At 32.2% G+C, this 140287-nt stretch overlaps 3 protein-coding genes, 3 long non-coding RNA genes and 1 pseudogene across 11 annotated transcripts; 3 read left to right on the forward strand and 4 right to left on the reverse strand.

Moving 5' to 3' along the window:
- Window positions 1–29026: 29026 nt before the first annotated feature.
- LOC143047335 (uncharacterized) lies at window positions 29027–47008 on the reverse strand. 2 transcript variants are annotated; one of them, XM_076220369.1, is made up of 8 exons: window positions 46944–47008; window positions 43997–44079; window positions 42717–42863; window positions 40560–40670; window positions 37658–37771; window positions 37111–37221; window positions 35751–35773; window positions 29027–30445 (listed from the first exon to the last, which is right to left on the reverse strand). In XM_076220369.1, exons 2-8 carry the CDS (start codon window positions 44049–44051, stop codon window positions 29330–29332), a joined length of 1677 nt encoding a protein of 558 aa, XP_076076484.1. In that variant the 5' UTR covers window positions 44052–44079; window positions 46944–47008; the 3' UTR covers window positions 29027–29329. The 2 variants fall into 2 exon arrangements, with proteins under 2 accessions (XP_076076484.1, XP_076076485.1); XM_076220370.1 differs by lacking the exon at window positions 46944–47008 and adding an exon at window positions 46047–46166.
- Window positions 47009–47252: 244 nt separating this feature from the next.
- LOC143047337 (uncharacterized) lies at window positions 47253–76210 on the forward strand. 4 transcript variants are annotated; one of them, XR_012969505.1, is made up of 10 exons: window positions 47253–47379; window positions 49951–50816; window positions 51499–51665; window positions 55005–55131; window positions 56291–56475; window positions 59314–59344; window positions 60266–60458; window positions 73200–73961; window positions 74963–75123; window positions 75984–76210. It is a non-coding gene; the product is annotated as an uncharacterized LOC143047337 (long non-coding RNA). The 4 variants fall into 4 exon arrangements; XR_012969504.1 differs by lacking the exon at window positions 60266–60458; XR_012969506.1 differs by lacking the exons at window positions 59314–59344; window positions 60266–60458.
- Window positions 61872–69181, reverse strand: LOC143048786 (uncharacterized; annotated as a pseudogene).
- A 442-nt stretch (window positions 76211–76652) lies between the features above and the next one.
- On the reverse strand, window positions 76653–88054 carry LOC143047336 (uncharacterized). The gene is made up of 7 exons (XM_076220371.1): window positions 87972–88054; window positions 83789–83856; window positions 82040–82171; window positions 80755–80868; window positions 80291–80410; window positions 79981–80003; window positions 76653–79275 (listed from the first exon to the last, which is right to left on the reverse strand). Exons 2-7 carry the CDS (start codon window positions 83826–83828, stop codon window positions 78121–78123), a joined length of 1584 nt encoding a protein of 527 aa, XP_076076486.1. The 5' UTR covers window positions 83829–83856; window positions 87972–88054; the 3' UTR covers window positions 76653–78120.
- A 4659-nt stretch (window positions 88055–92713) lies between these two features.
- LOC143049078 (uncharacterized) lies at window positions 92714–100939 on the forward strand. The gene is made up of 5 exons (XR_012970044.1): window positions 92714–92797; window positions 96184–96255; window positions 96868–96996; window positions 99747–99860; window positions 100844–100939. It is a non-coding gene; the product is annotated as an uncharacterized LOC143049078 (long non-coding RNA).
- A 904-nt stretch (window positions 100940–101843) lies between these two features.
- LOC143049079 (uncharacterized) lies at window positions 101844–108321 on the forward strand. Its single transcript, XR_012970045.1, has 3 exons — window positions 101844–101929; window positions 104372–104391; window positions 107312–108321. It is a non-coding gene; the product is annotated as an uncharacterized LOC143049079 (long non-coding RNA).
- A 16710-nt stretch (window positions 108322–125031) lies between these two features.
- Window positions 125032–134682, reverse strand: LOC143047339 (uncharacterized). 2 transcript variants are annotated; one of them, XM_076220373.1, is made up of 8 exons: window positions 134594–134682; window positions 132364–132435; window positions 131656–131784; window positions 129592–129705; window positions 129007–129099; window positions 128612–128695; window positions 127367–127386; window positions 125032–126241 (listed from the first exon to the last, which is right to left on the reverse strand). In XM_076220373.1, the coding sequence occupies exons 2-8, from the start codon at window positions 132419–132421 to the stop codon at window positions 125309–125311; spliced, it is 1431 nt and encodes a 476-aa protein (XP_076076488.1). In that variant the 5' UTR covers window positions 132422–132435; window positions 134594–134682; the 3' UTR covers window positions 125032–125308. The 2 variants fall into 2 exon arrangements, with proteins under 2 accessions (XP_076076488.1, XP_076076487.1); XM_076220372.1 differs by lacking the exon at window positions 134594–134682 and adding an exon at window positions 132739–132808.
- Between the last annotated feature and the right edge of the window lie 5605 nt (window positions 134683–140287).

Raw genomic sequence — 140287 nt, forward strand, 5'->3', positions numbered from 1 at the left:
ACATAACTAATCTTTAAAGCTCCTGAAATAAAAGAAATGTTGAACATCAGCCAAGCTCATATGACCTTATATGCCAGGTGAGCTGAAAGGTGATAACACAACATTTTCGAACAAATTCAATATGGGACACACATATGATTGACCAAGTACCACCAAGTGGGGACACACATGATAGAGTCCTACTAAATGAGGACATGTTTAGTGGAAATTTGGAGAAATCTTGAATCTTTTTTTTTATTTTCTTATAATAGTTTTTTAGTAATTCTGATCGGAGAAGTAATGGATTACCACAGACACCATGTTGAGTCACAATCTTTCATGACATTAATGCCAGATGAGCTGTTTAGTGGAAATTTTCAGAAATCATGATTCTTCATTTATATTTGTTGACAATTTGTTTTTTTTCTGGTTATTTGAGGAAAGAAAAGTTAAGGTAGCATAATGATATCTTTTCCACCAATGACTAGATAATTTGACACTTTTGTGGATAATCAGACCATCACTACCAACTAGATTAGTGATTGACAGCATAATGTGATATATTGAAAATGAATTTGGACGGACAGATGAACAGTCATAACTAATCTTGAAAGCTCCTGAAATAAAAGAAATGTTGAACATCAGTCAAGCTCATATGACCTTTTATGCCAGGTGAGCTGAAAGGTGATAATACAACATTTTCTAACAAATTCAATATTGGACACACATATGATTGTCCAAGTACCATCAAGTGGGGACACACATATGATAGAGTCTTACTAAATGAGGACATGTTTAGTGGAAATTTGGAGAAATCTTGAATCTTTATTTTTATTTTCTTATAATAGTTTTTTGGTAAATCTGAATCGGAGAAGTAATGGATTACCACAGACGCCAAGTTGAGTCACAATCTTTCATGAAATTAATGCCAGATGAGCTGTTTAGTGGAAATTTTGAGAAATCATGATTCTTCATTTATATTTGTTGACAATTTGTTTTTTCTGGTTATTTGAGGAAAGAAAAGTTAAGGTAGCATAATCACATCTTTTCCACCAATGACTGGATAATTTGACACTTTTGTAAATAATCAGACCATCACTACCAACAAGATTAGTGATTGACAGCATAATGTGATATATTGAAAATGTATTTGGACGGACAGATGAACAGTCATAACTAATCTTTAAAGCTCCTGAAATAAAAGAAATGTTGAACATCAGTCAAGCTCATATGACCTTTTATGCCAGGTGAGCTGAAAGGTGATAATACAACATTTTCTAACAAATTCAATATGGGACACACATATGATTGTCCAAGTACCATCAAGTGGGGACACACATATGATAGAGTCCTATTAAATGAGGACATGTTTAGTGGAAATTTGGAGAAATCTTGAATCTTTATTTTTATTTTCTTATACTAGTTTTTTTAGTAATTCTGATCGGAGAAGTAGTGGATTACCACAGACACCAAGTTGAGTCACAAGCTTGCATGACATTAATGCCAGATGAGCTGTTTAGTGGAAATTTTCAGAAATCATGATTCTTCATTAATATTTGTTGCCAATTTGGTTTTTTTTCTGGTTATTTGAGGAAAGAAAAGTTAAGGTAGCATAATGATATCTTTTCAACCAATGACTAGATAATTTGACACTTTTGTGAATAATCAGACCATCACTACCAACAAGATTAGTGATTGACAGCATAATGTGATATATTGAAAATGTATTTGGACGGACAGATGAACAGTCATAACTAATCTTGAACGCTCCTGAAATAAAAGAAATGTTGAACATCAGCCAAGCTCATATGACCTTTAATGCCAGGTGAGCTGAAAGGTGATAATACAACATTTTCTAACAAATTCAATATGGGACACACATATGATTGTCCAAGTACCATCAAGTGGGGACACACATATGATAGAGTCCTACTAAATAAGGACATGTTTAGTGGAAATTTGGAGAAATCTTGAACCTTTATTTTTATTTTCTTATAATAGTTTTTTTTTTAGTAATTCTGATCGGAGAAGTAGTGGATTACCACAGACACCAAGTTGAGTCTCAAGCTTGCATGACATTAATGCCAGATGAGCTGTTTAGTGGAAATTTGAGAAATCATGATTCTTCATTTATATTTGTTGACAATTTGTTTTTTCTGGTTATTTGAGGAAAGAAAAGTTAAGGTAGCATAATGATATCTTTTCCACCAATGACTGGATAATTTGACACTTTTGTAGAAAATCACACCATCACTGCCAACAAGATTAGTGATTATCAGCATAATGTGATATATTGAAAATGTATTTGGACGGACAAATGAACAGACATAACTAATCTTTAAAGCTCCTGAAATAAAAGAAATGTTGAACATCAGCCAAGCTCATATGACCTTATATGCCAGGTGAGCTGAAAGGTGATAACACAACATTTTCGAACAAATTCAATATGGGACACACATATGATTGACCAAGTACCACCAAGTGGTGACACACATGATAGAGTCCTACTAAATGAGGACATGTTTAGTGGAAATTTGGAGAAATCTTGAATCTTTTTTTTTATTTTCTTATAATAGTTTTTTAGTAATTCTGATCGGAGAAGTAATGGATTACCACAGACACCATGTTGAGTCACAATCTTTCATGACATTAATGCCAGATGAGCTGTTTAGTGGAAATTTTCAGAAATCATGATTCTTCATTTATATTTGTTGACAATTTGTTTTTTTTCTGGTTATTTGAGGAAAGAAAAGTTAAGGTAGCATAATGATATCTTTTCCACCAATGACTAGATAATTTGACACTTTTGTGGATAATCAGACCATCACTACCAACTAGATTAGTGATTGACAGCATAATGTGATATATTGAAAATGAATTTGGACGGACAGATGAACAGTCATAACTAATCTTGAAAGCTCCTGAAATAAAAGAAATGTTGAACATCAGTCAAGCTCATATGACCTTTTATGCCAGGTGAGCTGAAAGGTGATAATACAACATTTTCTAACAAATTCAATATTGGACACACATATGATTGTCCAAGTACCATCAAGTGGGGACACACATATGATAGAGTCTTACTAAATGAGGACATGTTTAGTGGAAATTTGGAGAAATCTTGAATCTTTATTTTTATTTTCTTATAATAGTTTTTTGGTAAATCTGAATCGGAGAAGTAATGGATTACCACAGACGCCAAGTTGAGTCACAATCTTTCATGAAATTAATGCCAGATGAGCTGTTTAGTGGAAATTTTGAGAAATCATGATTCTTCATTTATATTTGTTGACAATTTGTTTTTTCTGGTTATTTGAGGAAAGAAAAGTTAAGGTAGCATAATCACATCTTTTCCACCAATGACTGGATAATTTGACACTTTTGTAAATAATCAGACCATCACTACCAACAAGATTAGTGATTGACAGCATAATGTGATATATTGAAAATGTATTTGGACGGACAGATGAACAGTCATAACTAATCTTTAAAGCTCCTGAAATAAAAGAAATGTTGAACATCAGTCAAGCTCATATGACCTTTTATGCCAGGTGAGCTGAAAGGTGATAATACAACATTTTCTAACAAATTCAATATGGGACACACATATGATTGTCCAAGTACCATCAAGTGGGGACACACATATGATAGAGTCCTATTAAATGAGGACATGTTTAGTGGAAATTTGGAGAAATCTTGAATCTTTATTTTTATTTTCTTATACTAGTTTTTTTAGTAATTCTGATCGGAGAAGTAGTGGATTACCACAGACACCAAGTTGAGTCACAAGCTTGCATGACATTAATGCCAGATGAGCTGTTTAGTGGAAATTTTCAGAAATCATGATTCTTCATTAATATTTGTTGCCAATTTGGTTTTTTTTCTGGTTATTTGAGGAAAGAAAAGTTAAGGTAGCATAATGATATCTTTTCAACCAATGACTAGATAATTTGACACTTTTGTGAATAATCAGACCATCACTACCAACAAGATTAGTGATTGACAGCATAATGTGATATATTGAAAATGTATTTGGACGGACAGATGAACAGTCATAACTAATCTTGAACGCTCCTGAAATAAAAGAAATGTTGAACATCAGCCAAGCTCATATGACCTTTAATGCCAGGTGAGCTGAAAGGTGATAATACAACATTTTCTAACAAATTCAATATGGGACACACATATGATTGTCCAAGTACCATCAAGTGGGGACACACATATGATAGAGTCCTACTAAATAAGGACATGTTTAGTGGAAATTTGGAGAAATCTTGAACCTTTATTTTTATTTTCTTATAATAGTTTTTTTTTTAGTAATTCTGATCGGAGAAGTAGTGGATTACCACAGACACCAAGTTGAGTCTCAAGCTTGCATGACATTAATGCCAGATGAGCTGTTTAGTGGAAATTTGAGAAATCATGATTCTTCATTTATATTTGTTGACAATTTGTTTTTTCTGGTTATTTGAGGAAAGAAAAGTTAAGGTAGCATAATGATATCTTTTCCACCAATGACTGGATAATTTGACACTTTTGTAGAAAATCACACCATCACTGCCAACAAGATTAGTGATTATCAGCATAATGTGATATATTGAAAATGTATTTGGACGGACAAATGAACAGACATAACTAATCTTTAAAGCTCCTGAAATAAAAGAAATGTTGAACATCAGCCAAGCTCATATGACCTTATATGCCAGGTGAGCTGAAAGGTGATAACACAACATTTTCGAACAAATTCAATATGGGACACACATATGATTGACCAAGTACCACCAAGTGGTGACACACATGATAGAGTCCTACTAAATGAGGACATGTTTAGTGGAAATTTGGAGAAATCTTGAATCTTTTTTTTTATTTTCTTATAATAGTTTTTTAGTAATTCTGATCGGAGAAGTAATGGATTACCACAGACACCATGTTGAGTCACAATCTTTCATGACATTAATGCCAGATGAGCTGTTTAGTGGAAATTTTCAGAAATCATGATTCTTCATTTATATTTGTTGACAATTTGTTTTTTTTCTGGTTATTTGAGGAAAGAAAAGTTAAGGTAGCATAATGATATCTTTTCCACCAATAACTAGATAATTTGACACTTTTGTGGATAATCAGACCATCACTACCAACTAGATTAGTGATTGACAGCATAATGTGATATATTGAAAATGAATTTGGACGGACAGATGAACAGTCAAAACTAATCTTGAAAGCTCCTGAAATAAAAGAAATATTGAACATCAGTCAAGCTCATATGACCTTTTATGCCAGGTGAGCTGAAAGGTGATAATACAACATTTTCTAACAAATTCAATATTGGACACACATATGATTGTCCAAGTACCATCAAGTGGGGACACACATATGATAGAGTCTTACTAAATGAGGACATGTTTAGTGGAAATTTGGAGAAATCTTGAATCTTTATTTTTATTTTCTTATAATAGTTTTTTGGTAAATCTGAATCGGAGAAGTAATGGATTACCACAGACGCCAAGTTGAGTCACAATCTTTCATGAAATTAATGCCAGATGAGCTGTTTAGTGGAAATTTTGAGAAATCATGATTCTTCATTTATATTTGTTGACAATTTGTTTTTTCTGGTTATTTGAGGAAAGAAAAGTTAAGGTAGCATAATCACATCTTTTCCACCAATGACTGGATAATTTGACACTTTTGTAAATAATCAGACCATCACTACCAACAAGATTAGTGATTGACAGCATAATGTGATATATTGAAAATGTATTTGGACGGACAGATGAACAGTCATAACTAATCTTTAAAGCTCCTGAAATAAAAGAAATGTTGAACATCAGTCAAGCTCATATGACCTTTTATGCCAGGTGAGCTGAAAGGTGATAATACAACATTTTCTAACAAATTCAATATGGGACACACATATGATTGTCCAAGTACCATCAAGTGGGGACACACATATGATAGAGTCCTATTAAATGAGGACATGTTTAGTGGAAATTTGGAGAAATCTTGAATCTTTATTTTTATTTTCTTATACTAGTTTTTTTAGTAATTCTGATCGGAGAAGTAGTGGATTACCACAGACACCAAGTTGAGTCACAAGCTTGCATGACATTAATGCCAGATGAGCTGTTTAGTGGAAATTTTCAGAAATCATGATTCTTCATTAATATTTGTTGCCAATTTGGTTTTTTTCTGGTTATTTGAGGAAAGAAAAGTTAAGGTAGCATAATGATATCTTTTCAACCAATGACTAGATAATTTGACACTTTTGTGAATAATCAGACCATCACTACCAACAAGATTAGTGATTGACAGCATAATGTGATATATTGAAAATGTATTTGGACGGACAGATGAACAGTCATAACTAATCTTGAACGCTCCTGATATAAAAGAAATGTTGAACATCAGCCAAGCTCATATGACCTTTTATGCCAGGTGAGCTGAAAGGTGATAATACAACATTTTCTAACAAATTCAATATGGGACACACATATGATTGTCCAAGTACCATCAAGTGGGGACACACATATGATAGAGTCCTACTAAATGAGGACATGTTTAGTGGAAATTTGGAGAAATCTTGAATCTTTATTTTTATTTTCTTATATAGTTTTTTTTAGTAATTCTGATCGGAGAAGTAGTGGATTACCACAGACACCAAGTTGAGTCACAAGCTTGCATGACATTAATGCCAGATGAGCTGTTTAGTGGAAATTTTCAGAAATCATGATTCTTCATTTATATTTGTTGCCAATTTGTTTTTTTCTGGTTATTTGAGGAAAGAAAAGTTAAGGTAGCATAATGATATCTTTTCCACCAATGACTGGATAATTTGACACTTTTGTGAATAATCAGACCATCACTACCAACAAGATTAGTGATTATCAGCATAATGTGATATATTGAAAATGTATTTGGACGGACAGATGAACAGACATAAGTAATCTTTAAATCTCCTGAAATAAAAGAAATGCTGAACACCAGCCAAGCTCATATGACCTTTTATGCCAGGTGGGCTGAAAGGTGATAATATAACATTTTCTAACAAATTCAATATTGGACACACATATGATTGTCCAAGTACCATCAAGTGGGGACACACATATGATAGAGTCCTACTAAATGAGGACATGTTTAGTGGAAATTTGGAGTAATCTTAAATCTTTATTTTTATTTTCTTATAATAGTTTTTTTTAGTAATTCTGATCGGAGAAGTAGTGGATTACCACAGACACCAAGTTGAGTCTCAAGCTTGCATGACATTAATGCCATATGAGCTGTTTAGTGGGAATTTGAGAAATCATGATTCTTCATTTATATTTGTTGACAATTTGTTTTTTCTGGTTATTTGAGGAAAGAAAAGTGATGGTAGCATAATGATATCTTTTCCACCAATGACTGGATAATTTGACACTTTTGTCAATCATCACACCATCACTGCCAACAAGATTAGTGATTATCAGCATAATGTGATTTATTGAAAATGTATTTGGACGTACAAATGAACAGACATAACTAATCTTTAAAGCTCCTGAAATAAAAGAAATGTTGAACATCAGCCAAGCTCATATGACCTTTTATGCCAGGTGAGCTGAAAGGTGATAATACAATATTTTCTAACAAATTCAATATTGGACACACATATGATTGTCCAAGTACCATCAAGTGGGGACACACATATGATAGAGTCCTACTAAATGAGGACATGTTTAGTGGAAATTTGGAGAAATCTTGAACCTTTATTTTTATTTTCTTATAATAGTTTTTTTTTTTAGTAATTCTGATCGGAGAAGTAGTGGATTACTACAGACACCAAGTTGAGTCTCAAGCTTGCATGACATTAATGCCAGATGAGCTGTTTAGTGGAAATTTGAGAAATCATGATTCTTCATTTATATTTGTTGACAATTTGTTTTTTCTGGTTATTTGAGGAAAGAAAAGTTATGGTAGCATAATGATATCTTTTCCACCAATGACTGGATAATTTGACACTTTTGTGAATCATCACACCATCACTGCCAACAAGATTAGTGATTATCAGCATAATGTGATATATTGAAAATGTATTTGGACGGACAAATGAACAGACATAACTAATCTTTAAAGCTCCTGAAATAAAAGAAATGTTGAACATCAGCCAAGCTCATATGACCTTATATGCCAGGTGAGCTGACAGGTGATAACACAACTTTTTGGAACAAATTCAATATGGGACACACATATGATTGACCAAGTACCATCAAGTGGGGACACACATGATAGAGTCCTACTAAATGAGGACATGTTTAGTGGAAATTTGGAGAAATCTTGAATCTTTATTTTTATTTTCTTATATAGTTTTTTTAGTAATTCTGATCGGAGAAGTAGTGGATTACCACAGACACCAAGTTGAGTCACAAGCTTGCATGACATTAATGCCAGATGAGCTGTTTAGTGGAAATTTTCAGAAATCATGATTCTTCATTTATATTTGTTGACAATTTGTTTTTTTTCTGGTTATTTGAGGAAAGAAAAGTGAAGGTAGCTTAATGATATCTTTTCCACCAATGACTGGATAATTTGACACTTTTGTGAATCATCAGACCATCACTACCAAGAAAATTAGTGATTATCAGCATAATGTCAATGTGATATATTGAAAATGTATTTGGACGGACAAATGAACAGACATGACTAATCTTTAAAGCTCCTGAAATAAAAGAAACGTTGAACATCAGCCAAGTTCATATGACCTTTTATGCCAGGTGAGCTGAAAGGTGATAACACAACATTTTCTAAAAAAATTCAATATGGGACACACATATGATTGTCCAAGTACCATCAAGTGGGGACACACATGATAGAGTCCTACTAAATGAGGACATGTTTTGTGGAAATTTGGAGAAATTTTGTTTCTTATACTAGTTTTTTGGTAATTCTGAATCGGAGAAGTAATGGATTACCACAGACACCAAGTTGAGTCACAAGCATACATGACATTAATGCCAGATGAGCTGTTTAGTGGAAATTTTGAGAAATCATGATTCTTCATTTATATTTGTTGACAATTTGTTTTTTTCTGGTTATTTGAGGAAAGAAAAGTTAAGGTAGCATAATGATATCTTTTCCACCAATGACTGGATAATTTGACATTTTTGTGAATCATCAGACCATCACTACCAACAAGATTAGTGATTAACAGCATAATGTGATATATTGAAAATGTATTTGGACGGACAGATGAACAGACATAACTAATCTTTAAAGCTCCTGAAGTAAAAGAAATGTTGAACATAAGCCAAGCTCATATGACCTTTTATGCCAGGTGAGCTGAAAGGTGATAGCACAACATTTTCTAACAAATTCAATATGGGACACACATATGATTGTCCAAGTACCATCAAATGGGGACACACATATGATAGAGTCCTACTAAATGAGGACATGTTTAGTGGAAACTTTAAGAAATCATGATTCTTCATTTATATTTGTTGCCAATTTGTTTTTTCTGGTTATTTGAGGAAAGAAAAGTTAAGGTAGCATAATGATATCTTTTCCACCAATGACTGGATAATTTGACATTTTTGTGAATCATCAGACCATCACTACCAACAAGATTAGTGATTATCAGCATAATGTGATATATTGAAAATGTATTTGGACGGACAGATGAACAGACATAACTAATCTTTAAAGCTCCTGAAGTAAAAGAAATGTTGAACATCAGCCAAGCTCATATGACCTTTTTAGCCAGGTGAGCTGAAAGGTGATAACACAACATTATCTAACAAATTCAATATGTGACACACATATGATTGTCCAAGTACTATCAAGTGGGGACACACATATGATAGAGTCATACTAAATGATGACATGTTTAGTGGAAATTGGGAGAAATCTTGAATCTTTATTTTTATTTTCTTATAATAGTTTTTTGGTATTTCTGATCGGAGAAGTAATGGATTACCACAGACACCAAGTTGAGTCACAAGCTTACATGACCTTTAATGCCAGGTGATCTGTTTAGGGGAAGTTTTCAGAAATCATAATTCTTCATTTATATTTGTTGCCAATATGGGTTTTTTTCCTGGTTATTTGACAAGAAAAGTTAAGGTATAATGCTGATATCTTTTTGTCCAATGACTGGAGAATTTGAGTTTTGTGAATCATCAGACCATCACTACCAACAAGATCTGTGATTGACAGCATAAAGTGATACATTGAAAATGTATTGGGACATACCAATAAATCTTTAAAGCCCCTGAAATGAAACTATTTAAATGTTGAACATCAGCACAAGCTCATTTGACCTGTTATGCCAGGTGAGCTGTAAAAGTGATAACTTAACATTTTGTAACAAAATCAATAAGGGACACGTGCACACATATGATTGACCAAGTACCATCAAGTGGGGACACACATGATAGAGTCCTACTAAATGAGAACATTTTTAGTGGGAATGTGGAGAAATTGTCTATATTTGTTGATATTATTTTTTGGAAATTCTGAATAAGAGAAGTAATGGCATGCTCATGTGCATGGTATGATGATGAAATCTTTGTCACCCATGACTGGAGAATTTGAGACCTTTATCAATCATCAGTTTACCATTAATTACCAACAGAAATTGTGATTGATGTCATAAAGTTATATTGAAAATATATTGTAAAAATATTGTAAAGTACAGATGTACAGACATTATTAGCAAAATGATTAATAAAACTTGAAGCCCCTTATCCTAAAAGTTGGGATCATGAAATTAATGTTGAACATCAGATATTTTTATCAATGAAGAACTCCCAGTTGTCTAGAATTCTTACCTGGCAACTTCATAAACATGATGAAAAGGCATTTCAATTTAAGGAAAAAAAATAACTCTATACATGAACATGTATCTGAGAAAAATCACCAGAGTGGAACTGAACAATACTACATATGTAACTCATTATAGCTATCTCTCATACCTAAACCAGCCCATTATTTGAATATATATCATGTATATATAGAAAGAAATTCTGGAAATGTCTTATTTTCATAACATTAGGTTAAAAATCCATAGTTTTAACAAAAACAGCAGAATAGAATGAAACATAATTACTTGATCTGTTAAACATCTCATAGTAGACTGATATATAACAAATATCAGCTGAATATCTGAAGGCATTTTAAAAGAAGTCCGTATAACTGTTAATTTCAGGAAATTTTCAAATTCCAAAGCCAATATAATTTCATCATAATTAGCAGAGCAGAGCAGAGCAAAGCAAAAAGTAAAATCGGTCTGTTACTAATCATTAACCTTTTGCTGTTCAATGGACCCTTATGGTAATGCAACCAGAGTATAAATCTAAATAACCAAAACACAAATTTCACAATATACAATGTCACGAATGTAAAAAATTTCAAAATTAATATACAATGTACCAGGGTTTGGTTGTTTAAGACTTTGAAATAAAGGATAAAGAAAGCAAGCAAGCCCTCCCCATGACAAGTTGACATTTTGATATAGGAACAACAGAGTCAGCGCAGGGCCACTAAGCTCAACTGCCCACTTTGCACCAGCCAATATAAATGAATGCCTAGGGTGGGAATCGAACCCACGTACACCAACTCTGTTGTCCTATACATTTACATGACCACAAAATGGCTTCAAGAGCAAAACAATAAACCAACAAATATTTTTTTTAAAACATAAAATTTATGTTTTAAGCTTAATGGCATGTATATCAGTCAGGGTACCTTCTTGTACGGGTATTTTTTATTTACTTGAAGAAGTAAATTATATACTTATATAAGTTACATAAACAAGTGTATTCTATTGACCTGTATAGGTAAACAAAAATAGGCTTAGTTATGTTCCTTAGATTTCAATGTTTTTTAACTTACAAATGTATACAAGTAAAAATGTCATCCTATCTTTTCTTGAACTCTGAGGACTTTTTTGTGCCTTTACAGACTTTTTTAATTTTCTGTCCTTTGCAGATGTCTAAAAATATATAAAAAAGAAGATGTGGTATGATTACCAATGAAACAACTATCCACAAAAGACCAAAATGACACAGACATTAACAACTAGTATAGGTCACCATACGGCCTTCAACAATGAGCAAAGCCCATACCGCATAGTCAGTTATAAAAGGCCCCGATAAGACAATGTAAAACAATTCAAACGAGAAAACTAACGGCCTTATCTATGTAAAAAAATGAATGAAAAACAAATATGCAACACATAAACAAACAACAACCACTGAATTACAGGCTCCTGATCATGACTTGGAACAGGCACATACATAAATTAAAGAACCTTAGTGAGCACGCTCACATACCCCACGTCCCCACATTGTCATTGGAGAAATTAAATAAGTGTAAGAAAAAAAAATTGTATAAGAAAAAATATTGAATAATAATTTCCTGTCAATATGCACATCAACATAGTATGTCCTTATTATCTACAAAATTTCATGAAATTCTGTTGTGTGGTTTCAGAGGAGTTGAGATGACAAACTGTTGCAGAAGTACATTGAAGCAAGTAAGTTCAAAGAGATGTTACTCCTAGAAAAAAAATTGAATCGTAATTTCCTGTCGATATGCACATCTACATAGTATGTCCTTATTATCTTAAAAGGTTTCATGAAATTCTGTTGTGTAGTTTCAGAGGAGTTGCAATGACAAACTGTTGCAGTAGTACCTTAAAGCAAATAAGTTCAAAGAGATGTAACTCCTAGAAAAAAAATTGAATCGTAATTTCCTGTCGATATGCACATCTACATAGTATGTCCTTATTATCTACAAATGTTCATGAAATTCTGTTGGGTGGTTTCAGAGGAGTTGAGATGACAAAATGTTGCAGTAGTACAATAAAGTAAATAAGTTCAAAGGCGGGTAACTCCTAGAAAAAAAATTGAATCGTAATTTTCTGTCGATATGCACATCTACATAGTATGTCCTTATTATCTTAAAAGGTTTCATGAAATTCTGTTGTGTAGTTTCAGAGGAGTTGCGATGACAAACTGTTGCAGTAGTACAATAAAGTAAATAAGTTCAAAGGGGGGTAACTCCTAGAAAAAAAATTGAATCGTAATTTCCTGTCGATATGCACATCTACATTGTATGTCCGTATTATCTAAAAAGGTTTCGTGAAATTCTGTTGTGTAGTTTCAGAGGAGTTGCGATGACAAACTGTTGCAGTAGTACATTAAGCAAATACGTTCAAAGGGGCGTAACTCTTATAAAAAAAATTGAATCGCAATTTCCTGTCGATATGCACAACTACATAGTATGTCCTTTTCATCTGAAAAGGTTTTGTGAAATTCTGTTGTGTGGTTTGAGAGGAGTTGCGATGACAAGAAACAGGACTGACGGACTGACGGACGGACGGACGGACGGACTGACGGACGGACGGGTCAAAAACATTATACCCTCCGCAACTTCGTTGCGTGGGGTATAATAATGTGGCAGGGTTAAACATGTTAGTGGGATCCCAACCCTCCCCCTAACCTAATGATGTCCATTTTCACTGAACTAGTACACACTTTTATTTAGGGGCCAGCTGAGGACCTATTTCTCCTTACTAGTGAAAAATCTTTTCTCGGCAAATCATTGGTCGAAATTTAATTGTGACGTTAACTTTTCTTGGTTTGTTTTGAATTTTCTTATTGTGACTTCATGAAACTAGAGGCTCTCAAGAGCCCGTGTCGCTCACCTTGGTTTATGTGCATATTAAACAAAGGAAACAGATGAATTCATCAAAAAATTGTGTATTGGTGATGTGTTTGAAGATCAAACTTTACTGATCATTCTTGTTACTTACAATTTTCTTTATCTGTAATGAACTTGGCCCTTTAGTTACAGAGGAAAACACTTCGTAAAAACTTACCAAAATTTACCAAATTAATGAAAATTGTTAAAAAATGACTATAAAGGGCAATAACTCCTTAAGGGGTCAACTGACCATTTTGGTAATGTTGACTTATTCGTAGATCTTAATTTGCTGAACATTATTGCTGTTTACAATTTGTCTCTATCTATAATAGTATTCAAGATAATAACCAAAAACGGCTAAATTTCTTTAAAAATTACAAATTTGGGGGGGGGGGGCAGCAACCCAACAACCCATTGTCTGATTCATCTGAAATTTTCAGGGCAGATAGATCTTGACCTAATAAACAATTTAACCCCGTCAGATTTGCTCTAAATGCTTTGGTTTCAGAGTTATAAGCCAAAATATACATTTTACCCCTATGTTCTATTTTTAGCCATGCCGGCCATCTTGATTATTTTGACAGGTGACCGGACACAATTTTTAAAGTAGATACTCCAATGATGATTGTGGCCAAGTTTGGTTAAATTTGGCCCAGTAGTTTCAGAGGAGAAGATTTTTGTAAAAGTTAACGACGACGACACCGGACGACGCCGGACGCCAAGTGATGGGAAAAGCTCACTTGGCCCTTTGGGCCAGGTGAGCTAAAAAGGCGACCGTGCATGATGACATCAAATAAAAAGTACACAACTTTCTTCAAATCTTTGAAAAGAAAGGATAAAAATCATTAGAGAAACAGATTCCACCACTATAACTAGTGTATTACGATACTTCTCCACTCTTAACTGTTAAACTTGAATTATTTAAAAAGCTTGGCAAGCCTCGTGCTTTAAATATTAAAATTTAACTGTCTCGAGTGGAGAAATATCATAACACTTGTTGCAGTTGTAGAATCTATATTTCTACCATTCACATTTAAATCTTTTGACAATTAAATTCTCATTCGCAATATCATGAATATTCACTTAAATACTCATGATCATAAATATTTAATGGGTACCTACATGTATAGCTACTAATTCTCATTAATCTCTAATGGGTACTTACTAGTTCTCATTAAACCCTAATCATTAAATGGATACGTACTATATATAGTTAGTTCTCATTAATCATGTTAATCCATAATGGTTACCAGCTAATTCTCATTAATCCCTAATCATGCTAATCGTGCTAATGGATACCTACTATCCTAAATATAAACTCTTATTCCATATCGATAAAATTTTAGTAAGTTTTTCTATATGAATGGGATTTTGAATAAATACATGAAATAAGCATATTCACCTTACAAAACGTCAGGTGCTTTTACGTGCATAATTTTGTTAAAAAAACATTCTATGTACAATTGGTTTTGGTAAATACTTGCCAATACATGTATACATTTCTCCCAGAAAATGAAATAAAACAATTACTGTTTTTTGTTTCGGTAAATATGTGGTTTAATTGACTTTTGAAAAACTGATAACCATAAAAAAGCAATTTTACATGACATACATTGTACCTGTCAAGCCAGTTTCACATCATTTCCCTTTAGGGAAAACGGTACTATTTATTCTGCCATAGGCCACAATATTAACATTTTCTAAATTTACCACTGTTTAAGATAAAAACCTGGATAAAACAGTTATATGTTGTGTTAGTACTTTATTATTCTGTTTTAAAAATTAAAGCCAAATAGTATCATGACCAACTTCCAACGGAGCTTGTTTATGTTATCCATGCCCACCGTCATTTTGCACCAAATTTATGAAATTTTGCAAGTCTTTTCGAATAATTCTTTAGAAAATATTTCAATAGGTTTCTAAATTTATATTGTAAATATACACACTGCAGTTATTCATAGATAAATAAAAAATATATTGTACCCTTACATCCAATCACAGCGCTCATAATTTGACTTCCTTCACCTGCCTTGGGTACACAAAAGGCCAACCTAATGCTGGGAAAATGTAATACTACCGTTTTCCCTATACTGTGACATAAAGATATAAAGAATTCTTATGACATTATTAATGCAATACTGGGCTATTGTGAAAACCTTGGCTATAATAAATACTTGTATGTCCCCATTACTTAAAGAAACATAGATCATTTTATGTCCCCACCCCTACATGCTGGTTTACCTCATTCTCTACTTCTTTCAGAAAAGCCTTAATAAACAACCTGTATCCAATCATATCTTATCTTATTTAAAAAGAATGATAAATAGTTCCATTTAAACAGATAAAATGGACAGTTCCATTCAATTTGTATTCATTTTATCCAAAATTTACAACAAATGCACAAATTCAAGATTTTTCATACTAATCTCCATTCCATGCTTTAGTATATGCCATATTGTGGTTAAAAATTTCAGAGCTTGTTATAAAATCTATTATTCTGTCTTGAGATGATGAAAACAAAGATATTAGACACTTTAAACATTAAATATGCAAAATACTCAGCTGTAAAGTTGCCTTTGTTGCCTGTATTAATCAATGAAAAAGCTGAATTATGTCCCTTGGGAGTATTAATTTCCAACAAAAGTCCTTTCAAACAGTAGGAAATGAAAAATTATTTATGTCTGATATAATAAAAGAAAGAAACTACAAAATGAAGCACTTTTGAAAAATTTGCTGCATGAATTATCAAGAATGTGAACAATTCTTTACACAGGAGAGTATAAATTCTATGTAAATTTAGCCTCAAGTGGGCCTCTTTTTTTCTTAGATGAACAATTCTAACACTAAAAATGCTTCCAATTTGACCAAATATTGCCCAATTCCATAAACAGTACAAACTAAAGCAGACAATTTCCCATTTTAATAGATTATGTTTACAGAATTACCCAAGTGATACATTTAGGGAATTACGCAGCAAAAAAGGCAAACATTTCAGTAAAAAATATTTGTCGCGACTTGAATTCTGGTGTTTCCAATTGAAAAAATCATTGCGAAAGGTGAAATCAAATACAAAAGAACTATAATATGGTGCATTTTACACAATATAGTTAATATTGACATCCTAGAATAAAGTTTTATATAATTACCAATCAATTTGACCTATCATGATGACTCAGCACTTTTCTCAACACAGTATTGTTCTCAGTGAAAAATTTCTATTCTTTGTGATAAAAATCAAATGTACTAATCAAAAGCTTCAAAATAGTATAAAAGAATTGAAGTTTGAGTGACTTTGATTTCCCTTGCTATCTTCAGTATAGGGAAAACGGTACTATTTATTCTGCCATAGGCCACAATATTAACATTTTCTAAATTTACCACTGTTTAAGATAAAAACCTGGATAAAACAGTTATATGTTGTGTTAGTACTTTATTATTCTGTTTTAAAAATTAAAGCCAAATAGTATCATGACCAACTTCCAACGGAGCTTGTTTATGTTATCCATGCCCACCGTCATTTTGCACCAAATTTATGAAATTTTGCAAGTCTTTTCGAATAATTCTTTAGAAAATATTTCAATAGGTTTCTAAATTTATATTGTAAATATACACACTGCAGTTATTCATAGATAAATAAAAAATATATTGTACCCTTACATCCAATCACAGCGCTCATAATTTGACTTCCTTCACCTGCCTTGGGTACACAAAAGGCCAACCTAATGCTGGGAAAATGTAATACTACCGTTTTCCCTTTAAGCAGTTACCAACTTAACTTTTTTCATTTTTTTGTTGATTTTTATCAAACATGTCAACAGAAACCATATTTCTTAGCATGCTTAGTTTAAGATTATCAGTTCCTCCGCAGATGGGTCGGTCAATTTAATTTAATTATCATCGTTATAAGTAAATTTTTATTCTGTACGGAGATTGTAAGTACCGGTAAATATCATCTACATCATATAGACCACCACACCCAGTGCATTGCCTTTGATTTTATAAAGGGAACTACAGGGTGCTTAGTCATGTTAGTGGGCAAGCAAGCCAATATTCTGAGTACTTTTAACTATTTTTTTTAAATTTATATCCAGGGACTCCTATACATTTTTAGATGAAAATTTAATGTTGGAGCAACTTTCACCATGGAAAAACTTGTATTTACGCTGTTGCATGATCGAAAATATTTCATTCCCTCATTTCTATGTAAGGAATGCTGAACAGGCTGATACACATTGCTTATTATACATGTCATATATATATTTCATTATATAATAACAACTAATTTCCTTAATTGTCATTTTTATCAATTTATCAAGTTGAAGTTAATATTCATGTTTTGTGAGTGATGATGTACTTATTTTTAAACTTGAAGAGTGATCAAATATTACATGTATCAATAATTGCTGTACTAATATGCTTTTTGGTATATATAAAATTATGTTCAGTTTAACGTCTTATTTTGTACTCTTCTAAAAAAGGGAGATGCTGATTGCGCAAGTCAATCATATGTTCCACTTGTAATACTTTTTTCTCTGTCATTCTGTTAAAATACTGGATTTAACCATGTTAACCTTTATCTTTTTTATTTAAAATTTTCATTAGCATTTGCAGACATTACCTAATAATCATGATAATGCAATCAATTGTTAAAGTGATTAGTAATTTTTAGCCGGATATATCCCTTAGGGCTTTAAATTTGTAATCAGGAAGACCCTTTGGATTGTAATACAAAAAGCTTAAGGGTTAATTGATTATAGGTTGCTAACCAAGAAAATGGGGGTCGCTAGAGAAACAAAAACATTTTTTCTATAAATGAACAACAGCAGTTTTTTTTTACATTGTTTGAGGATGGCGGAAGATAATTTAATGATGGCGGTGATCTTTGGACGGTGGCAGATGATAATTTAACAATGGTGGTGCCCCATCTTAAAACAGGTCATGGAGATCCCCTATATTTATACAGATATAAGATGTGGTTTGAGTGCAAATGAGACAACTCTCCAAGTCACAATTTGTTAAAGAAAAACCATGGTAGGTCAAAGTCTTCAACGTGGGTCTCATTGGGGTCGAAGCGTGACACGGGATTGCTGATTTTTTGTAAGCTTGACACGTGAAAGTCGAATTATTGTGCCGTTTAAACGGGAAATGGAGTCTAGCGGGACCCGGGGAAATGACAAACAAGAGTGCACACGCTGAAATGTCTCGCCTTCTATACTAATCATTGATATTATGTTGATAGTCCTAAGGCCACACCAATTTGATTCCTTGTTCGACAGACCCGCCCGCACCTATTTTTTTCAAAACAGAATTTTTTTATTTTTTTTATATTCCCGCTTCCCGCATCCGGAAATGTAATCATGTCCATTTCCCGCACCGTTTTTTTGTAAATATTATAAAAAGAACAAAAAGTTGGTTACTTTCCCCCTTACTTATATTCCCTATTAAAAAATGTTCGTTTTTAGAATAAAGTACAAAGAACTTCTGAAGGATTTGCCTTCAACTGCAATTATATTGTATGCTGGCGAAACAAAACTATCCATAGCCGCTGCATGTTTATGCACCTGTCCTGATTGATTCAGGGGCCTGTCGTTCAGCAGTTATTGTTTGTTGATGTTGTTCATTGGTATTTTCCTGTTTGGATATACATGATATATAAATTAGATCGTTGGTTTTCCTCTTCGAATTGTGTGCGCTAATAATTTTGGGGTCCTTTATAGCCTGCTGTTTGGTCTGTATCAAAGCCCTGTGTAAAAGGCCGTACTTTGACCTGTGTTTGTTATTATCAGCTGGTTGAGAACAACCCTCCCTCAGACAAGGGGTCATTTTACTGATTTAGAAAAGAAAATAGAAATACCAAGGATTTGTATAGTTCTTCTATACAAAATTTTTTAAACTTAGAATTTTGTACTCAAAAAGAGGAGAGTTACATCATATTTTAAACAACTTTTCTAAAAGAGGTCCACTTATTTTGAATAATATTAAACTGTTAAAGTAAATGTGTTAACATTTATTAAAGTCCAGGAATATTACAAAATTCTTGGACATGTTTTGACCATTTAATACCAGATAGATATATAGTTCTTTGAGAAAATATGAGCCGTTTGTACAAACAAATATATTATAACTTATATTGATCCCTCATAAAACATGTAAAAGGGATATTAATAACATTAAGGGGTTGTCCCCAAACTGATTATGACTTGGAAGGAGAATTGTCTCATTGTCAGTCACACATACATAACCAAGATTTAATTATTTCTTGGTGAACAGGGAAAAAATACTTCAGAAATTAAAGAAATGTCAAAGTACAACATGTACAAGTGATAAATCAAGCTTTAATATTGTCAAAACCTACTATTTTATGTTTACAAAAAAAATTATAATCGCTCGCCTTTACTTTTCAAGCTTCGCCTCAAAAATTTGCAAATTAAATATTTTTTTATTAAAATTTTCAAATCGCTCGCTCGCCCCAAATTTTGGAGTCCAAAAATCCGTAGAACAAGAAATTAAATTGGTGTGGCCTAAGTATAAAGTTAAGCTTTATAACAACTGTCACATAAACTTAACATTAACCAAGATAACTATTTAAACAAAGACCAATGAACCTTGAAAATGAGGTCAAGGTCAGATGAACCATGCCAGACAGACATGTACAGCTCGCAATGCTTCTATACAACATATATATAGTTGACTTGTTACTTATAGTTTAAGAAAAATAGACCAAAACACAAAAACTTAACACAGTGCAATGAACCGTGAAAATGAGGTCACGGTCAAATAAAATCTGCACGACTGACATAAAGATCATAAAATATTTCAATACACCAAATATAGTTGACCTATAGCATATAGTATTAGATAAAAAGACCAAAACTCAAAAACTTAACATTGACTACTGAACCATGAAAATGAGGTCAAGGTCACATGACATCTGCCCGCTAGACATGTAACACCTTACAATCATTCCATACAACAAATATAGTAGACCTATTGCATATAGTATGAGAAAAACAGACCAAAACACAAAAATTTAACTATAACCACTGAACCATGAAAATGAGGTCAAGGTCAGATGACACCTGCCAGTTGGACATGTACACCTTACAGTCCTTCCATACACTGAATATACTAGCCCTATTGCTTATAGTATCTGAGATATGGACTTGATCACCAAAACTTAACCTTGTTCACTGATCCATGAAATGAGGTCGAGGTCAAGTGAAAACTGTCTGACAGACATGAGGACCTTGCAAGGTACGCACATATAAAATATAATTATCCTATTACTTATAATAAGAGAGAATTCAACTTTACAAAAAATTTGAACTTTTTTTTCAAGTGGTCACTGAACCATGAAAATGAGGTCAACATGGTCAAGGACATTGAAAATGTGACTGACGGAAACTTCGTAACATGAGGCATCTACAAAATGTATATACAAAGTATGAAGCATCCATGTCTTCCACCTTCTAAAATATAAAGCTTTTAAGAAGTTAGCTAAAACCGCTGCCGCCGGATCACTATCCCTATGTCGAGCTTTCTGCAACAAAAGTTGCAGGCTCGACAAAAATGAGAATTGCTTAAGTACATAGTGTATGCAGGATACGGGAATCTGTCAAAACAGTAAGCGGGATCCAGGATCAGAACCCCCCAATGAGACCCAAAAGGACTACTGATAAACTAAGTTTTCCTCACCACTATTTTCATGCAGACAGGTCGCCATTACATGTATGGTTCAGTCAAGTGATATGTATAAGATGGTGCAAATGCGAACTGGGTGTGACTTGTCTACGGTTTGCTTGTTTCAAACATGGAAGCCGTTACACAAACTATGTCCGGTTGAAATAGTTAAACTGAGGACAATTATTTAAATTATTGTTTTTATAAGAAATTTGTCTCTGATAGAAGAGGATCCCCAAAAAAAATCTATTAACCGTACAGCACTTTGAAAAGCAAAGGGTACCATAATTTCCCAGAGTATTTTAAAATTGAATAATATCCCAAGGACACTTATTTGTCCTGAAAACATGATTTTAACATGAGGGCTTACAAATTATTTGCAAATGGCTAATGAGCTGCAACGCAAATTTTTACCCCGGCATCAACTTGTATATATACATAATATATTTTCCGCAAAGCCAACATTTACGATCTTTTGTTCCTAATTGTCAAGGTCCTTGGTCCCTTCCCCTCCACACCAGGGTTTCCCCTTGGTCAATTACTTTTTTCGCCACCTCTTTCGCCAAAACAATATAATTTTCGCCGCTTTATTATTTTTTTCGCCAAGTAACACAGATATATTTTTCTTTTAAAAATTTCCTTTTTTTCCTAGCTCCCCCCCCCCCCCCCCCCTAAATAAGAAGTGGTTTTTACAACAAAACAAAACATTTTATCACTTGAAATTGATCCAATTTATATTCTTGAAACACGTTGGTCACTGAAACGACTTTAAAGTACCCACTCAAATCAATTATCTATATGAAATTTAAATGATAAAGTTTTAAATCAGAGACCTTTCTTGCTTTTGAACATTTTTTCGTCATAACAACTGTGAACAGTTTTCTTTTCTGGACTATCACTTAAAGAAGGAGAGGAAGCGTAAACATTTTGTTTCAAACACGTGCGTCGCGAAGTGGTTAATAAATCTCTTTTGTGACATTTGACAGAAGCCATTTAACCATATCATTTTGTCATATCATACAATCAACACTTGGTTATTATTTAGTCCTTTGATGTCTATAGCTATAAATGCAATCAGCTGATTATTGATTTTCTGTCAAAATCTTAACGAGTTCAAGGTGAATTCCGAGTATTATCTGATCGGTAAAATCAGAGAAACCCGAAAAAAGTAAATAAACAAGATGGTTGAAAATAAATCGTTATATATATTTCTTTCGCCAATGACGAATTTTAATCGCCACAATCATTATTTTTTCGCAAATTGCGAAAATGGCGACCACCAGCGGAAACCCTGCTTCACACTATATAAATCACTGTTGATAAATCTACTGATAGTTCTGATTTACCATGTTATATAAAAGTATTAAAGATTAGAATTATTACGTTAAATGGAAACTGACGGTATGAATCTGTTCCTGGACCTGTTCTCCATATGAGGCATTTTACTTAACGTGTAAATCGTCGAAAAGAAAAGACATCATAGATGGATAATCAGGGGCAGATTAAGGCGAGGGCTTTGCGGGCAGGGGCTTGGCAGGCGTGCGCCCCCTAAAAAATTTGCAAAGCATTGGTTGTCCTCAGCTCAATAGAGTATCTGAACAGATGACGAAAAATTAATGTCGTTGCATTACATCTGTTAACATTCAAAGAATTATATAAAACAGTAAGTTTAACAGAATCAACATGATTACTAACAAACTGACCTATGATTTATTTATAAGTTCTATAAATATATTATACTTCAAAGAAAGGTGTCGAACGCGGTACTGAGTTTGATGACAAAAATGATAGGCTTCTGTCAGTTAAAGTAAAACAATTGTGACAGTGTACATGGTGTAGTTGCTGATTTTATAAACACTTTCTTTGATAATCGAAGTTCCAAAACATCCCAACATATGTACCTCACTTTCCCACAAAGTAAAATGAATTAGGCGAAAGGCCCTACCCGCGGTTGGATTGGTTATTTCATCATTGTACGGCCAAGAAAACAGTTCAGGTAAGATTCTTTCTTAATCATGTTAATGAAAGATAGAAATACTGGTTCAAACAAAAGGTTAGTTTAGTTTGTATCATAATATATATACAACTATACGTTGACAGGTCAAGGCCCCAACTCGTATTTCCATATTACAAAGGATCCCATTAAAATAAAAATATCTTTGTAAGCATCTTATTCTGATATAAGTGGTTAGGTTTGCAGTAAAAAATGTATATAAAAAGTTTGGCACGACCTCAGACATTGTCAGAAAACAACAAAAAACAATAATTTTTTTTTTTTTTGAAAAGACAATTAAAAATCGCTTGCAAAAGAAGAAATATTTGTTTTCAAAATCTAAAATTGGTCAGGTGAGCCACTCCTGTGAGTCATTGAATAGAAGCTCACAGATTTCTTGTTATAAATTATGGTGATTGTAGATTGACAGGGGTGGATCTACATGATCTATGCGGTTTTAGCTTGAAACTTTTATTTCTCGTTAATTTACAAAGGCACTTGTCTCAAAATTTCCGCCCCCCCTATATATACCTTAATATAGGATTTTTTCTGAGACATTGTGCCTGTGTTAATTTACCACAAAATATTTCTCGCCACGTTTTGCTTGGCAGGCAAGATATCTACAAAGCACCCTCTCTAAAAGAATATTCCAATGTTTCGATAATTATAACTAAAAAAAATAACTTTGCGTCCCCCTCCCCTAATCTAAAATCCTTGATCCGCCCATCATAATACATGAAATAGTGCAACACAAATAAACTTTACCTCGCTGCTAGTTAATCCATCGCCATTTTGTGCTTGGTCACATGATATGAATAAGATGGTGCAAACGGGGACCGAGTGTATCACGTCCGCGCTTTGCGAGTTTCCAACATGTAAGCCGTCACACAAACTATGTCCGGTTGAAATAGTTGAATTGAGGACAAATGTTTATAAAATTGTTTTTGTAAGAAAATTTGTTTCTGATAGAAAAGGACGCAAAAAAATTCGATTTACAGCACTTTGACAATTGGGGACGTCCCCGTTTGATATGTGTCCCCAGTTGAAGGGTTTCCTACACGTGTGTGTCCCCAGTTGACACGACTGACACACGCACACACACACACACACACACACACACACACACACACATTTATGTAGAGATATACACATGTCTCACAGAGTACTGCTAAACTGTAACAAACACATTAATGGTCCGTCTGGTGAAAGAATATTCCACTTATATAGACAAATGTTTAGTGCTGATGTTCATGTAATATTTGCCACTGAAAGTTTTGCAAAAGTCAAAAAAACAATGGTAAAAAAATTAATAAATAGTAATAAAAGTTCAGATGTAGGTTCGAGTTTAGATCACTCAATGTGATCACTGTCGACAGTGATAAAGGGATATTGTCGGAGACCGTGACTGCGAAAAGGACATCCAGTTTTTTGACTCTTTATTCTTTGGTTCTTTAAACAAAAATAGCCAACATGATATATCAGGTAGTGCTTAAATATTGGCACACAAATTCAATTAATTATTTTCAAATTAACTATCATTAATGAGGGGTGGGGGGTCAGACGGGTCCTGATCCCGAAATCCCGGGCTTAAAAACATGAAATCCCGAGGTCCAGAATTTAAAAAAAAAAATCCTGACATCCCGAACATCGAAAAAAGAAATCCCGGATCCCGAAAGGGTCAATCCCAAAATACCGAGCTTAAAAACACTTGATCCGACGTCCCGAAAAAGGTCCTGTCCCCCTCATTAATCAGTATTGGCAAAAATAGGTGCATTTACCACAATGAAAGATAAATGTGATAAAAGAATATACATTCAAACAAAAAGAGTTGCACCAACAGAAAATAGAAACCACATTCTTACTCTTAATTTCATCGGATCTCAAAATTTAAACTCTTACCAGAATTTTTACTCTATCTAACAGTATAACTCAAGAAGTTTCTAAGTGTAACTCGAGCTTAAACTAGAAATCTTACTGGAAAAAATATTCGAAATCAAAATAAAACTGGAACTCGAACTTAATTTGTGTCGATTATGGAGCGTTGTGTAATAACAGAAATGTTAGCCAATTTTAAATTTCTTCCGAAAACGGTTTCATTGAGGGCTTTTTTTTTAAGTGCCGAGTTTGTGGCTTTTTAAACACGGCATTTCGGGTTTTATATTCCCGGTGCAATGGACAAGTTAGTGAATTTATTCTGTTTGTAGTCTAAATGGAACGTGTTACTTTTCAGCCCAGATACCCTCAATCTTCCGAAGTGGAAGATTCTAAATCTGCAAGCCGTAAATTAATTCTTTAATACGGCATGAGGCACACATTAGTTTTTCCTATACAACAAATGCAATTAAAAAATTTAGATGACTCCAACTTTGACAATTACTTTTTAATAAACTGTTACTGTATGTTTAATAATGAATAATCAAAATACCTTAAAAAAAATATTATTATATAAAAAAAAAAAATATAATTTTAACCCAATAGTTCCAAGCATTGCAAGAAATGCTGCTATGCTAGCAACGTCGTTCTATAACGTTAAGAGAAAAAGTTATAATTCCCGCCAAAAATTGATAATCAGATTATTTCCACTGTAGCGGATTTAAAACATCGGTGACCACCCTTTTTTATTAATGCTGTTAAAATCTCCCCTGAAGCTGCAACTAATGCAGAAGTTTGAAGGAAAAAACATTAGTAGATTTTTTTTATTTCAAGACAAATCTATAATAAACGGCAATTAAAAATGGCAGGAAATGTAAAAAGGCCTTAAAAAATAAGGAAACTGAGAAAAATAATGTGTATAAGATAAAAGTTACAATTGACTGTTTTAGTTAAACCAGTTAAACATCGTTTTTCAATAATTTTGCCTTCTTTTGGCATTTCTGAACGCTATTTCTATATTACGGTATAACGCAATTCTTTACTTTTTGATGACGTCATATCTCGAAAACAACATCGGTGACCCCAATTTTTTTTTTCGCCTAAAATATTAAAATAAGTATGATCTGTCTAAATGCAAAATTTCAATGAATTATTATTAGTAGTTTAAATAGTGTGATTTCCCTTTAAGAGTCAATTACCAATTTTTTTAAAAGCATAATCAGTAACTTATCAACCTGTCAAATAGGAGTAACACGGTGAATTAAACAGAATCTGCTTACCCCTCCGGAGCATCTGAAATCGTTTTAATTGGGGTTTGTCATTGTCAGTTTGTTTTCGACTCTCAACAATTTTCAAATATAAAATAATCATTCGCCGCTTCTTCTACACATAAATTATAAAATAAAATTCATGTGTTTTATATGCACAATTAATCGAATGTCGAAACTCTTTTCTACATTAAAATGTTCAATTTTCTAATATTCTATTGATAACCAAATCAAATAGATAGGATAAAGTGACAGTTCCTTTATAATCTCTCAAACACACCAAACCGCGTACGTCTACTAATAGTTATCAAAGGTACCAGGATTATAATTTAGTACGCCAGACGCGCGTTTCGTCTACATAAGACTCATTAGTGACGCTCATATCAAAATATTTATAAAGCCAAACAAGTATTGCGGATCCTGAATTCCAAAAAGTTGTGCCAAATACGGCTAACGTAATATATGCCTTGGATACGAAAATCCTTAGTTTTTCGCTAATTTTATATTGTTGTTAACAGGAAATTTATAAAAAAAGAGCATATGATTGATATCCATGTCAACACCGAAGTGCTGACTACTGGTAGGCTGGTGATACCCTCAGGGACGAAACGTCCAACAGCAGCCGCATCGACCCGGTGGTGAAAATAGTTCTCTACACATTTCTCATCAGTGATGCTCAGATAAAAAAAAAAAACATGCAAATTTGCAGAGCATTGGTGATCCTGAATTCCAAAAAGTTCTGCCGAAAACGGCTAAGGTATTCTATGGAATATGAAAATCCTTAGTTTTTCTCAAAATGTAGTTTTGTAGAAGTGCTGACTACTGGGCTGGTGATATCCTCAGGAACGAATTGTCCACCAGCAGTGGCATCGAACCGATGGTGCAAATAGTTATCAAAGGTACCAGGATTATAATTTTATACGCCAGACGTGCGTTTTGTCTACATAAGAATCCTCAGTTACTAGTATGCTCAGATCAAAATAGTCATAAAACCAAACACGTACAAAGTTGAAAATCATTGAGGATCCTATATTCCAAAACGTTGTGCCAAATACGGCTAAGATTATCTATGACTGAGATATTAAAATGCTTAGTTTTTCGCAAATTTTATAGTGTTGAAAACAGGAAATTTAAAAACATGACCATACAATTGATATTCATGTCAACAACGAGGTACTAACTACTGGGCAGGTGATCCCCTCGGAGACGAAACGTCCACCAGCAGTGGCATCGACCCAGATCGACAATAATAAAGAGGTTCCCTTCATTCGATCGACCGATTGACAGAGATCAATATTAAATTTCCGGGACATTTTGAAATGTTAATAGCTTGAATAATGTAAACAAAATAATTCAGCGATTTTTTGCGAGTAGAAAGATAACGCGAATATAAATCGCCGCGAATAAGTAAAATGTGATCTTTATCATTCAACTACATCAAGTAAATTTGAAAATCGCTTAATTAAAATTTAAAATAAAAAGACATCTTGATAGTATAAATTGAAAAAGTAGCATCAAATATTTACAAAATAAGCTGTCAGTTTTTTGTCGAATGACAATAGTTTGAAATATTTAGTCACATTTGCAAGCGACCGACAGTTTAACCTCAGTTAAATATAGATTGAGCATATGTGCTCTGCATGTTCAGCTATGTAAAAACATGTATTATGACAAAATGTAACTTAGAAAGCTATTTGAATTTGTTGATTGATGCTGTTAGCAAATAGTAAATACAATATTTTATAAACATTTCATACAAATTCATTTTCAACTCTGATGCTTATTAAATGAAACTGAAAAAGACAATTCGGCAATTACATGTCGTTATTGTAAATCTATATTCATATTGATAGTATGGGGGTCAAATAACCATCGGAGATCATGTCGATGGATAATTAGATGACTTTAATTCCGAAAAAAAAAAGCCCAGGACATGTCGCTTCTTTATAACAGTGCAATGAATAGCCGCTTTAATCTATATTGAGCAGTACAGACCTGTAGATTGTATCACTACGTGTAATGTTATTGTGTATAAGGGATAAGACAGCTGTATATAAAAAGAAATTGTAAACTAGACTATAAATATCAGAAAATAATTCTTAGGTTTGCATCCTTGTACGGATATATTTCTCCACCTTAAATCATATGTTTACATTTTCTCAAAATGACTTTGGGCAAAACAAATCTAAAAAAAAGTCATGATACACAGAACACGGAATATTCGCGTACATGTATCAGTAATTTCTCATTATTTTCAGACCAATAGCATACACATACAATGTACCACTAGGAATACAATGCCCCCTTCATATCTCTTTAAAGTAAGTAAAACGAGCAGACCATGTAGTGAATTGGTTAATGCAAGTGCCTTGTATGACAAAAAAAATGTTACTGAATATTCTTAGATGTACTTTTTATATGATGCGTAATGTATGTTAAGTGTGCTTAAAGAACAAATGGAAATAGTAGAATATGCTTTAAACGTTTTGTTTCATATGGTTTTTAAATAAATATGGAGAGATTATCTGGTTTCTTACTCAATCAATCAATTAAACAAACAAAGCACAAAGTATATTTATTAAAAACGACACTCAAATATTGCGAACTAATGTAAAGAGACATAGGAAAGAGAATAATATCAGTACGTTTCCGTGTTTGCAAATGAAGTTGAATACAATTTTAAATATGAACAGGTATTTCAAGCAATCCAATTACAAAACAGCTTCTCTAACGGATTAATCATTCAAATAACAAAATGTGTTAAATTAGTTGAATTGTTTGTGCTTTCCTGTATCGTGTTAAACCGTAATTATAAGATTACGTCAATATAATTTGATATTACAGTTATAAACGTCTGTAGTTATCAATCATTATCTTGATCATTATTACTGTCTATTCCGTCTGCACATTCACTAATACAACTATCATATTGATCAGTATCGTCATCACTAGAAAAATTGTCTAGATTTTCTGTATTTGGATCATTCTGAACTTCATTATGCTGTTCCGGGTAACGATGAAAGTCTGATGTTTCCTCGTTTTCGTCCAGGTATCGTAGTTTGTAGGGTAAGAGTGGGTGCATACTTGGCCATGGGACGTTCGGTCTACCAAATGAAGTCTTATTTCGCCGAGTTACATCTGGACTACAGAATCCATAAACTGCTTGTCGTATTATATTATCTTCAAAATATTCATTTACTAAACCCGCAAAGTCAACTTCTACTGATTGCAAGTATATTTTTAATTCTCGGACTGGTTTTGATTGTGTTCTTACTTTGGAATTTTTCTTTTTCGATCGGTCAGTCCATTGTGTACGTAAGCCCGTGTTATTGCGCAATCCCTTTACTGCATTATTGCTATCAACATTTACAGTTTTCGGTTCAATAAACTTATTCCTATGGCTATCATTGAGTAAAGCATCATTATCTGAGTTGTTATTCACATGATGTTGAATAGGCCGGTCCGTACTTCCCTGATAAGCATCCATACCATTATACTGAATACAATTATCATTAATGTCATTGAGATGATTATCGTTATTTTTCCTCGTGCCCATAATGGAATCTTCCGGATTCCTTTGTTCGAAAATATCATTTGTTTCGAATAAACGAAGGATATCTGCTAGTCTTAATAGTTCCATTTCCAAACTATTATTTTGGATTACCTTTGCAATTGAGATTGCCAGCTCTTTACTTATACCTTTCATAAATTCAATATTGAGGTAACCGTCTGTTTCAGAAAACGCCATTACATATATAGCTTGGTTAAATTCCTCTGTTCCTTGTTCTTGTACTTTCTGCAAAAACGCAGATGGTGAATACATTTTGTCTCCGCAAATGAAGAGTCTGCACGTTTTTCTACGTTGCATATTCCCTTTTGAATATTTCAGTAATATCAGCAAACACGTTTCTTGATATATGTATATTTCCTCTGTGCTAAAAGATTTGAGTCTTATTTCTTCTCCCCTGTAGGCGATGGCCTACAATTAAACAACAGAAATGTTTGGACTGAATAAATTGAATAATCAATTATTTGTTATACCTTATTTATTTTCTACACATTTTATATGCCCGACAGTTTCCAACTACAGGTACAAAGTTGATTATAGATATTAAACTAAAAATAAGAACAACGGCAAGTTAAACTATATGTTATGTTCAATTATTTGTGTTTTCAAATAAATTAGACAGACATTGTAGAAATGAAACAAGAAGTATTTCTCGTTATCAAGGGACAACACTTTACAACGACAAATTTTAAAATCTGTCAAACATGTCAAACTCCACCAAAAGTGGATCTAAATATGTTTTTGGAAGTTTCCAAGGATTTATCGAAGACTATAAACAATAGCTGATGAAACAATGGTCAAGTACCGGTCTATCAATGGACATAACTTTGGAAAGACATTTTAAGTAATACTTACAATAATATTTGAATCTTTAGAATGCGATTTTAACAGATATGAATATTCCCAATTGATAAATGATGTAAAGGATTACTTAAATGTTTACCGAAAATTTATATATTTTTAACTTTATAAAGCTTTACGAATTGACAGGAACGATTTGAATTTTTATTTTTCAAATTAAAACTGGATTTGTGTTTTTGACTGGTTTTCAAATTTCAAATGATTTGGTGCAGGCTTATGATAGTTTATTCTGTTTTATTGAGGGCATAATTCTAGAAAAACAAAAGTCAAGTAAGTGAATACTGAACTGAATTGATGTTTATACTTAAAGCATTTGCTGCAAAACATAATGAATTGAATTTATCAATTACATCGTCAAATTGTATATGTATATCAGGACGTCCGCATGTTCATTTTAGTAGGAATAGCATATACCCTGTTTTCAACTTAAAAGACAAAGTGAACTGGAAATGTTTTGATTTTATTTAAGAAAGTCTGCAAGAAAACATGCCATCCTACCCAGACCCACTATTTACTATTACAGTGCTTGTTCGTGTTTAAAAATACCAAAGGATCAGCAGACTGTGAGAACCAAAAATGTTATTTCTTAAGGATGTACTTAGGTGATCTAAGGTAAAATTAAATAAATCAAGAATTCAAAATTGATACATTAAGCTGGAAGAGAATTAGTTAGCGATCATGATAAGCTAAAAATATTGATAGAACAAGGAGCTCCTTTTCGATATATTTGATTTATAATGTATGGCGGAAAAAGGCTGACTCGGACTTTTACCTTATATTTGCATAAGTAATATTTGGGTCTCAAATCAAAAGAAAGAAAATCAAGAATCTGCTTAAATTTTGTCAAATGACCTTTTATGGGCTGTTAAGTCTTATATTAAAAGATAAATAGGTGCTATGGGGCAAAATATTTTACATTGTATCGTATGGGAAAACACCAAGAAGCACTGGGGTAAAGCTGATGACCGTAACTGCATTCACGGTCATCCCAAGATGTCGGATGAAAAATTAGGTCAGTTTCTGTATTGTCTGTTAAAGTGTTTCTATATCATTCTCTTTGCATATCATACATTGAAACGATGTAAATTTATAAAAGAATCACTCGGAAATCACTAATTACTTCCGAGAATTGTGCATGAAACGTGAAATTCGATTTGAAAAAATCGTTCAGATGACCGTAAATCATAATAAAAATATTTTTAAGATGACCGTAACATAAAACAAGGATGACCGTAATTGGTAAAAAGATGACCGTAACTTGTAAAGGATGACCGTAATTTTTAAAGACTGACTGTAATTTATATAGGAAGACCGTAACTTTTATAGGATGACCATCAATTCTAAGAAATATCCGTATTGTATTCAAAGCTTTTTTGTTGAGTTTGTCGATATCAATAGGGGCTCGGTTAGCGGATATAAATATGCTTCATAATTTTTTTTTTTAAACTACAATATAATTGGCCGTATTTTGGATTTATGACAATGATAGTAAATTGCTTATTTCTCGTAAATAATGAAATATTTATTGATAACGACGTTAAAATTTTAACACAAATTGACAGCGATACGACAAAAATTTGAAGAAACATGAATGTGTCCCTAGTACACTGATTCCTCATCTACACTATCATTTTCTATGTTTATTGGACTGTGAAAATGGGATAAAACTGTAATTTGGCATTAGAATTAAAAAGATCATACCATAGGGAAAATGTGTACTAAGTTTCAAGTTCATTTAACTTGAAGCTAGACAAACGGACAAACAAACAGACGAACGTACGCACAGACCAGAAAAACATAATGCCAATAAATGGAGCATTAAAAACATTAATAATACATACGAATATTTGGTAATCGAGTCTGTGTATGGTTCCAGAGGGCAGATTAAAAGCTTAATTTGTCCTTATATATGCAGGCGGAAACACTTTTGAAATAGAACAAAAGAATCGAAGCTCTTTGTTTATCGAGAAAACGATAAATGTTTACTGTAATGTTTGATATAGTAACAAAATTTTAAAAAGTTAATAGAAACAAATAAAACGACAATTTTCTTCTCAATTACGAAGTGGTTTACTTTAAAAACACCATTTGCATAAGTTTTCAATGTATCTATTACATAATAATGCAAATCAATAAGATTTCTAGTCGACGACATGGGTATCTATAAGGCAGCAGCAACCATTTGATTTTCTGGGAGAGGGGGGGGGGCTATGTTTTTTTATGGAAAAAAAAGTTTGTTTTTGATTCTGAGAAAAAAAAATTGCTTGTTTCACCCTCAGCTGCCACTATATGTAATGCTAAAATTGAAAGAAAAAAATAGATTGCTTTTCGCCGCAGGCGAAAATAAAAGTTTGTACAGAAAAAAAAACATAGCCCCCCCCCCCCCCTATATATATGGGTCAAGTGAAATACCTATCTAATGAATCACAAAAACAGAGTAGTTGTGTTCGAATTGCTATTTTTTTCTAAAAGTACTTGACGACAGTCTTTTAATTTGGATGATGAAAATGGATATCTTCGAAAAAAATATGATTTTCTTGTGTGCGATAACTAGGGTTTATAATCTTCAAACCACTGAAAATGTTTAGTCTACCCTTCCACGAAATATTTACTTAGAATTTTTTTAAATGCTTAAGAATTTTCGAAAATTCCACCTGACATCCAAACAGACAATAGTTTAATCAATGCAGACCAGATCATTAACTGATGCTCATTAGCTAGTAGATACATTTGTCTTTTAAAATATAACTGACATATAACGATCGATCGTAATGGTGCTATGTGGATAAATTTATCAGTTTTCAAGAGCAAAATCGGCAGGGAGTCATCCCTACAGTGGCTTCCATTTCTACGATTGTGAGCATGAACTGGCGTAATAGGGAGATAATTTTGACAAAGTAGAATCCTGACTATATGAATAACATTTCTGTATATATACAAATAACCAACAACGTCCCCCCTTGTGATACGCTATTCGTACAAGACTATTTTAAGGATCTACTTTGCTGGAGCTCACCTTCACTAGTTTAGTCTTATGATATTTTCAAAATATTTCTGTTTTTTTATTTGCACGACAAAATGGAAGACGATATAATATTAATTGATGTACATGCATTGGCATTTTTAAAAATGTGTATTTATTATATGTCATTAAAAGGAATCCCAGAAATAAAAAAAAAATCTTTTGTCGAGCAGTTGCATGGAGGCTGTGCACCGCATTTTTTCATTATACTTGTAAAGTGTCATTTTATCGCGCTTTTGTAGCATGTTTTCCCTACCTGTTCATTGGCATGTCTTTTTGCAAATTCATTTAAAAAATTTTAAACCCTCTACTGTAAAAAAGATACATATGGTAATCTTTGCATTTGAAGCACGTCTTAGTTTCTTCTACCTATATAGGAGAATGCTCTCATATTAATATGTTTATACCAACACGATTAATCATTTGATACAAAAAGGTAGTTATATAAATACGGATATTTTTTAAAATTGAGGGTCATCCTTTAAAAGTTATGGTTGTCATTTACAAATTACAGTCTTCTTTAAAGCAATTACGGTCACCCTTGTTATGAATCGCTGATTCTGTATCGGTCATTTCGATTCAATGTGATTTACGGTCATCTGAGCGATTTTTTCAACTCGAATTTCCCGTTTCATGCACATTTCTCGGAAGTAATTAGTGATTTCCGAGTGATTCTTTTATAAATTTACATCGTTTCAATGTATGATTTGTAAAGAAAATGATATTGAAACACTTTAACAGACAATACAGAAACTGACCTAATTTTTCATCCGACATCTTGGGATGACCGTGAATGCAGTTACGGTCATCAGCTTTACCCCAGTGAAGGAGTCCGAACATTTGACACTTATTCCAAATCCTCACTTAATTACATCCTTAAGTGAAGCATTTGACTGACCTTCAGATCATCTGTATTCGAGAAGCCATCACATTGTTGAGTGATATAAAGGAGGTTGTACCGTTCTAAAATGTCTTGAATAACAGTTGAATACTTATTGAGAGATTATTGCGAGTTTTTTTTTTTTTTATTTGATTTACTTTTCCGAACACACATTACAACAAATACAATATACCACTACAAGTACAAAACAAGAACTTGTCCAAGGTACCCCATTCGATCTATCATTTTCCAGGTTCAATGGACCGGGAAAGTATGGTCAAAACTCTGATTTGGCATTAAAAGAAGAAATATCAGATCATAGGGAATATATGTACTAAAATTCAAGTTGATTGGACTTCTACTATTTGAAAAACTACCTTTACCAGAAAATTTAAACTGAAGCAGGACAGACGGTCGAAAGGACGCACAGACCAGAAAACACAATGACCGTAGGTGGGGCATACAAAATCAGATCAACATACAATGCCAACTGTCCTTTGAAAATTTGTTTTATAAAATTTCAATAGTTTTGAAACACATTTTTACTTGTCAAAAATATATTTGTCCGTTCACTAAATATGATGTTTTATCGCTATTTTGTGCATTTTTCCTTTGATCTTTTTTTGTGATAATTTTTCATATCATGCTACTCGCTTGAGATGGAAAAGTATCGCTAGAAACTAAGCAGGCACGTGGCGTTGCTAACGAAATTGACAACGTCGTCATAGGTAAAATAGCGATAAACAGATTATCATTGGTCATCTCAACTCGATTGCCTTTCTCACTTCCGCCGTCCCGGCTCAAGCGATAAAGTCAATGATCAACGATAATCTATAAATATATCTAACTCCGTGATTATTCCTTCTATGAAGAAATTAATACTTCAGTTTTGAATTTCAGTGCTAGTAGACTACTGCGACTATGAAATACAATATAATATAATAACTAATTACCATTCTCAATCCTTTTTCTTGTTCTGTAATAAATAAAACTCAATTATATACATGTGACAGTTATCAATTAACAATAGCAATCCATTCCATTTCGAAACCAAATAACAACATGTGTAAATTTGTGTGTTGACAAAGATTAAGCATTATGTATGTAATGAAATGACAGCAGTAAGTCAATGAAATATTCCAATTTTCTTTTGTAATTCTTAGTTCCGATATTATGCACAAATGTAAATACCGGATATTTTCTTTTATTTCAAACATTTGAATAGTGTAGTCATCAACTCAATCATTTCAAAATAAAGACTAAACGGCTAATACAAATACAAATGCTTCAGTATATATTCGTCGGCTAGAGGCATAATTTATACATTTGTATTGATTTTACAGTACAAAATTCATAAATTACATACATATCATAAACATGTTAATTTTATACTGAACATTGTTTTCGGTGTATCTTTTTTTATTAATCAGATAATCTGCAATCCCTATTTATTGTAGAAGGTAAATCAAATTTTTAAAACCTTTCAGTAAAATTTGTTTTTACTTAACTTTGTTACTGTTGATTCATTAATATTCGTTGGAAACCAATTTGCGTGAATTTCGTGCGAACAGGGGATCCATAAAATCAAGTTCAACCAATTACAATTTTTCTAAAGGAACTTATGCGGACTATGCCAAAACAACGAAATTTGATATCCACGAATATGCAAGTTTTCCACAAACCACGAAAAATGGTACCCACGAAAATAAATGAATCAACAGTATGTCTAAGTCATGATTATTTTAATTTAAAAAAAAATCTCTTTTTCAAGCCTCATATTCATTATGAGACGATCAATTGAATATATAATAATAAAAAGATGTGGTATGATTGACAATGAGACAACTCTTAACCAGAGAACAAATAACATAAATATCTAAAACAACTATAATTCATAGTACAGATTTCATCAATACGCAAGACCCATACCGCATATCAGCTACGAAAGGTCCCAAATTGACAAAAAAACATAATACAAAAAAATACTAACGGCCTGATTTATGTACCAAATAAATGATCGAAACAATAAAATGATTGACTCATAATGAATTACATGTACATACAATGTATATCATGGTTAAACTTGTTTGTGGGCGTCAAGACCTCCCCAAACATCCATGGACATAATCATGAGGAGCAGAATCTAGGAATAATTGTTATAACTCTTTTTCAGCTTATCCCTTTAAATTATTATAATCATACTGAGTTCCCCCTTTTCTACTAGACTGTTATATAGTATATGCATGTATGTTATATACATAATTATAAAATTGACAGTTATTTCACAAAAATACGTTATTTATTAGTATTTACCTTTTCTAGTTCTACAGGAGCCAGCACTAGCATTTTGAAATTGTATAGACTGACCCAGATTCCTATCTAGAAAGCTTTCAAAGTTGTCTAGGTGTCGAAATTGTGGATTATCTATTTAATAAAACATTTATCATCAGCATAGACACCATAGAAAGAAATGAATGCACATTTAGGCACCAATCATATTATATTTATGTGTGTTTGTGTTATACAATTATATACTGTCCTCTACAATAACATAACTATAAAGAGATGTGGTATGATTGCCAAATTGAATTGAGCAGTTAAAAATTAAATGGTTCACTTTTGTAAAAAATAATCCCACTATATACTGTACCATCAGAACAAATGCATACTCATTGAGATTTTCCTTCGTTTCAGTATGTAAGTTGTGCTTTATTAATGTCGTCCATGTTAGAATATCTAATAAAGTGTTTATTTTGTACAAAAAATGTATAAATTAAATGATGTCTTGTGGATGTGAACATGGATAAGTATGATTTCAACAAAAGAAGACACACCTATAGAATATTTGACATGTATTTACCTTGTATATTCTTATCAATGCACGTTGTTTGGTCTCTGGTTACAACATTCTCATTGGTTTGTCGCTTTTTCTTTTCTGTTCTCCCTTTACGTTGGGCGGCATTTTTATTTGATACTAAAAAGTCAATAAATTCAAAAACTCTTTTAACATTTGTAATACATTTACTTTTGTTCGAGCACTTATTAATAAGATCACCCCTAGTTTTTGTTAGGGTTTGTGTTGCTTTTTCTTTGGTTTTCTTTCTTGTGTTTTGTGTACTGTTGTTGGTTTTCATGCTCTATTCATTTTTTGAAATTTTTGTCAATTTGTTTTCGACGTATGAATTCAATTTGAATGCCTCTTTTATATCTTTAGCATCTGTAGATCTTCTTCTAATCAGTGATATTCTAGCACACTGCAAGGCTAATCAAGTTTCAAAGTATACTCTTAAGCTTTATATACATACATTTAAATAACAGTTATCATATATGAAATGTATGTCCTTATACCTATCTATACTAAATATCATATTTAGTGATTTACTTTTTTTCATGGTACATGTATATTACTGTTGGTTTCATGGGTCTTTATAGAATTTTGTATCAACCTTAACATAAGAAGTGCAAACCAAGAAAACGTAAATCTTCTATACTATTAAACGAGAAGACCTCATTTTGGGTGTCGCTTCTCTTCTTTCCACAATAAATTAATCATCATGCCTCTGTGTCCTATGGGTACAGTGCATAATCGTATTTGTCATCCATTCATATGATTATTCAGATTGAGTTATTTTGGGTCAAAAACAAGAAAAAAGACGTCCGGATATGTTTCCGTCATTGGGCGAAATTTTAAGTCAGATTAGACTTCCGGTTTGCGTTTTTCTGTATACTTTGAACATATATTAATACTACGAATACAGTGTATTTTCTGTCTTATATCCGTCATTGGTCGAAATTTAAGTCAGATTTGACCTCCGGTTTGCGTTTTTCTTTTTACTTTGAAACAAATACATATACTACGAATAAAGTGTATTTTCTGTCTGATATCATTTTCAAGTTTACTATCCACGGCAGTCACAGGGTTTATTTAATAGAGAGGGTCTGAATAATATATCAATGACCGCTGTGGATCAATTATTACACTGAGATTTGACTGTAAAAAGAAAATATACTTTCGGGACGTCTGGAACGGGTGTTTTTAAGATCGAAATTTCAGGATTGACCATTTCGGGATCCGGGATTTCTTTTTTCGAATTTCGGGATGTCGAGATATTTAATTGGTATAATAAATTCATAACCTCGGGATTTCATGTTTTCAAGCCCGGGATATTGGGATCAGGGCCCCTACGTGTGGCGGATCCAGAAATTTTCATACGCAGAGGCCCGTTGACTGCCTAAGAGGGGCCCGCTCCGGTCATGCTTCAGTGATTCCCTATATAAGCAACCAATTATTTTCCAGAAAAGGGGGGGGCGCCCCTAAATCCGCCTCTGCCCCGACCCCCCCCCCCCCCCTTTAATGAATGTTCATAATATACAGATAAGCGCTAAAATTATTCATGTGTCATAAAAAGGATTTTTTTGTGGAAAAAGGAGGAGCCGGGCTAGAAAAACAATTATCCTGTCCCAAATTACCTATGACTTTTGATACCTTTTCTGAAATACTCAAGTCACTAAATGTTTTACAAAAAAAAGAAGATGTGGTATGAATGCCAATGAGACAGTTCTCCACAAGAGACCAATATGACACCGAAATTAACATTTAAAGGTCACCTAACGGCCTTCAACAATAAGCAAAAGCCGATACTGCATAGTCTGATATAAAAGGCCCCGAAATGACAATGTAAAACAATTCAAATGAGAAAACTAACAGCCTTATTTATGTGCAAAAAATGAACGAAAAACAAATATCACTGAACCACTGAATTATAGGCTCCTGACTGGAATGTTCATAATACATGTACACTAAATGTATGTTCATAATGAAATTAATAGAAAACAAAAAATGTGAATTTTGGAAATAAAGGAGAAGGGTTAAAAAAAACATTTTCCTGTCCCCAAGTACCTATGACTTTTGATACTTTTCCTGAAATTCTCAAGTTATTAAATCTTTTACAAAATTCTTCCTACAACACTTTACATCCTTTCAAATACGCTCTAAATGCCCGCGATTTCGCGGGTGTGTTCTGGTATACATTGATAACAACACTATTTTGTATCACGTTTATCATGCTGTATCTTTTGAACATCTTAGGGAACTACCATTTGATTTTTTTGGGGGGGCTAGGATGAAAAATTTTGTCCTGCATTTTTTTTTAGTTGTAATCTCTGTCCTGCCTTTTTATTTTTCACTCTATTCGGTCCTGCCTTTTTTTTTTTTTTTAGTTTATCCTGACTTTTTTATACATAAATTGACTAGTATATATTTGTTTAGGGGCCAGCTGAAGGACGCCTCCGGGTGCGGGAATTTCTCGCTACATTGAAGACCTGTTGGTGACCCTCTGCTGTTGTTTTTTATTTGGGCGGGTTTTGTCTCTTTGACACATTCCCCATTTCCATTCTCAATTTTATCCTGACTTTTTTTTTTGCAAGTGTCTCATCCTGCCTTTTCTTTTTACTCAAAACTCCTGTCCTGCCTATTTTTTTCAAATTTCATCCTAGCCCCCCCCATAAAAATTAAATGGTAGCTCCCTTACTAAAAGTGCATGAATTTGAAAATTATTTCTTTTTAAAATTCAGTCAAATGTAAAATAGTAAAATATTTTTATGGAAACAAAACTCGTTCGAAGCATTTTTTTTAGAATTTTACCCCCCGGATCCTTAGTTAATCACTTACTTTGAGAATCATTTCATGCCCATATCGAAGCACTTAGCAGGACAAGATTTCATTTTAATTATTTTTTTAGCTTAAGCAAAGCATTACTCACCGTTTAGATTTAGTTCAGCTTTGAATTCAGTTCCATCTTGAGTTTTTGAGAAGTATTTAAACTTAGAACCAGTAGGCAGTTTAATATCTAACTTGGAACGACCTGATTTGTCTGAAAAAATGAAAACAGTTTTAGTGTGTATAATCCAGTCAGTGCAAAAACGACAGGACAATAAAGACATGTGATGCATCTAAAATTAAATAATGGTCAAGCGATACAAATTTCGTTAATGCTAAGTTATTGTAGATTTTTTATTTCTAACTATGATATGGTTGGATGTAATTATATATGCGTATTATAGATGACCACGAATATGGTCTCCGAAATAACCGAATGCGACTTGTACGCGCATATTTCATGGACAGGTGCAACAAGTAGGAACTGCCTACCCTTCTAGAGTATCAGAATTCACCTCGGGTTTTTGTTGTGTTTCGTGTTACTCAAAAATAAGTGTGTAGTGATTTTTGAGAAGTTGTCTTGTTTTTCTCCGACTAATGTTTTTTTTTACCTTCTTGTTATCTCTTCCCTCTATGTCTTTTTTTACAATTCTTTAAATGTTTTGAGAATGAAATATTTTTAGAGGGTCGTATCGAATAAAATAATACAACTATACGTGATTAATACACGATGTATCCTTAGCTTCCGTTTGCATGCTTGTACAAAATTAGCATACGAGAATAACTTTAATTTAAACATATTTATAGTGGATTGGGAAAAAAATTTGCAACTTATATAAATCCCTATTCACTTTGCGGGTGAGAGTGCTGCCTTGTAGCGACATTATCCTGCTCATTTTCGGGTGTCTTTTACGTGCAAGAGATATGGCTCTATGTTAACACGGGTCAGCCATTTATCGTCCCCTTCCGACGGACTATCATCGTTTCCGCATGACCATACTCGCAAATGGTGTGGAGTCCCTAATTATTTTTTTTTAATCCCGGAACGGGAATCGAACCAGGAACCTTTGTGTTAATATTCTGATGCCCTTACCACTACACCACGGCTCTCTTTGAGAATAACTTTGGCATTTGTAACGGTCAAGAAAAACATAACAATTAATTCCTACACCTTTCTTACACTTTTTTTCTTTTAGACTTCATTTAGATTAAAAACGCATGTCAGAAATCCGGCAAATTGCATTAGGGTAAAATACCATGAAATGTATCCTCAGATTTCGTATACGCTCTTCGTTCTTACAGCGGTTCTTGGATCATGTATTTCGGTTGTTAAACAATGGTACATATAAAAAAAAATAAGGAGATGTGGTATGATTTCCAATGGAGTGGATGTAATCACGCAATCTTAGCAACCGTACGCGTACAGCCTTCAACAATGTTATGAGTGTGTAAAGTTGGTTATCTCCGTTGTACGGTCAGTTTGAATTTGTTTGGGGAATATTGTAGTTCCATAATTAGAATGTAGTGATAAATACGAACATTAAGAAAAATGCATCTAACCTCATATTTTCATTTTCCTCACATACTTTAACTTCTTTAATTAAACCATTTTGTTTAAATTGGAATTTGATTTCATTTCAACGTAATAGATACATTGCCTGAAAGTTCCTTGGCGAGATATCATCAAAATATCCTTGAAAGTTTCCTTACGTGTCAAATTAGCAAATAAGGATCCCTCCGAATTCGCTATGTCGTATGAGTGATTTTCGAATATGAAATAATTTCCACTGGACGTTCTACAAGCAACAATCAATATATCAATTAATAATTTTGGCTATGAGTACGATTGAGGATTATATTCTGCATCAAAATGTTGATGCTTCGTGTATATTTTAATTGGGTCAGAAACTCTTCTTTTTGTCAGTTAGTTCTAATGTTATTCCCGAACTTTGTACTTGAAAGAAGAAACCTTTATATAATTAATATGTTTCTTGTGCACTTATTTGTTATTCTCCGCGATTTTTTTTTTGAAGTTCAGCTCTTACAACATTTGTCTTGGATTTGTAGAATGGTTGGTCCTTACATCTTTATACAAGAAATACTTGACACAAAATACACGTGTTTACTGGTATGAAGAGTTTGTAGACCTGTAAGATAAATGTACTTGTATGTTTATTATGTTTTATCTTGAAGATGATCTTATATCGCCTTTCATTCGTATAAAGCGATTTGGTAGCATTTGGCTTCAATAGTACTGTACCTTTGTAACTAAGTATATCTAATGTGTTGCTTCCTTGTTCAACAGAAATGTCGGGATATATATAGATATTTTGGATTTTTCCATTTCCGGTAATCATGGCAATATAATCCACAATCCTTTGAATATAGGACTTCTTAATAACTCGTTCTGTAAAAAAACAATAATTCATATTTTCACTTACATCTAGAAATTTACAATGGGAGTCGGTTAAAAACAAGAGTAACATATGTGCCTGTATCCGCTCACCTGGTGCAAGAAATTGTCAGTTTGGTAATAATGAGATTTGACTCTATATATTCATTTGTTACTACAATGTATACCATATATAGTTATTTTTGTGTTGATGATCGTTTTTTTAGTTATAATGGTGAACCTAGCTCTCACAATTGTTTTTATATATCAGCTAAAAATGCAAAACCAGTAACAAGCAGCATTTGTGAGGCACTACATGAATGTATCAATTAATCGTGAGGTAAAAAAGGTTTATTTTCAACCAGTCTTTTTTTCTTTAATCAATACTGACCCCTATATTTTAGCAGATCCATATTGGTCGATCAACCTCGATGTAAACCACAAACCTTATAGTAATATCCAAAAGATGATGCAGACAAACTTTGGTTTTACTCAATTGGGGTAAGTCGGAAACAGAAGATTTTTAAAGTTACGAATGACGGTCGACATACGACGAAAGGATCGATGCACAACAAACGCAAAGTGGTGGTAAACTTCACATGGCCGTTCGGTCCGGATGAGCTAACAGAATCTTACAACAAAACATCAATTAAGATTTCAAATTGTGAATTTTGTATTTTTAGGTAGCAACATTTCAGGGACGTTATATAGCAAAACTGTGAACACGTGCCACGTGGTAAATCTAGCTCGGGTATACCTGGAACATCACAATGTAACAAACACTTAACGAGTTTATGAATTATACAAATTTATTAAAACTATTTGAAAGAGTGGGCACAGCATGATTTCCGCAAAACAAAAGTGAAATTTGTCCTCTAAATATATCGGAGTGACGGACTGCAATGGCAAAACAGATTATGTACTGTAGATGCAATAAATGGGGAAAAAACCTACTTACATGATTGTATTTACAGTTGATGTAGTTGTGATTGACAGACCGTATGTCGCAAGGTTAGCAAGTATATATAAACTTATACATACGGAGCTAGACGGCCGGAAACGAGTTCATCATGTTTTAAATCATATATCCTTTCTTACGAATGTATGACACGAGAAAAAAAAACTTGATCTTTCTATCATATATATACCTTGTGCTCCTGCAAAATAGTTATTGCAATGGTTTGGATCCTCCATTTTTACCATCGTTGTTCACTAGATGTAACTATAAATCCTAAAACAAAAGAACATGTAGAATATTAAATGTTATTGACGAAAATTCTGTTTATGAAAAATTCTGATTTTCATCGTGCATTTCAATTTCTTTGATTGAAATGCTGTAATAAATACCTTTCCATTCAATTCAAGTGTGTTTTTGTTTTATTTTCAATTTTTTTATCAATCTTTTGAACAAATCTATTTTAATATTAAAATTATATTTTGATTCCAACTGCTGCTCCGGTCAAATATGTGCGCTATTGTCTCTTAAATATGGACGAAGTTTAGTAGCGGCACTTCAAAGAGTGTTTAACATACAGCAGTTAAACACAGCATCGTGAACATTATTCCTTGGGTTATCGAAATATTATGTTTTAAAGCGCACTGAACTATAGGCAATAAATATCGACAACATAATACACTTCAGAACTTAAAAAAAAAGAGTAGTCTCGATATCTTTAATTTGAATAAACTTATTTAATAGGGTTGCTGTCCAATTGATATACACATCTATTTGGGGTAATTTGATCTTCGTGTACATGAAACAAAAAATAAATACATCTATACTAGCAGGTACCCGCTGAAATAACGTGCGTTCTGTAAAAGTCTGAAATAAGACCGTGGCACCTATTGTGACAACAGGTTGCCTTGTGAATACCAGTTACTCATCCTGTGTTAAGACAGAAATAAGGCTATCTAGCCAAAAGGCTGTTGTTTCTTTCTGCTAGGCCACTGCCAATCAGTTGGAACTTACTCCGAGGAATCACCACCTATCCTTGTCTTGTCTTTTTTTCAATTAAGGTTATTGTCTCATTTGCACTTTCACCTGTCAAAGACAATAACCTTAATTGAAAGAAAAAAAGTTCAAATATAAATTGTTCGTCTGTTGCAGTATGATATATAAACGACGAATGACTTGGGCATATACTTGTGTTTATCCCTTTGTCTTCTTTCAACCGGCAATGAAATGATTGCCATAAAAGGAGTGTTGTTATCCATTTTACCCTGCGGTATTTATAACGAATATGAACATTTCATCCAATGCCAATGATAAGAAGGTGTCAGGATCTCCACACGTTAAGCAACTTCAGCAGCAATTCTTTTAAATGTCCGTAATATGCCTATTAAAAAGACTGTCTTCATCCAGTATGCTTCCTTTTCTAGTGTCATTTGTAAAGTTTTCGCCCTTCATCCAGGACAACCCCCTTATAGCGTGAAAAGGAGAAAAGCTAATCGTGAAATTTGAACTTGACCTACATTTAGTCACAGGACACAACATATCTAAATTTGAAAAGATTTCATCAAAATCATCAATATGTTTTGATGTTAAAAAACTGACATTGTTTGGCAGCCAAACATCCGTCCGCCCACCCGCCGTACAATCCAAAATCATTATCCGATTTTTCTTTCTAAAATATGGTTAACAGGTTAAGAAATTAATTTCTCGTTTGAATTTTTTTACATTGTCATTTCGGGCCTTTTATAGCTGATTATGCGGTATGGGCTTTGCGCATTGTTGAAGGCCGTACGGTGACCTATAGTTGTTAATTTCTGTGTTATTTTGGTCTCTTGTGGAAAGTTGTCTCATTGACAATCATACCACATCTTCCTTTTTTATATTAGAATTTATTTATATATGAAAAAAAAACTGTGTTTAAATTTTATACACTTAAGATGACCGAAGAAAAATGACTCGGTTATCAGTAGGCCTATTATAGACGCCCTATAGTGACCAAAAAGTTTAGCTGAAACATTTTAACCAATTCTGTCACATTTATGATCTATTGAATGATACAATCACGTTTCGTCTTGTGTTAGTTATCATATTGTAGTATGATTTGTTTCTAATATTAAATGAATTTAATGATCGTAAATAGTTATCTTATATGTTAAGTTACGTTAGACATGTTAGAGTTCTATTTGAATCAAGTCATTGTTTTATTCCATGAGCACATACGACATGTTATAAGTATAAATCAATACCTTTACAGCCAATTCAATTGAGTGTGTAGGCACAGGTAGTATCTTTGGTTAGCTTTCTTGCTAGCTTAACTGTGAAGTCATTATTAGGTAAGGTATACTCCTTTCGAAGCAGCCTAGTCCTACAGACAGATCCTACAGACAGATAGATTGGTTATCTGTCGGACTACTCTACCCTTAAAGGAGGATAGTTTACCTATCCTACTAATGACATCACGTTTCAGCTAGCAAGCAAGCTAACCAAAGATATTACCTTTGCCTACACGCTCAATGAAATCGGCTGTAAAAGTTTTTCGCAAATTGGGTTGAGGAAAGAAGACTAATTTAGTATCAATGAATTTACCTGTTTTAAAATGAAGGCATAGTATAATTATATAATTCTATTCTTTTTAGTCATCGAGTCATTTGACATATCCTCTAGGACATGTAGGACTATTCATAACTATTCATTGCGCGAGAGTTTCACATTTAAGTACCAATTTCCGGGTAAAATCCATATCTTTCAAAAATACCCTATATCAATTTGTTTGACACGTACATTTGTACATGACGTATTGGATTTCATAACAAAAGTTGAGACATCCTCGAGCGTAAACACAATTTGAAATTAAGATTTTTATAACACTATCATTTGCCTTTAATACTGCATTATTTATTAGAAATAACCCAACTGACGCGAAAATATATGTGACGAAAATAAACATGATAAAAACAAATTGAGATGCATTGATATATATGTAATGATTCGACTTTGTTTTATACTGAGAATAAAACTCGATGACATATTATACAAAGATGTGTAATAGTCACAATAATGAAGAATTTGATATCCCTATACAATTGTACACACTTTCTTTGAGGAAATATTTACCTTATCACTATGAATATGAAACAACTTACGTGGGTGTCCTTTAAGCGCCATTTCAAATGTTGTATTGAATATTTTTAAAAACATTAGTCAGACACCGTATATAGGCTAATAATTTCTATTTTTAAAATTGAGACTTCCCCGTTCCTATTTTAAGAAAAAAATAACAAATGTGCTTTAATTATGTTTATAAGTAAAAAATAAGTTATGTTTTAGTCTGTATTTAATGAAACTATCATTGTATTCTATCATTTAAATCAATAAAAAACTGTAAAATTCAAAAATAAATTTTATAGGTACTTTCACTTTTCAGTGTCACTGCGTACATTGTTTCAAGTGTACGGGAAACCCGCTGTGTGTCGAATAATCTATAACCTATATGTAATTACATATATTTTAATACTAAGTTTAAATTAACTTGCGTGTGTGGTTTTTAATGGAAATGATTCTGAAATGTTTTGTTTCCGCGTAAGTTGATTATTCTTAGATTTTTATGACCGCATATCTAACAATGTCTAATTTATAAAAATATTACACAAATATTTATATTAAACATGCATGTCTGCACTTTTGAAATGTTGTAATTTATTCAACGTGGTTAACATGTCCCACAAAAACGAAAGTTGTAGTTAGGTCTTAGCTCTTCTAAATTTTTTTTTATTGCAAGTTTTGTAAAAAAAAAACTTGATCATAATTGTTATACCTGATGTTTTTTTGATTTACACTGGTATTTCATGTCAAAACTATCGTACATTGCCTGGTTTTCCAGTCGAATTACAAGGGCTTCTCAGCTCACATGATGATGCGTATATAGAATTTATTTACATGATAATTCAAATAATAAGAAGATGTTGTATGATACCCAATGAGACAAATTTCCACCAGAGAAACATAACGTAGAGGTTAACATCCATATGTACCGTGCAGCCTTCGACAATGTGCAAAACTAAAACCGCGTAGTAATGTATGAAAGACCTCAGAGAGACAATTTAAATGAGAAACCATTAAACGAGAAAAATGACTGCATCATTTATGAACAAAACAATAAACGAAAAACAGCAACAAACGACAACCATTGAAAAACAAGTTCCAGAAAGAAAACAAAATTGAAGAAATTCCGACTCATAAAACACAAAGCACAGAAATGAAAATCTAACTCGCAATTATACTGACAGCGGTAGCGAATCAAGTCGTTTTACCTACGCATTTCGTATCCATGCGATATAACCTTTTCGTACCCAACATTTACCGTTTCGTACCCATTATCAAAATCTATTTGTACCCTGTAGGCCATGTACTCAAATGGAAATAATGTGTAAAATATGGCTTAGTGCAATGCTAAAATTTAGGTATGGGTTTCATATTATATTTGTAAAAACTGTTTTAGAGCATAAAAAAATAATACGATCACATTATGTGAAACGATCAAGATAGTCTTTACCAATAATATCTGTTCAAACAGGAAACAATGAAATATCCGTGGCCCCTTGTAACTTATAGTAGTTTTATTTAACAATTAAGCTCTTCAAATTATTTTCAAGTTACGATTCTGTAGTCTGCGGTAGAGAAACCAATAGAGAAAGTGCTAGTGCGACGTCATCAGGTCATATGGAAAGTCTAAATAATATTAGTTAGTTCCATAGTGCGCTAGTGACCTAATACAATAGATATAAAGTCAGTAAATTCCATATGGGATGAGAGAAGATCGAATCATTAAATAGAATTTACTGATCCCCATATATATCGTAGTAGATCAGTAACACACTATGAAACGCATTTTTCCTTCCGACTATCGTATCATGTCGTATTAGACCATAGTGGCCTATTAAAGTGACCAAGTCTTCCACACTGTTAGTATTACGAACCTACTTCCATTGATTTGCACAAAAAAAAATGCCAACAAAAACAATTTGTTAGCTTAAATCCGTGTCGAATACCGTACCTTGTCCTTAAATGGTTTACTTTTATAAATTGTGACTTGGATGGAGAGTCTTCTCATTGGCACTCATACCACATCTTCCTATATCTATTTAAGAATATATTTCAATCGTTCATCATCAATTTCTTCATCTTATGAAACCTTTAAGATTGTTCCTGAATACCGTGTTGTTTTTATAAAGCGACGTAATACTACTACTAACTGTGTATTGAAACTAGCCCGGCCTACTAACTCAATATGGAACCCTACTTATCCCATATATGGAATATACACGGTCTCCACGCGGTTGCTTTTAACCTAAGTTTATCATTTCCCTAGTAGTGTGTAGGAATTAAGATAATTATTTATTCGGAAAAGGTGACCTAGAGCAATGCTAACATTTAAGTATGGGTTACTTATATTGTATTTGTATACGAGTATCACAAAATTGATACACAAACATAATCTGAACGATAAAGATTGTTTGAACCAAATTTGTTCTAAAAGGAAATAATGAAAGGTGCACGCTAAATGCATCTACATGTAGTTGTATCCCTAACAACCTCGTAAAATAATTTTCAAGTACTAAGTATTCTGAAGTCTGAGAAAACAATAATGAATGGGACAGTGCATCGTCATATTGAGTTTATTATTCCAATTTCGTTTCAGACGTAAAAATAAAAAGACTAAATAATTACTGTTTGTCAATTTTTGTGTAGTGTTAATTTATAAAAACAAGCGTATAAGAAACGAATGTATGTAAATTAAATATTTATGTTCAGGAAGTCAAAGCATAGGTAATGGAATAAAACATTCATTTCACTTGCCGTCGGGAGATATAAATATTTGTTCACCCCCGAAAAATCATATTTTAACGGGTATTGTCCTCGTGCAATATAAATCCTTCTTGGAGAACAAATCTTCATATCTTTCCCGCACGGGAAAAAATTTATACTATAAAATGATGTTTAGATAATTTATAATAAACTTGTTTTGGCCTTATTCATCACTGGGGATGAAAAGGATAAGTAAGTTTATATACAATGATGAAATAAGGAACCTTTTGTTCTTATGAATATTGTAAAATTTAAAACAAAATCCTCATTTTATTCCTTATTTAGATTGGTACTACATCCACAAGGTGGTATAGTTTCTAGATCCAGTACAATGTCATTTGGTGACCAGTTTAGACTGTTTCTTATGTAAGAACATGACATAAAATTGTTATAAAAGACATTGCAAAAAGAAATTATCAGAATCTACTGCAACAAGATAGAACTTCTATACTTATATGTGTTTTAAGGAAATTGAGTTTAAGGATATAGCTGGACATCTAAATTACGTTTTATAACATTCTGTCATTTTCAAATCGTTTCTGCATGTTCTGTAAAACCTTGTTTTACAGACAAACACCGGCGAATATCCTGACTTGTAAATGGCATTGGAAATACAATGTTTGCAGATATTTATCTATAATCCTAATTGAAAGGACGAACACTAAAGATGAAATATACCTTATTGAATTTATCTAATATATTAATGAAATATTGAACAATACAAATTTCCAATATGGTCAAAAGTTATACCATAAGTCCAAAAATAGCAACAATTAGCAACCCCTTTGAAAGACGTCATGCATACACCAATTGGCCCTTTGGTGAATGTGAGAAAAGGGAGCTTGCAGATGCTGGATTTGTTTACACTGGAAAAGAAGATATCCTGAAGTGCGAAACATGCGAGAAGACTACACGATATCGTCACTGGAAGGATAAAAAGACCCCAAGTCAAGCCCACATTGACCTAAACCGCCACTGCGAATTCGCAAAAGACAATACAAACTCTACCAGTTTGTACAATCGACTAATTTGCCGTCCGATGTATCCGTATTATGAGGAATATAGTCACCGACTTTCAAGTTATAGCACTTGGAAATTTGAGAATGTTCAGTCATCGAAAGGTCTTGCCGACGCTGGATTTTTTAATACAGGTATTTTAAACAAAAAACGATATAATTCTAAGGCCCCAACACAAGAAAAATGCAAATAAAAGATCCCCTGTTATCTTTATAGTGCGTTCTAATTAAGCATTAGTGTATCCGTTTTGTGTTGTAATTTTTTTTTAATATTCTTTAAAGTGCCTTTTAATGTTTTCCATAGAAATGAACAATTCTTTGTTATACTAATGATTAATGTATGAGGTACGTACTCATTATGGATAATTAGTTTTAGAAATGTAACGAATCTCGAATGATATTGGATAGTCTAATAAATTGTTTTTCGACACAGTTACTGTATCTTAATGAAGGTAAGAATTCTTATCCATTTATAACTTTTAAAATTATTTGGAAACTGAGGTTTTAACTTTCTTAGACAAAGTTGACAAAAGATGTATGTAACTTGTTTTTTTATTGGTGTCCTTCTTGGCAAAAATGGTCATATAGTTATCCAATTGATTTGGTTCTTGTACATCTTCGGCTTTCAAATATTCAGCATTGGGAAGTCCTATTGGAAGCATATCTACAAAAGCGCTTCTGACGCCTGAAATTTATAACGAGTGTCTATATCAAGTCCAAAATATGCAATATACCAGTTAGATAAATATATCGATTTGTGTAGTAACGCTTTGAGCATTTCCTGCTTCGCTTGAGCATACGTGTCTTTGTATTACAGGTGAACACGATGAAACAATATGCTTCAGTTGTGGTCTTTGGCTGACAGATTGGCAACATGACGAGAAACCATGGATAGTTCATGTACGGTATTTTCCGAAGTGTCCATATATAAAAGAACAAAAAACATTATGTTTTATTAGGAACGTTCTTGAAGATTGGCAGAAGGTACTATTAGCAATAGTCATGATTAGAACTAACAGCACTTAACATAAATTAAAACTATTATCGAAAGGTTATGTAATAGCAAAACACTTATACAAAATTTAATCCTTGTATCTATGTGTTTATTTGCATACCTTTGCTACAGTTAAGAAAAATAAAAATTGCTGATTGAACAATTGTGATAACACATTTAATATTTTCACGAAAGCAGTTATTCAAATGAATAAATATTTTTTTGCACTCAATGGTACCCAAATGAAAAGAAAGTTTTGAAATCATTTCGAAAAAAATGTTTTATGTACACTTTAGCTGCACCAGGCCTATTTTGACCATCGAATATATTTATTCCGAACATGTAAACATTGTGTTTTTTTTTATCATACTACAGTTTCTTGATTGTAGATTTTGCTCTCAATTTATTGCAGCTCATTTAACATTCTATACAATTGCGTTTTTTTTATCCTAGTAAACTATTCAACTGGTAAGAAATGTATTCATCAAGGTACATGTACAAGGCGATACAAAAAAAGCATAGTTATAATTATATATATCTTGTAGTCTACATGTACTTCATTGATATTATGACAACATTGCTATAAACTATACAGCCATATGGTGAGAGCCCCCTGATCTCTCAATCTTTCTAATAGTATGCAGACATTTAATAGGTAGATACAAACGTGACTAAAAGGAATTTGGATACACTTCCGGTCTTTCATGTTTACGAAGCGCCTACAGTGAAAGTTGGATCAAAATATATAGTGAAAACCTACCTGAGACCGCTTAAATAAGAGTGAGACCCCCTGTCTTTCAATGTCCATAAGTTTTAGGTAAATCACAAACTTCGTATATATTAAGGTTGTATTAGAAGGATTTCCCAGAATTATGTCATATTCGATATCTATGGAGGGCTTATATTGTCACTTTTCAGCTAAAGATTATCAAAATTTTAGGACAAAGGGCACAAGGGAATGTATTATGCAGACACTTAGTCAATAGGTAGATACAAACGTGACTAAAAGCAATTTGGTTACACTTCTTGTCTTTCATGTTTGCGGAGCGCCCAAATTGCCAGTTAGATATTGAAAATATATAGTGAAAACCTACATGAGACCGCTTAGATGATGTTGAGACACCTCCGGTCAATTTTTAGCTGAAAAGTGACAATCTAAGCTCTCCATAAATATCGAAGATGACAATATTCTTGCAAATCCTTGGATACAATGTTTATATATACAGAGTCTATGAATTGGTCCTGTTTTATGTACATTCAAAGAACAGGGGGGTCTGACCGTCATTTAAGATGTATCAGGTAGGTTTTCGCTATATATTTTAAATATCCAACTGGCAATTTGGGCCCCCGGTAAACATAGAAGACAGGAAGTGTACCCAAATTTCTTTTAGTCTCGTTTTTATCTACCTATTGTATGAATATCTGTATAATATAAGGCAGATTGAGAGATCAGGGGGCTCTCACCATTGCCCTTCGCCCTTTGTCCTGAAATTTTGACAATTTGTAGCTAAATATTAACAATCTAAGCAGTACATAGATATCGAAGATGACATTATTCTCGCAAACCCCAATGTTTATATATACAGAGTTTATGAATTCATCCAGTTTAATGTATATTGAAAGAACAGGGGTCTGACCGTCATGTAAGCGGTCTCAGGTAGGTTTTCGCTATATATTGTGAATGTCCAACTGGCACTTTGGGACCCCAGTAAACATAGAAGACAGGAAGTGTACCCAAATTCCTTAAAGTCTCGTTTGTATCTACCTATTAACTAAATGTCTGCATAATATTAGGCAGATTACCTTGTGCCCTTTGTTCTGAAATTTTGACAATTTTAACCTGAAAAGTGACAATCTAAGCACTCCATAGATATCGAAGATGACATTATTCATGTTATTCTTGCAAACCCTTTTGAAACAATCTTCATATATACAGAGTCTATGAATTCGTCAAGTTTTATGTATATTGAAAGAACAGGGGGTCTGACCGTCATTTAAGCGGTCTCAGGTTGGTTTACACTATATATTTCTGTTTCTTGGGCTTTCCATATTTATTTCTATTTTTATTTCTAAATGTTTCAAGAGTCATCGGGTTTTGGTTTTGTTTAAAGAAATAAAAGATATAAAATAACATTTTGGATGTCGTGTTACTGATAAAAACCTATATATCATAAAGACAAATATGCAACTAACATAAGCATTGACCAGGGTTTATATTCGATGATGATGTCATAAAACGATTTCCTCCTTTGAACTATGAAAATCATGCTTTTAATGTTATCAAATATTATATTTTTTTTATGATTTTCAAATCAATTTGAATATCCAACCGACTGCTAGCAGCCGACTTGATATTGAATATCGAATATCGAATAACGAACCCGCTGCTAATTTCACATCCATAAAAATACAATATGTTTTTTCCATGGTATAAAATATAATATCGTTGATCTTATGACACATTGATCCTTTTAGAATTAAAAGGGATTATATTTAAGCATCAAATATTTTTCACCATGTATTTAAGATAGTCATTTAACATGTTTAAAGAAAGCTTGGTCTTGTTGAAAGCAATCACAGAAAAACTTAGTTTTAGAAAAAAATAATTTAAAAACTATGATTTGGTAGATATAGAAAAATGTAACCTTTCTTACAAATATAAACACATATCTACTTCCACATTTCGAATGACTCTTAAGCATAAAAATATGTATAGAATTTGTTTTCATAACAGCAATGTGGTGGAAGTAGAGGCGCATATGGTTGTAATTAGATATAAGAAGATGGGATATGATTGCCAATGAGACAACTCTCCATCCAAGTCAGTTTGTCATTTTTTTTAAGTATGCTTTATTTTACCACCTTGCGCTTTGATGACATAAATATGGTTTTCTACAGCAGCTTTGTTTTTAACAATTTCTAACCAGTTGAACGGTTGGTTTCATACCACAAATTTCAACTGACAGAGAATTAAATGAACTACAATAAGTTGAGACCAAGACCTACAGGCAAGTCAGCGGTTTTAGTTTTAGAGTTAGGGACAACAACACCACACCGTTTTAACTCAATATTCTCACGACCTTAGAGAGAGCGTTGTGTTTATCACGGCAAAACTTTCCTTTCATTTAGTTTTTATTGATGTCTGTTAACTGTAAATGCATTAAAATCAGTAAATCGACAAACATCGTAACGAGACTGAATGAAAACAACACAAAACTTGATAACATGTTTTAAATTGAAATAGACTTGAACATTATATAGAGTATCTGTTCAATAAACATGACACCCATATATCTTACATTTGAAACTTTATACATGTATGGTTGCAGATTTATAGACCAATGCATCTCAACTTTGAAGACGAAACAAAGCGTGCATCTTCATTCAATTTGTTTAATGGGAGAAATGTCGGCCATTCACCAGATAGTTTTGCAGAAGCTGGCTTTTTCCTTCAAGGTTTTATTGTTGCTTATTATTAGATAAACTACTGTTAAGGAGAAACACGATTTTAGTTTTTAGTAATGACAGATTTAGCTATTGCGTCTTTCGCTTTGATAGATATATGGGTGTAACAATACAAACTACAGAGAAAAACTTCTGAATTGTGTTTACAGTGAAAGAATGATATGTAAGCTTACTTTATCACTAGGTCTTTTAAATAAGTCATAACAAAATATAAAACCGTCATAAAAAACCTCTTATATCGTTTCTATATATACTATCTAAATATTAAAGTACAGAAATGCATTTATCTTACCTCCTATACATTTCCAGGAATATGATTGGTTAAAAGCGTCCGCGTGCAAACCGTGTATATTTGATATTAGGTTAGTAGGGAGGCGGGGCTTATCTCATACACGGTTAGTAGTGGAGTTACGTCCCTTTATATTCCTTATTAGGTAAGAAGGGGGCGGGGCTTATCTCATACGCGGTTAGTAATGGTGTTATGTCCCTTTATAAAAAACAAAACGGTACTGAGAAAAAAAATCTTAAAAGTTCCAACAGACGAAGAAATTGATGATTAAGATTGAAACAAATTCATAAAACACATTTAAACCTTACAAGTTATTGTTGGCATCTGTTTTTGTAGGATCAATGGAAGTATTTTCTTAGTGCTTACAGTATTGCAGACTTGCTCATTTTGAGAACCACTAGTCTTAATTTCACACGTTAAGATAGTCGGTAAGATAAATTCGTTACATAGTGTGCTAGTGACGTAATACGGTATATATGGGGTCAGTAAATTCCATATGGGGATTCGAGCTTCGCTCTTACCCCATATGGAATTTACTGACCCCATATATACCGTATTAGGTCACTAGCACACTATGTAACTAATAGTATTAGTAGCTCGCTGACTCGTGAAAGCTTATACGTATATATCAAAATCAGAGATCTACATTTAGTTATATTATATAGATGCATAAATAAGTTTACTTTTATTCATTGCTTTGATAACTTTTTGGATCAAAACACGTCACAAATAATCAACACCCATACAGGTTTTTTTTTTAACAATTTCAAGACTTGATTTATTGTAGATATAGTTTACGTTAAATAATGTCAATGTGGTTATGAATGAATATGGTTTCAACTAATATAATAAAATTTGTAGTTAACAAAGATGGAAACCAATACGTAGTATGTCATTATTGTAACATAACACTTTTACCATGGACGACAGACGTTAACCCTTGGGAAATGCATGCCAGATGGTTAGACCGTAAACAATATGAGTGTCAATATTTGGTAATAAGGAAGGGAAAGCAATTTGTAAACTCTGTCCTTAAAAAATATGTGGTAAGTAACTGTGAATAAACATAGATACAGTTGTTGCATGTCGATCTGCACAGTGTGCATAAAGCGCCTTGAAAGTAAATGCAATTATACACTAATAATTTAACTTTGGATGTAACGCGTCTTCTGATTGGCTGTCGGTTTATTTGGTTTATTAGCCCATATACAAAATTAGTCATGTGACCGTGACGTAATCAACGTTTTTTCATAATTTTCGCCGGTTTAAAATGGAATTTAGAATTAAATAATAAGAAATGACTGTAATATTTTTTCTGTCTATTCGAAATAATGTAAAAAATGTGGTGCATACTGTTAAATAATTTAATTTTGGATGTAACGCGCCTTCTGATTGGCTGACGTTATTTTTTTTATCAACCCATAGACATGAATTAGTCATGTGACCGTGACGTCATCAACGTTTTTTTCATGGTTTTTTACGGTTTAAAATGGAATTTAGAATTAAATTATAAGAAATTACTGTAATATTTTTTCTGTCTATTCGAAATAACATAAAAAATGTGGTGCACACTGTTAAATAACCCGCTACGTGTGTTATTCAGTGTGCACCGCATTTTTTTATGATATTTCTTCATAGACAGAAAAAATATTACAGTCATTCCTTAAATAACCCGCTACGCGTGTTATTCAGTGTGCATCATATTTTTTATGTTATTTTTTCATAGACAGAAAAAATATAACAGTCATTTCTTAAATATATTGTCTGATTTAAACATTGTATCCAATACTGATTTAATGGAGATTATACCCCTGCAAGCTGATGATGAAGAAATGTCTCGAAATTGACTTTGTATTTCATTTCTTATTTCTACTAATGGTCGATAGGGCTTCTCTTAAAACAACGCCATACAAACCGTTTCCAATCTAAATCTTTGACGTTCAAAAAAAATATATTTAGATTTAAACAATAGTATAAAAAAAAACTAGAAATAAATAATCTAAATATTAAAACATGTGCAAATTACGGAAATCGCGATCAATAGGTTGAACATATTAAGAGACATCTGGGCAAACTTTTGAAGACAACATCACAAACATCCCTTTAGGTCATACAGGTCCTTTTATTGCTATGTGTTTATACATCCCTTGTTTAAAACGATTATGATTTGAGTGTTCAAAAGGACGATTAACCATAATAGTTATTCATGCATAAGTAGATAAATAGGATTTCATCCTTAATTTCAGTTCGCTCATTCAGTGATATTTTCTAATGAGGTAAATCACAAATAATCTTCTACAAGCTTCATCCAATCTATCATAATATTTTCCGTCTGTCATCTGGTCGAAAAAAAAAGTACATACTAGGCGGTAAAGAGTAAAATAAAAAAAATATACTGAGCTCCGAGGGAAATTTCAAACGGAAAGTCACCAATCAAATAGCAAAATCAAAATGTCAAACACTTAAAACGAATGGATAACAACTGTCATATTCCTGATTTGATTAATTTTCAAATGTAGAAAATGGTGGAATATACCTGGTTTAATAGCTAGCTTAACCTGTAATTTGAATGACATTCGCATTAAGGTAGATGAGGTGTCTAAACTATAATCCATAGAATTTTTTAAGAATTTGCCTAATTGTAGTTTATGTCATGCTTTTAAAAAAATATAATAAAAAGAATGGGTCGGGGAGCTTATTTTCACGTTACATGGTGTTCAAAATTGACAGATTTTGTATAGATTATGCATGGAAAACCCAATTTTCTGCAATAAGGCATAAACTACAGCATATAATTTTGAGATAATATATGATAAGATAGCTTTAATAGTATGCTTTCAGTTAAGAAAAAGAAAAAATGGGGTCACCGGACCCGTTTTTTTTTGCTACATTATAAAATAGGTAAATCCCTAACACATTCTATTGTAAAAGTACCTTAATCTGAATTATCTGTCCTTGCATTTGAGTTGCCTTCCCTTATGTGGCGAGGTTTAAAAAAAATTGATCAAACAAAAGTTTTCTGTTTTTTTATATGATAAAAAAAACCATATCATTTTCTATATTGAAATGAAAGATCTTACACACGAATTACCTGCTACTCTCAAAATTTGCACATTCTATTAAAGATCTCGACCTTGTTTTCTGGTATTTCCAAATTCAAGATGGGAAGACACCCTATCTACCTTAAGTTCCATTATATGATTACCGATGTGTGTACAAAAAATAGGGTACAGCAATCAACATTGTTTTTATAATCTTAATCACTATGAAAAACAAACAAATGTGTAACAAAGAAGCACGAAAAAGGCATATAGACAAAGACTATTAGCAAAAACTAAAAGACGAGAATACAAATCATTACCATAGCACTATACCTCGATGACGGGATGTATAAGCACAGAGCCACGACATATAACAATGAAACATAAAATGCATACGCACAAAGCACATTAGCAAAAATGGAAGACACGAGTAGAATATGTTTTACCATAGAAACCACATTACATTGATGGGATGTACTGAGATTGGATAGGCACAAAGTACTGAGCCAATTTTCTTTTAATCTAGTAAATTAATTTTTCATGGCAACTCTGCCAATATACTTTGTGAAGAGAACAATCAATGAATTATCGTCATATCCTTAATTTCATATCTGGAACGACACGATAATTATCTTCAGAGATTTTGCTTTCTTTTTCTAATAATAATATTTTCGTAGTATTCTTTTCTTAAATAGAAAAGAGTAATTAGTTGTCTTTTGAAAAAAAATAAACATACTCTCTTTATGTTCAACACGTGACATATAGCCATGATTTCCGATGTCTACTTAATTTCGTATTTTATATTTTTCTTACAATGATTTTTCAAAATGTCTTATTTGATAGGACGAACAAGAGAAGATAAAGAATAAATATGGTAAGAACATTCTCTAATTAAATTTAAGACGTCGAAAAAGAAAAGACAAAACAAAGATATACTTGTAGTATTTTGTTGAAAGCATTCCAATAAAAAAAAAGTCCACGCAAATAAGCATGAATAATTACAGAAAATATAAAGATACTAATATTTTTTCGTCTTTAATAACATATTTGTTCTTGTTCAATTTAAATCAGCAGATTAAAAAGGATAACAACAATTTATAAGTTATTTTATGAGTGCTTGTAATCGGAACTTGTAACAATTTGGCTAACTTATTGTTTTAGTAAATGTTAATACCGATTATCTTGGCAGTTTACCATACTGGTTAGATTTGTTTTTAAATACTTTTAGTTTATTATTTTATTATTCTGAATTATTATTTTTTTACCTACAATATGTTGGGTAGAGGTGGTTGGTTCGTCGATCAAATTGTTTCTGCTTTTTATGCCCCACCTACGATAGTAGGGGGCATTATGTTTTCTTGTCTGTGCGTCCGTTCGTCTGTTCGTCTGGTCGTCCGTCCGTCCGTCTGTCCCGCTTCAGGTTAAAGTTTTAGGTCAAGGTAGTTTTTGATGAAGTTGAAGTCCAATCGACGTCAAACTTAATACACATGTTCCCTATGATATGATCTTTCTAATTTTAATGCCAAATTAGAGTTTTTACCCCAATGTCACGGTCCACTGAACATGGAAAATGATAGTGCGAGTGGGGCATTTGTGTACTGGGGACACATTCTTGTTGTCATCTGCAAACTTCATGTTTAATTTTCTTGAAAATGTGATTTCTAACGAGTTGGGTCAAACTCCTAGGATTAACATCCCATGAGTTTTAAATCATTTTTGAATTAAAGAGCATTTGTGGAACAATTTAATTTGGTTCAGAAATTCTTACTGTTATATAATGGCGTTTCGTACTTAGGTAATGTGGTTGGAAAGACGAGACATTTGTTATTACGCTTCCGATGCACGTGTTTTCGAACAAAGAGGTACTTTAAGGAGTATTGTTTTCACACCCACTTTCCTGAAAGGTTAGCAAGCACAAAAATTGCACATGAGTTGTTGGGTGTTAGTGGGTGTCTGAAAGTATGGAATACTAAAGAATAGACATTTCTGTAAGTTTCTGCTTCTGGAAGGGAATATCCGCCATAATCATAAATTTCTTTATTTGTAAAATGTAATTTATTAATTTGTAACATGCAATTTCTTAATTTTTAACATGTACTTTTTCAATCTGTTACATGATTTTCTACAATTCTTGATTTGTGAAATGTAACTTCTTCATTTGTATATGCAGTTTCTTAATTTGTTAACGTATTTCCCGATCATTACATAGATTTCTACATTTCTTAATGTGTGAAATGTAACTTGTTTCTTTGTTTGAGTAACGTTTTTAGAGATCAGTGTAATTGTCAGCGCCCACAAGCCAATGAAAAGTCCCGTTTCTAAAGAAACACGACAAGCTACAAATCAACATGTTACAAATCAAGAATAAAATAGTTCCACAATATTCCGCACGAGGTCCCTGTGGATTCATGTAAACCCGTACCTTCGCCAAATCGTACCTAATATTATTGTTTATTATAGAAGCATACAACTGCTGTGATTGGTAATGTGATGCAATTTCTTTTCAAACCAGAAATGCCATAAGTTAACCATTCGTCTACAACAATCAGCCCTCTAATCCGGACACTGTATAAGAGGAATTTAGAGTAAACAGAGCATACCAGTTCTTCGTCTAGAAATCATGACACGACTCCAAATGGATCTTAGTCTATTGATACCCCAGTTAAGTTTTTTATATTTAATGCTCGGGGGCTGAACAAAATTTAAAACAAAATGCTGTGTCCGGATTTCATTGACATCTTGCTTGGACATTATATCTGTTTTTGTTGTTGTTGAAACGATGTCAACTGACTTAGACACATTAAACCTACACGGCGATTATTTTTTTAAATTGTTTGATCCATGTGCTGACTTTGTCACTTCAAAAAGATACGAAAGGTCTTCATATATAAATTAAATAGAACAATCTTCTTTAACACATGTTCAACGCAAAGATCAGGGAAAAGATATCTATAGGATTTTACATATACGGTTATTTAGATACTATAATATATACGAACAATGATTAAAATTAAAAGTATTTTCCCCCATGTTAGTTTTTACAAAGTTAATAAGTAAAACAAAATGGATTATGATGTTCAAATTGCAGTATTTATTTGAAATCTGTGTTTTCATACATCCGTATACAGAGGCGGATTAAGAGGGTTTTCATTGAGCCCGGCCCCTCTTTTTCTGGGAAAAAATGATTGATTATATAGGGAATCACTGGAGCATGACGAGAGTGGCCCCCCTCTTAGGCAGTCAATGGACCCCAACAATTGCACTGTTGGTTATTTTTTGTTTATACAATAATATCAAAATGAAGGATTGTTTTTTTAAGAATATGCCAATGATCATATTTTAAAAAATAGAATTCTGCTAAGTCAGTTTTCAGATAAAAAAAAATCTTAAATAATCAATTTTCATTTGACGGACAAACAGCAATCATCTCCCTTCAAAAATGAAAGACCTCTATTTTTTATTGTTATGTTTGTTTGGGTGGATGTTACTGAAAGGTTATAATCAATGTTTTTAGTTACTGACCTATTTTTTGGAGCCTTGCTTGCCACTATATTGTTGAAATTTTCATTGCTCTGTGTTGAGCCTAAATCTACAAGTTGGCTTGATCTTTTCTTGTAATTTTCTGTCACTGTCTCTAAGTGCTTACGCAGGTTTTCATTTGACAATGGTTCACCTTTTGGGAGATGTTTATATCTGAAATGATATAAAAGAAAATACATGTATGTTGATTTATGGCAATGTTTCAAATAGATCTAAACTGTACAATTTTATTTACCACTTAGTTACATAGTTGAATATTCCTTAAGCTGCTGAACTCTGTGTAATTCATTATGTATTGTAATGCATTTTTTTATACCAAGGATTTTGATTGGACAACATCACATATCTTCAGGGCGTAAAAATGAAGAACCTGTCGGATGAAGTTTTTTAAAAATTAATAGTAAATGTGCATAACAAAAACCGTGTTGTATTTGAATATTTGCTCTTACATTTTTATGTTACCCGAAAACTCATTTTGTTATTATAATATCTCAGATAGAATAGTCCATTAGCAAGTAACTAAGTTTAATTTTGGACCCTTTGGGGCCCTTATTTCTAAACTGTTGGGACCAAAACTCCCAAAATCAACCCCAACCTTCCATTTATGGTCATAAAGCTTGTGTTTAAATTTCATAGATTTCTATTCACTTATACTAAAGTTATGGTGCGAAAAACAAGAAAAATGCTTATTTGGGCCCCTTTTTTGCCCTTAATTTCTAAACAGTTGTGATCTCAACTCCCAAAATCAATCCCAACCTTCCTTTTGTGTTGATAAATCTTGTGTTTAAATTTCAATGATTTCTATTTACTTATACTAAAGTTATTGTGCAAAAACCAAGAATAATGCTTATTTGGGCCCTTTTTTGGCCCCTAATTTCTAAACAGTTGGAACCAAAACACCCAAAATCAATCCCAACCTTCCTTTTGTGGTCATAAACTTTATGTTAAAATATCATTGATTTCTATTTACTAAAACTAAAGTTATAGTGCGAAAACCTAGAAAATGCTTATTTTGGCCCTTTTTAGCCCCTAATTCCTAAACTGTTGGGACCAAAACTTCCAAAATCAATCCCAACCTTCCTTTTATGGTCATAAACCTTGTGTTTAAATTTCATACATTTCTATTTACTTAAAAACTAAAGTTATAGTGCGAAAACCAAAAGTATTCGGACTAAGACGACGCCGCCGCCGCTGACGCCAACGTGAAACCAATATACGACCAAAAAATTTTCGATTTTTGCGGTCGTATAAAAACATTAAAAACACTTTCTTTTATATGTATAACATCCTTCAAATTTAAAAAAATTAAAACCTGTAAGTTTCTGGTTGCTTGGAATATGTGCACCAATCCCCAGAACAGCCTGAATGGTCTCCAAATAGGTGAGGAACTATACTTTGTAATCTTTCACAAAGTTCATCCTCCTTTGATTGTTTTGAACTTATAGCATACATGTAACATCTAAGTATGTAAGCAATAACTCCTTTCCCCTTCAGCTCTTTGTACTTATTTGCTGCTGCATACAGTTGTTTCGACAGATTTTTCTTGACATGGTTTTTGTCGTCTCTTTTTTTTTATGTTTGCAAACTTTTGCTTCAGTCTTGAGGTTGTTGTGGAGTCATTGCCTGCGTGAATGATCCCAACTGTGCACCCTCTGTTGTCCATCCTAGTAACCATTGATAAAGCCATGTCCAGCTCCATGCCTTTACTTGACCCTGTAACAAAAAAGGACACTGTAAATACTACAATTTCTTACATGAGAACTATTTAAGATGACTGAAACTTATTTCATCTCCCTTTTTATACAAGTAACTTAAAAAATCATATAGTTATTTGACATTGGGACAGTGGCGGATCCAGGTGGAGGGTTCCAGGGGGTTGGAACCCCACCTTTTTTTTTTGACGATCAATGCATTTGAATGGGAACATATAGTTCTGAAACCAATGTATGAAATCATAATGATTCTCTAGATATATAGGGGCACAACTTGTAACAGGCGGACAGACTATAGGGAACAGAAATCTGGATTAACCTGAAATCATCGCTATTGGATTTTGCTTGAAAAAGACGTTTTAAAAAAAATGTTGTTTGTGTACCTTGCCAATTACTGTTGCATGGATGATTTGGAACTGTTTCCTTTCTTCCCAAATGATGCTGGCATATACTGCATAGTTTACTTCTTACATCATAGTCTAGAACTTTTCCAGTCTTTACACCAACTAGACTGGAATGTCCTGAAAAAATACAAAGTCCATGTCAATTTTAGTCACATAAGAAAAGGTTGAAAACAGTTTCTAATAATTATATTCAAAATAGAAAATACATGAATAATGTTTGAAATTCTAATATGACGTCCTTCAAAAGTTTTGAGTACACACCCGTGGTAAAATATGAATATATTGATTGGGCTGTTCTGATCATACTTCCACGTCATATGCTTTTTAATGAATGAGGTAATCAACTTCATAGAACAATGACATTAGAATAGATGCATTTACGGGAAAATACACGCTTGTGAAACCTAAAATCGTCACAAACAAGAAAACGTAAACAGTCGATGCTAAAATGTGTAATATAAGCAATTTTTGTGAACTTACAACATGTATAAGGCATATAAGTACAATTGTCATTTAAATTCATTCAAACCTATCATAATATTTTATTGAAAATAGTGTACTGTGTCACTTATTCAGTTTTCTCTGTTCTTTTACGTCAATTTAATAATGTGTTTATTTATGGAAACGGCAAATAATGCCTTCACATAGAGCACCTCGAACCAAAACAATTGCCATATTTGTCCTATTAGAATAGAAATAATTCATGGGGCTTGAATATATCTTGATTTTACCACAGGTTGTCCCTTTATGCTGACATATTACCCCTCGCTATTGCTCAGGGTAAAATATTTGTCATAAAGGGCCAACCTGTGGTAAAATCACGATACATTCAAGCCCCCATGAATTATTTCTTAAATACATGACACAGATGTAAATATAAGTTTTGCTTAGCTTTTTTTGCTGTTGAGCCGTAAGTTGCAAAAAAAAACTAAAAATTCCAAAATAGCAGGTACATCTCATCTGTATCTATTAGAATATCAAAATCTAACTTATTACCAAATTTCATTGAAATAAAATAGTAGCTGAGAATTGGACCTTAAATTAGGCTGTTAGTTTTCTGGTTTGAATTGTTTTACACTGTCATTTCTTGGCCTTTTATAGCGGACTATGCGGTATGGGATTTGCTCATTGTTGAAGGCTGTACAGTGACCTATAGTTGTAAATTTCTTTGTGATTTGTCTCTTGTGGAGAGTTGTCTCATTTGCAATCATACCACATCTTCTTTTTAATACTTAACACATTACTGTAGGATAGAATGGCCTATATTTTATTGAACCCAAATGTACAGTTCTACTAGTTATTCCTAGGGAAAATCTTTTGACCAAGTATATTGGTCTACCATGTAAAGTAGGTTGAATATGGCCCTAAACATAAAAAATTTAACCATGATCGGTAGGAAAGGACAGATATATACATCGAGGGACAGTGGTAAACCTATATGTACCCATTATTTTCATAGTTGAAACCTAAATAGTTATTTTGGACAAGTTTATTGATGTGTAAAGGTTACAGAATTAAATAACACACATGTTTTACATCATTTCCTTCTGACTTGATTCAGTTTATAAGCAACTCGGAAGCATTTACACATCAATAAACATCTCCACTGCTATTTTTACATGTATAATATTGCTGATGTTGACTTGATACCTGTGTTACTGTTATATTGCCAACCAGAGCCTCTTGTTTGCCAACCAGCGTCAAAACTGCATTCCAATTCATCAGATGGGGAAACAGCTTTTTCTTCTACACTAGCAGTTTTGCAGGAATCAGATGCCTCATCCATAAGTGACAATGCTATAGATTTCTCCTTTTTTTTTCAGTGTCTTGGGATCAGGTGGGGGTATGTTACATGTGCTGAGAAAATTCACAACATGATCAGGACCCATTCCAGAGTGCATCATTGCTGAAATTATTATGATTAACTATGATTATTAATTTTTACTATCTATATACTGCATATAGATATCTTTATCAATCAAATCAATTACAATTCAATAAAAGAGCGGGTGACAATTGATAGCGCTATAACCTACATGTATTGAGCAGATAAAACTCAATGTCATAATTCATTTTGACCTTTTTAATGTTCAAGCAGAAATACATAGAAAATACAACTTCCTTACTTAAAATCAATTTAAGCCCATACATTGGTTTGCTGTTTACTAAGTGAGGTTATGATGATAGGATTTTCTTTTCTGGAAGATGCCAAAAATCCTTTGAATTAAAAAAAGTGTTTTAAAAATAGAATAAAAAATGTTGTCCTGGAAATGATGAAATATTTTTCTTAGTTTAACATTTGGCACGAACAATATATCATATACATGTATACAGCCACTGCAGTGATTTGTAATAGCTACACTGTAAGAAATCCTTGGTGTAAGTAAGGGACGACATCAAAAGATCAATGTAAGATAAACAACTTAATTCAAATAGTTTGGGGTGGGGGTGAACTGCTGAAAGATGTGGTTATCCGACATTGATTTTTACATATATCTATATGGGTCAATCAATTTTTCCCAAATTAAGTTAAGAGGGGGTGGGGAGAGGGTTGGGGTGGGGTGGGGGGGGGGGGGGGTGGTGTCAGAGGAAAAACTATGTGAATTAAAGTTTTTTATCCTTCATTGAACTTTTGATGTCGTCCCTAACACTAAATAATAAATAAGACTACACAGTACCCAAATTTCAACACCTCATACCCTTGTCATGGGTTTGAAAGAAACTACTTTAAAAACATTTACATGTCAGAATGATAAATGAAATACAAAATAAATATTAAAGCTTTTTGCACTTACCAAGAGCGACTTTTGAGTTAATATCAAATGCTCCTTTCTCATTCCGCTTGCCTGTAGATATCAGTTTCATACCCGAAGATATCTGACATACCACCTCCAAAAGACTACCTAAGCCGTACCTGTAAGATAAAAATTTAATATAGTTATTATAATGAACGGTAGCTCATATCATTTTCTTTTATCGGGAGGCCAAACTTAAAATATATGTTGTTTCTCCTTTCAGACAAAAATTATATTTACTGGGACTGGGTATGTACTGGGTAGGTACATACATGTATACAAAAATGTACCTGAAGGTTATGTAGGAAAAATATCTTATTTTGTATTCATGAAGTGAAATTTACCAAAATGTCAAGAAATTTACATTTTTATTATCTATCATTGTCTATCAATAGACTTGAAAGAAAACAACTATTTCTATTCAAAATGTCAAAACAACATTTTTTGAGTAGGGTTCTGTAGGGACATTTTCTTCGGTAGTTATATACATGTATATATAGGTTGCATTATATAAGGGAAGGGGAAAGAAACAAAATTTTATTTATATAAGATGTGGTATGATTTCCAATAAAACAACCATCTACACAAATCTCAACAAGACACCAAACGACACAGAATTTAACAACTTTAGGTCAGCCTGAAGGGCCTACAAAAAATGAGTAAAACCCTGTAGCATAGTAAAATTACCTACAATGTATAAAAGGCTAAGAAACAATGTTGTCAAACAATTCAAATGAGAAAAGTAACAGCCTGATTTATACATGTACAAAATAATAAACAAAAAACAAATATAATATATATAGCAACTAACAACTGATCCACTGAATTACAGGCTCCTGACTTGGTACAGACACATACAAAATGTAGCGAGGTTAAACATTAATCCAACTTGTGTCAAAAATATAAGAAGGCTATACATATATAATCTTATATGTGTGTGTTTTTTTCATAAAAAAAAATATTCTGACCCCTAATTTGTTGGAACCAATTATTGTGGTCCAGAAAATGATTTCTTTTTATTTTGAATCCAGATTTCCTTATAAATACATGTACATATAGTGTTGAATTTTGAAGAAAAGAAAAAACTTAGATTGATGGTCTTAAAACTAAAATTTAAAAAATCTAGAAAAAAACAGAGTCCAAACCTTTTGAAAATTTGGACAGCACCCCTCCTAGCAAATGCCTTTTAAAACTTCAACCCCCCACCCATGTACATCCCAGACCGAAGATGTGTTGAAAGAAAAAGAAGAGAGGTTATTGGGACAGGTTACATTTATAGAATATGAACCATATATACACTCTCTGTGTTACTATTAAATAGGTGATTCTTACCTTCTTTTTTTTAGAATTTTAAAAATTCTATCTTTCTAACCTCAAAACTATCATTAAAGTTAACCTTTAAGCCATTGTGCATACACCTCAGTGCTGAAAATGCCAAATTTATTTCTTGTCCCTTTTTACAAATGTATGTAGAGGTTTCATTTTGATGCAGTGCAGTGACAAGTATATAGTGTCAAAAAGTGAGAAACTAAACATGTATGTATCACAGCTATGTATATTTTTCATAGACAGTCATTTCTATAAACTTGATAACATGTCAGGAACTGAGGAATGTTTCATATCTAACTTGATTTTTCATAGCTTGCCTTAGTCCAAATAATTAATAAATTATGTATTTCCTACAACATTTTGTACAAGGGTTTAGATTGAGAGAGAAATTGTAACGATTTCTGACAGCAGGACATATTTGAAGGTGAATTGCAATCATATTCCTACAAACTTCACATGGTTTAGGCTACATAGTTTGTAAAAAATGAACAGATGAAGGGGTGCTGAAAATTATTGTTTACCTCATTTCACCAACTATATCCTTCAGATGAAGTGGGGTGTTGCATTTGTTGCAAAAGAGTTGTTCCGCTAGAACTTCCAACTCAACAACCCTCCTGCCTTCATTCCATGAGATGTTTTCACTCTGCCCGATATCAGTTGAAACCGTAACATTCGAGGCAATGTTTTCATCTAATATCGGTGTCTCTTCTTTTGTCGGTTCCGATGGCAATTCTCCCCTCGAACCGTAATCATGGTCTCCCCATTGAATCGATTTACCACTCTCATTCAAAGAGTCCATCCTTGTGGATTTTTTGAACCTATCTTTCTTTATAAACCGACCGCGAACACGAAGGCGGTCGCAGTCGTCTGCCATTTTAGCTGTTTACCTTGTCTACCGATTGCGTAAAAAAAGAATCGGAACCGATTTTAATTACGCAAAATGCACGTGCTAAGTAGGTCATGTGATACCCGTCCGTCTCTACCTTAAGAAGTTACATTTCACAAATCAAGAAATGTAGAAATTCATGAACGAATGCAGAAAATACGTTAACAAATTAAGAAATTGCATTGACAAATTAAAAAGTTACATGTCACAAATTAAGAAATTACATTTTACAAATGAAGAATTGTTTAATTATGGTGGATATTCCCTTCCATATCTGCTTCATTATAAACCAGGGGAAAACCAGCAGTAGCATTTTTTACACTTTTTGAAATAGTTTTGCTTATCTTCTTCAATTAATGATTGTCATAAATGAATAAGATAATATAATTACTAATTTGCTTTTTATGTGGATTTATATGAATATGTTATTCATAAAAAAAAAAGTCAAATTACAACAATATCAAATAAACTGCAGATACTCTTTGCTTTTCTTTGCTTTGCTATTGTACTATTTAAATCCTTTTTGAAGTTATCCAACATAAAAGGTACTACTTGTATTGCACCAGTTAGAATTTTTTTCTGGATACCTTTTAGTAAGTTAAAAATAAAAAAATCCTATCAAGCTTATAAAACCCTTTGGGGAGGTACCTCATCTAAAGAAAACATGTTTCCAAGTAGGCCTAAATAAAAATATACTTTATTTATCAATTAAACTTGGTTTCAAGTATTTCTAGTCTAATACAGTATCATTTAAGGTGGTACCTAACACTACAGGGAGATAACTCTGTAAAATCAGCTAAACGTTTTAATCATGTTGTATTGTTAAGGTGTAATACCACCATTGATTTTTCCCTATTAGTTTTTGTTAAATTGGCACTTTTAAAAAAATCGTACAGTATTTACCTTTATTTCAACCAAAGAAATACTTTGCATGTGTAAAGTTTAATCCTTTCCAGTGATACAGTGAAAATTTCACACTACATTTCATTGCATATAAGAAAGTAACCACCGCCGAGGGAAGACAACCCAATTTTTACACTGCTATTTACTGGTTACCCGCTTTGGTAACTATGTAACCTTAACGTTTCAAAATATTTTATAAGACCATCAAATAAAAAAAGAATGATGCTTTCAGACACCCAACATACATATTTACGATTCAGAAAAATTTAAGTGCATTGAAATGCAGGGTTAATTTTCTACAACTGTCAAATTGAAGGGAATATTTTTTTAGGCCTACTTTCGTATGCAACCGGATGTGACGTACCATGATTTGGTGGTATTACACCGAGAAAAGTAAGCTTCTCAACGATCAAAACTAGTGCTTGTCAAACTACTATGTAACCAGTGTAATTTTTCTGATAAAATGGTTGATTCAAATTTTTTTAATTTGTTATATTTTTGACAAAGGGGCAAAGTAAATGCTTTGTCAAAATATTATGAAAATTAAACGAGCCAAATTGATTTTAGTGAAGTTGTTGGGTACCACTTTAAATTGTTTGCAAAATATTGAGTATGTGCAGTTGACGCGTAGACGAACTTTGTGCTACTACATCCGACTTTATCCTTCGAGAATGCTTTATATTTTCATATAAACATGATGCTTAAAGGGCGAAAAAATGCCTAGGCGGAATGTTTGGCTTTTGTGCTTTTCTTGATATGCATGATGCACGTAATCTGCTTAATAATATCTGTCAAATGGTCCAAACAAGAGTGTTTTTTTTTGTTATGTCTGTCTAGTTTGCTAAGGTACAGTATGGCGAAATATTTCAAAGGGTTATAAGAGTTTATTATCTAAAAACGTATTGTTATATAGAAACAACCTCTAATTGTATGAGCATTGATTCTTGTTTTCATGTTACTAGATGTTTGTTTGTACATATGTTTTTATATATATATAAATCGATAGTACTTCAAGTAATTTATGTAAGATTGATCAAGTTTATTACTGTAACAGTAATTGCAATTTAGACTTCGACAGTTACACATCTGTCGTATGCCATAAAATGACATGATTACATAAGACACATTATGCTAAAGAAACTAAGGATTTTCTTATCCCTGGCATAGATTACCTTAGCCGTATTTGGCACTTTGTTTGGCGTCACTGATGAGTCTATATATAGACGAAACGCGCGTCTGGCGTACTAAATTATAATTCTGGTACCTTTGATAACCATATTCAATCGTCAGTAAACCAGTTTCAATACTATATTTAACTTCTACAACCAAGATCTTTGTCTTTAACTCATGACAAAGAAGTTCAAAAATTATGTTTTTACATACGTTTGACATACTCAAACAGATATAAATGAATATATAAGTGTGTTATTTTTTCCTCAGAAAAGAGTCATATAGACGTTGTTTACTAGCCTTTTTTTCCCAGATTTGTGGGATTAATTGTATAACATTAGAATTGTTTAATATGTTTTCATGTGCTTGAGGTATTTGCATCCTATATGTTTACCTACTGTTTTAGAAAATGCCTTTACCCAATTACTTACATGGCAGTTGCTTTCACAGATAAAGTCTCTGAATTTCTATACACAATTTATGCCGGCGTCACACATTGGCGTATAGACCGTCGTGCACCAAACGTACAGAGACAGAGTACAAAGTCGGTATACGTTAGTTGCACGCCAGAGGAAAGCTAAGCAAACGTTAAACGCGCGCTGCATTAGTTTGAAGCACGTCGAAATACAAAGGTATACGCTTGGTGAACGCTACACAACTCGTGGAAACTTTTATGCAGCATACAAATGTTCATCCAGCTCAAGTGTGTCTCTAGCGTATACCTGTACGCTACATTCACGTTATACATACGTTACAAGCGCGTTGAACGCGCTACAGATAAGTTTGAGACACGTTTAAGGCATGTTGTAGGCGCTTCAAGACTTTAACTAAAACGTATGCGGGAATGTTTGTAACAAAAATCCCATAATAGAACGTCCAAGACACGACCGGGACGCATCTCGAATACGTTCAAGAAACTTTTGTCCTTCGTAGCGTGCATTCCATCTCTGTTAGACAATCGCCAGGGATACGCCAACATATTTTTCTTCAACGCCCGATAAACGCTTAGGTACACTTCTCGTACGTCAAATACACGCTTAAAGCGCGTTGATCACATGTTACAGTTATGATTGACAGGTTGGATGCACCCAAAATTACTAGTGTATTGGTAGCATGCATGATTTTTTAACACATCCGGCGTACTTCGGAGCTATAAGCTGATGTGTGACGCCAGTATTAGCGTACACGTCTTTCCTCATTACCAGTTTTGTACACTCAAAAAGTTGTAACTATGGTTGAACAATAAGTTATTTATTTTAAAATGTATTCTTACATCATTATGTCCGAGACCACAATTGTCGTCCCTTGATTTTCGTTGTTCCCTGGATTTTTGTTGTTCCCTTGATTTTCGTTGTTCACGAATATAGTCTCTAGTGTTGACAGTTGGTCACTTGCCATTTATTTTTATACCCCTTCAAAATTTATTTCTCCATGTTTAATGCCTTAAATGGCAAGTAGGGGGGGGTGAAATTACACTGTAAAAAAGTTTGGGTCCAGCTGAAAAAGGTTAAACATTAGCACTTCGGAAGCTGTCAAAAGATTTCAAGACGCCCTAAACATAAAATTGTCCATATTTTTAGTTAGAGCCGATGAAGTTTTCTATAATTTTGATATAATTTGTCCCATAATTAGTACAACACAATGTACAAATTTCTTTGAGAAAGCGCCGGTGGGATTTTTTTAATTTTCATTAATGTTCTAAAAGAAATGCACTACGAAATAATTGTGGTCTCGGACCATAACAATGTAATCTTATATGGAACCGTACACATGTTTCCCATTAAAGTTTTTGTAATGACTCTTTTATGTACGTTCAGAACAAGAATCATAAACATATATATGTAAAATCTCAATGTAATGTGTAGGACACTATGACGCACAGACGCTTAGAACTACTGTTTCCACATTCTCACGTCAAAATGTATTATCATTATCGGAAGGTTATGATGCATTGTGTTATTTCAATATTTGAAATACTATATATTTTTAGACAAAGGAGGAAAAACCAGTTGCAAGTCAGATATATTCGATAGTCTTAACGATGATGTCCCACTTCGAAATAAAAGTGAAGTTTGTACATATAATGATATCATTAAAGGACAGTGCATCAAATGTAAAATTGAAAAAGCATCTACTTTATTTCTGAAATGTGGCCATAGAATCACGTGTTATAAGTGTTCTCTTTTATTTACAAAATGTCCGTATTGTGACACCGATGTAATCAATAGAAAAATAACACTCCTATGAAGGTTCAATCACCAACAGCTAACATTTTTGATTTCTAGTATTCAAACGTCTCTCTGGTTTGTAACTAAATATTTTTTTCATGTGGACCATGTGATATTAAAAAGTTTATATAAAACCATGTCGTCCTTGCAATGAAAAGTAAAATGGCCATTTTCTCTATATCGATCACAGAATTTATGAAGAATAGAAATCTTTTGAACTCGCTTCACAGTCGGGAACTCTAGATCCAATACCAGGAATTGGTAAACTTTATGTCAAGAAGACAAATTTGTTTGCGGTGACGATGTGCTTGAATAACAAACATCAGAACACATCACCATGATCACTGTGTAAAAGACAACATTTTGTCATTTAAATGTTATTTCACCGATGAAAGGATTTTAAGTAAAAGCTCAGCCTCAAATGCGACCTAACTGATTTAAAAAAAAATGAAAATGCAGAGGCATTTTATTTGTAAGTAGAGCATATCGTGATGGTGACAAAAAAAAAGGACACTACATGAAAGGTAAGTGCACTTAATATTTAGAAGCATTAAAAAATAAACACAAATAAGAAAGAGAATTTAAGGGAACTAAAGGTGAGAACGACTCACATCAGTCGACACAATAGCATCTCTCCAATAAAATGTTCAGTTGTTATAATTATTCTGCCCAGTATCTGTCTCTTCTCTTGAAAAGATTTATGCGCATCGGAGAATAAGCTGTAAGGATCGACAATTGTAATGATGTCATAATACGAATGAATAGCTTAACGAATTAGTGTTTCGAATTGAAAAATGTTTGTTCACAAATCGTAGTAATTATTTTACGGGATACTTATTCGATTATAAAGAGGCAGTCGTATAAAACTCTAAGGTGAATTTGAGAAGGAGTAGGTTAATAAAACATAAAAAAAATAAAACGCCCGATTTGTCAAACAATAGAACGAATGGCAAACAAATGTCATGAACGACTTTATGCAAGCATATCGAGAAGAAAATGAGTGGTTAACGCTAGTAAAAAAATTATGATCTTAACCTCTTATTTGTATGACAGTTTTTAATAGTTAAGTTATATTGAAAATATTGGGTGAGAAACCCCGAAACGTGACAATTATTGGGCATCCAAAGTGTTTTAAACATACATCACTTAATGCAAACACAACTGATTCAAAGATTCAGACAAATATCTAAACAATCAGACAAAGATGACAATAGAAACAGATCGTAATTGATAGTACATAGTTTATAGTAAAACATAATTTATACACACTTTCTTAATAAAGTACTTATTAATTAAAACGTGAATAAGTAATCAAAATGAAGGTAACACTAATTAAATCTCACTTTTCCGAGTCACTTCAAGCATGACAAGAATCTAACAACTAAAAAGTACACAATAGTACAAAGACAAATAAACTAAAAACTGAAAAAGAAAAAAATATACCCCACGTCAGCACGTAAGACCTATACCTCAAGATTATAAGTAGACACTGAATATTTATCTTTGAGGTTATTTGAACTTTCAGATGAACTTCAACAAAAAGAGGAGACGCTCTTTGACAAATCCTAGTCATCCATGATGGTTTATAAAAGTTAAAGTAGCAATTGCAAGCTCTTGAATTTCTCATGAGCTGAGAAATGTATACTATATATGCGGTTCGTGTGGAATTATTACTGCTTAGAAGAGGTAAAGTAATGATTTCAAGATTGACATGTTATAAGAGTTGTCATATCCCGCGCTTTTTCTGTTGTCTTCATTCTCAATATCTTTTTGTTTGTAAAAGACAAGGTTTTTTTTGTCGAGATCTTGTATGATTGAACAACATTATAATATTTTTTTCCTTAAAACTTAATGACACCAGAAACTAGCAGAACACGAACAGCATTAGTTGAATAGACACAAATACGAATAAACTCCATAATGAAGATGTTTGCAAAACTTAATCTAGAGGAAAAGATAACACAAAAGGATATAAAGATGGTCAGATTGTGAAACATGTCTTCGGTGAACGATTAACAAGTGCCAGGATATTTTTGTAAATTTTATGGGGGCTAACGGGTATACATCATTTTTTTTATATAGGATTTCTCTATCATGTCTATATTTTTCTATAAATGAACTTTATCATATACTTGAATTGATTTTGTGGATGACTTTTGTACCAAATTGATAAAGTAACAACTTATAAAGTAGTAAATAAAATTTGTAATAAAAAAGAAAATGTCTAATTCTTTTCTAAAATATTTTAACCTTCGAGCCTCCTTAAGGTAGATAAACTGTAATCGTTAAGATCAAATGAATAGGATAACATGGACACTATTCCGCGAAAGCACATCAAACCACGTACATCTACTTACTAAGTAAGAGTATATTTGATAGTTTCTACTTTTAGATTAATGATAAAATACACTTGTCTTATGCTCACTTCAGTACTGAAATAAAAATTCAGTACTGCACTAAATATAATAAATTTGTATGCGTTTGTTATGTTTGTGCTTTTACCATCGTCATAAAAAATATGAATATTTTCAATCATTTATTTCCAGCAGAAGAAAAAACAAGGCTAGAACAGGATTCTTAATGTACAAAACGTTTACAAAAAGTTGAAGAAAGAACTGGTGAAAGATTCCACAAATGCGTTTTTTGTTTATAGCAATGCAACTGTTAATTTTCTGAGTTTGACTATGACGAATATCACTATTATAACGTTGTGTTTTCTGTAATTACTTCTATGTCTTCAATTTGTGATAATAAAACACTCTGTATAACGGAATCAAGGAACATTGTATGCTTAAACTCAATAATAAATAAAAGACAACAAAAGCCGTTGACTTTATGTAACTACTTTTCATTTTTTTTATGAACATGTGTTTTGGTCGTTTCAAACTATGCTCTTCCTTTTTAACTATTGACTGTTATTGTAATTTTTATCGTGTCATACAAATATTAGTGTATTTTAGTAGCTTCGTATCCTAGTGAGTTTCTCGATATTAACAGAAATAGACGACTTCGTATTAGAATCTATGACATATACGTGATGATATTAACATACCTATTACCAACTCATCATTTCTCAGCAGTAACATTCCCTCGCGATCGGCCCTCAGCATGGCATTCACATATCTTAAGTGTTTTTGGTTCGTGAATTTTCATACGATTCGGACTTCATAAACAGGGGTGTGATCCAACAGAGTTGTGATAAAAAACAACGGAAGTCAACTTTGCTTTTTTTTTCATATATACATATATATATATTCATACTGCACATTTACACATCTAAGTGTTCTTAATCTTCGTAATCTAAGCAAGATTGATTAATACTTTTGTCCAGTATGGGTAAGACTATGGTCGAGTAAGGTTTAGACTTTGGACGAGTATGGTTCAGAATTTGGTCGAGTATGGTTCAGAGTGTGGTTGAGTATGGTTCATATTTTGATCAAGTATTGTTCAGATTTGGTAAAGTATGGTATGTACTGGTTCAGAATGGTTCAGAGTTTGGTCGATGATGGTTCATATTTTGGTCAAGTGTTGTTCAGAGTTGGGTCGAGTATTGGTCAGAGTTTTGTTAAGATTGATTCAAACTTTTGTCCAGTATGGGATAGACTATGGTCGCGTATGGTTCAGACTTTGGTCGAGTATGGTTTAAAATTTGGTCGAGTATGGTTCAGAGTGTGGTTGAGTATGGTTTATATTTTGATCAAGTATTGTTCAGATTTTGGTAAAGTATGGTAAATACTGGTTCAGAATGGTTCAGAGTTTGTTCGAGGATGGTTCAGACTTAAGTCGAGTATGGTTATGAGTTTGGTCGTGTGTGGTTTATACTATTCTCGAGTAAGATTCAGAGTTTGATCGAATATATTTCAGACTTTGGTCGAAAAGGGTTCAAAGATGGGTCAATATAAAAATGAAGATGTGGTATGATTGGCATTGAGACAATTTTCCACAAGTGACAAAATGGCACAGAAATCAACAGACTTTGGTCGAGGGTGGTTCAGAATTTAGTCGAGTATGGTTCAGACTTAGTTCGAAGATGAATTTTCACGAACATCTAGACATGCTAGATGTTTTATTTGTTTGATAATGCACTAACTGGAAAAAGTCTTTTCTCAATTTTATATTCGTCATCTCAAAACCCATTTCATCTTTAAACATTTGACTTCATATGCGATAATAAAAAGGGCACAGGTCGAATCTACTTTGATGGTACGGTATAACCATAATTTAACATTTATAAGGTACATTAATTGTATCTTGTTTCTTATGCACATAGGAAGCATTGTTGCCATATATTTACATTATAATTATCTTTGAAGATCGTCAGTTTGCAGTTGTTGTTTGATTGAGCTGATTATAATAATATATTCTTATATTACTAGTAAAAATGTCACTAAACACAATCAATGTGTGTTTAGAGATATATAACACCAAATATAGCTAGAGAAGTAATCAGGTATGTGCTAGAAGAAAAATCCGTTTATTCAATCCAGATAAAATATTTTTTCTGTTAAACCTTTTACGAAAAATCAAAAATTAACTCACTCTAAAGAAACCTCATTATACATATCAATATATTTAAAAGTGGTTTTCTTGGTTGCATTCCCCCTTTTTACAGATCGTTTCGATGTTGATAAGATAAATTAAACAAACTTCAAAAATCATTCTTCAGTCGTCTTTTCCCTGGTTTTAACTATCAAATTGATTATTATCAGTGTTATTTTCGTCTGTACACTGTTGATCTAAATCTCTATCAGTACTACATTCACTAGGACAACTTTCATATTGATCAGTACCGCTATCACTAGTCAAACTCTCCAGACTTTCGGTTTTGAATTCCCTCACAAACTCATTACATTGTTTCTGATTACGATTAAAGTTTGGTGCTTCATCGTCATTGTCTAAGTATCGTAGTTTATATGGTAAAAGTGGGTGCATGCTTGGCCATGGTATACTTGGTCTATCAAAGGAAGTCTTACAGCACCAATCAAAATCGTGTCTAAACGATCCATATACCGCCTGTCGTATTATGTTTTCATCAAAATATTCATTCACTAAATCTCCTATTTCATTTTCCCATGACTGTAAATATATTTTCAATTCTCCAGATGAAGTCTTGGCATTTGTTTTCACTCTAGCATTTTTCATCTTTGATCGAACAAGCCATTGTTCATTAAATCTGTTATTGGTGTGTCGTTCACAGTTGGCATTAGTGTTATCAACATCTTCATTCTGTACGACTGACTGTTGCTTTTCAGCCTGCGAAAATTTTGTATCTTTGTTATTTTTAATATGACATTTAGAATTTGAATTATATCTTTGCTGATGAGCATCAACAACTTCTGTCGGTGTATACTTATTGAGTTCGTTCAACCGTTTTAAGCTACTTACATTATGACATGTGGTTGACTCTCTATGATTGCTGTTGTAACATTGCGATTGATTTCGAAGGGCCTGATTTTTGGTTTCAAATAACCGAAGTACATGTTTCAGTCTGCTTATTTTTGTGACATTATTACGATTTTGGAATTCCTTTGCAAGACGGTAAACGACATCTTTACTGTCACTGTGTAATATTTCAATGTAAAGGTATCTATCGGTTTCCGTAAAAGCTATAACATTTGAATAACTGCTCAAATCTTCAATTTCATCCACTCTTTGCAAATATGTAGAAGCAGAATTCATTTCCCCTTTTAAGGTAAAAAGTGTGCAGGTTTTCTTGCGATGCATAACATATCCATTTTCAAATTTCAGAGTTGTCAGTAAACTAGCCTCTCCATATATGTACAATTCTTTTGTACTATGGAACCTGAGTCTAGCTTCTTCTCCTCCGTAGGAAAGTGTCTATAAATAAAACAGAAAGGTCATTTTAGTTAGTTTAAATGATGGTTAATTTTCATAATTTTACTGATTTTTCCGCATGATGGGTTATGCTTTGATACAAGTATGCATGCATGATCCTATCGAAGCATCCACTCTGGTTCCTTTTGTTGTTCATGCAATTACCCTTTTTCTTATTTTTTCTTTTGAAATTGATTTACGATATCCCTTTTACAACAGTATATACTCTCGCGTTAATCTTTAGTGTGCTTTACCATGGCGTGATATACTAGTGTATGGAATCGATAGTTTCAGTTAAAACGGCCCTTACGTCCATAAAGACTAATTACATGAGTTGAGAATTGGCGAACAATACAATGTTCACAGAAATATAAATTGAATTATAACTCTTATTCTATTTCTAACTGGATAGCAAATTTCAAAAGTTATATTTTTTGTCGTACTGGAATCTTAAAAGCTTTTTTTTACAGAAAAAGGGCTGCCCATTGATGAATGTAATAATATGTATATATTCGTCCTCTAAATGATTTCTAAGGATATGTGTCTCTTGTTTATTATACCAAGTCTCAATGTGTTTATATATTTTTTTAAATTGGTTGACAACATACCGATGATAGTTACTGAGAATAGGATGAGATGGTATACTTGTATATGCACTTTTTGTATTAAGAAATAAATTGTTAATAACCGCAATTATTTTTTTTTTACCTGTAACGCGCCTTGATCTTGGTCTACAAAAGAAATGAAATTAATCAAATGGCAAAACTCTGCTTTATAATAGATAAAAAAAGAACATTATTAAAATCTGCATAAACATGATAAATGTAAAAAGGATAAAAAAAAAATGTAAAATGATAACAACAATGGGTTCGTTGAACAACGGTTAGTGAATACAACTTAAAATTTACACAAACTAAAAAGTAAATTTTCATACTAATGCTTTTAAATTTAATAAGATTCTTGGTATACATGAATGTGGTATATATCCCAAATAATTATAAGTGCTAGTAATATTTACCGTCCTTTGCTGAAGAAAACCCGATACACTCATTATGGTATGGAATTGACTGACTAAGGTCCAAATCAGAAGTGCTTTGCATATTGCATGATTTTCGAAATTCTTCATTCGTGATATTACCTACATTAAGAAAGATAATTATATATTATTTCTCTAATATCAATGATATAAAACGGTATGAAGAAACAATTTATCGAAAAGAAAAGAAAATCAATATCTAAAACAATATGATTTGATCACTTTGATGACTTTAAAACATCTGTAAAACCATATTTGTTTCCCTGTACTTTTAGGGACTATTTAAGTTTCCTTTATTTTACATGTTTGACATGTAGTTACCAAAAAGATCCTTCCCCGCCTGACAACATTTTTTATAAAGTCAATGCAATGTACCTAGGAAAGATATTTTCAAAGAATAATAATTAAAAATAAGTGATTCATCCGTCAAATTCGTGTCTACGTACCATTTGGATATACAATTTCAGCTTCGAATTTAGTCATGTATTGTGTTTTTATTATTTCTTTAAATTTGGAACCAGCTGGCAGTTTAACATTTAATCTTGAACGCCCTGAATCCTCTGAAATGATAAACAGAAACATATGTAGTTTGTTTTTTTTTCAATTAAAAGTCACAATTAATGATACAGTTATAATCTTTATATAGAGTAAATAATGTTTCTTCTATTTTTCTTGTTTGTTTCAAATATAAAGGTATCGCATTCAAAACACAGAAAAGAAGAAAAACATGACTATAGATTGATATTTTTCAAAAGATACAAGTAATGTTGTATGTTGATACCTTAATATAATACTACCTTAGTCTTGTGTGCTTTATTCTTTGTTTTGCATGGGTCATTTACATATATATATATATATATATATATATATATATATACAACTCGTCTAAACATCAACCCAACAATGTTAGATCTGTAAATTTGCTTTCGCAAATTTTTGGTTCTTCCCTCGCCGGGATTCGAACCCATGCTACTGTGATATCGTGACACCAAATCGCCTGCACTGCAGCCGTCCCGCTAGACCACACGACCACCTGGGCTCTCAAAAAAAGAGCTTTCGCTGGCCGTGTGTTACCTTTCTTCGTCAGTTTTAATCTAGCGGCGTACTACAGTACATGATATATAAGGCATGAAGATGTTATTGTTACAGATCAGCTAAATTATCTATAGTAAAGGACCCTACAAATATATACATATGTTTCGAAGTTTATAATGTTTAATGACGTCTATTTTCGCTGAATAAGTACACGGTTTTATTAGAGACCATTTGAATTAGTCTCCAGGTGCGGGATTTTCTCGATATGTTGAAAATCCATGAGTGGCTTGGGTTGATTTCTACTCTTTTGTCGGGTTGTTGTCTCTTTGGCATATTCCACGTTTTCATTTTCAATTGTATTACCATACAGAATTCTGCATCCAACAATTATAACCTGAAAGTTGTTATCTAAAGTATTGTTCGTGGGTACCGTAAAATACAATGTTCCCACCCCTTATATGCTAAATTCATTAAACTGAATAATAAACAAAACATTCCGAAACAAGTCATGATATCAGACTGCATTTAGTTTCTTCCTAAACTTTTTTTAATCGTTTTTAAACGTTTTCGATTATTAAAATGGATCGTCTCAGCATTTGGCTTGAAACCTTTTTGGATGGACATCATTTGTCGCAATGCAGACCTACATCAAAGATGGTATTATTTTGTACTATTAGACTGTATATTAAAGTATACCTTGGTAACATAATATCTCTAATGACTGACAGCCTTGTTCAATAGAAATTTCAGGATACACATACTTGTGCTTCTTATTTCCGGTTAGATAATTGAAAAATTTCCAAAACAATGATTTCAGTGTCACTGGTTCTAGGAAAAAAAAATAGAAATATATTTACAAAATTATTAATAAGAAATAAAAAAAATTTCGTAAACAATATAAAAAATCCATTTTTGTAACATTTGTAATTTAAAAATTAAAACATTTTACTTCTGAGGAAGATTCATTTTTTTTCAGTGTTTACCATTGCAAAAAAGTAATATCCTTTATTTTCAGCAGAAGAATAAGCACCGAAACGTACGTGCCAAAAAACCCAACTGAATATAGCAGAAAAATTCAGTAGACAGCATACTGTTCAATTTAATGTTCATACAAAGACTAAAAGTTAGAGCTCATAAAATGTTGATGCGTATTTTATATCAATGGCAAAAGTCTTCTGAGCATGTTCCGCAGTTAACCTTGCGGTACCCCCGGCCCATCTAGGTATAGTATTCGGTTGGTCAGTTTTGTTGTGCGCGATATACAAATGGAATGTCACTCCTCGTTAAAATAGCGATATTGTCTAACGGTGAAACCCATGCCCTCTTGCACGACAAATAATTTTACAGCAAATTATGTAAGGATGAATATATATTGCAGGTAAAATGTTTCCCCATTATTGTCCATTGACGGCATCAATATACATTAACAGTATATCACAGCTTTAATAAAAAAAAACAATCAATTTTATCCATTTCTGCGTAGCAACATCCCAGCGGCACCAGCATATTGAGTATATGTGTCTCAATTGATACGTTACTCTAGAGCTAGCTCAAAGTACGTTGATTTTATTGAACAAGGAATACTGCTTCCTCAAAAGTTGCTAAAACAGGGCTATGAAACAATCAAATTAAGGTCAACCCTCAAGAAATTTTATGGTTGCCATCATGAGCTGATTGGCCATTATGACAAAAGTGTGTCTGAAATGATATCTGATATTCTTGCTCAGTCATAATAACCTTCCATCATTATCGAACTGAACAAAGAAATAACACGACGGGTGCCGTATACGGTGCAGGAAATGCTTACCCTTCCGGAGCACCTGATTTCACTCCCGTTTTTAGTGGAGTTCGTGTTGTTTCTTAATTATTATTTATAACTGTTGATGTAAATTTCCTTTGGTTTTGTGAGTCTTTGTTTACTCCTTGGTTTTGATTGTTATTGTCTTTATGACGTCCATTATCACTGAACTAGTATATTTTTTTATGGGCATTTTGAAGAACGCCGTCGGGTGCAGAAGTTTATCACTGCATTGAAGACCCATTGGTGGCTTTCATAATCATGTATTTGTTTGCTTTTTGTTCGGGTTGTTGTCTCTGTGACACATTCCCCGTTTGCATTCTCAATTGTAATCAATAAAAAACATTCCGCAAGGAGGTAAAATAACAAAATACTTTAAACTAAGTTTTTGGTAAACATTAAGACGAAAATTAACATTCCATAACTTCATCAAAAGACATACATTGGTAAGGAAAGAAGACAGAAAAAGTAAAATAGACTTAGGTCTGGACACTAATAGCTTACAGCTTATTCAGATGATTTGAAAATTGACTGTTTGGTGGGAACAAGCTCCGAAAAAAGTGAGAAACGAACAGACGCCAAGTGACCTCACCCTCCTCTCTCCCTTCCACACTTTCTGGAAAAAAAACCCTCATACCAATTATTACCTTGTGCTCCTGAAAAAATGTTATCCATCATTTTCATCATATGTATTCACTAAGTGTTACTACAAATCCTAAAACAAAAGTGAAGGTAGTTCATGAATCATATTACTGATTTGAATAACTTAATAAGTTAGAATATTATAACACAAAACCTTTTGTAAATTTATAACTGCATATATATTTATCTACTATTCTTCAAAATTTGGAAGTTATTTGACTTCTTCGTGTATTGTTCTTGTATTGCTATAGTTAAATATATTTGTCAGTACTTGTACAAGTGTTTGAAACAAATACTTCGTAAAACTCGATTTGAACTCGACATTGAGAGCTGGTCTATTGAACTTAAGCAAAAGTAACATAACCAACGACAATATGTAATGCACAAAAAGTAAACTTCGTTTATCTTACAATATATCGAAAAGAAGTAAATAATTGTGTATAAATTGACTTCAGATCGAATTAAAGGCAGACAAAAATGTAGACACCAATATTGAAAATAAGGCAGATGCAGTCAACAGTTTCTCTTTTTCTTCCATTTTTCAGTTTTGTAAAAGTATTTTGCAACGGGAAATTCGATTAAATACATATACTAGATCAAACACTTAGTCTGAAAAGACCAGTTTTTGTCTGAATTTGCATGAATTTTTACTCGATATTCTTAATTTGTATGAATTTTTTTTTAAATTCTTGACATAGTATGAATTTGTCTAATAAGGTTCTTGATTTTTCTAGACAAGTGTCTTGACAGTATGAACATTGTCTTGAAATTTCTCGACAATTCCTGTATCATCTGATAAGAGTCTGGATAAGTCTCGATCAATTCCCGATTGTCTTAAATTTGTCTCGATCTGTCTTGACATATTCATGACATTCTTAATAATGTCTGAATATATCTTGACATATTCTTGACATTCTAAATAATGTCTGAATATGTTTCAACACATTCTTGACAGTCTTAAATATGTCTTGACACTATCTCAACAGTATAAATTTCGCCTGAAATGTTAACAGCTGTATTCTGTACTGTTTATTACATTCTATTGCTGTTATATAATCCTTTTTTTTATGGCTAAACTAAACTTTGAGTAATCAAGGATTAATTTGGAATAGTAAGAGGTCAACGGACAGAAAATCACAGGACAAAAAGTCACAGTACATAAGGTCACAAATTTGGTAGGACAAAAAGTCACAGGACAAAAAGTCACAAATAATTTGTTGACAATTGTTTGAATATATAAGAGAAATTTCTTTTTAATACATATATTCATATTGAAGTTTAGGAAATGTGTCATAGTACTAGAAAAATCAAGATCTATTTAATTTTTATCATGCAAAAGATATTTTCTCAGCACCATACTGCCATTTTAGTGCCAAGCCACTTTGACATTTTTTTTTAACAATTTTTTTGATCATCTTTGATATTTTTTGATAAATTTTGTTTAAAAAATTGGTTTATATAAAATAGTTCAAGAAAAATACAAAAATATTTTTGTAGAAATAAGCGGTTTATATTCAAAGAAAATAACCACAGAAAATGAATTGTGATTTTTTTCTCCTGCAACTTTTCTCCCTAGACTTTTTGTCCTGTGACTTTCTGTCCTACATTCTAATAAGATACCGTTTTGGTGCAACTAAATTGGCAAACCCTAAATTATCCTCATGTAGTTTAATTTTGTTTTATTTTTATTAAACGTTTAATTAATTGTTTTCACTAAGAATGTAAGTCGAAGTTATTGACAAACAGCATTTAGATTTTTGCCGTTCGCAAAACTGCAAGTCAAATTTGCTATGCGAAAATAGGTGTGTTGTAGGTAGTTTCAAAATGTGACCATGTGTCATTTTTGGACCCCACAATTCATCTTTTGGGTTTGTGTGGCTAAAAAAAGAGGGGCGTTCGTGTTGGTCAAATAAATTGTTCCCATCTTGATTCAAAAACCTTATTCATTTTTAAGAACAACCCAAAAACATTTTGTTTTCAAATATGAGTATTGAACTTTAATTTTTTTTTTATCAAAAATAAATATTTGTGATAATTCCTTCCTGAAAAGAAAAAAAATGTTTAGATAAATATGCATGTCTGTTTGATATCCATTTCATAAGACCAATGATTTCTATAGACCAATGAATTCTATAGAAATCATTGATGGGACCCATTATAAATACATTTTTTTAAAATTATTCCTGGTATAGATAATAATTTTTTTTTTAATCTTTGGGAATTATTTAATTTGTTTTTATGTTAGAATAATTAACTTCATAATTTAAAGAAAAAAATCCGTTTTAATTCAATTTATTTCATCAAAATGATGATTTTCATTTTCATTTATCAACAAACTTTTTAAATTGTAGTGGCATGGTCGGTCAACTGATACATTGTATTGCTGATCACAGGAAAAGCAGTTATTTCTAGTTGACATTTCAAGACAGTATTCAAATGTCAAGAATTTGTCAAGAAATTTGAAGACCATATTTAGAGAATGTCGAGTAAAAGTTCATGCAAATTAAGACAAAAATAGGCCTTTTCAGACTTTTAGACTTTTTTGGTGATGTGTGTTTTAAAAGGCATACAAAAATTATAAAAACTATTCATCTGGTCATTAACTGTATCAAAAAGGACAAACCTTACTGTAACATGGATGAAATATTTAAAGAATATATGAAAATATTATTGAGGTTTATTACATCTTTTTGCTATAATAGACACCTATCTTAATTTACACGTATAGGGTACTTTAAACATGTGGTAGCTTGTATTTTTGTATTGTACAATTCATTACATGTACAATATTTTTTACATGTTATAACATGTACAAAATCGCAACTTGTACACGACATTTACATGTCAATTAACGTATTATTATAGATCAATGTTGTGTTTATAAGCAAACCTAAGTATTGTTTGTGAGAAATTCGCGACGATTAACAACATAAAAAATACACCGATTTGATTACTCATAAAGTTAAAACATGCTAGCAAATAATACATGTAATAGCAAAAAAAAACCTCTGAGTATATATATTATTAGCTTCACATCATTTCCTGTTAAACATCATATATATATTTATAGACTTTTTCTACAGACGCCGTAATAAAACTTTCAATAGGAAATGCCCAAGGAACGAAAACCACACGAATTCATCTATTTTATTTACTGTACATTTTTTAAAATGTCGCTTTAATTCATTTAGTATACTGTAGCTGAACGAAGTTTTTTAAAACCTAGTGAAATAGTGATTTACTTTTGTAACACTGCAATATGTAATAGGTCTTTCAATTCTGTATGTACATTAAACAAGACATATTAAACTTTCAAAGAAAAAATAATTATTTGGGGTATCATGCTCTTGAAGAAAGAAGATTCATTGAAAATTATACGCGTGTTGCAGTTACTCGCAGAGATATATATCATATATATTAAAAAGAATAAGAATACTATATTTCCAATTAAAGGGCCATGTAAAGAGCTTTCATCACATTACATACAAGTACATTAGATTAGACATACATTTAGAGACATACATATATATATATATATATATATATATATATTATATAGAGTCTATAAGAATCTACCAACCAGTATTGTTATCGGTATTGTTACACAATCTTTCAGACTCATATATATTATATACATATATATCTACACACAGGCAGATATAAACATATATCTATTTACAGTGATGGTGTGCTTCTAAAAATAGATTACCATCCTGTATTTATATGATCATTTCTGTACACTAAAAAGAATACTTCGTGTATTGTATCAGAGATCCTTGTTTATAAATAATTCCTACAAGAAGGTAACACCTCCCGATATGAAAGCTTATTTTTTACAAGCTAAAGTTAGAGGAGGGGGTAAGGTCTATGCGCAATGATAGGCGGTGTTGTTGTAGAAGTTAGGCATAAAAAGTACAGGTTTGAACCACGCTCGGGGAGAAAGTTACGAATCAGATCTATTCTAACATCTTTAGGTTGATTTTCTAGGCACTTTATATATACAAGTTCAAACCTATGATTGCATTGGATAAAAACCGCAATTTTTAAACGTGTGCATGTAACAAACTTCGTTCAAATATCTTAATCATTGTTAATCGAAAATTTGCAGTCACCTGGTACTTCAGTATACATGGTTTTCTGATAACATTCTGGAGTATTTACGTCATCTTACAAATATGATATACTTACGTATGTGAGCTTTCAGCGCCATTTTATTTTATGTTGATATTCGTTTCGATCTATTTTTATCATTGAGACTTCCCCGTATCTGTTTTAAGAAAAACAGTTAACAAATGTTCTTATAATTATTCAGTTAAAAAGTAAACTAACATATGTTTAAGTCTATATTTCAACGAGACTAACATATTATCCTTATAATCAAAATCATTAGCGATGTTACTCAGGTGGTAGACACCAGTTATTTTACAATAAATCTTTAGAATTTCATGGATTTATGATTTTATTTTCCTGAAAATTCATTCAAGCTTATATCGAATAAAATGTATGGTTTCAAGGAACTAAGATGTGTGCGTGTTTATGTAAATATATAGAAAACCTTTAAATGTGGGTGTCTGTCCAGCATGGAGATTTTTAAATGTTGTAAATGCATTGCAAATAAGGAAAAAATTGTGCTGCTCTGATACCAATCTAATGCTTACCTGTAGAATCCTGCTAAAAGCCGACAAGAACTTTAGGCAAAATTAAAGAGATAAAGGATATTTAGTGAATTTGAGTCTGGTCCGTACCTATCCTTACCATCAAAATCTCAAGATATTTGTTTTTACAAAAAAAATAATATTGTCCCCACTTTGATTGGATGCCGTCAAGTGAGGAGACCCCAATTTTGACCTCTAATTGGACCCATGTGTGAAGAAAATCCCCAACCTTTGTATGCAACTACTTACTTGTGTAGTACACTAGCCTAGAATTTACATTCATTTATTTTTTTAGTCCACATGATTCAATTGTATATCTCAATGCGCATGCTTAACTATAACAAAATTTCTGCGTGGGTCACATGTTCTGGTACACCAAAACTGGTACCTACCACCTCAGTAATACATTTTCGTTACTTTCAGTTTTCAAATGCAGTGTCCTAACCTTGTCATGCTGGTGTCACTAGCTGCGTACACAAGGTGTATAATGACGAATTGGCAGCATAACGACACAACTGTGTATCATGATTTATACTTTCTTTCAAATTCAGAACTGTTGCGTGCAGTTTTTATTTGAAATTGTCCTGAAACGTTTAATTTCCATGTAAGTTGATAACATGTAAATATTTATCACAGAAAATCAAATCTATTAATACTGTGTATATAATACAAAATCCGCGGCAATAATTATTCAGCCTTCAAATATTGTAGTTTAAGAATCAGAAACGAAAATGGTAACTTAATTAAAAGGGCACTAGCTACGAGATATATAAAAAATATATAGTATGATTTTTTTTATCCAATCATTAATGAAGGTTAAATAGTGAAATAATAATTTGCTTTTACATGTTTTATCAGCTAAAATGTTTCAATTTTGTCGAATTAAGATAATAAACATTGATAATGAATTATTCACTTGCAAGTGAATAGTTCGACCTCATGAAATCCGTATTCATGTGAACTTCAATTTAACCCGTAGAAAGTTATGGAATAACACATGCATTGTCCGTGTACGGTTATTTAAGGGAAAAGAAAGTCAACATTGAAAGTTAAACAGAGGTAAATAATTTGATTGACTTCTTCGATCCACAAACAATCATTGTTTGAAAGGTATAAACGACGATAAACATACATTTTTAATCTTTAATACAAAATTTGGCAGACCTATAAAAATCCAATTACACGAGTTGCTTAATCTATTTATATCTATGTTTATGTTTACATCGCTTATATGGTCAGACAAGGTCACGTTTTACATTGTTATAAATAATTATAAACATGAGAATTTGAGTCAAATAGGTGAACATGAATTTGGAAGCTAGTGACTCAGTCTCTTTTTTTTTTTTATTTCCGAATATTACACAGTTTCATAAAGCAGAAAGCAATCTTAATGATACTATTTAACTAAGTATATTTATATGTGCATGCATTCTTTATTAAACATAGTCATTTTAATTTCATTTAGGCATAGTCAACCCTATTGTACGGTTCATGATTTTCCAAGCAGATTACAAATGCTCCTCAATTCACACGGCAATGCACATATTATACTTAATTACACAATATTACTATATTTTTACATTACATATATTTCATTCACAATTTCATACACATCAAACGAATTGATAACATTTTTCATTTGTCATTTTATGATCTTCAATAGCGGACTATGCAGTATGGGTTTGCTTGTTGTTGAGCCGTACGGTGTTCTAAAGTTGTAAAATTCTGTATAGGGGATTTGGTCTCTTGTCAAGATTTGTCTCCATAGCAATCACACCCAATCTCTTTTTTTTTATAATATGCAAAAATGTCTTATGTAGACGAAACGCGCGTCTGGCGTACTAAATTATAATCCTGGTATTTTTGATAACTATTTAAACCACTGTGTCGATGCCACTGCTGGTGGACGTTTCGTCACCGAGGGTATCACCAGCCCAGTAGTCAACATTTCGGTGTTGACATGAATATCAATAATGTGGTCATTTTTATAAATTTTCCTGTTTACACAACTTTGAATTTTTCGAAAAACTAAGGATTTTCTTATTCCAGGCATAGATTACCTTAGCTGTATTAGGCACAACTTTTTGGGATTTTGGATCCTCAATGCTCTTTATCTTTGTACATGTTTGGCTTTATCAATATTTCGATAAGAGCGTCACTGATGAGTCTTATGTAGACGAAACGCGCGTCTGACGTACTAAATGATAATCCTAGTACTTTTGATAACTAATCAAAAAGTGATACACCAGTCAACTTTGTGCTATAATCTTAATAACTTTAAAAACAAACAAATAATTATGTAACAAAGAAACGCAAAAATGCATATAGACAAAGCAAATTAATTTAGCAAAAAGTGAAAACCTAAGAATATCATTTTTACCATAGAAAAATAACACAACGACGGGATGTATAAGTACAGAGCAACGTCAAACGATCATCACAAAAAACACAGACCTAACAGTTAAAGTTATATTCATAAACACAAATAAAAGAGTTCTTCAACACGTTCAGAAGATAATGATCAAAGTAAGTATCTATACTTCTAGACAATCATGTATTATTTGTGAAGTTGATACGGAATGTTTATCAACAATGTTTAGAAAAAGAACGAGGCGTATTTTGCGATACACATTGTTCTTTAACTTTCAACTCAGACACTGGTGAAGTTTTACAAATCTGAGTAGCAACTGCAAGCTCTTGAAAACCGAATAAGTTTGAAATATATTTCTGAGTAAAAAGAGGCATTCCTATGCAAAGACAACGGTATAAAGTAAACACCAACCCTGGTGTGCGTGTCCTGGAGATGGGGATGGGTGTGTGTGGATAACTTAATTACATTACTAGTAACAAATGATGAAATGAGGAACGTTTTGTTCTCTAAAATATTGTAAAATTTTAGATAAATCTTCATTTTATTCATTAATCAAGTTGATACTACATCTAGGGTGGTATAGTTTGTAGATCCAATACAATATCATTTGGCGACCAGTTTTCTTATATAAGAACATGACGTGAAATTGTTTATGAAAGCATTATAAGAAGAAATTATCAGAACCCACAGCAACAAGATAGATTTAATATATATATATATATATGTGTTTTAGGGAAATAAAAATTAAGGAATGTAGCTGAACATCTAAATTGCGTTTTAATTATTTAAAACGTTTCTGCACTTTCTCGGAAAACTTTTTTTTAAATAGTAACACATCTGACTTGTAAATGGCATTGGAAATACATTGCAGTTATTTATTTTGATTTTGATTGATAGGACTTGGATAATTGAGGATATTCAGTCATTTAAATTAAAGGTCTTCACAACGTTGAATATTTTAATACAGGTAATTCCAACAAAAAAGATATAACGATAAAACTGGTGCTAAAACCAGAAAATTGCAAGTCAATAATCCATTATTTTCTTTTTTACAGTGTTCCAATTTTTTTTATCCATTTTTGTATCATTACTTTTATCTACTAATTTTTTTTAATGTGCCTTTAAAGTAAAAAATCTTTATAAGGTTTATAACTAATGCACGAAGTACGTTTTAGTAATGTAATCAATCTCTTATAATTTCCGAAAATAAATACTCTCTTACCTGTAATAGAGTTTTTAGTTTTAATTATTGTTCAATTTTAGTGTGCGTGCAAACACTGCAAAAAATGAGAATAGCCTATATTGTTGAAGCTTGAAGGCCTTTTACGGTCATCCCTGTAAGGCTGACACATATAACGCCCATCAAGGCTATCATACACATTGGTATACGTTTTGGTTATGTTTGCTTCATTATTCTATTTTTTCAATGTGGACTCAAATCAATTTGGGCTTGGATTTAAGTCTTTTTGCCATTCTATCCTGTCGTTTTGCAGATGAGCATTTCATGTCGGTCCTATCCAATATCCTTTCTTTTCTATTTTTTCAATATAACATAATCGAGCTCCAATCAGCTAAGTAATCACATGTTCACCTAATGGCAAGCACTTGAAGGTATATTTTTTTAAAGGGGTAATCAATCGTTGGTATGGTAAAAATATTTACTTTAAACACTTGATAAATGTCTGAGGAAATAAACTCCATGCCATCATTCAAACTTTGCAAATTTAGTCAACCTGCATTTACCCCATTTCTGAGTATCTTTTCTAGATACTCTAAAGCTAAAAACCGGTATTATAATTGATACTGTTTCAGTTTCAATGGTTTATTTCTGTATAAATGAACTATTAATCATAGTGTATGAAATGACGTTAAAATACTTCCCGCTATTGTGTCCTGCTTTCATACGGAAATTAAATTCTTTATCTACTATTTTTACTACGTTTGTTTTAAATGTTTGAACATGTTGAAGGATATAGAAATCTGAAATTGTAAGTATTTTCGATCAAATTCACAGATATTTTAGTAGTTGTTAAAATAAAGTGTAGATTTTTTTTATCGATATAGATTGTGTCAATTAAATTCGACAGCATATTTAAGTTTTACACAAATACGGAGATAATTTATCAAGACGGATGTTGTCAACTGGTTATTACGTTTTGATTTCGTTATTACATGTTTAAATTTAAAAACAAAAATAACCAATATACTAAATGTATCTCATACTTTGAAAGTTGGCAAAAGATAAATACGTAATACTCAAAGTTCGAGAAAATGTTGCAGTAATCTGATAATTAAAAGAACTAGGATTGTCTTTCTTTGTGTAATTAAGGAAAATAAACCAGATTACATTGTAATATTACCCAGTGTATATAAAGTGCGAATCCAGCTAGTTCATTTTTACTGTTATATGCGGGTATGTCTATTGTAGAATAAAGGATCATGGGAAAACTGTATTTGTTTATGTTTTGAAAATATCAACATGATCAAGTTAAGTGATTTGAAGATAAGTTTAACATATTTTCATTGTGATATGTCTTTATAATATACAAACATAGCATTAAAGTTCAAATAAGTGTTATAAAAGCATCATAATATAGCATATCGATTATTGAAAGCGATCCATTTTAGCTATAGATGCGATGAATTATCACTGTTAGTGCAGTCATTATTAATGTAGAATTTTCAAAGATGCGAGGAATTTTTATTGTAGAATTATGTGATAAATGCACGAAAAAACTTAGTTGATGACTTTAGGATTTATGATACATGTATTTTCAAATTGAAATACAAACTCCTCATTCATTCTTCATCAAATATATAGCTTTTCAAACTTGTAACAAAAGCGATTCTCAAAATGAAAAATTCTAGATCCGCGAATGGATACTACCGCAGAGGTAAAACCATACACATTTGGGTTATTGTACACGAAATGATTGCTACAATTCATTTTTGTTGATTTTAGACCCTTTGGAACTCTATGTGGGCTGTTTCAGCAACTAGACAAAAAAATCCCCAAACTAGATACACGGTTAGATTCAGCATGTCAACGAATCCCAAATATCTATTTTAAAGGACTTTTGTCTTTAAATTTGGACCCCTCAAAATTGAAAAAGGGACCAAAAATATAAAAAAATGCATGCATCGGATACATTTGTTATTGAAGGCATGACTGTAACAATAGGATTGATATACACAAATATCTTATTCTGGGGGTCTCATTGGGGGGGGGGGGTCTGATCCCGGATCCCGCTTACTGTTTTGGCAGATTCCCGTATTCCGCTTATTGTTTTGGCAGATTCCTGTGTCCCGCTAGACTTCATTTCTCGTTTTTCACGACACAATCATTTGACTTTCACCTGTCACGCTTGCAAAAAATCGGCAATCCGGCGTCACGCTTATACCCAAATGCGACCCACTATTTTACTCTATTCTGAATCATATTAAGCCCATTATACATATATTAAAAAAGTAGTGTGGATTTTTTTATACCTTTTTATCCCGTCTCGTTTCGTTTTTGAGCCATATATAGATGTCGTATGTGACAATGAGACAACTCTCCATCCGAGTCACAATTTATAAAAGTAGACCATTATACGTAAACATACGGTCTTCAACATAGAGTCTTGGCTCACACCGAACAGCAAGTTATAAATGGCTCCAGTGTAAAACCTTTTAAACGGGAAAACAAAGATTCAATCTATATCAAGATGTACGTAATTAGTGGTGAAGTGTCATGGAAATGGATAAAAAAAATAAGGATAAAGATCCCTATACGCTTTATAAGAAACTAAATGGAATACATTTGAAATAAATGTTATTTCTATTGAATTTATCAGAGTGTTTTAAAACCAAACTTTCCTCCGTAAGTTAAATTTTATCAAATTTTTCTCTTACTTTATCTATTGTTTGAGCAAGTCGGCTAAATTAAGGCCTTACAGCTAATTTCATAATGCATGCAAAGCAAAACTTTGGTTGGCTTGCTTGCTTTGTTTGTTTAATTGTTTATACAAACTTTGTAAATAAGATTGACATTTTTAAACAATATGATTAGGCAAATGATAGTTTAACCTGTATTTTTAATATTTGAATTAAATTGGGTGTTATCATAACGATTATCCAATAAAAGAAAAACAAGCAAGTCAACTAAAGTCTTGCTCTACATGCTTAAAGAAATGAGCTGTAAGAGATAAAAAAATAAATAAAAAATTATACAGTGAAAATGCACCGCATATACAGTACTAATGATTCGCTCCACAGTAAAAATGAAAGAATAGTATCATTATTCGACAGTAAACATGACTAGCATTACGAAATCATCATAGTGGAATTTAGTAAAATATGAAGAAACTGAATGACAAAACATATTCTACGTTATACAACTTTATTAATTGTATTAAAATGAATATTTTGTACTGCAACAACATCTTACCTGTTAGTTATAAAGCACCTGCACGATCTGTTCGTGAAATGTCATAAATATTCACCTATTTTGGTATATATTTCAAAGCTGGATGGCTTTAGGCGCGATAAAACCCCGCTCGCATCTCTTACTTTGTTTTATTAGTATTATGTATTTCTGAACATATACATTTTAACTAATTTTCTTCATTTTCTTCGAAAGTAAAAAAAAGTTCGTCTGTTTATTTATCATTCTACATTAGACATTTATGGCATATACAGTAAAAATGATATTTTAGGATCCGCACTTTACATACACTGTTACCTGTATAGATTAAATCACATTACGCAGTCACGTGATATATTAAAAACTAACCACAGTCATTTTGTCTAATCCGATAAAAAGGACGACATTGTTGACATAAAGTTCACGGTAGACGTCATATGTATTGTATTCAAAGTAATCAAATAGTGTTGTCATGGATTTAATGATTTTGTAAGTTAAAAACTTGTTTTTTCTTCTAAAAAATGTATTCTATAACATTCCAATATGAATTTGGATCGATAGAAAAAACAAGCATCTTTTATTTGTTAGCAGCAATAAATGAAACTAGACATGAAGCTTAAATCATTGGTAATTAGTTTGCGCGTTTAATCATCTTTGTTACCCAATTCCGTCTATCATGTCTATGTCCGACTTGAAAATGTCAAATCAGAAGCATGAGGACACATACGGTTTCGTAACGTTTATAGATCAGGCAATTCCTCAGGGTTTACCTTCATTCATATGTTTTAAAATGATTTTTAGAGATGAAGACATCGCTTAACTACAATTAAAATTTTCTTTTTTAATATGCAAAACAAAAGGGTTTCCAATGCGAGGCATATGTAGTCTGAAAAATATTTCATATCTTTATTGAACTGTTCTGTACTTTTTCAAATCATGCTTGAAAAATTGTTTGTTGTTTCTTTCAAGCACAAGACCTTAAAATGGACACAGCCAGTAGAAATACGGTACACGGTATAAGTTCAAATTATGGTGCTCAGCGTAAGTCTTCATGCTTCAATTGTTACAAAAAAAAAATGGAATTCATCATTACTCTATGTTATTCGTATTACGTACGCTTTTTCGTGTTTTGCCTTTCGGTCATATGTTTCAGTACATTAGTTGTTTTGATTTTGTTGTTAAATATTTCAAGAAGTCATGTGTGTCTAATTATGCGTAGTATTACTCTAACATTTATTTGCCATACATATTTGAACAGATTATGACAATTTTGTTTGATTTTTTGACCTTTTAAGTCTGTAATTTTTCAATATATTAACATTGCTTTGATGTCTTTATATTCATGTAGCCTCGCAATCATTTACACAGATTCCTTCCGAACTTTAGTTTAGGTATGTCTTTATTTTTCACTGAAGAGTGATTTTGACAGTAAAGTAGAAATTATAATTGTTATACCTATTTGAAAGTGCATGGAGTGATTGTACCATGAATTGTACAAACAGTATAATCTTCTTAACGCTTATTATTGAAAGTTCAATGTAGAGAAATAGAAATAGTTTAGCAATCAAAGTTATGGTGAAAAAATATCATCTACATGTTTGACATATTCGATGGACACATTATGAAATAAAAAGAAATGTTTTTCTTTTTCAGAACCATTTGTCCCAACTTCTTTCATCCAAAAAATGATTGCATTTTTCACACAGACAACGATTATCTATGTGCATCCTGATGTTAAAGTAAAACAAGAAGGGGACATCGTACATGTTTTAATCAAAAGAGGTACTGTTTGTTATGACATAAATTTTATAAGACAATACATGTGTAAATCCTGAGCTAATTTCAATGCTTTTTCTGAAATGAAAACTATCCTATTCTATGAGTCATTGAAAAAACAGCGAACACAAAATCGTTCTAATTCGTTTAGTTGAGTTATTAGACAACCCACAGTAATGTTGATGATTATATTTAATGTCAATAAGTGTGAAAAACAAAATGAATATTTTGTATGATATTTCATGGCAGCACTAGAGTGTTGATATTGTGTTGGTAATACCTTCTATGACGAAACATCAAATAGCTGTTGAATCGAGAAATATGTTAAGTCAGCATATATACCAGGGTTATAATTATGTACGTCATACATCCGTCTACATAGGACTAATCAGTGTCGCTCAAATTACATATGATGAAACAAGTCGGGGTTACGTGAACATTACCAACAAAACTCTGTAGAGCTTTTTACCGATATTGATAACAATGACAACACATGCAATACTAAGACATATAGGATAAAACATACAAGATCATACAAAGTTAGACAGCTATATTGCATAAAATTTTACATATATAAAAGCAAGCTCAAACAAGTAAAGCACTAGAGTGGATAATAAGCACATGCAAAGCAGATGATAATAATAAGGCAAGACTAGTTCTACAATTGCATGGAAAACATAAAAAAAAATCAAACGCATAAAGATCTTCTGGAGCCATATATGAATGAGTTGCTACTGTAGTTTTTGATCATACTATCAAACTGATTCAGGTTCGACTGCTCAAGAAACGCGTCTTGCATTTTATTTCGGAGAGTAGCTCCAGCATACTGAATACTGAATTAAATCCAAATTGTGTTGATCTTACCTTTTTATAAGAGTTAGGTACATTTTAGAAATAAATAATATCATGGAGATAAACCGGTGACTGTTTGTGTAATAGACGGTTTTTTAAAAGGTGAACCATATGTCAACAAAAGAGTTCTTGTATTTTTTCTGTTTTTTTTAGTGTTACCCTCCCCACAAATGCCACACCACACGACAGTAGTTGAAATAAGACATAATATATGAGTGATAAATAGAAATTAAATCAAATTTAGATAATTGTTTCCCATTTTGTACATTTAACCGCCTTATTTTACTTTTTTTACAATTTTATAGATATGTCTTTTAAACTTAAGTTGTTATTCTGTTGTCACTCGATTGCATTACATGAGAGTTACATACAATTTCATTCCCATCCAAATTGAATTTAACACCCCTTCCATTTTGTTATTAGCCAACCAATCTATACAAACTGCACTTTCCATTTCAAAAGATTTAACTAGTCCGTTTAGATCGGAAAATTGGACGACAAACAGACAAGAACAATGCAACAGTATACACCGTATAACCGGGGTGTTCTTATGTGCACCGTTATGATAGACATACATAGACTTACACCCGTCGTATTGCGCATATAAGTATAACTTCGGTGCTACATTTTTTTCGTTTTTCAAAATAAACGAAATTGCGAGCTTGCAATTGGGAAAAGTTGAACATGTCCGACGTTATTTGTGGAATATATATTCCATAACGGGCAACCATCTCGAATATTTCAGAAAATGTTTGAATTAATTGCTTAAAGAAACATATATCAACATAAAATAAGATAGCGACAAGCCTTAATACAACTGTTACCATTTTCGTACTAGTCTAACACAAATTAAATGTCTGAAATATTCTTTTTCGACTCTCACGTTAAAGCTTATCTCTATCAAGTTGCTTACAAAGTAAAACATTATATTCAAAAGTTCAAAACTGTGATAGTCGAACGTGGGAAATAGTTGACGGACAGGATCGTATAAAGATGCTATAAGATCAAATCCTTAATGCGGGGAGGGAAGACGATAATGAATTAATTATATAACCTTATTCTCTAGTACGGTTAAACAAATTAATATGAACAGAGTTAGATACTTCAATTGTCCTCATAATAAAAACGATGTCTTTCATCTTTTCAAAATTGGTTAAATTGCCAAACTGGAAAACTATATCTGATCATATGCTACTCAAATGAAGAAAAAAAATATGTGTGTGATCATTCAATTGAAAGGCTTTAAAACAAAACAAAGTTACAAAATTGAATATTAAAAAGACATTTACCCCGCCACATTATTTATGTACGTGTCTGTAATTCAGTGGTTACATAAGGCCGTTAGTTTTCTTGTTTGGATTGTTTTAGATTGTCATATCGGGGCCTTTTATAGCTGACTATGCGGTATGGGCTTTGCTCATTGTTGAAGGCCGTATGGTGACCTATAGTTGTTAATGTCTGTATCATTTTGGTCTCTTGTGGACAGTTGTCTCATCGGCAATCATACCACATCTTCTTTTTTATATTCTATACATGTAGGCAATTTGTTTCTTTTAGAAAAGACAGTTTGTTATTTATCTATGCATTATTTTAATCGATTTGGAGGATTAAGGGGTTTGGCTTTACAAACATTTTGCATAAATATGAAAATCTGGAATTTTTGAAAAATTTGTAATAAACAATCCAGCTATATACCTTAGAAAAAAGGACGTGGATGAAAGCACTAATAAATGAACGTTAGAATTTAAACAATAGCATAAACATGTAAGCCGTCAAAGTCCTCGAATTGACAAATAAAAAGTAATACAGGCGAAAAAACCTACAACCTGAATTCTTTTTTTTTTCATATAGAAACAACCAATTCTTTTAAAATCATCAGCCTACACATTTTATTTCATTTTTAGGTAGTAACGGACAATCGAACATAGAGATTACACTACCATCTAACGGTTATCTTCAATATTTCAGCAGCACACACGACATAACTGAATTAAAACTATTGTTTGGAAGGTTTTCATGTAAGTTATCAACACTTTATTTATAATAAACTCAGTTTACCGAAGATAAAGCGAATAAATAGGATGGAAAACAATATAGTAGTTTAAAATTGGTTCAATCAGCTTGACTTCAAGTACCTTGAATACGAAAATAGATCAGCAATGCGCGAAAAACACCCACACAAAAATATTTGTTATTCCTTCTATTTTAGAGGTCAGACCACCAATGGGACTTACTCCAATGTATGTTAAAAATTTTAATACGCTATTTTGGCCTCGAGCATCACTGAGTAGACATGGATTTTCGAAATACGTATCAGAACATTTGTACTCTTGATGTGAGTGCCCTTTCTTGACTAAAACTTGTGATTTTGGTTTCAATGTTTTCTTAAATTACCCAGATTTTCAGAAATGAAACTTTTCGTGAAAGAGAAATGAGAAATATATTCAAACCATTTTGAGACAAAATTTATTTATCTATCAGTTTGCCTTAAATGCGCTTCATATCATAAACTTTCCCTATTTTCAGAAAACGGGGGCGGGGTGGGATGGGGTGGGGTAATTGTAGTAGCACTTGGTCTCTTCGTTACAACGCTTTAGACAATGGCATACACATCGTGATGCAGAAAGGCGATACTTGTATGATTCAGATTAAGATTGAATATTTATATTGCTGTAAGACCCCCAAATTTCGTTGAATAGATACAAAAATTGAACTGGTGGATTGACACCAATCATGACAAAACATATAACGTTAAAGAATAAATTAAAAACAGAAAGACAAAACAGTTACAATGCATTCAAAAGGAATAAATGAAGTTCAAGATGTAGCTCTAATGGTTTCATGTTTCAAAAACATATATAAAACCAGTATTGTTGTTCTATGAGTGCTTAATAAATTTCTCCTAGGCATTATGCACATTTCGCTGTTCACGTATACTTTCATCATATATTATAAATCATTAAAAATATAAAGGGTTTGGTATTCATTTCGTAATTCATAGTAGAAGCAGAAAACATAGAGAACACACAGAACAGAATGTTTGACATTAATTCAGATCTAGATTTAGAAAACCAGTCCTGTTTAACTAACAAAGGTATGACGATAACAAACATTTTTTTCTTTCGTTTATTTTTAGTTCACCCAGGTTCAAAACTATCACGACTTTATTATCTATGATTTAAGTGTTAGAGGTGGTTATTTTGATCCTCTAGTGGATGAAAAAATCTTTAAAATTTTTTTGCTCGAGTGTGTTAATTGGTTTCTTCTCTTGATGACCTGCCAAGATACCTATAAGTATTTCACGTAAGAAATGAGGTGTGTATCAAAGAGGCAACAGACCAAAGAGTAAAAAAGTACAGCCAAAGGGCGACAATGGGTCTTCAAGTCAGCGAATATATCCAGCACCTAAAGGCGGACTTCAGCCGGTCCCTCAACAAAAATTATGTACTAGTTCCGTGAAAAGGAACATCATAATAAACTCCTGAACATATAAATGAACTAAAATTAAAATTAAACATACACACTTATAAAGGCTCCTGACTTGTGATCACTTGTGACAGGTACACAAATGCAGTTGGGCTGCACATGTTTAGTGATATAGTATTTTTTTCAAAATTACTATCCGTTGCTTTGATTTGATGTTACATATCAGTAATGTTCAGTTGATGCTGCACTATGCAGGTTTCATATTTATTGTCTCATATTTGCGATCAATGGTCTAAATATGCAATTTGTTGTTTGTGAAATCGTTTACTGATTTTTGCTCGAACATGCGTTGATCATTGTTCAAGGTTTATGTTCGTCAAAGAGTTTGTGTTTTTGAGATTTGTGTGGTGATATGTACTACTGTTGGTTATTCGTGTCGAGTCCTGTATATTTATTTTTGTGTAGTCTCAATAAAGTCTCTTTTTGTTAAAACAAATATCTATGTTGTATAAAAGTGGTTATTTTTGTGTATTTTGAATGTATGTGGAGTGTAAAAGTAGTTGTTTTTCTTTTACAGCTAGAATAAAACACCACGAGGAGACAAATTTCAACAAGAATTCAGTTCTACATACTGCAAATAAATCATGTTTATCAAGTATAGGTACGAAAAAGTACAAACATTGCTAACAATTTTGTTAAATATTTTAAGATCTTTTCATATCAAAATGACGTTTCGTTTAAACATCATTACAACTTCGCTGTGTTATCATTTAAACAAAACGATACTTTCTTTTTTCTGCAAAAGATTATTCGAAGTTTTAAACTTCGAAGATAACTCCGTGGTTCGACAACACTTTTACCGATATAAATAAAATAACTATTTGAGCAATATAGTTAACCAAAAAATGTGTACGTCTATAGGAGACACATCATCGAAATTCGGACATAACAAAACAAAAAATTCTGACATTTGATAACTACATCAAAACAAAAGATATACAAAGCAACGTTTAAGAAAACATTTAAATTAGGAATTGCAAATGCTTGAAACACGAAATAACACTGTACGCAAGGGTTAATCATGAGTCTCAATATAGTATCATCATGATCAAGCTGGCAGCTGTTTGTGCCGTGTCGGGCAAAACTAAATATAAAATCAACTCATGGAATCTTGGAAATTGACTCTTCAACTTTGTACTTGTTTGGCTTTCTAACTTTTTTAATCTGAGCGTCACTGATGAGTCTTATGTAGACGAAACGCGCGTCTGGCGTATTAAACTATAATCCTGGTACTTTTGATAACTTTTGACGACAGATCTTTAACAATCCCATTACATTAGCGAACTATTTATGTTTTATAGCAGGATTGTTTGTTGTTCAACATTGAATTCCTGTGATAATTTTTGTCATTTGACTGCTGACTGTTTCGTTAAATAACACTCTTTCCTTCTTATATCTGTATGAATATTATCTAGAACTATAAAGGAGTAGGCCTAGTAAGACCCTTTTTTGACCCAAAAATATAGCAGTTTTACAAAATTGTTAAAATGTAAACTTTTAGCTATTTATTAAAAAGTAGACTTCTTCTGTTACATAAATATGGGCTGTTTTTGACAATAAAATGCACATGTATTGGGTACTAACATCATTACGTCATGGCAAATTACTGAAATTATTTTTAGATGGTTCCCGCATTTGTGTTAATTCTTAGTATTTAGATATAAGTGGTACAGGAACTTCATAGGAAGAAAGACAAGAAGTTAGCATCATCTGTTAACTTTACGTTCCGCTATTTAGATGATGTTCTCTCACTAAATAATACAAAATTTGGTGACTATGTTGAACGAATCTATCCCATCGAACTGGAGATAAAGGTACTACAAATACAGTTAAGTGTGCCTTATATCTTGACTTACATCTAGAAATTCATAAAGAGGGTCGGTTGAAAACAAAACTTTACGACAAAAGACATTAGTCTGAGATGATACCAGCTTCCCAATCGTAAACTTTCTATTTCTACATGTTCTATGTACAAACATTCCAGCAGCGTCTGCATACGGTGTATATATCTCCCAATTGTTACGATATTCCGTGGTTTGTATTTCTTATCATGATTATCTTGATAGAGGATTGCTGCTCACAAGGACGCTATTAAACCAAGAGTTTCAAATGATGAAGTTGAAATCATCCCTTCGTTAACTTAACAGACTCCATCACGAAGTGGTTGACCTTTACGGAATAACCATTTCACAGATGATTTCGGATATGTTCCTTACGTTTTTTTAACCTTGGCGTTGTCAGTTTATTTTCAATCTAAGAGTTTGACTTTCCTTCTGGTATCTTTCGTCCCTCTTTTGTATTTGATGGTAATACGTGACATATATAAAATTTGACAAATATCCTCTGAAAAGTGACATATTATGGCATATTTGATAAAAGATTTTCATATTTTAGCTTCAATGATGCGTCTTAAATCATGACTAAATCATTTCAAATCTTTCACATAAACTTAAGTACAATTTAGTATCTTAAAAGTGTCCACAATCTTTCAACAGATGAACCTGAACTTTGAGGCCACCAATCGGCACTTATTGGGCCTATTCCTTTGCAAAGGTTAATAAATATTCATTATCTCTCTGCCTTTAATTGCTGGCATCCAAAACATTAAGTTCAATTGAAAAATAAACACTGCCATATATAAAGGATTAACGACAGGTCTGACAATGGTTCGATTTGATTTGACTGTACAAAGGTTCATAATATAATCACTGACAGGTTTTGATTGAGTTTGTGATATCCAGTGTCATTGATCAAATTTGCGATGTTCAATTACCGTCATACAGCTTGTTATGTTTCTTGCTTTGAGTGTGTTATCTACAATTTATTTGAAAATAAATTGCATAAAACCTGAAATAATGTTCATATATATTTGTTTGATATACTAATTATATCTTTAGTTGCATTTGATATATGAGTACTTTCGTTGTAGAATAATTGTCGACAAGGTAGTTTGTGTAAGGAATATATAACATTTCACACAAAACCTCAATGTTTTAAGGATATTGCTTTGAAAGGACCTTGTTCTTATTTTATTTTTTTGTAGATCACTTTGAAGAAAATAAGGTAATACTTAAAAAGTAAAAAGTGTTTGCCGTGATTCAATTTTTTTAATTAATGAGCGTCACTGATGAGTCTTATGTAGACGAAACGCGCGTCTGGCGTACTAAATTATAATCCTGGTACCTTTGATAACTTTTTTTAATTAATATTAAATTCAAGAAAATATTTCCATGTGCAAATTTGTCTAGCTCACATTATTATCTAGATAACGTGTATTAAATAAGATGTTTTCCTTTTTCATGTCCCACCCCTGTTTTTTTAGGAATATGAAGAAGAAAAAACATTTACATCATTTGGTCTCCGGTGTAAAGTTGTCGCATTGGTAATCGTACCACACGTCCATAATTGTATAATAAATTACTGTCAGTCTACCATATTAATGAAAGTTTGCAAACATGAAATACCGAGAACCTGGATAATACACTTTTATTTAAGAACAATGTAGAAGCACTTCTCAAAATATATTAAATGTCTTCTGATTCGGCTAATAATTAAATTAGAAGTTTTTAAGCAAATCCATGTTTGCAAAAGTTTTATTTATGAAGTTACCAATTTGATATATACATTATTAAAGTCTTATAAAAACTGACTGTTAACAATCTATTTTTTGCTTCAACTTCAAATCAAGATAATTGTTTTCTATACAGAAGACGCAAAAGAAAATACATGATAAAATGCAAGGATTTTTCTTATTTGGTTTTTTTTTTCGTCAAGACAAATCACCCTTACATTAATGTTCATCAAGCATCAATGAGTTGCAAAGACTGCAAAAAGCGAAAATCATTAAAAGTAATTAAAAAACTTTAAATTTGATTAATTTTCATTTAAGGTAGATCATAAGTAAATGTTTTTTGAGACAATTTTTTTTTATAATTTGCCAAAATGAAGATCTTACTACGCTTTTTTCAAAAATATAACAAAAAGTATGAGTCACCGTGCTATTTTTCGAGAAAAATGCCTAAATTGGTTAGTTTGTTCATGAAAAAACACATAAGAGTGCATAAAAAAAATTCTATGAGATAGAGTTTTGAAATAAACTGTGAGAAGATAGGTTTCATAATATATTTTGAGAAAATAAAAAGAAAACATGGTGTCACCGAACTTGTTTTCTTGCCACAAGTAAAAATAAATAATTTCCCTATTAGTCCAGTATAAATTTTGTACTAAAAGAGTTATCTCCCCTTAAATGGCTCATTTAAAAAAATGATTTGAAAAACCAAAAAGCTAGATATTTGACAAAATATTTTGAATAATACAAAAAATTTACAAGTTTTCTTAATATAGATAAACAGTCTAACCATTAAATTGCAAATCTGTTTCCAAATTTGTTAATTTGGGCAAATAACTAGACCGATTTTGTACTGTAATTGTACAATCCAAGATGGCGGTATACCATGAATCTACCTTAAATCTCTGTAGATACATTAGATTTGATAAAAGTTGACACGTTTTTTTTTTGTTTTTTTTTTATCCTATATAGCATGTATACATGTAGGTTGTCATTATAGACAATGCAATTTTCCATACGATTTGTTTTAAAAGCTGGAGCTGCCTTACTTTAACAAAAATGTATTCTGAAAGGGGCAGTTTATAGTTATTAAGATTATAACACAATGTTAACTACTGTACATCTATTCTGACATTCTTACCTATAATGTCTGTTTGTATTGTTCACACAACATTGTCAATATAATCAATTGAGAGGTTAAGCTGGCTTTAAAACCAGGATAAATTCACCATTTGATACACAAGAAAATGCCTTTACCAAGTCAGGAATATATCAGTTGTTATCTATTCGTTTGATTTTGCCATTTGATTAGGGACATCAATTTTTTAATTTTCCTCGGAGATTGATTTTACTTTTCACATGCAGTCCCTTTTTCAAAGGTCTGAACATAGTGAAGAGCGGTATATTTTCAACTTTTACAAGTCTCAAACTCGATGAAGAGTAATAATTTATTGAAAGGTCTGCTTTCTCTGTTTTACACTTTCAACGAATAGACAGGAAAAAAACTCGTCAATTATACGCGCCTTTATGATGTCATTTACCAGATAGAGGGGATCACTTGTATCCCTGCCCTATTTACGTTCAACAAGCGTCTTAGTCATCGTCATTGTGAAGGATAAACTAAAATTAATTGTGTAATGTAGGTACGTTATCCCAATTCCCTAATGACAGCAGTGCCGATTGTCAATTATGAAAATTCAATTTGCCGAATAATTCATGCAATATAATATCATATTTTCCTAACAACTCTCTCAACATTGGAACGGAAGTGACGACGCCCCTAAACGCACGAATTATGTTGACTAAAACTCAAGTTTAGACGGAAATGCATCGAACTCGAAAGTTGTCTAGTAATGTTTACCGCTTGCCGATAAGACCTATACTGATGAAAATCCCAAATTGTGTCTCTATGATAGGAAGCATGATTACCATACCTGGGAATAAGTAGGTAAAACACCCCAAATATCTACAAATATTGCGTATCTACCATAACATGCATAAATATGCACGGCTAATAAATAAGCTGTATTTACAAAGCGCAACCTCCCATTAACGGGGAAATCCTATAATGTATGACAGTAATAGTCGGTTTTTTTTTTTTTTTTTAGAAATATCATAATACACGAGTTATCGTAGTGGAATCTGTTTCTTTAATGGTTTTTATCCTTCCTTTTCAAAGATTTCCAGTAAGTTGTGTTCTTCATATGTGACGTCAACAAGGATGGTCACATTTTGTCATGACGTCATATATAATAAATTTATAAGAAATCACGAAAATGTTACGTCATTTATTAATTTCTACCAAATCATTGATTTATGAATTATAACAGATATTTCACTAGTGATGAGAAATATTTTTTAAGAGACGTAAAAATAACACAATAATTAGAGAAATAATTGTGTCTTCTTTTACAGACGCTTTATGATCCAGAACTTCCATACGAATTGGTATCATACAGCAAAAGGAAATTTCATTTAAATGGCAATACATCTTTATTAGAATCGGTTAAATTATTAAAGAAAAATCTATCTACGGCAAAAGAGACATTGATTCTGTTTCGCGAGAAAGACATGTTGCTTTCTTCATTAAATCTGGTGCATTTAGATATTGAGAGCATTGCAAATACAAACCATCTCGATTTGTTGCGTATTTCCGAAACGGAAAGCGAAGTCAGAGTGGAAGTTTTAACAGGTCTCAGTATATATACGGCGTTCCAGTTTGCAAAACTACCACAGTTTCTTAGCAATTGCAAAAGGGTTAGTAAGTTGAAAGATCTAATTCAATGTATAATATTAGGTAATCAGGCAGAAGACGATCCCGAGGATCTTGAAAGAGTAAAAACAGGCAACGAGGAATTCTTTAAAGAATGTTACAGTCTTATTCAAGATCTATATGATAAGCAAAGTCGAATCATCAAAATTAAGGAAAACATTCTAGAGAATATAAAGACACACCAGCAAGAGATGAACAAGATTCAGCAGGATATAAATTCTAACGTGACCAAAGACAAAATTGTTGGAGAAAGCTCTTATACTATATGTTTCACAAACAGTAAAGGAACTGATCGCACAAAAATGGGAAAAAGCAAAGTAAGAACACAACCAGACCGACCAACATGGAACATATGCTTATTCAATCGCGAAGAGGAAACTGAAGGAGTGGTGAGGGAATATTTTGAAGATCCTATTATAAGTCAGGCAATTTATGAGTTCTTTGGACAATATATTGACCCTGGATACAAAGGTACATTCGAAAGACCACACGTACCTTGGCCAAGTATGCATCCTCTTTTGCCATACAAATGTCGATACCTAGACAATAAAGAATCCTAATTTTTATAATGCACGAATCGTTAAATGAACTACAAACAAATGTAACCAAAAGGTGTATTCTTTTTATTAAAATACGTTTAATGATGACTTTAGTAATGGTCTTCCAAATGGTATAATTCGGAAAACCCTTTAATGTAGTGCCACTAAAGATAACACAACAGCAAATAACATGCATTTCTGAAAGCATTAAGAATTTTCAAAAGCATTAATTACATGCAATAGACTTTATATATTCTTTATCTATGCATGTATGTATACGAAAAACATTAAGCAGAGACAGATAATAACTTTTCGAAAATACTAGTATGCACGTTGCATTTTTGCAACTTTGAAATCAATACGTATTGTTTTGAATATAACATTGTCTGATTTCTTTATTTTACCATATTGTTTTAATACTTCATTAGTTTCTCTTCATGTTTTTTTTAATAAATCTTTTTTTTTTTTTTTCTTAAATTGATACTTGTTTATTCCAAATATTTCCTGTTTACAATTTCCTCAGTTGCCCAGGATGCAAACTGTGGATTCCCGTTTACATTTAAACCAACTGTCCGGGAAGCAGAAGGCAGAAAAGGTGCACTGTATTATCAGAAAAAAATAGTATACATGTAAAAATACTTATATTCTTTTATATGACAATGAGTGAAAAAAGAAATATCTTTCTAGCATTTAATACTAGTTATAAATAATATAACATTATAACATAAAGGAGTGCACCTATAAACCAGATTCACATAACATTATAACATAATCGAGTGCATCTTTAAACCATGGATTGCCGTAATCAATATAAATTAAAGAGATATAAAAAAAACAGACCACATAACATCGTGACTGTTATCTCCTGCGAGGTATGTACTTATAGTATGAAATTAATTAATGTGTTTATTTTCTCTTTGTCTAATGTATTATTCGATAAATAACAGGGTACAGATTTCAGATGTGTTATCATGTATGATTTCCAAAGATTCAAAATATATGTAGAGGACATTTTTATCCCATCATATTTGATTTTGTTTCTTATTTTCCACAAGGACCATTTTGTCAAAATAAAAAAGAGATTTACATGTAAAGTTTGGTTCGATTGACCACTGCTATCTCCCAAAAGCATAAAATGTTTTAAATTTTCATCATCTAATTGAACATTCCATAATGTAAAAATATCTTGTATTTTACTACTGATTAATTTTGTTGTATTGCAATCGAAAAATAAATGTTGCAGATTTTCAGTATTATTTGCAGTTTGGCAAATATGACATTTTCCGTTTGACAATTGCATTTTTTAAGTCTACTTTCCGTATATATTATATTGTGTATGCATTTCCATTGAAATTCTTTCATTTTATTGGTGACATTAACTTTTTTCAAATTGCCCCATACTATTTTCCAATTAATTTCGTGGCCATAAAATTCTTGCCATTTTAGTTGACATTTTGGATATATATTCTTATTAATCATGTCTCGAATATATTTGAGTTTTAATTCTTTAGGTTTGATTTTTTTTCCATTTCTGTCTAATATAACCATTTCATTAGAAAGTTTCAATTCTATGTTTGTTTTTTCATTAATTTCATTATCAATTTTTAAAATTTGTAAGAAATCAATTGGTATTGAACTTTTAACTCTTGAAAATTCCGATATACAGTTTCTTTTATCTACAAGTTTTTCAAATATAGAACAACAACTGTAAAATGTTTTGGTTTCTTCGTTCCATATGTCTTTGATATATTTTATGTTACTTTTTAGAAAGGAAGAAAAAAACAATGGTTTATTTTGAAATGAAATTTTTGAATTACCAAATAGTCTCATATTAAGTACCTCGTTCTTAGTTTTTGGATTATCTCCCATTTTTAGAAAATTAGACCATGTATAAATCATTTTCTGATAAAATACAGGAATATTTTTAAGATTTAGTCCTTTAATATTTGAACATTTACATAAAAAATACTGATCATTATACTTGTTGTCAAATTGTCGAAGCCAATACTTGCCAATCGCATTCCAGCTTTCTAATGGTTCGTGAAGAATACGATAAAGAGACTTTATTTGCTTACTTCTAATGAATAAGTCGATACTAATCATGCCCATTCCGCCCTTTGTTATATCAAGACAACAAACCTGTCTTTCTATTTGGTTAACTTTCCCATCCCATATAAAATTCCAAATGATACTGTTTATTTCTTTTGAATATGTTTCAAGAATACCCCGCATTTTAATTTCATAACTACACATGGGCAATATGAAATTTTTTACTATTAAGGTTTTACCACTAAATGAAAGTTTTCTGCTTTTCCAAACGTGAACACAGTTTTTAATCTTTTCTATTATACTTTGCCATATAGCATCATTATCAATTTCATATCCGTGATTTACTCCTAGGGTTTTTACATTACCTGTAATCCATTTAATTTTATTAAATTTTAGTTTTTTCCTTTTAAGAGATCCTATAAGTAAACCTTTGGTTTTATCAAAATTAATTTTAGATCCCGAAGCTTTTTCATATAGCGTTAGGACATCAAAAGATTTTTCCACTGATTTCTCATTTTTGTTAAAAAGCTGAGTGTCATCAGCAAACATGCATAATTTACTTTCTATACTTTTACCCCCCTCACCAGGTATTTGAATCCCTTCAATTTCCTTGTTACCTCGTATTGCACATGCCATTGGTTCTGCTTGCAAAATATATATAAGTGGTGCTATTGGACAGCCCTGTCTGGCCGACCGTGTTATCGAAAAATATTTTGAAACATGTCCATTTGTTTTTATACAAGTAATAGCATCATAGAGTAACATTTTGATCCATTGTCTAAATTTCCCCCCAAAATTAATCTTTTCTAATACAAAATCCACCCATTCCCATTCAACTTTATCAAAGGCTTTTTGTTGATCAAGAAATATTATTATTCCATCTTCGTCTTCGTTGTCAGTATAGTCTATTATATCTTGAATTAATCTGTTAGCATCACTAATGTTTCTTCCTTTAACAAATCCTTTTTGATCTGGATGTATTATTTTCGGTAAGACTTTTTTCAGTCTCATTGCAATAAGTTTTGCTATGATTTTATAATCGGTGTTAAGTAATGTAAGAGGTCTCCAATTTTTAATAATTTCTCTTTCACCACCCTTATGTAATAATGTAAGAACCCCTTTATGTTGTGATTTACTTAAGGCATTTTTATCAAATATTTCTTGAAGGAGTGTGAAAAAATCATTTTTTATTATATCCCAATACAAAATGTAAAATTCAGATATAATGCCATCCTCACCTGGCGATTTGTTAGTCTTGAGATCTTTGAGCACTTTTTCTAATTCTTCCATATCTATATATTTCTATCAAGCATCTCCTTATCGTCCGAACTTACCTTATTTTCAATAAATTGGCAAAGCTTTTCACCGCTATGTTTGTCCCACCCTTCAGCAGTAAAAAGTGTGGAATAAAATTGTACTTGTTCTTTTAATATCGAATCAATATCATATTTATACTCACCCGTTTTTGTTTTTATACGATTCCATAACTTGTTTTGACCATTTTTCTTTTCTAAACTAAAAAAATATTTCGTAGATTTTTCACCTTCTTCTGACCATTTGAATTTTGCCCTAATTTTCGCAGATTCTGTTAAATTTGTATAAATATCCTTAATTTCGCTTTCAATTTCGGTTATTCTAGAATTGGTGATACTTGTTTTTTCCTCTACTAATTTTAATGCTTCAAGTCGTTTTTCAAGTTTTTTAATGTGATTGTTATTATATACCCGATTTAGTGTTTTACTAACATCAATTGTTAGAAATTTTATTTTACTTTAAGTAATATCCCACCATTCTTGTATATCATTATATTTGTCTTTACTATTTTTCCATCCTTCCCAAAAGATTTTAAAAGCATTTGAAAACTGTTCAGATTTAATTGTATTTAAATTCATAATCCACATACCCGGCCCTCTTTCTAGTTCATACAGCTTAATTTTTGATGTAACTATTTCGTGATCACTAAATGGGAAATGAGATATACGAGTGTTAAATATTTTACTATTCAAAGATTTGCTGCAGAAGATAAAATCAATACGAGACTTCGAGTTTCCTCTTTGAAACGTATAACGTTTTGTATCTGGAAATCGAGATCTCCATACATCATCTAATTCATATCTCAATACAAGATTTTTTAATTCAATTGTACCGACGTCATTATTTTGATGTGATGGCATTCTGTCCATTTTTTTGTCTAAAGTACAATTAAAGTCTCCTAATAATACGGTGTAGTGTTCAACGCTATCATCGTCATACACTTTATTTTAGTTACGCAGATTTTCGTAAAAAGTCTTTCTATCGGTACCATTGTTTGGTGTATATACATTAATAATATGATATACAGCATTATCTTTTTTATGTCACACATTTGACATCTTCCGTTTTCATCGTGATTAATAAAAGTTACATTCTCGGAAAAATTCTTTTGCAAAAGGAATCCCACCCCCCTTGAATCAGAAGTTCCGCAATTCCAAACTGATTCACCTCCCCCAAATTTTTTCCAATCATTACCCCAGTTATCAATATCAGATTTGGAACAATGTGTTTCTTGAAGACAAATAATATCAAACTTTTTTAAAACTAACCAATTAAAAATCATATCTCGTTTTTTATTGTTTCGTAAACCATTTACGTTTATAGAAGCAATTGACAAAGACATATTAAGTTCGAATAGTTTGGTTTTTTTTTCTTTCCTTCGTCATTTAAATGTTTCACTTGAATGCTTTGAACCTGATTATGTCTATTCGGTAAAATAAACTTAACGGATCGTTTATGTGTACATTGTATACATTTGTGTAAACAAATCAGGTAAAACTTTAATTATGAAGCGTCGTTTAAATACCGTATAAGGTGTTATAAACAGATACTTATTCATGTTTTCCACATATAACATTGTTAAGCGTCGTTTTAAAACCGTAAAAGGTCTAATAAACAGATACTTATTCATCTTCTCCATATATAACATTACAGTTTGGTATATCTTAGCAATGTTTGCACTTTTTGCAGTATATACATATAGGCATATAAACGAATTATTTCTAAATAAAATATACATACGAAAACAATGTTTAAAAAAGTGAACATAATATTTACAGTGATACATTTTTGTTTTTTTTGTTTGTTTTTGTTTGTTTGTTTTTTTAAATATTTGTTTTTTAACATTAAAATCAGATTTAATAGTCTAAGTGTTTTATCACATGGGTTTAATCATGATCTATTCCCGTCTCTTTTCTTGATACTTTGGATGTCCGGTCTGCAGATGTTGGAGTAGTTTTGTCACTTCTGTTGCGTTTTCGATCAATCGGAGTGTTTGATACGGTGAAGTTTGTATTTGGGCTATTTAGAAACTCACAAAGTTTACTGTTAATTCTTTGTGCGCCTTCTGTGCTGACGTGTACCCCGCTACTGTCATTTTTATCAAACAATGTTCTGATTACAGCTCCGTGTTTATAAAATTGATCATTTATATCAACAAATGCTACAGATTGTTCTCGAACACAAAGTTTTTTCATGAAACTATTTACACTTTTGGTTGTTTCGTTTATTTTCTGAAACTGAGCGCCGTTGCCTTTACGCGGTATGATATTGCAAAGACCTATCTGTGCTTCTGGAAAGCTAGACTTTACACGATTGACAGCGCTTGTTACAAGAAGGTTTATTTGATCAGAGTCACTTTTATTTCTACTTATGTCGTTTGTGCCTAGACAGATAACAACCTTTTCAATATCTTTGTTTTCAGTTTTTTGAAAAGCTAGATCAATGTTTTGTTCAATTTTGTCGAAGGATCCTCCAGATATTGAAGCGTTTACTACTGAATCGTCGATATGTCCGAGCCTGATGCAATTAGATGCTCCAAGGAGAACAGACACTGTCTCTCGTTCACAATTCGTGTTGTCTGATGAGATGGATTCTTTGTCGTCTTCGTCAGTGTGAATGTTTTTTGTATTGTCTTGTCTTCCCTCTAATATTTCAGGATCATAACTGCCCAATTCCTTTTTTTTTGTTTCCTGTTTGTACTGTTCACAGTCTCATCTGGCGTGACCATTTACGTTACAGTAAGAGCAGTATCCTTCACTTTTACAGGCGTTAGCTACGTGACCTATACCACAACAATTGTAACATCTCTTTTGATTCATGAGACTTGGTTTGTCCTTACATCTATATGAAGGATGACCTGTGATATGACAATAAATACATGGAGTGCGATTGTTATCAGCAAAAAGTCTTACTTCAAAACGACCAAAAGATGTTCTATTCGGAAGCACTGAATCACATTCCAGAATATCAATATACCGAGACCCATTTTCGATGTTTGTGCCTTTGATGACGCCTCGTTTTATAGAGCCTGGTACACCTTACCAAATCTAAACATCTGAGTACAAATATATAAGTTTTCTAGTTCGTAAGGTGCGTCTTTTATCGTTACATGAGTAATTAAACTTTCTACTTAATAAAATTTAATAGATCTGTCTCTTAGTGCGATGCCTTGAGCAGCTAGTCTGTCTTTAGTTTCAGGGTTTTTTAGGGTTACTATGCAGTCTTTTTCAGTGATTTGAATTGATAAAACATCCTCAATATCAATTACTTTACCTATTTCTGACAATACATCATCATGGGATATCCCTTTGAGTCCCTTGGTGAAAAAATGTATAGATAACTGTCTGTTTATCTTCGACATTTTTGTGAGTTCCGTTCAAGATATCAACGAATAGACATGTGTATATATATATATATATATATATATATATATATATATACAGTAGCATGGGTTCGAATCCCGGCGAGGGAAGAACCAAAAATTTGCGAAAGCAAATTTACAGATCTAATATTGTTGGGTTGATGTTTAGACGAGTTGTATATATATATATATATATATATATATATCACAAATACTAGATTGTTTTGAAATTAAGTTTGCGAAATTTACTCACAAATCCATCATTTGGTATAAACCATAAGAATATCTTGAAAATTGGCACCAGAAAGTTTAGATATAAGGAATTTATAACACTTTTCCAATGAGCACAAAAAACTCACACATCCACTTTCAAGGGGACATAACCCATTAATTAATCTTGATTGTGAGGCAACACATATTCATTACTTTATAATTTGTTTCATGGAATGAACATATTCTGTGATTCAAGTTTGCTTGTTTCAGAAACAAATGATTATTAATTAAATAATAGTTGTACAAATTCATATTAAGGTTCATGTGGACCCTTTGGCTAAAATCGCTGCATGTTCTCCTCAAAATTTACTCAGAGTACAGACAAACATGAACATCTGGAAAAGTTTTAAGGCATAGCATGCCCTAGATAAATAAATTTCAAATATGTTTCAAGTTTTAGAAAAACAAAATCTGAACAGGATTTTGCAGTGCACTTTTTTTTCATTCCTCCAGAAGGTACAAAAATAAACTAAATTCGGAAAGAGGTTTGATAACTTCGCCACAGGTAATAATTGAAGTGAACTGTATTAATTGACATAGACAATAGATGGACAATAGATACCTGACAATAATTGGGGATTTAAACTATGTACCTGAGTGTACCATGTCAAGCGAAACTCAACTGTTTGTTTATTTTACGAAAAAAAGTGCACTGCAAAATCCAGTTAAGTTTTCAATTTTCTAAAACATACAATGCATTTGAATTTTATTTATCTAGGGGCTATACCTAAAAACTTTTCCAGATGCACATGTTTGCCTGTACTCAAGAGTAAATTTGGAGGTGAAAATGCAGCAATTTTATTCATAGGGTCCACATGAACCTTAAAACATCGGGTAAAAGAGATGCTATACGTATACAATGAGGATATCAAACTAAAACCTGCTGCATTAGTTTGCACATGTCTACATTCAGTTGTTTGTAGAAGTGGTTAATATGTGTTTTTCGTTTCACGTTTTTAACACAGTGGATTCATTTATTTTCGTGGGTACCTTTTTTTACTGGATACAGGAAAATTTGCATTTTCGTGGATATTTAATTTTGTTGTTTCAGCAAAGTCTGCATACATTCCTTTATAAATTTTGTAATTCGTTGAACTTTTAAATTCGTGGTTCACCTGTACCAACGTAATCCACGAAAATGGGTATACAACGAATATTACGGCAAAAATATTTACGACAAAAGAATATTAGCGACAAAAAAGATGATTTCAGCTTTCCAATTCTAAGTAGCAACATTCCAGCTTCCAGCAGCACCTGCATACGGGGTATGTATCTCCCAATTGATACGATGTTCCCATGCTTGCATTTCCTATTATGATTTTCTTGATAGAGGGTTGCTGCTCACAAGGAAACTATTAAACCAAGAGTTACAAATGGTGAAGTTGAAATCATCCCTTCGTAAATTTTACGGACGCCATCACGAGTTGGTTGACCGTTATTGAATAACTGTTTTACAAATGATATCGGATATGTTCCTTACGTTGTAACTACAATCCCCTTTCCTTTCATGAATGTGACCTACCGAATTAGACTATTTACCGGATTTGTTATAACATGAGCAACATGACGGATGCCACATGAGGAGCAGGATCTGCTTACTCTTCCGGAGCATCTTAGATCACCCCTAGTTTTTGGTGTGGTTTGTGCTGATTATTCTTTAGTTATCTATGTTGTGGTATGTGTACTATTGTCTGTCTGTTTGTCTTTTTCATTTTTAGCCATGGCGTTGTCAGTTTATTTTCGATTTACTGTGTCCCTCTGGTATCTTTTGTCCCTCTTTTAAATAATCCACAGTATAGATTAAACCATTGATTTTCATTTTTAAATTGTTTTACACCAGCCATTTTTTGGGCCCTTTATAGCTTGTCTTTCGATGCGAAACAAGCTTTTGTGTTTGAAGGCCGATCTTTGGCATAAAACCTTGTTAATTTTTTACACGTTGAGACCTGGATGGAGGGCTGTCTCATTGGCACTTTTAACACATATTCTTATTTCTATCTACTTTGGTGCGACATGCATGTTTTGGCAAAAAAAAAAGATTCATAACTGGCGCGTTTGAATCCACACAAAAGGAAATCAAAATCAAACACGGTGGCAAAGGACATAAAACTCCTATGCCTAGTAAAATCTAAGTGTTTCAAAAAGTTCAACATTTTATTACAATTATTTCGAGTAATTGTATTTTTTATTTTTATTTTTGCCATTTCAATGTTTATATGGTTTTGAAATGGTGGAATAAAAATAACGGTTTAAAATGGTTAACATAAAACTATAAAAAGAACCATACTAGCAAATTTGAGAGTATTTTGTAAAACGTTCTAAGAGTAAGTCCCTTCAAGTCCAAATACAACCTTAAAAATGTATCGAACTAAAATAATGGTACAATATGGTCAACTACACTTGACGACAAATAATCAAACAATGGAAAAAGTAAAATTTCAAAATATCGAACTCCATGGGAAACTAAAAACGGAAAATTATTTATAAAGTGGCAAAAACCAAAACCTCATACACATCAAAGGAATGGATAACAACTGTCATAGTCCTACGTGGTACAACAATTTCCTCATGTAGAAAATGGTGAATTAATTCTGTTCAATAGCTAGCTAGACCCAACACTTGTACACAATGTTGTATGACAGTCGCAAAGAATTCCATTAGATTGACATTTATACTATAACGATCACGTGTGAGCAAAACAAACTGACATAAAAGGTTAAAATTTATAAATTTGGGTACTGTAACATTATAGTATTGTCTTAATCGCTATAAAACAAACAAAATTTGTCAACAGAGGTAAACACGATAGCATAGAGACACTTTTAAGACAACGGTGCATAAGGAACATGAAAGACAAGGATAAAAAATTGATCAGAACACACTAACACAATGACGGAATGTTTAAGTTCTGACCCAAGTCAAAATCATATTCAATGACGTTCTTTGATGAACTTTTGGTCCTCAATACTCTTCAACTTTGTACTTGTTTTGGCTTTCGAACTTTTTCGAACTGAGCGTCACTGGTCAGTCTTGTGTAGACGAAACGCGCGTCTGGTCTATTGAATTATAAACCTGGTATCTTTTGATAGCAGTTATTTGTGTGTTTCTCTGTCCTATATGTTCTTCCATTAATTTGTATTGTAGTCCTGTCATGTATTGTTGTCATTTTAATGTTATATTTAACATTTCCATAAAAGCGGGAGGTTTTGCTAGCCACAAACCCAGATTCAACCCATCAGTTTTTTCTTAAAATGTCCAATACCAAATCAGGAAAATGGCCATTTTTATATAATAGTTCGTTGCTGTGTGTGTTACATTTTAGTTTAATTTGTGTTTTTGATGTGTCGTAGTTCTCTTATATTTGATGTGTTTTCCTCAGTGTTAGTTTGTGACCCGGATTTGTTTTTTTCTCAATCGATTTATGAATTGCAAACAGGTTTATACTACTGTTGCCTTTATTCGATAACATTAGCTCATTAACGTTTTGCTCTTTTCTGTCGATCGGTAAACGAATATTTGCGTTCACAATGTGTCATCGTAGAAATCTAGTCCAATAGTTATCAAACATGGCCAAAGTATCATTACTCACGTTCAAATAATCGAGTCAAAATCAAGGTACAAATGATGGCAAACGATCACACAATATTTGCAAGCTTCTTATCAAACAAATTATCCATGGACGGACAGAAAGACGCAAAAAAACAACAGAAAGAAGGACAGAATGATAAAGCATACTGTTTATCCACAGGAGGGGACACTGAAAAAGACGAAAAAAGTGTTAAATGAATATCAAATAGCATACAACACTCACTTTAACTAAATTAAAACATAAACACTTATCTTCGAGTTTAGCCGTTCCAAGTTCGCATATTGACCCAGCTGAAAATGTTTAAGCAGGAATATAGACCCATAGAAAAGTATGCATTGTGATTTCTATTTCAATCCGATGGTTTTGACTTTATCTATTGTTTAGTCTATTTAATATGTTAAGGTTGTGTTGTTGTTATTAATGTTTGTGTGTTTGTTGTACCTTTCAGACCAACGAATAGTATAGGTCTTTAACGGTCAACTTGAGGCATATTCTAGCTGTAGCTCTCGGCTTAATCTGTGCACATGCAAACATATAAACTAGTTATGCCTTTAAAATCTACCGAACACTCTAAATGACTAATCGTTGCTTTTCTATTTAAGATATGCCCAAATATGCTTTCACATATACACTCAACGTTGGAAAAAATCTAAGTTAATAAAAATGCACTTTTTTGGTAACTTGTTTTGCTTTCCTTTATGTAAAAAAATCTATCGGTATCCGAACCTCTTTTAAAAATGTTTGTTTTTAGCATCATTACCTTGCTTTTCATCTTGTTACCTTTAATAAACTTTTAATTTTGTTGGAACATTTTCAAAAATAGAATAATAATAATAAAAAAGAGTGTCAATGTCCCCCGCGTTGCACATATTAAAGCTATATAAAGTGCAAGTATTTTTACTTAACAAAACACGCTCTTTTTTTGTGATTAATATCTAAGAGAAATGAAGGCTACATTTTGCATATGAATTGTGATTTTCATTATTACTTGTATTTTCAAGGGGCATAAGTCGTTAAAGTATTTCACCAGCAATCATTTATGAACGCGTCAACGACATTGCTGATATAAACCTATGATAAGATTTTCATAACATTCTGGTTAATTTTTCACGAGTGCGCTGGCAATACAATTTTCATAATAAATGATATTCGCAATCGACATAACTATTTTTTATATTATTGATCGGCACTGAATTTTAAACTCGCAAAAAACATGCTGATTTAAAGCTGTGATCTGAGTTTCATAAACATCTGGACAGAATTGAACGATGCAATTTAACATATAATTAAAAACCAATTGTTCAGAGAACAATTGAAGGTCTTTCCACTAGTAAAGATTTATTTTGATATTGAAATATTAAAAATCAGTTTAAAATGTTAGTTTCTGATGGATTTATATGAATTTAAAGCAAAGGTCAAAATCTAGAACGTTTTATTAACCTATGACCTTGACCTCAATTTCAAGGTCACAAACCAAGGACCTTAAATCAAAAGACCCTAGGCCTTTAATATGTTTGGTTAATGAGTAATATCACTTTACGCGTAATTCTAAATAAAGGATGGGTGAAAATTCCCATTAATTGTCTACGTACCCGTTCAACCAAAATATATATAAGTAACGACATGTCGCAACTAACAATTTTGTAAAAATAACTTGTCGAGATGTTATTCAGTGTTTGAAAATAAGCCATAATAAGCCAAAATCAAAATTTAGAATATGACCTTGACTTTTGACCTTGACCTCATTTTCATTTTTTTATACCAAGGATGTCAAATCAAAAGACCTTAGGTTTTTATCACTTATGGTTTACCAGTTAGAAATGCAAATTACTTATATCAAATACACAAGAAGAAATAACTCTCATATGGGGTCTCCGAATTGTTTCGGTTAAAATTAAAATCCTAATCCTGCAGATGTAACGAGCAATTTGGTAAAATAAATTTGTCGTAATCTTTTACGGTTGCGAAGGAAGAGTGGCCACAAGAAAAACTGTATTTGGGGAGGTAACTCTTACAACGTATAGTATTTTGTTACGCGGTTGTCAATATTTTTAAAGATTATAACCTATATGATATCATATTCCAAATATCTAAGCGACTCTTTTAAACAACAAAACTACGCAAGAAAAAAATTTAGGCGGAAGAAAAAAAAATAATAATAATCAGAACAAAACCTATAGGTCTTTCCACGGAAAGGTGGAAAGACCTAATTACTATCTTGTAAGGGACATAACTCTATAAAATAATTAACTGATCGGCACAAATTTTCGAACTCCTCGAAGATATTGCTGCTGATATAAACCCATGATATAAGTTGCATAAATTGCATTCATCAAAAAGAATTACTTATGAGTTTCTTGATTTCGATCACTGGTGAGTCTTATGGAGACGAAACGCGCGTCTGACGTATTAATTTATAATTCTGGTACTTTTGATAACTATTACGACCAATGGGTTGATGCCGCTGCTGGTAAACGTTTCATCCACGAGGGTATCGCCAGCCCAATAGTCAGCACTTCGGGGGAATATCAATAACATGGTCATTTTCATAAATTTTCTGTTGACCAAATGTAATATTTTATTTTAATAGATTACCTTGACCTTATTTAGCACAACTGGAGGGAAGTATTACACTGATGAGATATAGAGATATTGATTATATAATTCTACGTTAAGACGAGAAACCGAAACAATGATGTAAAAATTTGTAATTGAAAATATGTACAGCTACAAAACGAAGCAAAATTTGAGTGAACATCAGAAATTCAATTGTTAAAAAAAATCACCTGCATTTTAAAACTTTATTTTGTAAAAAGTACGTACATTTATCATTGTAAAAAGTATTTGCACAGAGAGAATAAACCGATGAATTTATAAATATATGATTATGGGTCTATAACTGGTCTCATCATATTAATTATAAGTAGCGAAAATCTACTACAGCAAATTAGTAACGATAATATATTGAGGGAACATGTGGAAGGACAAAACATTTCTTTTAATAGACGCACTGACGTTTTTCCCCATAAACTTTGATAAATTTATCTTACATTTCCTTTAGTGTGATCAAATTGAAAGATTATGTATGGATAATGTATAATATCATATAAGATTTGCATTTCAACAAATAAACTAAAGTTTTTACAATCCTTAGACTTAGTACGAATTTGCAGATTCGAAGATTCTATATATACTTTTGATAAAAAATCACCTATTCAAAAATATACAATTTGAGAGAACTTATTCCTTCAAGGCCTGGTCCTTAATTGATTGCGAGAAGGTGAAAGCTTCTTTAAACCACTTTAAGTTCGTTTTCCCCTGTATCATGGTTGCATACTGGGCAAATTTGCTTTAGTGGAGAAACACAGAGTACACAAGGAAAACCATCGACATGTAGCCGAAAAACAAGCAATTCTGTTGTTAACTGTGATCATAAACGAATACGTTGTGTCTCGAGTGAGCTTGCAAATGAGTGTTCACAAACTTAGTGATTACTGTAATTGAACCACGTAGATAATTCTGACAATGAGTATATAAGCTGTAATTCATTTTTTTTATGTTTGTTTACTAGCAATGCAAGTTAAGGTTATGCCTCATATAATAAACATAATCTACATATTGTCATGGTTCCAAATCTGCATAATAATACGACTAGAAAAGTACAATATCATGCAAATAGTTTTTTTTTTGTTTTTTTTTTATTGTTTCCTGTTTTACGGCCATTGTTAATTTTTTTCATGCAGATTTAAATCTATAAATTGTTAAGCACTAAGACAGTATGGCCGTGACAGATTTTCAGATTTTCAACATTTCCTTCCAGACCTCTCAAAGAGTTGTTTCATGGGTTTACAACTGATTTTTATAGTTCGTTCTTATGTTGTTCTGTTATACCACTGTCCCAGGTTATATAAATAAGGCCGTTAGTTTTCTCGTTTGAATAGATTTACATTGTCTTACCGGGGCCTTTTATAGCTGACTATGCGGTATTGGCTTTACTCATTGTTGAAGGTCGTACGGTGAACTATAGTTGTTAATGTCTGTGTCATTTTGGTCTCTTGTGGACAGTTGTCTCATTGGCAATCATACCACATCTTCTTTTTTATAGTATAAACATGAATCGATCGTAGCAATCTCTTATTAAGCATTGAATCAACCGTACACATTTCAGTGGTAAATAAAAGAGTATTTCTGCATCCATCAGAGTCAAATGTACGCACGATATTCTCAAGGTCTTTTACTTGCGCAAAAGGAAAATTTGAGGAGACAATATATCTGAAAACCCAGATAACCCTTGGGATCTGATCCGATCGCGTATGTCTTGTGAAACCCTGTCACATATCAAGAATGTTATAATAACATTGCAGTATTGTTACGAATGAAATGTTGGATTGTATGTTTACATGCTATTTAAAATGATATGCATGTATTGCCTTTATTTTTATTCGATTTTCTTTCTCGGGCGCATGCCTTGTCAAGTGGTAATTCGTGATGACTTTGCTACTGTAAAAAACAAGTATCTTTTATTTATTATTTGTTTGCTCATACTTGGGTCTTGTATATATGGTATGCAGGTTGTTGCTTATCCCATATTTAAGACTATTTCGTTCTCACTGGTAGACCAGGTGGTAAGCTTTCCCAGCCTCGTTTGAGTTGTTGTTTACGGAATTATTCTCACCAATTATAATATTTTTTCTCAAATCCCAATTTTTACTTTTGTCGACTTTCGCAACTAAGTCAGCGATCAATTTCCGTGCTATTGTTTTTGACAATGTACAAGTAATTACATAATAATTCAAGGTATGTTCCACCATCGCATAATACCTCTATCAGGAGGAAACGATACTTGGTCATAGAATCGATGAGGAAGACTTAGAAAAACTAAAAGCCTTTGGATTTCTAATATCATCATCAATCATTTCAATATTCAGATGGTTATCATAGATATCAATAAACTCAAGTCATGACAGTCCTGTTATTCTTTATTTGTGTTTTCATTTTGTTTTGACAACTTTGCCATTGTATTTTGTTTAATAAAAACAGATATTTAACGATACACTCAAGGAAAAAATAAGTTTAGAAAGTTAAGTAATGAGACCATTATACAATAGTTCCAGTTAAAAAGATGTGTTGATTTGCTAATATTATTAGCGATTGGTCTTTTCGGAATAGAATCAATGTCGTCATATAACACGTGTAGTGCAACACGTAATATTTTGTATTTTATAGTATCTAATGGATGTCTGGGTTGTCTGCTTCTGTGCAATACATTCATGGAAAAATATCTCAATTTTATTTTTCCGCAATATATGCATTGTGGTAAAACCTTTAAAGTATGTTAAGTGAATAGTTCTTTAGTATACAATTTAAAGTCATGTGTTTCTACAAACATGTTTTAAAAATGTTCCAAAATTTTATAAATTATAAAAAACACATAATCTAGTTATAAATATCAACGTACTAGTCAATATTTACCAAAAAAAGGAAAGAAACAAATACAGTACTGAAAGCCAACAAAGCGAAAGAAAACAAATACAGACATCCAAAAACATGTTGCCTAAAATAATTAATAATAGATTAACGCTCTCTCTTTAACAAAGAGAATTCAAATATCGCATGTTAGCCTTTAAAAAATTGGATGGCCAATGCAGATGCTCTAAAAATGATTCGGATGAGTTTTATGTGTGCTAGACTCATTTCATATTTAGGCTTCATTTCCATGGATGTATTTTTAATGCAAGATCGTCCTGATGCTATTCAGTCTGTTTATGGAAAACAGTTAACAGATTACTGTTACACATTGACCAAAAACTGTTAAAACTCTTGAACCTAGAAGCGGCATTTTCCTTAAACAGTATGGCAACATAATATTGTGGGTAAATATACAAAGAGGTGGTATGATCGAGTCTGTTTTATTTTCTTAGCGACTTCTCAAACATACCCGGAGAAAATTTTGATAACAGAATTAAATGTATTTTCTCTAAATTTCAGATGGTTAGTAATCGACACGTTCGCACAAGCTAAGCGCTTACTATTTTATATCGTAAGCATTCAGACATTCAGAAATGCATTACATTCGCTAGTGTTTCTCATCTTTATTAGCGCTACTGTATTTTGCTGATTTAAAAAAGAGAGAAAGATACCAGATGATCAGTCAAACTCAAATATTGAATATACAAAGTCAAGTGTATGGTTATTATAAACTTAGTCTTTATACATTCAGAAATGCATAACATTCGCTAGTGTTTCTCATATTTATTAGCGCTACTGTATTTTGCTGATTTAAAAAAGAGAAAAAGATACCATATGATCAGTCAAACTCATGGATCGAAAATAAACTGACAAAGCCATGGATAAAAATGAAAAGACAAACAGACAAATAATAGTTCACACGACACACCATATAAAACTAAAGACTAAGCAAGAAAAAAAACAACCAAAAACTGGGGTGATATCATATGCCTCGGAAGGGTTAGCAGATTCTGTATAAAAATACTTGATTCGTGCATAATAAAAATTAAGATCCTTTATTGTCTAGGTACCGACATTTGTATGGCAAGAAAGGATGCATACTTGGCCAAGGTTCGTGTGATCTTTCAATTGAACTTTTGTATCCACTATCAACATGCTGCCCAAAGAACTCATAAATTGCTTGACTTATAATAGGTTCCCCAAGACTTTCACTCACAACCCGGTCCGTTTCGTCTTCCCGATTTTGAAAAAATATTTTCCATGAAGGACGTTCTGATTGTGGTCGTATTTTGATATTTCCCATTTGTGTGCAGTCTGTCCATTTACTGTGAGTGAAATATTTTGTATTAGCATGTTTTCCTATATTTTGGTCTTTTGTTGAGCCCGTGTTGAAATATATATCCTGTTGGGTTTCTTTCAGCTCTTGTTGTAAATTCCTGATATTCTCGGCTATGGTTTCTTTGCTGTCTTCTACTTTGCCCGTTTGATTTTGCGTACCATTTTCATCTTGATTAGGACTGTAACATGCTTTAATTTTATCCTCATTCGCTGTCGTGACAGATTCAAGAAAATCTGGATCGTCATTTTTCTTATTCCCTAATTTAAGACATGTGATCAGATCTTTCAACTTTCTTACACGCCGGCCATTTTTAGGAAATTCTAGTAGTTTTGCGACCTGGAAGGCCGTATATATACTGAGACCTGTTAAAACTTCTAATCGAACGTCACTTTCAGTTTCAGAAATTGATAATATATCGATTGAGTTTGTACTTTCAATACTCTTCTTATCTAAATGTCTCAGAGCAGAAGCAGAATACAGCATACCTTTCACACGAAACAAAACTAATGTTTCTCTTTTTCTAGATTTATTTTCCTTGGTAAACGTAACCGATTCCAATAAAGATGAGTTGCCACTTAAACTAAATTTCTTTGTGCTATATGACACCAATTCTACTGGAAATCCTCGATGATATAGTGTCTGCAAAAGGAAAACGTATGTATTATATACATTGATATACATTGAGTACATTGAACAAATAAAATTGAGAATGGAAATGGGGAATGTGCCAAAGAGACAACAACCCGACCATAGAAAAAAAACACAAGAAGGTCACCAACAGGTCTTCAATGTAGCGAGAAATTCCCGCACCCGGAGGCGTCCTTCAGCTGACCCCTAAACAAATATATACTAGTTCAGTGATAATGAACGCCATACTAATTTCCAAATTGTACACAAGAAACTAAAATTAAAATAATACAAGACTAACAAAGGCCAGAGGCTCCTGACTTGGGACAGGCGCAAAAATGCGGCGGGGTTAAACATGTTTGTGAGATCTCAACCCTCCCCCTATACTTCTAGCCAATGTAGAAAAGTTAACGCATAACAATAGACATTAAAATTCAGTCCAAGAGAAGTCCGAGTCTGATGTCAGAAGATGTAACCAAAGAAAATAAACAAAATGACAATAATACATAAATAACAACAGACTACTAGCAGTTAACTGACATGCCAGCTCCAGACTTACCATAACAAGAGTTTGAATGTTTTTTATCCAATGAACACAATTTGAAAATCAGCTTATAGATATATGTTCTAATATTGTACTGTTACACCACTGTCCTATGTCAGCGGAGATTTTGGCGTCTTCATACTAGTTTAACCCGCCCAACATTCTTTATGTGCCTGTCCAAAGCCAGGAGCTTCTAATGTAGTGAAGGATGTTTTTTGCAGTGTAACATTTCTGTTTTTGCTCAATAATGTGTACTGTAATTTACAGTTGTTAATTTCTGTGCCATTTGATATTGCAAAATAGGTACAAATGTACTTATCTGACGTTTTTACAAGCAAACATTTGACCTAACTTTACATTCGTACACTTTATTATAATTCAAAATAAAAATACAATTTGTTGATTTTTGTTAACAATATGAGTTATTTTACAAACAAACAAGATAATGGTAACAAATTCTGATAATACTTGTCAAGGTAAGGAATTTTAAATATAGCTTAACATGATGTGCTTATTTGAATTGATCTTGATTAAGAAAATGATTGTTATAAAATGTATATCTAATGCATGTATTTAATACAATATCAGTTTACCTTATTTTCATTAGACTGGTCTACAAAGAATAAACAAAATATAAGAACAAAGTCCTTTCCAAGCAATTTCAATTAAACACGTAGAGCTTTTTTGAGAAATGTTATTAACTTCTTGCACACCGTTAACATGTTTTGATAATTATAATAATTGAATAATAAATCAATTACTAAAATAAGTACATTAAATGAAATTAAGCATGTTTAAGATGTAATTGGTAACTAGAAAATATATATTAATATTTAATATTTTACTTAAAAGTAGTTCTAAAACGGACGTAGTAACCGAAATGCACGATTAAGTTCAAATAATAACCATCCAGAGGCAAATATACCATTTGTCTTCTTTAGAACATGTACATGAGATATTTAATTGAACTAAATGCTGTTAACGTCGGCAATGAGTGACCACGAAATTTGATGTAACAGCAATAAAATGACAAAAGTTATCAAATTGAAAATCATGTGTAACTCTAATCCATCCATCAGTGTAAGGGCTTTTTCGAAGATCTGCCATAACTTTTTTCATGACATGATTTAGGTTTAGTTTTGCTCGAAACATGATCAACAGCCTGATACAATACTTAGACTTTTAAAGAATATATCAAGAATAATTTTATTACCGAAGAAGAGAAGAAAAAAATTCAAATTCAAAAATTTAACCACATTCTGTGTTAAAAGATGTGTTTGTGGCACTTTCTATGCTCCGATTCGTGATTGTTTATTGATTTTTTTAAAAGCGGTTTTATATCTATTTTGTTTCACACAGGTGTTTGCCATATCAATATAATTTACATATGCATAAGTTGTTTAATATCAGTATATTTCTGTTCTCTTTTCTTTTAAATACATCCTATACTCTACAGCGGAGGATACAGAAACTTTCATAAAAAGGAGCGCACTGCCTGGCTAAGAGGGGTCCAACTCAAACCATGTTCAATTGATTCCCTTTATAATCCATCAGATCTTGTCCCACAAAAAGGGGCTGGTACCCTGGGCCTCCCAATTACTCCGCTTCTGATCTGATCCTAAAAACTCATTAACTATATAAACTTAATAATCTCATAATGCGCATGTTTCGTGTACACAAGTCAGTCAGCTGTTGGAGAATAAAATTCCAGAACAAGTACGCGGACTATTTTGTTTAAATGGTCCTGTTTTGACATGAATGTCGTTGATATTTCTTTAATAATGAATACCTTTTTTTGGTAATATAATAATCATGAAATTTTATAAAATGCTACTTACCATCATTCGAGAAGTCATTTCCTGTCTCACTTAACGTGTTGTCCAATCGCAGAGGTATTTTTGAAGTTGGATTACTTAAATAATCTATAATCATAGAAAAAAAAAACATAAGCAATAAATCCTGCATACACCATAAAGTCTTTAATTAAAATCCACATTATCATTGAAATACATATATGTATCTTAAAATGGAAATTCATCCGAAGAGGGAACCATTTAGCACATTCTAGTTATAGGCTGGGATATTTTGATTTCAAAGACATAACCTTTTAGCCGGACCATGATCATACAATCATCTCCAACTCTGAAATCATAGACAATGCAAAGGTAAATCTGTTATGGTTCTCACCCTAAAGCTGAATCAAACTAAACTTAACATGTCTTTCTATGCATACCTTTTTTAGTAAAACGGGGTTGGTTTCCTAATTCAAGATCTGAATACTGGCTCAGCATTCTGTTCTGTGTGTTCTTATGGTTTTCTGGTCTAGCTATAAATCAGGTACACATAAAATAGCATAATAAAATACATAAAAAAAAAAATAAAAATATATATAGGTATATATGAACAGCGGAATTTTCAATTGAGTACAGTCTCTGAGAATTTAAATTTTATCACTAACGATGCGACTACAAGCTGGATGTCTTTTGTGAACAAAACGTGTGGCTTGTGTACAAATGTTTTACCCTGCTACCTATGATTCAATTTTACTAATTTAATCTAATATTTTTGTCACGATTCCTCAACACTTTCTATCCTAGGAAAACCGATGGAACTAGTTCTTTTTGATATATCTCGACAGCATCTTATTTAAAATACTTTTATATTTTATTTTTTTTTTTTGGTTATGACAGTTTCTTGAACTCAATGTGATTGAAGTATATTTTAAAAATAACACGGTCTATTCCATGTTATTTCTTAGTTTTCAAGAAATTCGTTTTCATATAAGAACATAACAGTAAAATAGCATACGATTACTTACATACGATATTTCCAAACATTACTTTTAACTCAGTTATGTCTTGTGTTTTGGTGAAATGTTTTAGATTACCATTTGATGGTATCGTTATCTCTATTGTCGATTTTCCCTCGCTATCTGAAAAAGAAATAAAGGTTTTGTCCTAATACAGAAATCATATGTTTAGTAGTTGTTGTTTGTTGATGTAGTTCATAAGTGTTTCTCGTTTCTCGTTTTTAGATAGATTAAACCGTTGGGTTTCCTGTTTAAATGGTTTAAAAACTGTCTTGTGTGTGGTAGTTTTACGCTAACTGTTCGAGGAGAGTTGTCTCATTGGCACTCATACCACGTCTTCGTATATCTATTTGTGGTGTTATTTGAAAAGGCTTTTTTATACCTGATTAAAAATAACGTACTTTTTATTAAATGCTTCGTTGGACAAAAAATGCCATAGGGTCTCTCGACAGTATTGCTGTATGTTTATTAGTTTTTCCCTATATTTCAAGTTTGTTAATCAGCAATATTTAGCCTGTGGATATATAGATCATGTTTAATCACGTATGTCATATGCCATCCAGCATTTTGAACAATAGAATAAAGAAGGGAAATATGACTTGTGTGATTTTCATATCAAATAAGATAATTTCATTTTATTGACTTTAAATAAAAAACCCTACATAAGAACCAAATTTACTGCTTCCAACTTATTGTTGCTTATCTTTATAGATTGAACGGAAAAGTCAGACAATTTGTCATGGGAAAGACAACATTGTACAGTATGAAGATACTATTTTATCCGTTAAAATGTGTGGGTTTTTTAAAAATATTATAATTCAAAAATGCTTTGAAAATATATCTTATTTTTTTCAAACTGTTATGAATTCAGTTTCAAGAGTGTATAGAAAAACAATTATTTTTATAATTTACGTCCAACCACCTAAGAAAGAACTAAACATAATTATGCTGGTTAACTTTGTAGACTCATGAAATCCGTAACAACAACACTCAATCAAAACTATAAAAAAAAAAAACATGCGACTTTCCAAACATTTCTTAGTTGGGTAAAAATTTAGTAAAATTTGAGTAAAGATCAGTAAATACTATTTCCATATAAAACACATTTGTCCACAAACAGTATGGTATCAATGATGAAACCCGTGAACAGAAATATCAACACATTCTTGATGGAACCGAGTAAGAGGTTAACAATGAAATATGCCTGAACTGTATTCGTGTGTTATTGTCATTACTGAAGCGATGGCTACTGATGAGTCTTGTATAGACGAAAAACGCATTTTGAGTACAAAGTTATAAACCGGGACTCTGACAAGATAATAACAAATCCTCGATGCAACAGCTATTTGATGTCTCGCTCTAGATGATATCACCTACCAAATAGTCAGCACTCGTGTGCTGACATGAAATATCATAAAAAACAATTCTTTTTTTATATATTCAAAATTAACGACATTCATTAATCATCACAAAAACTAAGGGTTGTCTATCAGCTTAATTATTCGTTTAATCGTTTATATTTAACATTGCCATAAAAGTGGGAGGTTTGGCTAGTCACAAAACCAGGTTGAACTCACCTTTTTTTCTCAAAGTGTTCTGTACCAAGTCAGACAAATGGCAATTGTTATATTATAGTTCGTTTTTGTGTGTGTTACATTTTAGTGTTGTGTTTTTTGTTGTGTTGTAGTTCACCTCTTATATTTGATGTGTTTCCCTCAGTTTTAGTTTGTAACCCTGCTTTGGTTTTTTTTTCTTAATAGATTTATGAACTTCGAACAGCAGTATACTACTGTTGCCTTTATTTAACGACTTTTTAAATGGCTTATCGATTTAGAACTTTTTTGATGTTTTAGGAATACTGATGATTATTGCGTTTAAAATACTGGTTTCAAATTATTTGCACCAAACTCCGTACAGTGAGTGTTTCCGTTCATGAACTATTTTCCTTTACTCCATCCATTAGTGTAGAGTAGTATGCGTTTCGGAGCTGGAACTGCCGGGGAGTTTGTATTTTCACATGTATTCTGTTTTGTAATAAATTTTGTTCTTAAGAATCACTATTAGTAACGGTACCTCTACTGACTAATACATGTAAGATTTTTCCTTCTTGTGTTACTTTAACATCTGGAGGCACATACATAACCTTTGTCTGTGTAAAAAATGCAGTCATCTTTTGAATAAAAGATTGTGGAACAAATGGTTCTGAAGAAGAAAGAGATCAATAAAAAAATCATTTTTAATTTGATACTCTGTCAGTTGAACATGCAATGCATAGAGCCATGTTGACTGTATTTCATTCGCTAAGTTACTTCTTTTTTTCTACAATGAATTTTCTAAAAAGTATTTTTTGTATCAATTTATGTTACAATTACTACCATCACTTTCAAAAATAAGAATGTTTACCAATTACAATATCTTTTCTTTAAAATACAGTAAGGCTTTTAACTAAAAGCAAATGGTCACTTTTTAGTAGAAGGTCAAGACATTCCTAAAATTTGGAAAGATTCTGTCTTAATGGTTATAACATTACTTAAAAAAAAAGACATAGATGAACATATAGACAAACATGCATAATCTGTCCGCATATCTACACCAAATGAAAATTAGAGTTAGGCTTAACATAATAAGCTTATGACTAACAGGTGAGTTATAAAAAACCGTTAGTTAACAAGAAAGAATACATGTAAAAGAGCATTGATCAAAAGGCTTAAAGTGATTAAGTTCATCAATAATAAAGTCTGAGTTTTTGTAAAAAAATTGTTTGAAAGTATGGAGACTTACGCTGAGCATGATGATTTGAGCTTATATCATGTATTTCATTTCTTCTAGGCGTGCCCATTTTCAGGTCTTGTACTGGAACAAAACAACAAATAAAACAAATTAATGTAAAAGATATTCTCCATTTTTTATTTTAAAATGTGTTTGAAGCACAACAGAACATTTTCAAAATGATTACAAACGTATAAAAAAGAAGATGTGGTACGATTGCCAATGAGACAATTATCCACAAAAGACCAAAATGACACAGACATTAACAACTATAGGTCACGGTACGGCCTTCAACAATGAGCAAAGCCCATACCGCATAGTCACCTATAAAAGGTAGTCTGTTTGATCGAACGTGTTGTTTTCGACTACTTTAACATGTTCAATTACCTGAATATTATATTCTTTTCGACTGAAACGGTTTATTTAATATCTCCTCATCCTACTACGGATTCTGCATCTACAAAAGCAAAAATATTTACAGAATATCAGGAAAACACCTATACATTAAGAAGTAGTTTGTTTAATTTAGGAGAGTAATAGCGTTCGAGCTTTTCACATGGGAAGAAATTGTTAGACAAAGTGCAGTCGGAACTGATACTACGGACACGTGTTACAGTATATTCAGTATAATTCTAAAACGAGATAAATGTCAAAAAATAGATATGACTTGTGATGTTGATAAATCAATTGTTTAATTTGTTATTTACGGATGTCATATACATACTTTTTTCCATCATTAAAAAAAAGGATTCAAAACCATCATCCGGCTTGGTCAACTTTTTACCCCAATTCTCTGATGGCAAAACCACAAGGTAAAACTTGAGCATAAAGAGACTCAGCAACAATTTTGAATAAAGTTGAAAAAAGATATAGTTCGGAGTTCGGAAATGCTTTCTTGACAAAACCGTATCACTAGCAGTGACTTAATTTTCGCTCTTCCATTCGTTAATAATGAAGCACTACAAACCTTGTTGGATACGTTGGATAACTTATACCTATAGTTGGTTATCTCAACAAGATTGATTCTCTCGCTTGAGCTTGTACGGCGAAGAAGAAGTTGTTAATTTCCATTGAAAACGACACGTGTTTCCTTAGTTTCTAGCGATAATTTTCATATCACTCGACTCCACTGAGAACGGAAATTATCAGTCAGCAAGATCAAAGGGTATTAAATTCGTAAAACAGAGATAAATCAATATATTTTGACGTCTAAAGTGAAATTTATGTCTATCATGTCATTCATTTTTTTTTTATCAAAATAGACAAACAAACTGTGTCATTCATTTTTTTTTTTTTTTATCAAAATAGACAAACAAACTGTGTTAAAAAACGGTAAAGGAAATTAAAAGATGATGAGATCACTTAGGCAATTTGTGAAAAGTCACGTGACTGTGGTGGGATATTAATACAGATAATATTACAAAATTTTAATGTATTCTATTCTGGTTTCTTTTTCCGTAATTATTTACAAGCAAATATCAGTTTTCGCAATGTGATCTCAATCTTTTATTATAATTTATATATTAAGTCGGTTTTAAAAATATGATAAATATTTTAGAATCTTGTTTGACTTAATAACGAAATCAAAACTATGTAACCGTAAACCGTTAAAAACTTCCTTCTGATGTTTTTTTTAAATCTTATCTCGATTTATCAATGCCAACAGATGTGTAATTTTGACATGTGTTGGGTTTAAATTTCCACAATCTATAATGAAATTGATGATGGACATCGGGAACGTGTCAAACAGACAACTACCCGACCGAAAAGTAAAAACAAAAACAACCAAAGGCCATCAATGGGTCTTCAATACAGCAAGAAAATTCCACACGAGAGGCCGAATTCATGCCCCTAAACAAAATGTGTGCACTACATGTAGTTCAGTGAAAAAAGACGTGATACTAAACTTCAAAACTTATGAATATACTTCTGACTTGGAACAGACGCAGAAAAGCAGCTGGGTTAAGCAAATTGAGATATTTTAACCCTTTTCCTATACCTCTATGTAGAAAAAAAAAAACAAACACATATCAATACGCACAGTTAAACTCGGTTAAAAACAATCCGAGTTCGATTTTAGGATAGCTAACTAAATAATAAATGATAATGATAAGAAAAGACTACTAACTGATATGACAGCCCAAACCATTGAAAGATAATGTCTTTATCTTTTGAAATAAAACTACACTTCATTTTAAAAAATCACTATAATAATAGATTGTATTTGATATAACATACTTACAATTTCAGATCTTTATATCTTTCAAACAGATAACCGATTCGTTATAAAGATACACATAATTATTAAAGAGTTTAATTTCCGTATAAAATAAAATATTTAATAGAGGGAAGTAATTTTAAATAAAAGTTATTTATACACTTTATGATTACAAATATGTATATATAGAAATGAACAATTGGAACTGAAAAATACAGTGACAACGATAATACCGGTAATTAGTTGTAGATCATACGGAAACATATTCAGAAATGGGGTAAATTCCAATTGACTAAATTGCAAATTTTGAACGATAGCAGATGGCATGGAGTTCAATTGAATAGACACTATTTTGATGTTCAAAGTAAATCTTTATTTCAGACCAATAATTGTAATATTTGAGAACCCCTTTAAAAGTAATAATATACGTTCAAGAACTGGCCATCCAGTGAAAATGCGAAGACTTAAATTACTGGAGCTAGATTTAATCAAACAGAAATCATAGATAAGAAAGGATTTGGAATATTGACGACATGAAATGCTCCTCTAAAACGAAGACATCACAATATCTAGATTTAAAGGGCAATAACTCTTCAATATAAACATTGCTTTGAGTCCACACTGTAAAAAAACAAAAGTTGGAGCGAACATAAGATTAGATAGAAGTGTTTACGTTAGGCTTGATGATTATATATATCTGCAATATAGGAATGCTCGTCACAGATTTTCATGTTTCAACAATTAGGAAATTGTCATCATCAAATTACCTAAAAAAAAAACTGAAGCAGAATTTTTGTATAAAGGTGAACTATACTCAACCGATATTCGATATAATTCAGAAATAATTAAATCAAAGTAAATCAAAGCAGAATATTACATCATGTTATATATATATTAAGTCAAATTCAATTTAAAAAAAAATAGTCTTGCTTAACAAAAATAAGATCTCTGTGTGAAACGTCTGAACACAATGATTGATTTATTCAGTATTGGTCTTCAACGCTACTGAGATCATTTTTTTCCTATTTCATGGATACTAGCTTTTTTATGTTGAAAAAACCTGGAGCGTCCGCACAGAACCACTGACCGTCGGTTGGCAAACTGTCAAACATAGTTTTGGAGTCGAACCAAGCTACCACGTGTAGGGCATGTAGGGTTCGAACCCCAAAATTAGCAATTTTGTACTAATGACATAAGCTTCTTTCTCACTTGATACAGTTTTCGATTGATAATTTTTTTATTCATTTATTTTTTTGGGGGGAGAGGGGGTATTCAAATTAAATATAGCAAGATCTAGGTTTTAAAAAGAATTGAAGAAAAAAACAAACGGTAAACAGGTAGTTCTTATAAAGATATTTTTATAGTTTAGCTGCTGTCTCGTTGACGGAAACTTGTGTATATCTGGCTTGCAGTCAAACTAAGCTCCGTTATCCTTTCTAATCTATGTTGCTAGGTTGCTGTTTTAATTTTGGCGTTTACTTCATATTGTCACATTGATGCACTATTCATAAGTATAAATTAAAAAAACCATGAAGTTTAGATGTTATGTCATGCATAATTAATAGCAGAAAAAAAGAGACTCAATGAATTAAATAGAAAAAGACGAAATGATCTGATTTTCAGAAGTGACCTGTTTGGTCGCTCGTAATCGGTTGTCTATAAATATAGTTCCTGACATTTTTTGTGTATGCAAATGTTTAGTACTGTGTTTTTAACATATATTATACAAATCAATGGCTAAAAGTGTTAGTTATGTTATTTTTTTTATAGTGAAATTTATGATATATTTTATATTATACTTTAGATCATAGGGGCATTGTGGGACTATGTGTCAAATTGTATGAAGGGCAACTCTGCCTATTCAAGCAGCGAGTGTTCGCATTTGTCTTGTGACTTCATTTCATGTTCCAGCGGCGAGTGTTCGCATTTGTCTTGTGACTTCATTTCATGTTTAAGCAGTTCTCAATTAGTAATTAAATTCTTGAGTATACGCCAAAACGAGCATCATCTTTTTAACTTTAGTTTCATTTTGTAGACTGTTTACCTCAAATGTTTTTATTAACTGAGAAAAAAAATATCTTCACTGAGCTGAAACGTGCACACGTCAGGTTAGTAGGGACAATACTCTGTAACTCTGTTTTTGTCATTTTTGTTCATAGAATCTTTACAGAAACTGTCAGAATTTCAGTGTATTGCCTGTCAAAGACATGTCTAATAAGATAGTGAATGCTGCACTCGAACAGGGCCTGTTCGATTTATTCTCAGAAATTTTCAATTGTCGAACAAAGAAAACAACCCTTGTCTATTCAAAATAGATCTTCTACGTGATAAGGTGTCGTAGTTAAGTTAGGAAAGGAACTTAAAAAACTTGTAAGAGGTTAAATTAGTGCAAGACTTTAACATAATGTTGCCAAATATGTTATATGATGGACACACCAACCTTCAAAAATAGGTCCCTTCTATGTTGCTCTGTCCTTTCAATGCTAAGATATCATCTCAGCTTTCCTTTACAATAATTTACAAAAGTTGTAATTATAGGTCTTTTAAACTCTTCAATTCTTTGAGGTATTACAACGTTCCAAACATGTGGAGTTATGTCCAGCGGCATATATTACAGTCCCATCCGGATTCATCATTATACAGTGCTGGAAAATTGCTATTGTCAAATTCAATTAAAAAAAAAATAGCCTTGTTTAACAAAAATAACATCTGTGTGTGAAACGTCTGAATACAATGATTGATTTATTCAGTATCAGTCTTTAAGGCTACTCAAGTCATTTTTTTCCTATTTCATGGATACTAGTTTTTTTGTTGTTGAAGAAAGCTGGAGCGTCCGCACAGAACTAGTGACCATTGGCTGGGAAACTGTCTAACATAGTTATGGAGTCGAACCATCTACCAAGTGTAGGGCATGTAGCCCCGAAATTAGCAATGAAGCAATAATTTGTACTAATAACAGAAGCTTTTTTCTCACTTGATACAGTTTACGATTGAATTTTTTTTTGGGGGGGGGAGGGTATTCAAATTAAATATAGCAAGAGCTGAGTTTCAAAAACAGTTGAAGAAAAAAAAAACTGTAGCTGAAGGCATAGTTCTTATACAGATATTTTTATAGTTGAGCTGCTGTCTCGTTGACGGAAACTTGTGTATATCTGGCTTGCAGTCAAACCAAGCTCCGTTATCATTTCTTATTTATGTCCTAAGGTTGCTAGTAGACTACAAATCCAGAAGAGTTGGTTGCGTCTCAAACACGCTCACTAATATAAATTGAAACATCAAGACACACAGACTAGACGCGCAAGTCAAAAGCTAATATGTCTGTCTGTACGAGGTGGTCGAGGGGCTGGTTTCTTAGTGCTGTAGAACCAGACAATTTAAAAAAAAAGCTCCTTCAAAAAGAACACTGAATTGCTGCCAAGGGCCCGATCAAACAATTATCAGTCAAGAAATGTTGTGACAAAACATGCAGATCAAAAACTACACACGGTGTTTTCAGACTCAACGAGCAAAATACCACAATATTCTAACTCATTTTTCGTAAAAACAGTATTCGAATGGAACCACCTTAGAGAAACTGTAGTGCGCACACCGAATGTTGACAACCGTTCATTATACGGTGATGGAAAATTCCTATTGTCAAATTCAATTTCAAATTAGAATAGCCTTGTTTAACAAAAATAACATATGTGTGTGAAACGTCTGAATACAATGATTGATTAATTCATTATCTGTCTTTAACGCCACTTAAGTATTTTTTCCCTTTTTCATGGAAACTAGCTAATGTTCATGGAGCTTATGGGCTATCTGGAGATTTTGCTCAATGATTAAAACAGATAGGTGAAACGTATTAGCTAAACCGGATAATGAACCCACTGATTAAAACATGCCTTTATGTAGCTTATGGGCTAAACCGGAAATTCTACTTCCAGGCGTTCATAGAACTAATGGTCTAAATCGGACACTTCACTCATGAACCTAATATGCTCAAACGGATATTATACTTCATGATGAAAACAGGCGTTCATGGAGATAATGGGCTTAACAAGACATTCTACGTAATGATAAAAAAAACAGGCGTTCATCTTCTTGGAGATTATGTGCTTAACTAGACAGTCTACTCACTGATGAAATTTATATGTTACAAGCAAAAAATGCAATCGTTAAAGGTATTATTATATTTAGAAAGAATGTATTAAAAGCAAAAAAAATCAAAGTTTAATACAAAAATTGCCGAGTTGAAGTCGAAAATTTCATTCACTTATAACCAGATGTCCAGCTTTAGATGGTATCCGTAGAAGTAATTATGGATGCAGTAAATTACAACATACTGTCCTTAAATACATGTAGAGAGTGGTTAGTGTGATTAGTTCCGAGATAAGAAAACTATCTAAATACAGACTAAAAAGACTAATTGGAGATGATTGCCTCACGATATCAAGTTATTGAACAATGTTAAGACTATATCTCGTAAGTGCTTAGATCTGCGTGTTGAGAGATTAGAATTAATAGACAGAATTAAGTGATAGTGGATAGCTTGTATCTAGTACATGTTTTAACGTTTTTTGACTAATGAACAGATGTTCTAAATTTGATATAGCATCATTAAACAGCTGAATCTGTGTGGCTCAGTATTCCTACTAGCATTACAAAAGTATTACTGGCCTTGTACTTGTATGTTGTGTTGACTACGTTACTACAAATATAATAATAAACTTTGTTTGTGAAATAAGCCTTCTTTTCCAAGTTGATTGACTTTTCAATGCTTTTAAATGTATTCCTCATTACAAAGAAATCATACAAAAAAGGTAGAAGTCTGGTTTGCGGTATCAAAAACACCATCGATATGGAGACAGCCCTGGATTTAAGAATTGTATGTGATAGTTGAGTTAAATTTTATTTGTATATTTAAGTTTAGATAAGTCTAAATCACCATTTTTTTGTGATGCTTTATCACTTAATGTAACTTACCACCCCGAGTTTTTTGTGGAATTCGTGTTGCTTAGTCTTTAGTTTTCTATGTTGTGTCTTCTGTACTACAATTTAATTGTCTGTTTGTATTCTTATTCCTATCCATGGCGTTGTCAGTTTATTTTTAATCTATGAGTTTGACTATCCTTCTGGTACTTTTGTCCCTCTTTTATCAAGGTATTCAATAGGAGTAACATGACGGATGGAGCAGTATGTTGAGTACTGTGTTCTGTTTGATTTTTTGTCTTTAAGTAGCCTTTTTTTTCATTGCATTAACCAGTCTCATCTCGACTGATTTCGCCTGTCGTTTTAGTTTAATTTACATCTCTCTTGCATTGTCTAAATATAAAAAAAAGAACAAACAGCAATGATCGTCTTTTATGGATAATATATCATATGTTGAAATAAACAATAAAAATGTAAACGTACAATGTAGGTAATTAAAATGTAACTTCATATTCTAAACTGTAACAAATCGTACCAAATATTCAACCGTACATACTTTATTGATAATAAAATCAGATTTAAATGGAATAAAAGGGACAGTTCATAACACGAATCCTCTTAAATACACCAAACTGCATAAGTCTACTAAACAAAACAAAGTACATGTATATTAACAATACATATTTTTAGATGTATTACAAACTACATTTAGTTTGTCAATTTATAGTAGAAGAAAACCTCAGTTCTACACTAGATGGAATACGTTTGACTGTTTTTTCTAACATCTTTTACATTATTAATGTT

Source organism: Mytilus galloprovincialis, chromosome 10 (genome assembly GCF_965363235.1).
Source record: "Mytilus galloprovincialis chromosome 10, xbMytGall1.hap1.1, whole genome shotgun sequence".
Classification (NCBI taxonomy): domain Eukaryota; kingdom Metazoa; phylum Mollusca; class Bivalvia; order Mytilida; family Mytilidae; genus Mytilus; species Mytilus galloprovincialis.

Coding starts and splice junctions, on each gene's coding strand:
- LOC143047336 (XM_076220371.1), bottom strand. CDS start 83,828: ATGATGAAAATGATGGATAACATTTTTTCAGGAGCACAAG. Junction 82,172..83,788: donor CATTTTTTCAGGAGCACAAG/GTAATAATTGGT, acceptor TTTTTTTCCTAG/AACCAGTGACACTGAAATCA. Junction 80,004..80,290: donor GTTTTCTTCAGCAAAGGACG/GTAAATATTACT, acceptor TTTCTTTTGTAG/ACCAAGATCAAGGCGCGTTA.
- LOC143047335 (XM_076220369.1), bottom strand. CDS start 44,051: ATGGTAAAAATGGAGGATCCAAACCATTGCAATAACTATTTTGCAGGA. Junction 40,671..42,716: donor AGATATACTTAGTTACAAAG/GTACAGTACTAT, acceptor TCATTTTTTCAG/ACAAATCAGGTCGTTCCAAG. Junction 30,446..35,750: donor AAGAAAAAGGATTGAGAATG/GTAATTAGTTAT, acceptor GTTTAATTGTAG/GCCATCGCCTACAGGGGAGA.
- LOC143047339 (XM_076220373.1), bottom strand. CDS start 132,421: ATGGGCACGCCTAGAAGAAATGAAATACATGATATAAGCTCAAATCAT. Junction 131,785..132,363: donor CTCAAATCATCATGCTCAGC/GTAAGTCTCCAT, acceptor TTTCTTCTTCAG/AACCATTTGTTCCACAATCT. Junction 127,387..128,611: donor AAATGACTTCTCGAATGATG/GTAAGTAGCATT, acceptor TATTCTTTGTAG/ACCAGTCTAATGAAAATAAG.